General features: G+C 34.1%; 5 protein-coding genes and 1 long non-coding RNA gene across 6 annotated transcripts; 3 read left to right on the top strand and 3 right to left on the bottom strand.

Moving 5' to 3' along the window:
* Window positions 1–68,260: 68,260 nt before the first annotated feature.
* LOC116428779 (uncharacterized) lies at window positions 68,261–75,615 on the bottom strand. The gene is made up of 3 exons (XM_031980869.2): window positions 75,317–75,615; window positions 74,404–75,225; window positions 68,261–70,915 (listed from the first exon to the last, which is right to left on the bottom strand). Exons 2-3 carry the CDS (start codon window positions 75,015–75,017, stop codon window positions 70,429–70,431), a joined length of 1,101 nt encoding a protein of 366 aa, XP_031836729.2. The 5' UTR covers window positions 75,018–75,225; window positions 75,317–75,615; the 3' UTR covers window positions 68,261–70,428.
* A 4,457-nt stretch (window positions 75,616–80,072) lies between these two features.
* LOC116428816 (uncharacterized) lies at window positions 80,073–87,787 on the top strand. The gene is made up of 4 exons (XM_031980928.2): window positions 80,073–80,193; window positions 81,025–81,959; window positions 84,758–86,240; window positions 86,781–87,787. Exons 1-4 carry the CDS (start codon window positions 80,073–80,075, stop codon window positions 87,785–87,787), a joined length of 3,546 nt encoding a protein of 1,181 aa, XP_031836788.2.
* Window positions 87,788–91,222: 3,435 nt separating this feature from the next.
* On the bottom strand, window positions 91,223–138,530 carry LOC116428656 (C-terminal Src kinase). Its single transcript, XM_031980574.2, has 8 exons — window positions 138,309–138,530; window positions 133,080–133,122; window positions 95,195–95,578; window positions 92,470–93,123; window positions 92,186–92,381; window positions 91,771–91,857; window positions 91,594–91,686; window positions 91,223–91,517 (listed from the first exon to the last, which is right to left on the bottom strand). The coding sequence occupies exons 3-8, from the start codon at window positions 95,548–95,550 to the stop codon at window positions 91,422–91,424; spliced, it is 1,482 nt and encodes a 493-aa protein (XP_031836434.1). The 5' UTR covers window positions 95,551–95,578; window positions 133,080–133,122; window positions 138,309–138,530; the 3' UTR covers window positions 91,223–91,421.
* On the top strand, window positions 112,154–113,602 carry LOC143175031 (uncharacterized). Its single transcript, XR_012999622.1, has 3 exons — window positions 112,154–112,222; window positions 112,956–113,291; window positions 113,397–113,602. It is a non-coding gene; the product is annotated as an uncharacterized LOC143175031 (long non-coding RNA).
* A 75-nt stretch (window positions 138,531–138,605) lies between the features above and the next one.
* Window positions 138,606–142,175, top strand: Ufsp2 (UFM1 specific peptidase 2). The gene is made up of 10 exons (XM_076371767.1): window positions 138,606–138,966; window positions 139,052–139,267; window positions 139,375–139,602; window positions 139,678–139,845; window positions 139,938–140,031; window positions 140,119–140,379; window positions 140,455–140,601; window positions 140,681–140,816; window positions 140,910–141,163; window positions 141,234–142,175. The coding sequence occupies exons 1-10, from the start codon at window positions 138,928–138,930 to the stop codon at window positions 141,443–141,445; spliced, it is 1,755 nt and encodes a 584-aa protein (XP_076227882.1). The 5' UTR covers window positions 138,606–138,927; the 3' UTR covers window positions 141,446–142,175.
* Tim8 (translocase of inner membrane 8) lies at window positions 141,893–142,955 on the bottom strand. Its single transcript, XM_031980576.2, has 2 exons — window positions 142,693–142,955; window positions 141,893–142,404 (listed from the first exon to the last, which is right to left on the bottom strand). Exons 1-2 carry the CDS (start codon window positions 142,804–142,806, stop codon window positions 142,231–142,233), a joined length of 288 nt encoding a protein of 95 aa, XP_031836436.1. The 5' UTR covers window positions 142,807–142,955; the 3' UTR covers window positions 141,893–142,230.
* Window positions 142,956–144,179: the final 1,224 nt, after the last annotated feature.

The raw sequence follows: 144,179 nt of genomic DNA, 5'->3' as shown, positions 1-144,179 counted from the left end.
TTAAACATTCCCCTTTCAGCTTCGTAGTTGATAATAAAAAAACAAGATAACTCGAAGTCGATAAAAATAGCATGTTACATTTCTAACATCTTCAATAAATAAAAAGTATCTGGTAGAAATAAAGGAAAATAAAAAACAATGATCTTTTACCAAATTAAGCATTATTAAGTTACTCTATTGTCAAAAGCAATGATAACAACGGCATGAGCAAAATGAAAACTAAATGTCATATTAGTAATATTTTCACGCTTCCAATTTGGTCATATTGTGATGAAGAAATATGGTTTTGGTGCATCTCTTGTGGCTTATAGGCCCATTCTGAATGTTCCAGATTGGACTCACCTAAAGTATATATTGTATATATATACAGTATATGCTGAAAGTGTTACGGTTCTCAGATTATCAATGTTTACAAAGTGACCACTACTTCCCGCAGATATGGGCAATAATGGTCAAAAACATCTTTTTTATTTTTACAAACTTTATTATTGAAACAAATGTAAAACTAATTTGTTTGTATTGCACTAATAGATAAATAATTTAAGTTTGTGAAATGCTCATTTAAATAAATATTTTACCTGATATTTTTATTTTATTACAGTTGTTGCTTAAACGACCGCTATTACCCCACTCCCCCCTATTTATGTATTTTATACACGAGAGATTTGTTGAATATTCTATTTTACTTAATCAGCTTCAACAACATAATACAGTTTCTATAGATAAAAATTTATTTCTATAAATAAACGAATTTCAAAATAATTCAAGAAAATACCTGCACATAAGTAAATTACCTTTCGCTTTTGCTTTTTAATACATATACAAAATATTTTTAATTATTTTAATGGAACAAGTGTAATTTCATATTCAGTAAAATGTTATCACCTGGATTTACTTCGATTCAACATTATCGACAGCTAATAGAACATTATACTATTGTGTAATTCACGTTCAATACCTTGAATAATATCCAAGGGCTCGTTTCATTTTACATGTATCGTATGAACATAATCAGTGGTCTTCGCTGTTTAGCATTGAACATAATTACAATTAACATTTCTTATCCTTTGAAACGTTACTGTTCCTGATTATTTTTCTTTAGCTACACGTAAAACAGAAAAATTTAAATACTACAGAGTGGATTAATATTAAAGAAGATAAAAATGACTTTTGGTATAAATATATAAGGTAAATCATTAACGCTTTTTCATAATTAGATTTATTTTTTGTGAGATTTCTATTACGTTCTGTATAAATACTTTTAACATATTTCTTATCGACTGCGAATTAAGAGGATATATGCACAATAGCAAGTAATTCAAACTTGAATTCTTTGATTATATCGAGGTTTTTAATTATCGTTTGTAAATGGATGGAATGAAATAAAAATTTACGATATCATTTTCAATAACATACATATAACGTAAGATAAAAAAAATAGTTTTGTGATCACTAACAAGTGATACATAAATCATATTAAAAATTATAAAATGTTAAAAAATAAAATGTTAAACATTTAAGACTGATATTCTTTGTTGCCAAAAAGGTTCTGAAAACGTTTTAATTCTAAATGGGACCATTTTCAACCATTTTCCTTTAAAAGCTATTCTATCAAAAAAAATTTTCATTTTGTTTATCGTGTATCCAAATTGCAAAAGAGAATCAAACCAGTTATTTTGATAGACAATAGAGTTTTAACATTTTTATGTACTATAACTGCAAAACTTGATTTTTCAGTTTATATTTCATTGAATAAATGGTTTCTCTTTTGTGAGATCTTTCAAAATAAATGGGTTCATTTAACAATTATACCATCAATGCAAATTGAATAATAGGCAAATAACACCTATTCTTCGTTAACAACGATTCCATAACACTATTCAAAAGAAGGAGAATTATTGGCAATGATACAAACACCAAGTGTGGACACTCGATTATATTGCATGGTGTACTGTGTTGAATTTTCAATTCAATCGTTTCATATGCTACAATATATATTACAAACGACTATGCGAAAATTCGGCTTAAAATGTCATCTGCATTGACTACGAATGGCTGGATTCGGGACATTGAAATTTTCACTTCTAGTTTCTACTGTGAAAGCATGATTTAAAAACTGGGTTAGTCACCCATTGATGAACGATTAGTTTCATAGCTACACTTACTAAAACTTTCTTTATTCTTCATATAATCATATGTTAAAGGAGAATGAAATTCTGGAGACAATAAGGATTCATTTTTCTAAATGTACAATAGTGGTAATGGAGAAATGGTATCCCAATTACAGATACTGATGAATAATTCTCATGTTTCAATACGGTTATATTATATAATATTACTTTACTGCATTATTTGTGTTATTACTTGTTCGATATTTCAAAGTAAATGGATATAATTTCAATATTGTAAACCAAATGGTTTCACCGAGTATGGCATGGGAAGCAGGATCAAAAATGCATTTAAAATTTTCTGTTATTTGAGCACCTCGATTGTGGACCAACCCTGCGTGTCGAATACCAATCTTCGTGTATATAATAGATTCTGAGAACGTAGAATGCAAGATTATTCATAACGCTATCGGGAAACTGTTGCTTTCGTGCAAGTATTTTATACAGAGCGTAAAGATTTAAAATCAACTACTACGCCGGCGATTTAATATTCATTGTAATGTTAAATTAATTATGTGTCAATCACATCATACATTTTTATTGAAATTAGTATTTTCTCCTTGCAGGAACAGAGAAGTAATTGCAAACTAAATTTAAATGAAACAATTTCATCTTCTATAAATTTAACTCTCTCTAGAAATTGGTTTTTACTTGGGACGTTCGATTAATTGTTATAGAAAAAACGCAGCTGAAAAAATTTCAGTTGTGAAATCTTTATAATGACGGACAGTACAAACATCTGAATATAAGTAAATTATACAATTATATAAGGAAAAATAATCTTATTGTTGGAATAAAAATATTTATTTCAAAGTATTATCGAAGTGTAAATCGGACTAATTTTACTGGCTCAATATATTTAACAGTATTAAAGATTCGTTTCTTTGAAGTTAATAAAACTAGCCCGATTTATATCTTGTTTGAACTCATTTTAATCACGACAATCTCAACAATTCATTGACAGTACGTTTGAGAAAGTAAGATTGAAATTAATGAAATTATTATTTCTTTATTGTATGTTTATATTTGGCGCGTGCGGCATCATTTTGAAGTCCCATGTCTCGAGCCTGATGCTAGTAGGGCTGTGTTTATTTCGCTTCTTTTCATGATACTTATCCTCCGACTTTATCAAACAATTTTTATTCTGTTTCATTTTCGATCTTCGTTTGCACGAATCAGCCAATAACAAAAGCAGCCGAAACCAAGGCATCAACGTTCATCGCATGTGGCCGTGTTCCCTTTCTGCAGTTGCCCCTTCTGCTTGAGAGACAAGTTATGTACCAAATGTTGTTGGAACACAGTAGTTCCGAGAGAAACGTAAGTGCCGGTTTACTTCCACGATAGTCCCATTTATTAAGCCATCATCCGTGTTCAAGATGAGGAACGACAGCATGGTGGAACTTTCCAAATAGACTCGGTAATAATTACATTCAGATATTCATGCCGGTGGATATCGGCGAAGTTCGTTGAATACGCGAGTTACAACGGGACCACGTCCGCAAACAAAATGGCGCGATCGAGGGAAGACCAGCGTGAGAACAATTGGCAGGTTGCCCGAAAATATTCCAAGATCCGCCGAAAATCCGAGTCACGAGGGAACTTTATTCTTTTTACATGTTCATCACCAGATGAAATTCGATCCTACCGATGAGCCTGGGGATCAATGGGTCGTGCTGAAAATTTGTATGAAAATCGGGAACTAGGAGGAGCGAAAAGGGTCGTGACACGGCGGAAATCGATACGCCCGTATACATTTGTTTGTTGCGGTGTTAAAAACGCTCCGTAATTTTCAATGAAAATTCATGGGGGAATAGGATGTCCACTTAATAGAAGTTTTACTACGCGCTCGCGATTGAAACGATTGAGCACACGGTAGTGCGCTGTTTTCGATGGTTACTACTATAGATTGCGTATTTAAGTACTAACTAGAGGTAGAATAAAATAGGAAGTAAAAAGTGTTTGTTTATGAAATACTGGCACCCTACGAAGAAGGAATTGTTTTATATGATAAATTAATTAGAAAATATTGGATCGTAACATAAATACATTGGGGTATGTTCAACATTTTGTTTGTGTTATTATATACATAGTTTCGTGTAGCAGTGAAATAATAGTGCTGCATTTGCATTCACTAAAAGTGACTTCTCGTTCGTTGCAGACATTGCACGTTCGAAATAAGTCATAATTAAATTCTTAGAATTAAAATACTTTTATACTGGTTATCGAATGTATTTACGTTACTATCAAACATATTGTAAAATGACATTTTTTCATGTCTTATTTTCGAAATAATCGAGTTTGATGATTTGAAGTAACCAAGTGCATTTGCTGTTGAACAGGAATCAATTAATATGTTCATAACTTCCAATTTTCACTTGTAAGCATCAATGTGAAATATTCTATGAGAAAAATCTTATTCTGTATTTTCAATTTACTTTTACATTTACATTTACTTCCTTCTCGGTTGTATTTGAGGAGACACCGTATACATATGTATAACATGCAACACGTAATCTGGACGAAGATGACACGTTTTACGCTTTCCATTCTCCGCAAGTTTGAAAACAGCCTATTAAATTTATCTTATTATACTGTGTACATAGTGCGCGTATCCTATTGTATTAATTTACGCAATTCAATTAAAAGTGTTGAATTTATCTTCTCCTGTATTTGCACTTAATTACTTAAGCGTACTCCGAAAGAAGGAGGAGATACACGAAGTTTCCGAGCTCTTCTAAGTATATAAATTCATGGAAATGATTTAGCTACTCTCGGGAAGCGCATAAATTAACTTCCTGACAATTCTCGGATATTCCGAAATCCAATAAGGTTTTTATCTTCCTTTCTTTTTAAATAATGGTTATTTCGTGCTAGTAGCATCATGCTACAAAACTAGAATCAATCTGAACGCACGTATAAAATATATACGAATACACGTAAAATGTAATATAATACATAACACATAAAACAGAGAAAAGATCGATAGCAAAGAAAAAAAAAATTGTTCAACTAATAAAATATTGAAGTTATTTTCCTTAAAATAGTTCCACTCCGTGATAATTATTATTTTATATATAGATAAAATCACGTCACTAGAAACTGTCGGCATCTTTTTATAACGATTAACACCTTATCCTATGATTTGTTTCTTAATTGTAATCGATTGAATTATTATATCGTTATTGAGTTATTGAAAGGAAGAAAAAAATTCTAGGGATACTGTATGTCTGTTTACCCTACAATATAATGATTGATAACAGAAGAATGATACTTAATTTGAATTCAAAAGAATTGAAGGATATTCATGCTTGGTAAATTTTGTTTGAAATCTTCATCACGAGTTTGGCACAATATTATAAGGTAAGGGAATGAAAACAGAGCAGAGGTAATAAATTAGAATGAAACAGGTTAGGATATAGTAATTTTTAGAAATAATTAGTTTATTCTTATGCATTGGCATATTAAGAGGTCAATTATAATTCTTTTAACAAAGATCTTCACACTTTAGTGATCATTAATATTTTAATTTTCTACAAAAAGTGTTAACATTCTTGCATGATCCTAAAACCTTCAATTTTAAAATGATTTCAATTTGAATTCTTTTATACCCATACTCTATACATTGATAGTGTCCCACAAAAATGGGCCAAGTACATAATACTTTCAAAGGAATAGAAGATAGATAAAATTTCACAGGGCAAAATGAAATAACTTCGAATAGTGCATCAGATGGTGCATGTGCCTTCTCTGGTACTGGAAAGGTTAAAAAGATTTCTAGGTCACCTCAATTTCTTTACACAAAGTTATGTAGTTTTTATATATGAATTGATGCGTTCTTCTTGTTCTCTTTAGAGAAGTATGAAGGCATTTAGGGGGATAATGTATTAGTTTAAAAGTTACATTACCTTCAATTTTGCAACATCGCAATTCAACTTATAAAACACCTTTGGAATAATCAATCTTATATACACCCATCTTAACACTGTTTTACACAGAATTTGAGAATATTTTATTATTTATTTACATGTATAAAAATATGTCATCATTATATTTATGCGTTTATCATGTTTTAATATTCATTATTCGCATTAAACAATCTATAACCCCATTTAAACAGGAACACGTTCATAATATCTCTAAAACTCCACCTCTTCTGGAGCAACCATATAATGCACATTTCGAAGCAATTTAATTTCTGCCTCATTAAATTTTTCTTTACATTCTACAGTTTCAAAGCTGTAGCGTTGCCTATTTAGAGAACTTCGTATTTAGAGCGAATGAAAATCGCAGATCTGTGATCGTGGAGTCTATTAACTATTGTCATGCATTATTCCTTTGTTAATAAATAAAATGTTTCCAACACTGTCAAACATTCATCGATGTATTATTCTCCTCATCCGAAGCTTTCACATTTAATGCGAGCGAATGAGAACTCACAAGCAGCACACTGGTTTCGCATATAAAAAATTATTCGATGAACGAAGCTACTGAACGACGCATCCGCTCGCGAATTAGCCACATTTTCGAACGCAAATTTGCCTCGGAATTCTTCTGAAAGAAGAATAAGCCTCGGTTCAATTCGCTCCGCGTTTTTACTCGGGTAGACATGCTTCAAACGGTGCATTCAACAGTGCCCTGAGAGAGATCTCGGCTTTTTACGGGCGTCGCCGTTTTCACGGGGCTGGCTACGGAGAGATACAATACACATTTTACCAGGATCCACGTGAATTTACGCTGCTTGTTTGAATCCTAAACGAAATCAACGTTATTTAAACGCTACACACTACATCTTAGAATGAAATTCATTTACATAATACAAACCGAATAAATCAATTTACGTGAATCAATGAGACATTATCCAGTTCTGCATTTCCACTTTAGAAGTTGCCTTCTGTTTTAAATTCGTGTGATAAATTCTCAATTGAAAATGCAATTTCTCTCGGGACTTTCTTCAATGGATTATGCAAGGTACGTATCCGCTCTATCGTATGTTAAGATTAGATTTTTTCCTACACAATAAATTTCTAAGATAAATTGAAAGATATACCTAAAAATAGGCGTGTTTCGGGTGTCATTGTGCCTTTGAGCATTGTTTAAACATGTGTAAATATTTATAACGTTACTAACATACACAACAGTGTGTTTAGAAAGGTCCATGGAATTAATGTTGTGCAAGAAAAGTTTGAGAAATGTTCATAATCAAATCAAGGCAAGTGTTCAAAGTTGACAATTTGACTTTTTCTTCAAAAGTGATTTTCTGAAAAATTGAGGCTAATGAAGAGAAACGGATCGCATATTTGAATTCGACATAAGAAATACTATCGAGATCACCTGTTAAACCTGTTGAGACAAAAATCATGTTGACCGTGTAATCGTAATGTGAAACAAAACTAAAGAGATTAGTCGCGGCCAAGGATTGGATCCATCTGTTCGAGTACACCTGACTCTTGATTCACGAGAAAATTCGTACTACGTGGATTCAGTTTACGCGAATGAAAATCGCGTAAATAGAGTCTGTCGGTGCAAGAGAAAAGAAAATGCTGGAAAAAAAAGTTGGTACTGTGAACATTGGACAACTGTAACCTTCAACGGGACCGGAAGGTTGCAGTAATGAAGAAATAGGATCGAATCCACCCCAATAAACGAAAATTTCAGCATGGCGGACGTAGGAAAGGGCAACACAAGTAAAGGAAAAAGAAAAAGAGACATTTAATTGAGACCTTTAATTAAAAAATCAAACTTTTTTATTTTTGACCTTTGATGAATGAAATTTTTACCATCATGTTTATGTTTTTTTGATTAAAATGACACCAAACGCGATAGAATTGCGATCATAATTGCTTGTATAATAATCGACTGTAGTTTCTGATATAGAAAAATACTGCAAACAGAAAAAAGGGACGTTGAAATTATTGGGTCCTGGTGAAGATGTAGTGGGGATGACGATGTTGCAATTATGAAGAGATTCCCGATGGTCCCTGTATCTAGTTCGTTAGTAATTGATTATTTGCTAAATAAACATTATTTGCTAAATTCAAATCGTGCAAATTAAGATCGCGCGTAAAATTATCGCGTAAATAGTGTTCTAATTTACCGCGTAAAAAAGAGATTCACATACGAAACGTCCGCGTAAATCGAGGGTCAGGTGTATATCATCAAGCTTTCACTGGCTTTTCCGGCCACGGTAGGGAGGGGGGTTAGCTCACTGCGAGGCGGTTGTGGGGGCAGCCAAGGGGCGAAAAGAGTTTGAAATGGAGCGAGCCGTGACTGAAGCAGAGCTCAGCTGTCGCGCGCAGCCTGGCTTGTCCGTAGAGAATCCTACGCCGTACAGTCGTCGTTAAAAGTTTCGCAGTACACACGGTTTCTCCGGCACTAATTACACCCATGAAACTTTCATTATAGCTCCACGGTCCGAGCAGAACTCATGGTTTCACATTTGTATAAATGCGCCACGTAATACACACCGCCGTTCAGCAACTATCCGCCTGGTAATTTACTTTGTGAGTCCAAACTGTGTGGGAGGTTTCGCTGGAAAGTAACTACTCCGTTGTTAACCGATGACGTATTTTAAGATGATTCTTAATGAAGAAGCTTACCTAAAAGGATTACTGAGTGTACTCTAGATTTTTCTTTAACTTAGTTCACTATAAATTTGTTATGATTATATAGAAGCTTAGGGTTAATACTGGCAGATGAAAGACGCGGAAAGAAGTCGGCGAGACGAATAGAGCGTAACTGATTTCAAGACGTTCATTATTTTAATTTGTCACTGTATTTTTGAGCTATGTGTTAATGTTTATACTTATTTTGTGGGTACAACGAAGAGTTTCTCAATTAATAAAATACATTCTAATTGAATCAAAACTGGTCATCGAACTTTACATTCATTTATAAATCTGCAACTTAATCTCTTGTATATTGTAAATTATTATATTATTATTATACTACGGATCTTTATACATTTTTTGGGAAATCTGAAAGTTCAAAATTGCACAAAACGCGCACGATAAGGAACAAAATATAAAATATCTAAAGCACAGTAATTTTTATATTGCTTCTTAGGAAAAACCATTCCCTGTTATAATTTTATTCTTTCAATTATATTCTTACAAATATAAATTTACATAAAGATTTGCGGTCTAATTATTATAAAGTCACAATCGGTCCTTCGAGAACCGAGTACCAAAAATTGCTTTGAAAAGGTGCTTCCAGCCCCTTTTAACCCCTTTAACAGCTACAGCCTGAATCATCGCGCGCTCGTAACGACCAACACGCAATCCGTAAATTTCTTCGAATCGTGTTCCACCCCAATTCGATTCCCGTGTCTTCTCCTCGCCACTCGATTCTCCGATCTGCCAGAAAAGGTAAGGCTTGATTCACACAAGCAGTTAACAGTACGATCAGGTTACAATCAGATCACGATCAAGGATTTTGCCTAATACATGGGATTCACATTCAACGATCAAAAACAATCAAATCTCTTCAATATACAAGGTATACGTAATAATTGGGATAGGCTATAACTTTTCCCTGTTGAAATTAAAAAAGAATTGTAAAGGAAACCGTTACCCTGTTTGACAAGTTCTACCTATAATAGTGCAATATGAGTTTTTTTTCATAAATGCATACTGCAGTTGCAAAACGCAATTGTACTTTATTTAAAAATAAAACTGTATGTATTTTTTACATAAATGGTTCCCTTGCATCATTTTGCGTACGAAAGGTTAAAAGCACTATCATTGGAAACGGAATATTTTTCGAGATATTTTACTTTGAATGCTTAGTGCTGCGTAAATACATTGTCATATTAGAATATCTACTGAACTGTCTTGTTAACTAATAGTGTGCTTTCAGTGAATATTCAATGTAAAATATCTTGCAAAATATTCCAAGGAAACAAATAATCGTGCTTTGAAATTAAACCAATGAGTTTATAAAAAAATCTAATGTTTCATTATTATAGAACTTGTTAAATAAAGTAAAAATTTCCTTTACGATTTTTCTCTAACTTCAACAAGTGTTTACAATGTTACAGTTTGTCTTAGTTACTGGATACACCCCGTGTATTTCGTTCCTTCACTTGAAAAAAAACAATGTTTTCTGAATATAATTTAAATAAAATCGTATTAATGCTAAACGACGAACAGATTACATTATAATTAAAAAGGCAACTGTTACATTAATCGTATCAAAGAAGGCCAACCTTACTTTGTACCTCTATTTAGCCCTTTAAGTGCTGTAAACGTATATATGCGTCCTTAATATAAGTGTACGTAATTAATAAACGCGTTTCTTAGCATCATTCAATTTGATGAAACCGAGGAATTACAATCTAATTGCAACTTACTAACTGTTGAATATTCAACATATTCATGTTCAATTATCTTAATTGAATTAACATAAGTAACCGATCTTCGAATAAGCAAAGAAAATATTACATCCACACAGAAAGTTTCGGCTAGAAGTATTCAGCACTCAAAATGGTTAATTCCTACTTTCATTTACACTCACAAAAAGAAAGATAGCACACGTGTGTTATCTTTAATTTCTCGCATTATAATTATGGCATAGGGAAGATGTAAATGATACATAAAGACTACTGTCTACTAATATGTAAACATAACTTTTATTGACTTTTCTTCAATAAATTCTCTCAGTAAAAATATAAGCTTAAATGAATACAGAGAAAATGATAGCACGTCTGACAAATATTCCGTATTATATAAATTTAAAATAGACAAATATTGAATGATATAACTGTACCTGTGTTTAATAATGTGTGGGATCTTCGTAGTTCTCAATTACTTCTATCATTGTTTTTTGTAAGGATTTATACAATACTTTAATTGAAGATTATGATAAATTCTTCCATTACTCTTGCATACATATTTTTAAATCATTTAAATTTTCAAATTGTCTACCTTCTGTGTAGACAGCTATTGATAATAATGCCCAACAATTCTCAATTATATTGAGGTTCGAGGAGTACGCCAGCCATTCCAAAACATAAATTTTCTCCTTTGAAAAATATTCATGAATAAATTTTTTTTTATTATTGGTTTTTAATTAATCTCAAATGACTTGCACTATTCATTTTTCCTTGTATAAAATTAATATCCGTTTTCCCTTTGCAACATATGCCGGCCCAAATAATTATTCCACCACCTTTCAGTTGTCGTATAATTTTTGTTAATTATCCTTTTCGAATGTCATAATAATAGTCCTTACTACTATCTGAACCATCCAGACAAAATCGTTTTTCATCTGTAAAGATTACATTCCTCCAGGTTTTCCTCCAGTGTATGTGTTTTTCGCAAATTCAAGGCGTGCTTCCTTATGCTTCTTTGTTAATTGTGGCTTGGCTTTTATTTTTGATCAGTTTATAATATTACTTATTCGCAGCACAAGTTGAATATTTTGAATATTAGTATGTACAACAGCTTTGCAAGCTGTTTCTCTTGCAACAGCATAAGAATTTGATACAGCACGAAGTATTGCTGTTGTGTCACAGTGTAATAGAGGTGCTGGCATTCCAATGCTTTTTCTTCTACCGTAGTTATCCACACCTTTTAGTAGATTATATACAGCTTTACTGCTTCGATTAATTTCTTTCGCAGTTTCTGTAATTATTACTTTCCGTTTCCTTAAAATAAGAATTGCGTTTTTCACTGTTAGACAATTTTTCATCACGATCCATCACAAAATGCGACAGATACCAATATCAAAAAGCATTGAATATTGACTGACCACTTTAACTTCCTTAAACCTCACGACATATTGAAGAAAATCAAAATAAACCTTGAATATGCTATAATTTTGTCTGTGTCTATTCGTGTGTTTACATTCCTCCTAAGAGAATATTTTGTAGAAATTCCAATATATGTAGTGTTTACAGATTAGTAGAAGGTAGTCTTTATGTATCATTTGCACCTTTCCTGTACCATAACTATAATCCGAGAAATTGAAGATAGCACGCGTATACTTTTCCTTTGGGAGTGTATATATTTTCATTTTAATCGCAAACTGCGATTCGACTTGATCCGACCGTACTAGTATGAATCAGGTTTAATTCTTCACACGCGAAGTGCTCTCGTTGCAGGGCTCCGTTTTCATTTGGCGGACCAGCCGCACACATGCCCCGCGAACACATTGTTTTCCCGCTCGGTGCGCGCGGCTCTTTCGTAATTCACTGACTCTCGCCCCCATCCCGCTTCTAAGCTTCCTTTTTTTCATCCCCCCGGCGCGTACGCATCTCCTCAACCGGAACTCCTCCCCGCCCCCATCGGACGGCCGCGCACACCGTAATCAGTCCTTCATCATCGCCGTCGTAACCAGGCCGGCCGATCAAAGAGCCCTTCCCCACCGACAATGGGAACACCTTGCAAAAATACTGGCTCACGACGAACAGACGCCCTCCATGTCAGATCACCCCCTTTTGTCTTCGCGGAGAACCGAGCTCCCCTGTGTTTCCATTCGCAGCAACTTTGTAAATACTCACACACGTTTCCTTCTCCCGGAACTTTTATTTCTTTTGTTACTCATCATGTTCGTCGATATTCGGCATGTACCAGGTACAGTCTTGTATAAACGGATGGGATCAGTGATTGAACACAGACCTGCGCGATTTCGTCAGAATCGAAGTAAGGGAGAAGTGTTAGCACGTTGACTAACAAATGCACACAGATCACTCTCACGCGATCGAAACAGTTTTCTGAATAAAGTAGAAACTAGAAAGTCAAGATTCTTCTTAACGATTGGTCTACTGTCTTTTTGTTTAATATACACAAGAAAATTTAGTTTGTTCGATACGTCACTAAGAAAATGAATGTTTACATTTATGTAAAAACTGATGTCTCTCGAATTCGAGTGACGTGGCAGTCAAAGCATTAGAGAGGAAACTAATGCAGGGTGAAGCAAAAATTGCGAGGGGATTTGAGAAACTCATTACGTAAAATTACTTTCTTTCTAAATAATTGAGCCACTCATTGGGCAAATCGATTAACTCCACAAAATAGAAAGTAGAGAAAAGTGATACGATAATTACTTATTGACTTTTCAAATTTCCCTTTAAATACAAAATCGAATCATCATAATAGAATGTATTTTACTTGATTAACACAGGTACAGCTTCAATCTGACAAATATATAAAATACATAAGACAGTATATTGTTGAAGTAATTTTTATTATTATTGCAATTTTTCCATGATAAAAGACTTTTTAATACTTCGTGGTACCAAACACAGTCATAATAAGATTTATATTAAATATAACTTATTAAGAGCCAATAAAATGTATTAATGATAAAATCTTAAAAAATTAAAAAAATTGAGTTAATCAATTTGGTCAGTATGCTGCTCAATTATTAAAAAGTTTTACTTTCATGATTTGTTTTTAATTAATGATTAACGAAAAGTATAGCATCGATCGATCCTTTGTTTTAGTGATAAAAATAACAGTAAAACTAAAACATTGGTGAAAGGTACTACAACTACAGTTTCCAACACTTTCGAAAGTAACGCAAACCAACAATTTGTTCATAAATTCAGCAGAATTGAAAGTAAAACTGCGAAATCTCCAAGAAATTCCAAATATCCGCCTGCCCCACGTTCTCCCCGAAGTTCTCGATCACGCGCAGCTGAAACTGATGAAACGGCCTTAAACCTCTTTGCAAAGAGACGTCTCGGCATAGCCTTAAACAACGTAATATTAAACGTCACTTTATTCGCTGCCGCGGTGGAGAAAAGGTACGATCCATAGAAGACGCACCTATTATCGTTATATCATCTTCAGCGATGACACTATAAAATTACGTTCGCCATGGCACGGATTGAACGCGGGGCCGCGATAAAAGATGCAAGACTGATAAACGCTGAAAAACGGCTTAACGCTGAAGGATTAATCGCGTATCCGTTTGAGAGGGTCATGGTTGCGTGGGCTGCAACCAACGAGAAAAATTAAATGCCGAGGCGGTCGGCGTTCGCCTTTCGAGCGTTCGCGGTCTGCTCGTTTTATTCGCGCGGACGGCCATTTTCCACGATAGAAAATCATGGCGGCCCTAGCGCTACTCCGTGCCGCGCCGCGCCGCGCGCATAACTTTCCCGCGTTGTAATTTTACGATCGCGGCTACGAACGAACCCGGTTGCACCGTCGGTTTTGTGCTCAGCCGCTCGAATATATTTCGTCATAATTCCACGAGCGAGGATACGCGTTCCGACGATGCAATTCCGCACCGCGAAACGCTCGAATAGAAACCATCCGGCTCCCGCGGTGAGGAGCGTCTCAATAACACGACCGTTTAACGTCGCTTGTTATTCTTTCGCCGCCTAATTAGGATCCACCAGTTCGGTTCAAACTCTTCGCCAGCCAATGCCCCTGCTTCCGTAACCTGGTTCCAACCCCCGACACTCCTTCCGCATGGCGCACAAAAGAACGTCGAAAGGAACACGAGGGATCCATAAATTATGAAAACGTGTTCCGGCGCCGCTCGCCGTGGCTACAGCAAGTTGTCGTCCTGTTTACAGCAATAATATGCGTTTAATTGCGACGTCAACGTCACAGCCAACCGTACGTTTCAACTGCTGGAATAACAATTACGGAAGCAGCCGCCATTTCTCTCCCTCGCCCTCTCTTCGGTCTCGCTCTGTCCTTCTTTTCATTCCCTTTTCTGTTCCGCGGCCGACTATGACCGCGTTGATGCGAGTTAGCGGAAAGAAGGAAGGAAGAAAGGTGAGTCGTAGACGTACGAACACCTGACGAGCCGTTGAACGAACGCACGTCGGATTTATTCGATTCCCTGGCGCGACGTTTGAGGGGTGAACCGCGTTTCGTTGGTTCTTTCACGCGATCGCTCGGAGACTTTCAACGTGTCTATTTAGCTGGAACTTCAATTCCGGGTAGGATTGAAAATTTCGCAAAGCCGCGAAAACTCGCCGACTCCATTCTATAGGTGTAGCGTGTAATTAGGTAAGCAACCGAGTTCGCGCGGTTTTCGTGTAATTTCATTGTCATTTCAGACTTTTCAAGCGTTTGAACAGCTGCGATTACTTTTGGTTGCGGTTCCTGTGCACGATGTATTTTCATATATTCCGTATCTGAAGACTTAATAAACTGTTATAGTGTTAAATTTACATATATCATTTGAGTTTAGATTTAAATGAATTTTAAATGAATTACATTTCAATGATTCTGATCGGATAAAAGCATCTGAAGATATCAATCTGTTAGAGATCCAAAGGACGCCAGAACTGAAAAATCAAGAAAAATAATTGAGAAAAAAGAAACAAAAAAATGATTCAAGCATCGTTACACTCATTCTCCGAAATATATGTACATTGATAGAAATAAAAAGTCTTGATTTGCAGTGTTTTTGGTAACCTATCTTTTTTTAACGTGGAGGAAATCAAGCAGAGACCTTCTACCGCCCGGGGAACGGTCGGGGGTACTGTGGAAGGGGGTGGGGGGTAAGTATCAACATAATACTATCGAACTGTACTACTCGTTATTAGATTATTCGAATATAAATTACAATTTTTTTTAAAGTTTCATAATTCCGCTTAAGTCGAATTTATTTTATCGAAATAAAAACCGTCGCAATTTATATATTCCTCCTCGCCACGGTGCAACGTTCTTCCCATTAGTATTCAAGTGCAAAGTTCTAGAATTAATATATTTTTAAAAATGTTTATGAAATTTACGATTTGCAGGTTTTAATAAATTATCCAAGTATTAAAAAAGTAATACTCTGTTAGAAGTGGGTTTAATGAGTAAAGAAAGTGTAATTAAGGTGCAAATTCATTAAAAATAATTGTTTAGCACGTATCTTTTTCCGCATTTCTTCAAAATAGTAGCAATACTTTTCTGCAGATAGTTTCGCCTGTAGTCAAGAATTTATAGCGAATAACACCTGCTGCGGACCACCGAAGTGTCACCATAACTTTTTCTGGTGTAACTTTGGTTTAAGAAAGTGCTTTGGGGACGCATCGTGGTCTGAAGCAGTATTGCACTATAGATTCAGGAGTGATATCTTCACCGAATTGCTCCATCGATGTTTCGAGCGGTTTCTGCACCTTCCGTCCTATTTTCAATTCATGTAACAAACTGTACGGAGTTGGTTCTTTTCCATCATTATGTTAACAAAATGAATAACGAACAAATAAAAGCAGAATATAAAAACTTATTTTCAATCTTCACAGTGGTTTACCGCGTTTAAATATTCTAATTTCATAATAGAACATTGATTCAATATTATTTTTATAATACAGACTTTAGTTTCCAAATTATTACTCTACATATTAGAAAACAAACACAAACCAAAACTAAACATTGATGACTATATGGAATCTAATAATAATCTAACAATTTATCAAAGGGAAAAAAGAACTTACTGCAATTTTACACTTTTAAAAACTAATAAATTACTTTTTAATCACTGAATTATTATTTTCATTTTTCAATTCGTAAGACGTCCTTTAAACATTTACAAATAGTAGCATAAGCCCTTCTTCTAGACACCCATTCAAACATAAAACTGTTTTTACAGCCAGCAATCCATCAAAATGCTTTTCCGAGGAAACGACCGACCTCGCGAACGTTCAAAAACTGAGAAGTGCGGTACAAAGCAGAACAAATGACTCGTTCGCCTGTATCTCGTTTCAGGTGCACGAAACAATGAATAGACGGTACACGGTTTCCCTCGTGCTCGATCGCGTATTGTTATTGACAAATTGGCAGCGCTAATACCATTCACTGGCGATCGTTGCATGAACACGAATATTACATTGCGCATTAATAACAACTCGCTACAGAAACAGAGGTATTTGCATCTTTCGCCGCCGGTACCATTGGGAAATTTCGTTCTGTGATTAATTGCCGCGCTCTGTTTCGAAACCGCAGGGCCGAAGAAATCGGCGTTTGCTTGAAATGGAACGCGAAAAAAGAACGGCGAAAACCGCTGAGGTAGAGAATTCAGCGAATCCAAGGGACGGACTGGTAAACAGGATTCTTTTCGGGAATTGGATTGATCATGAAAGAACACCCTTTATACTATTCGACTTGGGTTTTCCATTGATTGCGCGCCGCCACCGCTACGGACACTTCTTCGCTTTTTTGTCTCCTTCTTCCGCGACGCTTTCAATAGTCACAGCAAGTACCGTTTGATTAACACTAAAACTACCGAGTAGTAAATCGAATTTTTGAAATTCCTCTACAGAAACTTCAAGAATGCATCTATTGAGACTTTAATTGATTTATAATTCAGTTTACGTTCAGTTATGATAAATTAATTTCTTTGATAATTACTTAGAGAAAAATTTATTATCTTTTTAACAATCGCAAAAAGAAGAAATCAGGAATAGGTCATTTTGACCCGTTTGGTAGTTTTAATGTTAAGGTTCTTTAGATAAAAAGGGTAGCAAAACAATGAAAGAAAAAATTAATCAAATGAGAAACAGAACTTGTACCAAAGGGATTGTTAGCGTATGTTATTTGTTATTTTCATTTTTCGATTATCATAATTATTTAACTTTTAATGTTTACTATTACTTTAACAGTTATCAAAGATAGCTTTGTGGGGCGCGTAATGCTGCCCTTATAGATTTACACACACTAACTGTCGTCCAGCGTGGACCCGTCCTTTTATACACCTTTTGGGATTCACGCTGGAGACAACTGACGATCGACGGACGACCGACTCTCTCCACGGTCCGCGCTGCTGCGCTACACTCGTGGCTGTCCGTGTCGACCGCCACAGCTTATAAGACAATTCTCTGTTTTCTGCTAATTATGTGTTACTATCTTGCAATGAGAAAAAAAAATAAATTATTGACAATGAAAGTGAACACGTTATTCATTAAAGTAGCAAAATGTCTGTTATTTGCATTGTTTCAAAATTCCCCTAAACTATGAAAGAATTATGAACGTCAAGTATTTACAAAATAGAGACCAGACGAGTCCAATGAAAGCGACATTACAATAATAATTAATCAAATTGTTAAAGAATAAAAAGCTTCGTTTGCTTCAAATGGGCTTATACCTTTGTCAAAAAAACCATTTACCTATTAATGATTAACTGGTAAACTGTTCTTAGCAAGTTCATGAAGATATTATACTATTATTTATTTTATTATTCAAAATATGAAGAAAGATATTTGTTCATCTGACCATATTCCAAACTCATTTGTTTGCAAATTAGGCTCACCCCACTCCCAAAAAACAGCTCAAATTATTTCCCCTTTTTCGAAGAGATCGGCCAACAGGTGTCCAAAGCTATTAAACCATTTTTTTCACAATAAGAGACGTGCGAAAGAAGCTCGCAGAAGAGTGACCCTCAGGATTGTTCTCGGGAGTAGCAAGGCGGAGGGAGGAAGCTTGTAAAAGTTCGTTCGTGTTCGAAGATCGAGCACGGCCTGTTGATCGGAAGGGAAGAAGAAGCGGCGGCACGACGCGACGCGGCGCGTTCAGTATGATGGAGCGCGAGACAGAGGATTAAAGTCTCGATATCAGTTGAAAGTATGTTTTAAGACGAGGCGAAGTGAAACACGATGACACCGGCGAATCAGAAATAGAAAAGTTCGAGGAAGTCGCGGCTGGAAGATTGTTGCTAAAATCGACCAGTTCAATTCCCGGAGGATCCGCTCGCGGCGAGCTTGATTACGCGATTATACACACGCGTCCGACCGAGACGAAACAATTTATTCTTGATTAATCAGCGGGATGATGACTAGCACTTCCCGATCGATTCAGAGACTTGATTTGTTGGGTAGGTGTTAAAAGTCACGGTTTTGGCCGTAAATCAACCTGTTACCCGACGATGCTTACACTGTGCAACAAATTTGAACTTTTTTTGTGTCTTGTAATATCCTCTAGGTGATCCTTATAGAGTTCCTTGCCCTAAATACGAATCCAAAAATCAAATTGCTCATATCCAGTTTTTTAAAAACATGGGTTTTTATAAAAACGGTCGAATTTTTGAAAGAAATAAGTGCAAAATAAGCTATTACAGAATAAAAATTGTGTTGAACAGTGTTATTAGTTCGCTTTAGAGATTACTAGATTGCGAATCTTTATAGAAATTTAAGCTTTTGTCACATTGTTAACAGGCCACGATATAACTCGTGTTTGCACTCGCATTAGCCACTTCAGTTTTTGAAACGCAGGGCAATATAGATTATTGCAAAAACAAAATATTCAAAGTTATATGGAAGATACGTCCAAAGTTTCATTTCAATTTACTATATATAAATAAAGTATACTGACGTTTATTTAGATTGTGTGACTCTTATATTTAATTACGAAATAACAACCAGTGACATGGGGTAGCTTCTGCGTAAAATTTTCGGGCAACAGTGCGTTAAGAATGCAGTTAAAAAAATAGAATTACGATAAACCGATTTTTCCTAACGAATGTTATAAGAAGCACTACGGTCGACAATTTTAAAAAACAACGGTCGTAAAAAACTGAATTATGTGTTGAAGTCCTAAATATTAAAAAAAACCATATCTCAGTTCTACTTTAGTTGACTAATTAGATTAATCATTTACAGTTTCCGAGCTTAGACATCGAAGCTCGAAGTCGCCATTATGGAGATATTCAACCGTAAAAAGTTTGTATTTTATATTTCTCATTAGAACTTTTCTCCTCTACTTAACGAATACTTTCTACACATTTAAAAAAATAACATTTAATTACGACATGCAATTTTTAACCCCTTGTCATATAATGACCGAGACTCGTAATGAAGATTTCGAAACTAACTCAGGAAAAATTAATGTTACCCATTACCCATACATCAAAGCGAAAAACTATTTCACTATTATCAACTTATAATCTTTAAACTAAATCTTCACTCACAACGAAATCGAAAATTTCTTTGCATTCCCAGCGAATCGTTAATAGTGAAAAATTACATAAACCCTTTCGTTTCTGAATATGTATTTTTTTTTATATGAACTATGTGAAAAGAAATTATTCACTAATCAACCAAAACACATGTACTGACAGTGAATTAGCACTCAAGCTGTCAGCTGTAAGCAAAGATCCTCGTGTGGTACAGCTTTCCTTTATCTAAGTGTTTTCTAACTTTCCGGTAACTTAAAATGTTCGTGTTACTTACAGTGAGTTACAAGAGTATTCATACCTCCTGAACTGCTGAATTTAAACGATTGATATTTGTTTATAATGCAAGTTTCAAAGTTCTTATCAACAGGAACGTATGTTGGAATTACGAAGCATTCAAATTCCTATATAGTTTATTGCAAAACAACATGTCAATAAAATAAAAATGTAATTTCACCTAAACAGGAACAAAATTGGTCTCACAAACCTGATAATTTACATCGTCTCAAAAGTATTATAAAACGCAAAGGAAGCCCAACTAAATATTAGTTATTAATACATTAATTGTATTTGTAATATAACTTGTATAGGTACGACAACTCTTGTAAGTCCAATTTTGTTTCTGTTTACGTGAAATTACATTTTCGATATATTAACATGTTGTTTTGCAATAAAGTTTATACAAGTTTCGAAGCTTCGTAAATCTAATATACATTCCCGTTGATAAGAACTTTGAAACTTGCATTGTAAACAAATATCAATGCTTTGTGTTCACCAATTCAGAAGGTACGAATACTCTCACGACTGACTGTATATTTATATTTATATTTATATATAGCAATTTTTACATTCATATTAATTACTTCCGATCCTTCAATAAAATCGATCCAACATCCTCCTAACAAGGCGTAAAACTACATAAATCAATCATCGTTCCCTGAACCGCTAAAAGAATCTTCAAGAATGAAGCGTTAACTGAGTAACAAGTTTCATTGTATGTGTGTACCATTCGTGACGAAAGGGTTAAATGGCGAAAGAAAATCGTATCCATGGCAAGGGGTTAAGATGTGTGCTCGAAATCGAATTTTCGTCGGTGAGCGTACACGTTACTCAGGGAATGCTCGTTATACGCGCGGAGGAGCCAGCAGTCGCCTTAATTAAAACGAAGGAAAAACTAGGAAGCAGCACGGTGTTGGGCTCGTTGTGCATGCACTCAGAGAGGACCGACACCTGCCCGGAATACTCTTCTCGCCGCTAATGATTCGTAATTACAGGCCCGCCGAGTGTAAAAATGATTGCGACGGAAACCTTGTTTGGCGTCATCGATCGTCCAAGAAGGGTGATTTTCTCTTGACCCCCGCTCGCCGCCCCGTCTTTCTTACCTTCAACTCACCCTCCCTGGGTTCATGACGAATTCGCGACCGTCCATTCATTATTCGTACGAGGAACTTCCATTTTCAAAAACTTTCTTCCCCTGCCTATTCTCTCCGATTCAATGATTAAACCCTCGCCGATTCGCGTGTCCTGCTCTAACACGGAAACAGCTGCGATATCGCTCTTTACTTCCCCCGAATTCGTCCCATCCGACGTTTATACCTAGCTTAATTGCGTTTCGGGTCTGTGTTTCAATTTCAATATGAATTTCGATAACGGAACAGGTTGCTCGTGATCGTGGTGATTATAGAACGCCGGTTAATGAAGTGTGAAAGGTGACCCGATAAAGAGTTTCGGAAAAATCATTATAGCGAATTCTTAGTCCGTTGTGATCGCGAGGGGACTTTTAATTGGCATTTTCTGCGATGCTGCTGAATTATCAAGTTTGACGGTCGATATAAAGTTTTGTATAAATTACTGATAAATCATTGAAATAAATTAGTGAAGACAAATTGTATCACGCGGTAATCTCTACTTATGGCTGACAACGTAACTTGTTAACTGTGGAATTCAGTTCGAAAAATTTCTCGTTCTTGGCGCAATAAAATTAAAAAATGAAGTGTGTATTCGTCGAACGCAGGATGAATGCACCTAGAGTACATTTTAATGAAAAATCAAAGTAAAACAAAGAAGCATATTTATAAAAAAAAATGAAAACTTCGTCATTAAAAGAATGAGTACCATTTTAAGCTTTAAGATGACGTGTATACTTATTCGCTAAACGCAGTTAACTGGTTGAGTGCTAGTTAGCTGTCAGTACACGTCTTTTGATTGATTACTGCGCAGCCGTAAGTTTTTCTCACAAAATTCATATTAAAGAAAATACATATTCAGGGACGAAAGCATTAATTGAAACTCTCAACAAAGAGTTATAAACCTATACTTGAAATTTACATAAGATATTACAATTATCTTTTTGTTGGTTACTACAGAATACAATAAATTAAACGTATAACATTCCACGTACGATTTTTCTTTATGTTAATTAAAATATTGTCGATATTTTTGTGGAAACTACTACAGGTGTACATAGATTGTAAATTTAGATTGATGTTGATTCTTTGTCTTGTGATTTAGTTTTTTATTAAGTCTCTTTAGATTTTTGAAAACTTAGTTAAATTCCCAACTTCTTACAGCTATTTTCAATTGTCAGTTGATTACGAAACCTAATTTTTCAGTAAACGCAAGAAAACTTACACCTTCGTTGAATAATTAATCTTCATTACTATTAACGATCATAGACCAATTGGAGTAAATTTATTAATCCTAATCTCGTGAATCATTTTTTTAGTACATTGAAAAATCGTATGTGTCATTTATCTTATTAAGCAAAGAAAATAGATCTTTGAAAGTACTCAATGAACAATCGTGTCGATAACCTGTAAAGATGGTTCCAAATCAACACATTATCAAAGGTAATTACGAAAAGAAACCCTTACGTAACATGAGATACCAACACCAAGGTTTTGCTCCAACACAAGTAAACAATTGGATAAACATAGGGTTTTCATTAAAAGAAACACAAAATTCCAGGGAGAACTTCAGAAAAATGTGTTTGTCCATATTACGAAAATTCTAGGGACCTGTAAAGAGAAAGCAAAGAAACAAAAAGAACAGTCTTTCTGAAACAAGCAGAGCATAAAAATAAAGATGCTGCAGAGGAAAGGTTCAACAGAGAAAATGGACCAGTTTAATGGTCCTCAGCAGCAATACAAGAGAAAAAAATGCAATGAACTGTATCATAATAAGATAAATATACAATACATTACAACAATGACTAATATTTCTTGTAGCTTTAATAGTAAAATGATGTAATTTTATTAATTTTTAGAACGGGAATTGGTTCTTTTATTTCTTGAACAAATAAAAAATGAAATAGAAGATACTGTATTATAAAAAAATTTTAAGTGATGATAATCTCCATCATGTTCCTCATCCACCTGGTACAGATGGTCTGACAATTAGTTCAAGTGGAGCAAAGCAATATAGTTTACATCAATAAACTATTTTCACTATAAATTAAAATATATTTTCTTATCTTCATAAGACATGTGATAAATGGCCAAAAGATATGAGATATTAGATAGATTCTAAATATCTCCAATCAAAAGAAATTAAAATACCTATAATATTTATAAATAATGATTCGAAAAAGGTCATAAAATTTACCTATTATTCATACTTTAAAGACGGTAATATTTCCATAAACCATTATAAAATCTCCGATTTCCTAAATTACTTAGTCTCTCAGAAAGTGCATTTATAATACGTTACTATAGTTTCAATATGTAAAAATGTCTAAATATTACATATTTTCCTTTTAAACATTCTACGAAACTAAATATTTAATATGACAATGATTTCTGATTTTATACGTGAAACATAGGGAATTTGAAAATATTTAAAGCAAAAGACTAGATAGCTACTAAATATGGTTAGTAACAATATAATAAGTTAACAATGTGTTAACAGTAGAGAGATCGATAAAGTATAAAGATAAAATCGATTTTTTAACCCTCCAACCCGGAAAATCCCGCGAAGGATTCCAATCCGTCCCGAACGAAATAAAAATTTTATTACACGTTCATTAAAACTTTCACTTCGCTGTACTCGGCATACTTACCTCCCGCTGAATCCAACAATCACGTTTCTTGAAACGGAGGAGACATTTTTACGGTTCGAGCAGATCAAATAGTCGTACTCCCGTCACGGTTTAACGATTGTCGTAGGAACGAGAGCGATTCTCTCGGTTCTCTTCCAGTTTCGCTGTTTCACCGATTTTCCGTTCCATTCGCCGTGAATTAGAGACGTTTCCAGGACCCTGCGTACTCCTGAACGCTGCGTGCGACGTACAATCGTAACGACACGGGCAACGGCCCACGACATTTTTACGGCAGACGGCATCGAACAAAGAAATAATTAAGTCTAACGCACGCTAGCGGACACAGTATGATTACATCACGTCAAGTCAGTTACCAGTCAACAGAGTTGGACAAAAAATGTAATTTGGTTACTAGACTGCGTGTCTTTATGTAAATTCAAATTTTCAAGGATATAATTAGAAAGGCAGGATTGCGATAGAAAATGATTTTTTTCTACCGGACGAAAAGGTATTATACTTTAAATATTTTGTGTATTTCTTTGTATCCTGTACATTCCGTGCAATTATGTAGTTTTACATTTTTCTTATAAATGCATAAAACTTCGCAGTCTACTGATTACAATAGAACTGTTTTTAATGAATTTATTGATGGACTGTTTACGTAACTGACAAGAGAGGTTATCAAAGACGGAAATTAAAAAAACTATGAAATTTTGTGTATAAGTAGAGCAAGTCAATCTCACTTTGAAGAGACGAAACCACCCCTCGAAAAAAGTGCAAATTTTTCTATCCCGTGAATTATCTTGAGAACAGAAAGATAACGGAAAAAAGTTTACACAAAAAATACACTGTTCTTTCACGTTTATAAAACTGCAAAGCAAAATTTTTCAAAAAGTGTTGATAATGGGGTATTCAGAAAAATTTTATTTTGAGCGTCTCGTATGTTACTTACTCTTTCAGAATAAACACGAATTTTGTCCAAATTAATTATTAATCAGTATCAGAGTTCTCACAATATACTATCATCTAATTACTTACTTTACAATTTTCATCGATATATTTATTGTAATTGCTTTCAAGTAATCTGGAAGCTCAGATCATCGGTGCATATCGTGGCAGTTAACGGGTTAATAAAAGTTAAAGTTATAAGGTTAGTTGCTAATCTGATATTTCATAAACAACGAACAATTTTAACAGTTTCGTTCAGCGCCGGTTTCAGGATTTCTTGCGTGCACCGCGGGTTATGTAGGCACGAATGTATGCACGCTCGAGCGTTGCCGGCGGAGTTCACCGCGTTAAAAAGGATCTGTGTCACGCGCGCGAAGATGGAAACAGAGAGCCGCGCGAAGTGCACACGCTTAAGCGTTACTTTATTTTTAAAGTTCGTCGGGCGACTACTCCCGAAGTTCATTAGATATTTAACGCGGCTGCATGCCGAAGTTTCTGTTCTTTCGGCCACCTCGCTACCCGACGAAGGAGAATGGGACAAATCAGCGTTTGTCGCCGACTAACGATGAAATATAGAAGCCATTCCATGAGACGGAATAATCTTAAACGAAACGGTCTTCAATTAAATAGAGCCGATAAACTACTCAACGTTACAATGACACCGATCTGAAAAATTAACGCGGGATTCGGATTCAGTTTCTACGTGAATAAGTTGGATACACTTATAGTTTTTAATTGCGTAATGTTTGATTACGATAAAAATAAAGACGTTATTTAAGACTATCTGTTTATCGCCGAGCAATTGCTTCTTTTATGTTACTTTATGCTTGCAGTACACTTTTTCTGTTACTCGATTATTACTGATAACTGCAAGTTCAAATATTGTAACTCGTAGTAACATGTGAAATTAATTTGAAAACTTCAGACGATATCCTTTGACAGGGGATTATGTAGATACTAATGACGTTGCATTGAACAGGTTCTTGGAAGTTGTGTATTTTGTAATAAAAGTTTATTTGTATAATGAAAATCATATACCGGGTAACGTGAACAATTTAATTATTAATTAAGCAAGAAAAGACGGGGTTTATTGTTCTCCTGGCATAAATATCTCAATAAAATAGGCATTAAACTATGTGTAATTTATATTGCGAGTGTGACTTAAAAATTGTTTTCGTTTGAAATCTGTCTGAACGAAATTATTGGAAACGACACCAATATCAATATCAAACATTTCACAGAAATAATGTTTCTATTATTATTAATTTATTGTCCCAATAAAATTTTTATTGCAAGGTAATCAAGTTTTTATATGCACGGTAAAAAATAATTCGTTTATACGTGTTATACGCAGTGGCTCAAAATTCTGTGAATCAATGTTTTATGTGGAATGTATGAAATGTTTTATCAGGATTCAAGAATCTACAATACAACATTGATTGAATGTCTTTAAAAATTCTGTTTTAACTTTCAGTGTTTGCATTAACAAAGGACCGGTAAACGTGAAAAAATGGACGGGAAAAAAGCGCGCATGAAAAATGGTCACAGAAAAATGTGTACGAGAATGCACAAGAAAAAAGAGGACATTGAAAAATACGCATATACCATAAAGTCTGCAGAGCATAATTCGCATATATAGGGAATGCGAAAAATTTATCGAGACATTGCAGAAAATTGGGAAGAGAGGATATTTTAAGAAATATAAGTAATTTACAGAATGATAGGGAATCGATGTGATTTATTGTAAATTTGCATTCTTCTTAAATATAACGATTTATCTGGTAATATATTATACGTATTAACGGCTGCTTCTACTGCATAGAAGAGAATTTTACTTATATAATAAAGATTGGTATAGGTGGGCTAGCTTCTTTACGAGAGAGGGTGCAGATGGAGGAGCAGAGCCGCTCCCCTGCTCTTGACTCTCCTTTATAACTGTATAATACATATATATGGGTTATTTTTTATTCATGTTTAATATTAATATTTTGTTAATGTTTTGTTAATATTTTGTTAATGTTTTGTTCATAATTTGTTAATGTTAATGGTCAATGTCAATGGTTAATATTAATGTTTCTCGCTGTATGGGCTTTTTTCTTGTGCGTTTTTGTACATGTGCGCATTTTCCTGTAAGCATTTTTCGTTTACGCTTTTTTCACGTGACCCATCATTTTATATTTCCCGCAAAGAGAACAGAACTGCTTTTTCATCCATTTAAACCGAAATTTGCATAGAATAACATTCAGAAAGTTAATGAAATTTTTTCATAAACTTATATAATATTTCATACAAAAAATGTGAATCATTCGTCGAATTTACAAAGTAGATATAAATAAAGGAACGTAATTTTCAAAGTAATTGTAAGAATAGATCGAGACACCGCAGTAAATTACTGTAATAACAGACTCTGCGTTTGAGAAAATAGCTCTGTGCAAATAGCAAAAGAATACTATTTAAAACCACTGGTAATGCCACGATGTTCTTACCTTAACTCGTCAAGGCTCGTGATATCACGAAAGCACTTCTAATCACGTTTAGTTAATCAACATTTCAGAACACGTTAGCGTCAGTCTAATCCATCAAGCAGAATATGGTAACACTACCCCAGTCTCTGTATAGTAGGTTTTTTATTTTAAATTATTCTACAATAACGCTTAGTATGTTGGTAGATTAGTACAAATATTTTCTATTCCAGTGCAAATTGCCTTGATCCTTCACTTTCTATTATTCTCAGATAATAAAAAATAACATTAAAATCCATTTGAAACTGCAAAAAAACATTTATTTTTGTTTCGTCTTCTGCTCATATTATTCTATTCTTTACAGCTTATTACCATTAATCTTTCTTATGCCATCCCTTTCTCTTTCCATTATTCAGTACAAATTTGTGAATATTTATACTTTATTAATTCGTACCAAAGTTTTTATTACTACAATATACTTCAACATTTTCATATTTGAAATAAGCTACGAAAACATATAGTTTCGTTAACATATTGACCGCCACGAGAATCTAGAAAGTTTCATACAACATTACTTATCGTATCATAACAAACGTAAATGGTATTAGAATTAACTAGCAATGATTTGGTATCATAACTCTTAAATTACACTATTATTTAGCTATCTATTAAATATTTTGATACAACATCAGTTTTCTTCTTGTAATTGTTGTCAAGTAATTTGGACATCGGTGACCACCATAACGGTCAACGAGTTAAAAAAATCAAAGATGTACCATTAAAAACAATGCAAATTCCATTCGAAATATTTCCTCCAATAGCTCAGAAGACAGTTCCATACATCAATTTAACACTATAAAAACACTATCAATTTCTACCGAAGATGTCAAACGACACCTGAAATTTTAACTTAAAATTGTTTTCCAAGTTTACCCGTATATTCTGAATTGACTTTACGATTTCTGCAATAACGATTATAAAATTAACTATAAGATATCTCCAAAATTCAATTGAGGAAAAATGATTAAACTGAGAATATAATTTTAAGTTGAAATTTCAAAAGATGCCTTCCGACACCTTCAGTAGAAGTACTGTTAAATAATACCCTATTACAACTAATGCCTATTCAGCAATACAAAAAGAACTCATTCCAAAACTCATTTCGATCACTGAAAAAACGCCCTAACGACCAACAATATACACAAAATTATAGTCACTCCCCGGGAATTTTTTGCTCTTGCCGTTAATGAACGTCGGTGTCCGTGTTTTCGAGGTTGGAACCAGTCCTGCCCATTATTCGTCCAAATAAAGCCGAACAGCCGAATCGGTGTAAAATCGCTGGTTCCCGTACACACGTCCCCATTGAACCGTGTTAAACAGAGGAGCATACGTGTCCAGGACTCTTTGCATATCGGCGGAATAGGGACCGCTATCGGCCCCGGTCCCGCCATTATTCTCCGCGTTGGTCGTGACGATTTGTGCTCACCTTTTATTGGATCGTTACTCGGACGGAATGACAATGCGGCACAGACGAGCGCTCGCCGATGCCCGTAGGCGCGACGGATGTCACCATTTGTTCGAGCCGTCATTTTTCAGAACGTACCGTTCCTGGAATTTATTCTTCATCGGTGACGAGACTCGGTCGCGGCCTGCCCCAACGCCGCTGCTACCCTCCGCCGCCGCCATCGCCGACGCCTTTCGCCTCATCCGTTTCCTCGCATCCGAGTTTCCCGGCCGCCAACACGAATGACCAGATTCCGCCGAGCATTTTCTTCACGGTTCAACGAACCAAATTCGGAATGAGCATCGATCTTCCTGTTAATACATGTACATGTCCTTTCCGAGTTTCGCGGCACGCCTTCTTAATACCTTGTCGTTGCGATTTCGTATACCTGAAACTCATTTTGACCCTTTCGACCCGAATAATACACATACTGTGAATGACCAGAGTCTTCGTACCTATATAAGTTATACTGAAAATACAATTAATTTATTAATAGGTTTACGGACATTTATTGTACAGTTCATTCTATTGTTCTTAAAAACGTTGATGTTCGTATACTCAAGTTTTGAAAATTATAGATTTAAATATAGGCAATTAAGGTATATATTCGTGTAATTGTATTAATGAAAATCGATTTGAACCTTTAACTAATAATGTTTATGAAATTCAATGTGCGTGAAATTGGCGCGTTCCGTAAACCTAGTCTTAATAACTAATATTTGATTGGACCGCCTCTGCATTTTATAATACTGTTAAGACAATCAGGCATGAGGACGATATAAATCATTAGACTGGTGAGACCAATTTTGTTCTTGTTTACGTAAAATTATATTTTTGTAATATTGACAGGTGGTTTCGCAATAAAGTATACATAAGTTTAAAAGCTTCCTAATTTCAACATATATTTCCGTTGATAAAAATTTTGAAACTTGCATTGTAAACAAATCTCAATCTTTTAAACTCGGCAGTTCAAAAAGACGAATGCTCTTGTCACTCATTGTAGGTACCAGGAACATTTTAAATTACCGGAAAGCTGGAAAACGCGTAGATAAACGAAAACGAAAATTGTATCACTCGGAGATCTTTAGTAATCTTTATATAAAATTCATATAAAAAAATACATGTTCAGGGAAATAATTTTATAGTTGCGAATATTTATGCGATCATAACTGCAGCAGATGTGTAAAATGCAATGAAAACTTTCGTGAATCATCATTACGAGAATTCAATAAAGGTGAATGTTTGCTTCAAAATGAAGTATTGAAAATTACAGTAATATTTGCTTTTAATTTGTGAAAATATTTTATACCAGATGATGTGCTCGATTTTAAACTATGATAAGTAATATTTAATTTATTCGATGATCAACGATGGCGACGAAATACTTACTTCGTTAATTACAACCAAAAATGAAATCCCATATTCGCAATTAATGATTAAAACATATATTTAATCGTCAACTTGATTAACGATTAAATTAATTATTCATTCCTCAGGTGAATTAATAATTAGTCATTTTGATTAAAAGCAAATAACTGATGACCGTGAATTAATATTTCGCATTAGTAGTTGTTAATTGGCAATTAATATTAATCAGTACATGAAAATTCATTTCGCCCCACCATTAAATCAGTCGTGATTGCTGATGATTGATTTCCTCAGTGACCGCCAAAGATTTTCAAAAGGGTTGAATTAATTTTAATGCTTCAAAGATCTTCATATTTTTTAGATCAACGAAGTGTTATATAGTAAAACCCGAGCACTAAATAATAAAGATAAAGAGAAGCGAAATTTTAAAAAATCCAAAACTACCCTCAGAAACAGTGTGTAAAAGAGAAAATACCCCTTAACACGTTCCCCGCCAGACCGTTTGCCTCTGCGACTTCCAATTCACGCCACGTGTAGCATTTACGGTACACGTGGCAGGAAATATTTTAGTGGCAATGCAAAGTCTGTACCTCACCCTTCACTCACTTTACCGTATCTAATATACCTTCATGCTATTTATTATTGCACGTATTTTCATGCATATATCATTTTTCAATTCACTATAATGTCGACGCATTAATTAAGCGAATAATTATTTACTAATACCAGTTTTACACATGTACTATAATTACTTAATTACAATTACTTCATAGATATACACATTTCTCGGCGTAAAAATGCCGGCAAACAAAGATAATTACTCAATAACAAATATTTTCGTAAATCTATGTTTCAGTGCAAAATTATATCGATATACTAAAATATAATCATTATATTGTTCCAATAATAACAATTGTTCACATAATGATATATACCTTCAACATAATATTTTAACAATAATTTTCTCACGTATCAATTTCCGTACAATAATGGCAGCATGGTAAAAGTAATTGGTTTTGGCTATATGATACGGTAACTGTTACATTCTACCCCACTAAGCACCTTATATATTCATAATAACTATTATTACTATTGTTATTATTATCATTACTACTTGACGTCAATTTGACACGTCTGGTAGTTTTAGTGTTAAAATATGTACAGACGTTGCAACTTATGGGAATTTTGCCTAGGGCAAGGATGTTTAAATCTAGTGACACTCCCTACACGAAAAGTTACCTTCTCCATACCTACGTTTACCTGTTTATATTGAACAATACATAGGACTGCTCACATACACAGTCTCGAGCAGCTCCTTGAGTAGAGATAGACACCAAGATGAAGTTAGACACCTTTGCAATAATCCATTTTTTCGAAATTCCATTCAGCGCCAGGCTGATCATCCTATCGCTATCAATTATCCATTCGCCTCCGTCTATCCACCCGAAACGTTTCCCCTAGGGAACAAGCACCAATCTATTACGGCGACTTCCGACCGGCATAGCGGAGCTTAGATGAATCGAAAAATCTGTGCGCGGAGCGCGGCAGAAGTGGGTCGAGTTTCGAAAAGAGGGTGCTCGCCGATTTGACACGGCCAGCTGAGAGGGGCGAGGGGTTGGGGATGGGAGGGCCGGATAGCCCGGCAGAGATATTTAACCCGGCGCTGCAGTAGAAACTATTCGTGTTCCGTTTCGAGGGAGAGGATAATTTGGGTCACAAGTCGAGCACAATGGCCGATCGTCGGTAGCTAAGCGTGAAATTCAATTGAATAGGTAAATTCGCAAAGGACAAGCGGACCTCCGACGATACCGCGGCCCCTCGTGCGCTTTCGTCGAGCGGAAACGCGGATGCATTCGATTAAGACGCCCGCGATCGGAAGTCCCCTCAGCCTTCGAGCGTCGTTAAAGTAAGAACGGGTTTGTTTGCCGTCCCCGAAGCCGTGTCGAGCTACGATTTGACAAATATATTATTGCAAGTGTATCGCGGCCGACGAATATTGGACATTCCAAATTTCTTTTCGGAAGAATCAGCTGTGGTATTGAATTGGACATGAGGACTAATTATAATGATTCCGTCAGTGTAGATAACATATTAAAGTTTTTTAACATCTCTCGTGCCACGGAAATTTCGGTTATATTTTGCTTATGAACTGTATTGGTTTTTTTAATAAAATATTAAGTTATATTCAAGTTTTTGGTGATTTTTATATATTTTAATATTGTTTCTTTATGTTTTCGTTGCTTTGTAACGTATACCGCTATCCGTGACCATGTGTCCTTTAAAAATATTTTCTTATCAAAATTTATGTGTACCATGTGTGATACACGTGACACTGCACGTGTTAATCGCATAGATTTGCTGGATTCTTTGTAATTGGAAATTCTGTGCTTCGTGCGTTTCTATACGGCTGGTCTGTTCTATAAGATTATTAACTATCTTTAATTATTTGTATAATTACTGTATCATTATTTGATAAGTAATTACCTATACAATTGTTGATGGTCATTAATCACTTTATTGTTGATGTTAGCACCTAAAAATAATTGAATAAATAAATAAATAACATTGGGCATTCATACCTTTCATTCTATTAGGTCGTAAATTACAATACGTCGTAATTATTATCAGTCGCAACTTATCGCGTAATTTGTACAGTCTGTACGATTAAAGCATATTTAACTTTACTAATAAAGAAGCTTTCGGGTTTTAGATTTATAACCTATATAGAGGAAATGGGGTGGAACCAGGACTGTAATGTATGTCTGTTTGTACCAAGAAATGTACCACGAGGTTTCTGCTTCATGTAAGCCCACAGGTTCTCAATCGTGTTTGCGTCAGATGACTGTAATGATTACTCTAATTGCTGTTGACCTTTCTGTGTGTGTTAGTTTATTTATCATGCTGTAGAATCCAAAGTTACTTTTTATCTTTTATCGATGCTGCAAGTGAATGACTATTAACCCAATTTCATTTCAGTTGTAGATACAAAAGTTTTCAATTTCTTCGTATTCATTCCACGTTGGTAAAAACGCATATAAGCAAATGGTGCATACTTTTATTAATAATATCTTTATTCTGTTGAATAACTATGTTTTCCTTCTCTATGAATAATTTGATATTTTATATTGCACGACTATATATTAGCAGGCGGAAAAGTCTTGACACACTTTTATATGAATTTTAATGAAAAATTTCGCTACGTTAAATTAGCCTTCTTTAAACTATGTTTTATGAACGTTATTCGAAAGCTTTCTATTTTCTTTCCGTTTCCCCATTTACAATATAAACGCCACATTAAAAAGTAAAACGACAAAACTTTTTGACGAACCTTATGATATTTTGTTGCAGGGTTATTTTTGTTTGCAAAATAATGAACCGCGATATGATGGAAATTAAAACCCACCGCCTGTTAACATGTTGAGAGCTACATTAACTATATATGATGACAGAATTTTTTGTATAGATTTGAAAATTAATTTTCTTAATAACAATGAAACAAACCAAATTTTGTTGAGTCTATGAAATCCAAGAAGGTTGAGAGATCAATTGCTGTAAAAAATCTTGACTTTTCAGTTTCAGTTTCTCTAGGGAAATTGCTTTGACTCCGAGTAATTTGATTAAAAGCGTTTCGAGTTCAATTTCTGGTTCGCGATCTTTTTTAGTTTTTTTTCATTTCTTCCATTGCTCGAAACACTTGCGACGTCCGATGTCAGTGCCGCAGATCATGAACGTCCAGAACGACATATTTATCATGACCCATCGATGATCGATGTGATACGAGCCACGTTAAACGTAGAATATGCAGCGTGATATTCAGACCGCCTATTACACCTCGTTCACACACCTTCCAATTTCCGTTCCAGAAGATATATTAGATGGGCACAATATTAGAAGTTTAACGTGATTCACGACAATATACCTCCAAAGCAACTGACGGTGAAACGTGTCGAACGTAATTTTCAAATGAATAAAACATCAAACGTCATCCTTTTCTTTGAAATCATTTTTACTCGCAGATTTTCTTCGGTGCTCAGATTCGCGGCAACTTGGTTTCGGGCCAATATTTCTCATAGAATAATGCACTCATTAATGTAGAAAATAAAGGGGAAAAGAAAATGTACTATTCATTTTTAAAAAAATGTAACATAATATAGTGAGATAATTAATACAATGTTGTATTAGGTTGGTACGTATGAAATGTCGGATTTTTCTCATTCGTAAATGTTTGTACTCCTGTTGTTGTTATTTATTTGTTTTTCACATAACCTCCTAGACCGTTTCATTGTCTATTATCAGAGTAACGTTTCGCAAAAAACGTTTTTCCAAATTGTTCACACAGAAGTGACGTACCTGAGAATCTCAGTAACCCGCTGATAGAAGCTTGCTCTAAACGACAGATAACAACGAGTGGCTATATGCCGACACGCCACGGTAAAAAGCTTGAGCGGCTATTTCCCGATACGTGTCTGTAAAGGGTTAACACGTTCGCGAGCACGCGTTAGAGTATGTATGACACAGCGATTCGTTTAGAAAGACCGGCGCTACAATATGTGACGCTGTTGATTACCGTTACTATAACAATATTAACATACAAGGTGTTTCTAAATTATAGCGCAAAATTGACAAGGCGTATAAAACTCACCAAACTGAGATAAAAATAGGTTTAGTTAAAAAAAATATATGGGTATCGAATCAAGAACACCAAATTATCATGAAAGGTGTGAGTGGTACGAACAAATATGTCAAACAAAAGCAGGATATAAAATACTATATACCACTGCAGGAGGTATTTGACCGCGACGTAACCTTGAAACGTGCTGGTAAGGTCATGTTACAATTCTTAAATAGAACTGTTATTTTTCGATTCTTCATAACAGTTTCAAGAACTGAGAAACAACAATTATAAAACCATTTCAGAATCAATATACCGAATAACAGCTATGACTTATTTCGATTCTTCATAACTATTTCAGTCGAAACCAATATACAACAGTTCCAAACAGTTATTTTCGGAACCTTCTCAATCACTGCATGAGATGCCTATTATAATTCTCCACGAATTTCTTATATTGTAATTTCGACGCGTCCCACGTTAATGCGGACCAAGTATAAATTAGTCGGGAATCCTGGTACACCGAAGGAAAGGTATCCGCCTGCGCTGAACACGTAGTCATTCGTTCGGATGTATAGTAGTGTACACCGTCGCAGCCGAGACATATGCTTATTTATAAACGTGACAAGTGGGACAATGAAACCGACGCGTTCTACGTGTTCCTCGGCAACCTCCGCACCTGATTTATTTAACGCTGTTGCAACACCTCGAAGCCATCCTGAGAAACACTCCTTTATGCTTGATTTCATAAGCGTAAACGCTCGGCGAAAATTCAAGAGAGATTTCCAGAACGTCTGGCTCCTCGAATCTTATTCGCACCGACGATTTTCCCTCCGTTTGTCGTAAAAAAACGTTGCGACAACCCTTCGGCTATATAGTTTGACGGAGAAAAGACTTCCCCTGTCTTAAAAGCTACAAAGTCATAGAGGCAAAGAGGCACTTCCACTGACGATGTTTGGGCCACCTCCAACAGAGCCACCTCGGACCACCATCTTTCACGCATGATCCTTACTGGCCGCGCAGCATTAACAAAGAACAGAAGCGAAACCAAATGCGATGAACTGAGATGTAACGAAGAGAACAAAGTTGACAGCACTATAAATTTTATTTTCTATCGTTACATTTCACTCCGTCATATTCGATCTCGCTTCTATCCTTTGTTATTGCCGCGCCAATAACAACCATACGTGAAAAATCGAAGTAGCCCGAACATCGTGAGTGGAAGTATCCCTTTGCTTCCCTAACTTTATAGCTTTTAGGACAAGCGAAGTCTTTTTTCTGTCGGACTATACGTATCGCGCTACGTACTTCACGCATTGTACAGTGCGAGTTGCTACTGCTAGATATGTTCGAAGACTATAGAGTTTCTTTTCAAGCGGATCGCCTGCGATAGGATCACAGTAATAGGAGTAGAATTTCAAAATATCACGGATCCTTTTATAGTGTGTGGAATACGAAGAATCATATATCAAAACTAGAGCGCCTACATTCAAGTATCCTGAGGACAATGTTATTGTTGAGTATTATTGGGTATTTGTATTTTTACTAAGAAAATTTGTTGAAGAAAAGTCAATAAAATTCATGTTTATTCCCTATGCCATAATTATAACGCGAGAACTTAAAGATAGCACACATGTGCTATCTTTCTTTTTGTGAGTGTAATTCTTTCAGTGATGAATTCTTTATTTTTTTAGATAAACTTGTAACTTTTCTCCGTTTTGCTTTAGCTTTTTGTTAAAAATAACGAGATACACTCTATTGTTTGATTTTATTGGGTGCACAATCAGAGATTTTTCGAACAAAACTCCACAATTAACGAGTTAATAACCAAACCCTTGGTTTGATACGCAAGATACCATCCAATGAGACAGGCATCGCCGTGATATATCTTCTGACTACGCTAATTCAATGTACTGAATGTTCTACTGGACAAATTGTAAAGATTCTTGGAAAATAAAAGCCAGAATTTCACACACATTTAATATATTTTAATATGTAAATACCACAATAATTATAGCGATCAGGCAAACCTGCGACACGTTCGTACGACGCATGTTTATGCAAAAAACCCAAATGTTTATTTAACCATGTATACACTTTTTTTCAGTTTCGAGGATGTTTATGAAAAGGGACTTTTTACCGCGTTTGGGAAGCAAATACCCCATAGTGCGGCGGGCCGAGCTTCGCGCGGTATCGCGTACGCTCGCATTCCCATCGATCCTTCCTGACACCAGCCGTACACGCTTTCGCCTCATATCAATTTTCAAGTGGGTCACTCGTGAACGTGACTTATTTACATGTACGCACACATTATGGCAATCGTTATTCAGGTACACGCGATTAAACGTTAATCAGTCACTGGTCCGTTCATACAATAGGGACCGGTTCATCCTTTGTCTTCCCTCGACATCCGCATTTTCAGGAGCTATAAGAGCAGTCCGATAATTGAAGAGTGTTCGTAGAAAATGTTGTATTTGTCAATATCAAATTTTTCTGGAGAAAAGTTATCTAACATTGTGTTGACGGTTATGTCATCATGCTGTTATCTTTCAATATTATCAGTATTGTGGATGATTGCTATTATCGATGACTATTTACAAAATGAAAATTGCACTTAAATTGTGTACCACAGAATAAGAAAAAGACAATTTTTCAGTTATAGCACTTACAGTGTTCCCTATAAGAACTCTTCAATTTCGTTTGTTAGACAAGTTCTTATTGAATACATTGAATGTTGAACGATTTTAGTAAGTTATTTAATATTTAAGGTGAATGTTTTGTAATGTAAATTACAAAAATGTAATTGTAACTGAAATGTATGTTAATAACAATGTGAGGTATTATTATGACCAACGTATATTTCACTTAGTACGTCGAAGTTTGTGTAAAAGACAATACATTTATTAATTATAATTAATTATAAATCTTTTTACACTTTCAGCAAGTACTTTTGGATATAATCCAGCAATGAACAAATTTTAACTTTGAACACAGATTTATCTATAACTACAACTATCTTTCACGTTCCAAATTTCCATCGAGATTTTCAAGTTTTGAAACCATTTTCAATCAAAATTTTTACGTAACAAAGCGATACTCTTACAAAAATCATTGAAGTACACAAAGTTCAATAGTGTTACCAATATACGTAGGAGCACTCGAAACTTATATGATTAATCTGCATTCTATGCAACTTACAAAGGAACTCCGATGACTCGAAAGGTCCGACTTCTTTTAAACTTTGCAGATTTATACGGAACATCAAAGCAGGTATTGGATAATTTCTATCTTACCCTAATTTCGGTTTTTCAAGCTGAGACCACCCCACGAATGAAAACAGCTGTCATTGTACTTTCTTATGTATCTTTAAAGCTGTAATATACATAAAAAAATATTTGCAATAAAAATTGAATGTTTTAAGCTTCATGTGACTATCCCATCAAATAAATCAGAAGCTTCCCCTTAAATAAAAATTCCCCCAGCACTCACATTACAAGAACGTAGAATTTCTTATTTCGTCGAGCAATATGCAGAATAAATGCAGATAAATATTTAACGCTTCGCGGACGAAGATTCTTTGAAATATACGAAATCTTCAGCGGATGAAGCCAAATTATATATAGATTGGTTAAATAATAGAAGAAAAGGAAACAAGTAATTAAATTATTTGTTTGCGACTTAATAGTGAAAATATGAAAATTTCATCGAATAAATCAAAAGGAACACCGCTCACCTTCCATCATACCGATACACTACTGTCTCATATCCAGGGAAAAAAGACTACTCGCTGGCAATCGCTAAAAGAGTTCAAAAGTTCGGACGACAAAGACTTAACCAACAACACAGTTAGTACGCAGTAAAAGTTCTCTCCCGCCCGTAGCGCTCGCGCTTCGCGGAACTCCGAGCTAAGATAAGTAAACAGTAAAAATGTTTTAACGGTGCACCGCTAAATGAAGCGCGAAATTATTCCATCAAATTGCCCGGCGGTGGTCGGCGGCTTAGCCCCGTTCTCATTCATCCGTTCTTATCGGTACACGCTGTCAGTAGTAAACTCGAGGAATAACGATCCCTTGTTTCATTCTCTTCGCATCTTAAGCAGCGGAATATCGGGCCTACGGTTCCGTCTCACGCACCGTCAGACAGTTTGCAGTGGTCAAAGTAGGTGACATTTTCCAGAAAATCAACTTTCTCGAATCGATATCCACTGAAAGTATTTTGGTTCTTAACCCCTTGCCCTATGATTTCTTTCCCAATTGCACTCAACAGGGATATTTTATTGTTCATAATTCATTAGAAAAAGAGGACAATTCTACGTTTATTCAGTTCTTTCTGGAAAAATAATATTCAACTGGGACTTGGAAGAATTAAGTGATATTTATATTTGTTAAATTCTATTTGATACCTTCACCACGAATCTGACACGATGTTGTAAGGCAAGGGGTTAAATGTCTATAATCCTTGGAGACGAAAAAATTAATATAATTTAATACACATTATAGTTGTATTTAATAAACATCCAAAGGTATACATTTTAAACGTACCATTTCTCACAAAAAATTGCTTCATTTTTACATGATACTATGACGATTATATCCAATATTTTTGCGTCGTATTAGTCTTAAAATGTTCAGCATACTTTCCTGATTAAAATTACGCTTGTACTAAACAATACTGAAATTCCTTACATTTGACAAACAATAACTTTTAAATCCCAAAAAATCTCAGAATCAAACAAGTTGGAATATATTCGGGATAGTTTCCTTTACAAGATTCTGAAAGAACCATTTTCCAACTTGTCTCAATTCGCAAGTTATTAACATTCAAAGTTGCACGAAAACACTAATTTGATACTAAGTTTTACAAACTTGGTCAATTAGACAAACTATTCTGATGAGAATATTACGTGATATTATTTAAAGATTTCATTACATTATGTCTTTAATATATTTTACATTTATTTCAAATATTTTTTTTGCATTCCAATGTAATTATTTACTACAAACAAATGACCAATAACAGGATATTTTCGAAGAAAAATAAAGATCTATTCTTCATATTATAAATATATACAGAAATGTAATAGAGGTAAGGAATAAACGATTAGAAAATTTTGCTTGAGATAATATTGTTTAAAACATTAATTAAAAAATTATTTAAAAAACATAAAATATATTACAATGATTATCATTACAAAATAATAATTTTTTAATGAATTTTAGTGTAAATTTCACTTCGGTACCTTCTGTGGTTGAAAAGTTATAACAAAATGTCACATTTTTCCAATCCAGCTCACTGTGCGCCATCGCGCTACCTCGCCGCGATCCTCCACCTGTCGGGAAGCTTTGCGAGCATCACTTCTGATTTACCAGGGGTTGAAAATAGTTATGTGGGATTGGAGGTAGTGATAAACAATGAACGTGTGTGCAATAGATGAGGGGCGTGGCTGTACGTGAACGTGTGTTTGGAATAAATGTGCAGGGCATTGTAATATTCTACACTAAATTGATTTTCTATAGTCTTGATTTTTATGTGTTAATGATGCTCATGTTAAATGTGTCTAGAATGTTCCAAATGTACATGAAGTTAATGCAAAATGACGAAAGAATATTTTAGAAAGTATGCAACTGAGATGAATGTATCGGAATGTGTATATTGTACACACGAATTGATTTAGATTCATTGTTTTATTGCGGATTGTCTAATAAAAATATTATTTATAGAAATAAGATATTCTCTTTTTTCTACTGCTATAATATCAGTTTCAGTTCTTGAAACAGGTATGGTAAAACCGAAATGAAGAACCGAAAAATACGAATTCTGTGTATTGAACCATTTCAGAACCAATGCACTAAATAACAGTTATAACTTATTTCGGTTCTTCATAACTGTTTCAAGAACCGAAACCAATATCATAACTGTTTTCAATCCCTAATAGATTCTCTTTCTCCCACAGTATTCTCTCTCTATAACCAAATCGCTTTGGACTGTCAATGAGACGGTAGGAACCAGTGAACGCAATTCTATGATTGTTTAATTGCCCGTTTCTCTCTTTCTCAGCATCTGTAAGGCCAAAGGTTACGTATTCTGCTGTAGAATTACTGTTCACGGCTCGTGGCGGAGAATTTCATTCTAAGACACTTCGAGGAAAGACGCTTCTAAGAAGAACGAACTGTGTCTAAAGGAATAAGGATACTGTTTTGCAGGAGCCAACGAGGCGTGAATATATTCGTTGAATATAACCGAACGTGGAGAATATTACGCTGCGTGTGTTCAGATAGGAAAATTGAACTGTTATTGACTGTTTCTTTTCTTGGCACATACGAAGTGAGTTAAGTATGTAGGCCGTTGCGAACTGTTTTTTCTGAAAATGTGACAGCTATTCATGCTATTTATTTTAATAAAAGGAAGCAACGAGTAATGTAACGTTCGTAACGGAAGCAACGTAGACATTTATGAAATCGTAAGTTGAGGCGGATTAATTTAATCTAGTGAGCATTGTGGCACAATGATGCACTGCAATATTGCATGGTTTATACTAACAAGGAAATGTATCGTACCCGGAAATTCAAAAAATTATGAAGCTTTATGTGTAAGTAAAGTAAGTCAAGCCTAATGCATTGCAATTTTGTTGTGCCGAATTTCACTTTGAAGGGTGAAACCAACCTTTTAAAAAATGCAAATGTTTCCTTCTCGTGAATTATCTTGAAAACGGTAACATAACGAAAAAAAATTTAAACAGAAAGTATATTGTTCTTTCACGTCCATAAAATTACAAAATAAAATGTTTAATAGTTAAAATTTGTCAAAATTTTGGAAATTTGAGAAATTAAAAAAAAATTTGATTTTACAATTTTATAAACATGAAAGAACAATGTATTTTTTGTTTAAACTTCTTTTCGCCGTCTCTTACTGTTCTCAAAACAATCCATGGCCAAGAAACATACGCATTTTTATTAAGGGGTGGTTTCACTCCTTCAATGTGAAATTCGGCACGAAAAAAATTGCAATACATTAGGTTTGACTTACCCTACTTACACACAAAGTTTCATAATTTTTTGAATGTCCGGGTTTGATACTTTTCCTTGTAAGTTGTACGAGTATTATGGTTCGATGAAATACAAAAATTATTTGTTGAATGTATACGAAAACAAAAAGCTAATGGGAAATAACAAGTTAACTCGTCATTTCCAGAGAAAGGGTTGGAGAAAGTGTTTCAAGTAAATATTCTTCAGTTCGATAACAGCTATCCGGTTAGAAAGAAGTTTATAGGCTATTTCATGTATATTACAAAACATGAAAGAGTTTCCTTTCATTTAATAGTCTCATCAGAAAACTTTCTTCTATAGTACTGACGAAAATATTTTACAATACTTTATTTGGCCCACATTGAAGACACTTTTCTTCTGCTTCTATGAGTTTCTCCGTCACTACCTTTACTTCTTCGTCTTTACACCTTCAACCGTCTGCGTTTGGCTGGAAAATAGAATTTCTATGGAATGAAGTCGAAAGGCAACAGGAGTAAGGTAAAGGAAGTATCAGGTGTATTATATAATAACACAGAGAACGTGTCAGTGTGGCTCCACTCTGCGACAATACTATAGGACGCTATATGAAACCATACAAATTTATATTGTAGAACAAAACTTGTCCCCGCAATATTTTTTTTTACTTCGAAAAACAGTTTTCCACAAAGTACTCTGAAAGTTTGAAGGAATTTGAATAATTACAAAGGCAAACATTGAACACGAAATGTTGTTAAACGTGACAAATCTGGCAAGAGTTTAAAAACTCTCAAGCATTAAATTGCTTCCAGTTCAATCAATAAGTTCATTCAACCCAATATACACAGTTGAATAAATAATCAAACAATAAAGAAGTAACGAATCATTTTTGTCAATTTTTAATGGAAATTATAGAAGTATTTTTGCAATTAGAATTGTATTAAGACTTTTGATAAATTAATATTTTTATTCTCGGAACAGATGAAACTTCCAATCAAAAATATAGTAAATGAATACTGAAAACGAAAGTAAATATTCTCATACATTATAGGTACTAACGCAATATCAGATATTAAGGTGCACAAACGATGGTGCCTGTTAATGATTCAGATTAGTAAACAGTTACCACAACATGCATGCTCCATTATGTGACCGCTTGATGAACGTTAATAATGTTATTTAACTCATCAGGTATAATAACCGACATCGATCGCGCACGCATTTATGTCTATATACTGATAATTTAATACCAAAACGTGAAATGAGTATTCCTCGAACTCAGCGTGCAATGGAAAATAGATTATATACCGTTAATCAATTAATTTTATTATGCAGACTGCAGTCATTGTTACATATTAGTCTTCGGCAGTGTTTCCCTACAAATTGCACAGCTCGGCATACGAATTAAAATGTCGATATCAATTCAGTAACATTGAGTTCAACCGTTTTTCTTTCATAATTACCTACTATTTTTCATTTAATTAACCTCTCGTTATACAATATCGTGACAGACTCATGAAGAAAATCTCACGGAAATTAACAAAGATAGATGTCACTTAATTCTTTTGACTTCGAATTAGATGTTGTCCACCTGCCATGAGTTCTTACGCTTTAAAGTTAACATGGATATAAACGAACATAAAATTCGTCTTTATTTTCAATAAATTATTAATGACGAAAGAATTTTAGCAGAAACAGTTATGAAATAAATCATAAGGCAAAGGATTAATATTACTGATAAATCTGAGGCACAATTAAGCGTAGGTCCATTTTCTTTCGTTCTGAGTTAATGAAATGTTTGCGTTTCTATCGATTGACATAATTCTGACAAGTTTACTTAATATGACCTTTTAGGCTATTTTGAAATAAACGTAAAGTCGTTAAAAAAGTAACGTTTGTAATAATTAACTAGATACTTACATTTTTGTTTGTACAATTCCACATAGCAACGAAATTTCAACTGATCAAAGGAATCGAATTGTTTGAGTAATAGGACTATAAATAAGTTCGTATTAAAATATATAAAAATTTATCGTTTCCTCAATTTCTTCATAAAATGAACTTACACTTTCGAAATAAACGGTAGACAATCTTAAATCACTAAAACTATAAGACAATCTGTAAATTATCCGTTTACCACGAAGTAACAATTGAAAAAGGAATTAAGGATTCCATTTCCGTCTAGCGAATTAGATAATTATTTCTTATTCCACCCCGAAAACTTTCAATTCTGCACTCGAAACTTATTTCCACGGCGAAGTTAACTAGAATATTAGGAATTCCCCGTTCATCCTTTGCAACAGATAGAAGATGATGGTGAAAATAAAGCGGTGAAACGGCGCGAGGGGCGAAAATTGGCGGTTAGAAAGTTTGAGATAACACCCCCGAGCAAATGAACTTCTCGGCGTCGATCGATTATATCCGAGCGGGAAATTCACGTACACGTCGGTTAGAACGAAATAATTAAAATTAACGAGTCAATTTTTGTCCCGGTTACAGGGCAGGTCCGTGTTGAGCACCGTTTGATTAAAACCGAACGATTATACCGGGAGCCGGGTCACATTTCCTTGACCTTATCACTTACCGCAAATTGGCCCGCTCCTTCTAATTAAGCTGTTAGCAACTTTTATGATGAAGCTTCTCGAGCCGATGGAATTTATTACTTCGTCTTTTATAAAGGCGCTATCGTGACACCGGCAACGATGTAGAGCAGTATATTGTATTAAGCGAGAGTACATAAAAATATCGCACCCGCGGCGACGCGTCGGAGTAATGGAACTTACGCGGAAGAGGAGCAGCTTTTATACGACAAATAAAATTATCTTCGTTGCCGGTGACTAATGCGGGAAACTGGAGCAAATGAATGATTACTAACATAGGAACTTCATTATTGTATTAATGAGAAATAAATGGTCAATTATATTTTGACCAGTTGCTTTGTAATATCGTGTCAGACTCGTGGCGAACTATTAATTGACTGGTGGGTTATCGATTATTTTACTTTAGAGCAAACATAGAAATCCTGGAATTTCTGTTGAGTAAATTGTTAGTGATAAAGTAATTGTATGGGTCATAGTTGAGATAGTAGTCATAAGACAAGAGGTTAAACTCTTAGTTACTCGTCATTGCATATTGTGAATGATAGTAGCATATTAATATGATCAAGTGTATATTTTACGTTAAAAGCCAATTGCACTGTATATAGTTGAATAGTAATTGTTTAGTAATTTTGGGGGAAATTATGATTGTTAGTGCTCTGCCTCGCTGTATCGCAAATACTGTGATCAATGTGTGTGGAATGCTCAATGGCACTTGTGTGAAATCTCATCCCTGCACGAAGCAAACAAGATTCGCTGTCGAAGATTCGGGAACACGTACATTAATATAAACGTATTTATTGAACAAAACGAATCGAATTGTATAATGTAAATAATTTAAAATTATCTATCGACCTGAAACTATCAGGCAGAATGCCATCTACAATATAGTACACCTTTCGTTGAAACTAAACTAAGAAAATTTTCATCAGCTGTTGAGGAAACATTTTGTAATTCGCGCCTGTACTGTATAATGACTCTTGACGTTAGCTCAGAAATATAACGCATCGGATGCGTGGACTCTTCCCGCCTCTTTGAATCCCTTTTGTTTTAGCATTATGTTTATGGTCGTCCGGCATGTAACACGGAACTATGTACTCAAGCATATTTGTATTCCAAATATATTGTTATACTAAAATACGCAACCTGTCAACTGACAATTGTAATTACATTTACACGCATTACCTCCAATATCAACATAAATACTTACGTCTCTGTTCACAGAAACTGAAGTCAAATAGAAACCTGTTTATTATACCAATGCTTCTATACACTTTAAAATACACCATACGAATCTAATTAAACTTCATTATGTTAACACATTGCGTACAGCACTCTGCTCCCTCAACACGCTTGCAAGTCCCGCATATTTTTTAGTGCTCCAGATACGTGATACAATTTATATATCCACTTTTTTAATTCAGATTTTTGAAATATTTTAAAATATTATTACGTATATATTTATTATTCATCTATTTATTATATAGAGTTTTTTACATTTTAATTATTATTTATTATATAAATAAAATTATATCATCGATACGTGCATATTAAAGAACTAACAAGCTATCTCGTAACGCGGCTAGAAAGCTCGGTTTGTTGTGTAGAAGATATCTCATGAATCATATGCAATGTGTTAAATATATAAGTAAATATATTTATATAGTAAGTTTTCGATACCATGATGTCGTTGTTGTACACGATTCACAAAAGTATTTAAAATCGATATGCCCATAATGGAAATGTACTCACCGAACGGCAGATAATTTGAAATTTCTGTATGTACGATATTCCAAAATAATATTGATCAGGTGGATGCTGTATAAATTTTAATCTCATATATTAAAAAGCTTAATTTACCAAACCATAAAACATACCACTTGACTAAAATTCCTTAAACTATGGTACTCTTCCGAATGGCGCATTCGGTCAAACAAGTAGGCACAATAGAAACAAACGCCTCAGTTTCCACCAATCGCGTCGCGTACCGTGCACGTGTATACACATTTCGTTTCTTTGAAGTTGATCCTAATGGAACCGTTGAAAGCACTACTTTATATTAAGTATGCACACGTACACACACATCGAGGCACACATGTCAATGTTTTCTCACCACGCACCGTCCCACTTCTTTTCTTTGCATATTCATTACTCCCACGCTGTCCTCGAAGGTAGGATTGCGATAATACCCGCGGCTTTCAGGAACGTCTGAATTAGTAAACAGATCTTTCGCGGCGGGAGAAGGAAAAATGAAAAGGAAAGGGGAAGGGAACGGGGGAGAAAAAATATATCTGTATATAGGGTGATGTCTGGTAGAACGGGCCACCGGCACCAGAACAGATGTGAATTATTGCTTAACCGTAAAATCCAAGGCTCCCGAAAACGTTCCTGCAGACAGAGGGAAAGAAAGAAATCCAAAGAAACTTGATGGACGCTAAAAGTTACGGTGAACCATATGTTTCCATAAGTATCGAGAAGTGGTGGAGATGACAAAAGTCTACTCGATGCTTACCCGAACCGTAAAGGAAGTTTATTGTTTCTTTTTCGCGTGAGCAATTCCGTGGAGGTGGAAAAAAATGCTTTTTTGCGCAGAGACAGAAGAAGTATCCGAGAACTGGAATAGAGGAAGAGAAGGAATGGAAGGGGGAGAGGGATGGGATGGCAAGGGAAAGAGAGAGTGCGATAAAGCGGGTAATTAAAGATTCTAAGAACAAAAAGAATAAGGACAATGTTCTCTTGAACGATGAAAAGGCGGGGAAAGATCGAGCCGGAAATGAGACAAATTCCGACTTCGGGATGAAATAGAACGAGGATAATGGAAAGCCAAAGTAATTGAATTATGGCCGAGAAATTGTCGAATTTCTGGCACACGGTAATCAGACAGCTGCAGGAATAAGGGTGAAAAATGACTGCCTCTATTTCGTAAATTACGTAATGGATGAACGACGGAATGCAATGATGTCTTACGAGTTTGTTTCTGCTGCAAGCTGATTGTGATGGATTAATTGAAACTTGTGTTGAATTATTCAGAACACCGGGAACATTATAAAGCGCAAATGTGGGTAATGAAATACCTTCGAAAAAGTAAAATGTTTCTTAGACGTAATAATGTAACCTCAAAAGATATGTGTACAATTATTAAGTCGTTACAAGCAAATATATAGACTCTAGCCGAATGCAAATGGTTGATTACATCAGTCAACACGATTTTTGTTACAGAAAGTTTAATGGGTGATCTTAATGGCATTTCTCATGCTGAATGAAAACATGCAATCCGTTTTTTTTCATCATCCAAAGTTTTTGAGAAAATCAATTTTGACAAGAAACCTCAATTTTGTAACTTTAAACATTTGTTGTGTATTAATTATGAACAGTTTTCAAAATTTTAATACACATTATTATTCTATGTATCTTCCTGAACACAATGATGTCAATTTTAATAACAATATAAAGATTTAAATATGTTTAAACAATGCTGGAAAGCAAAACGGCACTCGAAACGCACCGATGTTATTTATTTGAAATATTTCAATGTGGAAGGAACAATTTGAACGGAAATATATAACTACACACTTTTCAAAACTCATTTCTGTTTTCTCTGAAACGTAATGATGCTGTAAGGGTTTAATTACGACACATAAGATAGCTTTATCAACAATTGTCGTTTGACAGCGCCCCACATTCTATAGGCCATCATTATCGCGAAAAACGAAGAAATTCCTGAACGTGCTATACTCTTAGACGAGCTATGTAATAAAGGCATTCCATCGAATAGCTGGAACGCAGAAGCGAGTGTCATTTCAATCTTGAACTTAGTCTTGTCCTTTTCTTCGTCCTTCATGTATAAAAAGAAGCATGCGAATATATTGATCATAGAAATTGATTTGGAATAATTATTCCGTACGAAAGCCATTCGTTATTCATGATTCATGGAAATCAAAATTTTGATAGAATTAATTAAATTTTTATGGATTATATACTTACAGTAATGAATTCTATGATATTTTAATGTAGATTTTTAATGAATACTTTTTACCTGTTGTTTAAATGATTCTTAAGGCTTGAACATCTACGCGTTGCAATTAAGGGCTATGTAAGAGATTTAAGAAGAAGAATATTTTCATAACCTTTTTTGGTATAATTGAATTTATTTAAACAAAAGTTATACGATAGTTTTGAACGCGTGAAGTTTTAGAGGCATCTACATTTGAATCATTTTTTCGAACAGTGAGTGCATTTTTTCATAGTTTAGAAGAGTTATAAATGTTATTCAAAATGGTTTTATTTTAACAAATACGTTCTTTCTTTTTCTTCGAAAATCTTCTCGATGCTTTTTTGTTTACTCGTCCTTCTTCAACTCTAAAAGACAATCTCACAGTCAATGAGTCCATAGTGTATTAAACTTTATCTTTGATTAACATCTCATTAAAATAAATTCACCTACAATATCTGTTTTAAATTCTTATTACATAGTACTTATTACAGCAAATTATAAAACACTACAAACTCAATACCTATGTACAGGAACAATAAAATTTACTTTTCCTACCCTCGCATAACCAAAAATAAAATAACATCAATGTTCAATTGACGCAATCGTAAACTCCATCTAGTCAATTCCAAATATTTATGACACGCAACATTCCCTATGAACTTTTTGCATATTAATCATCTACTCGTACTCGGAAGTAATTAACTAGAACGGCAACGATAAAGCAACCCCTCACTCTGTCGAAATGTAAATATTCATCGAATATGGAAGTTACATATCCAAAGACCAATGTAATCTTAATTAAAGCTAGAAAGTGAAGAGCCTTTAATTAATACCGGAGAATAATTAAAAAAACAAAGAAAACGATGTAGTACGGCAGTGTTGTCGAATCGTAATTTCATTTTTTCCTTCATTAATCAACTGGTTAATTGCACGTGAAACACTTTAACCTCTTCAGGGCCGAATTTTTTTTGACAAAAAAGATGATTTTAGTTTCTATTTGATTACAGTTTATTTTGTATAAGCTGATTAAGAAATTAAACAATACTAAGACGAACGAAGGCAGTTGTGGAAAACATACGAAAAAAAGCAAGTACCTATTCGATGGATTTTCACCCTTTACAGAAGATTCTTTAAAATATACGAAACCTTCAGTAGATGAAGCTAAATTATATATCAATTGCTTAAACAATAGAAAAAAAGGAAATTACGTGTTGATCTTTTGTTGTTCAAATAATCCAATTATTTGTTTGTGACTTAGCTTTCCAGATACGAAAATTTCATCTCGCCGAGTATCGACATTCGTCCGTAAATATTATATTAAATTAAAATCAAATGTACACTTCAAACCCGGCGAACATTACTTAAACTACATTACTACTTTAATATTTGAGAAAATATTAAAACTGTTAGAGGCAACCGTATTTGTACCTTTATTTCGAGCCTATTTGTTTCTAGAAAAGTATTAGGTTGTCCCATATAGTCGCGGTGTTTATTTTTCTATCATATAAAATAATATTTCATTGATCCCTTGTCTCCCCCTTATCTTACAATAATGTGTGAGACTTATGGTGAAGAATTTAATCAAGATTTAACGAACATAAATAACACTCAATGTTTGTAAATTCAAATTAAAAATTATTCACCTGTTGTCGATTATTATACTTTAGAGCAAACATAGGCATAGAGTATACCTAAAACCTGTTCCTTTTTTCAATCAATTATTAATGGGAAAGTAGTTGTATCGATCATAGTTGAAAAATAAATAATAGAACAACTCATATTTCTGAACTATTATCGATACAACTACTTTGTCATTGATAATTTATTGAAGAAACACTAAAATTTTATACGTGTTCTACATCTATACTTGCTCTACTTACAAGTAGAGTTATTGATAACAGAAAAATAATATTTAATTTGAATTCCAAAGAATTAAGTAATATTTATCCTTGTCAGATACTCTTTAAAATCTTCACGACGAGTCTGATACGTTGTTGTAAGGCAAAGGGTTAATATTCGATCAGGCCAGCAAAATTCAAAGATGGCCGTGTAAATACGCGGACAAGTACCAGCATTTATTCGACAACCGCGTCTGTCCGTGGTATACGCGATAAACCAGGTTGGCCCGGGTCCCGTGTTTAAGGGTCAACGACAGCTGATACTATTCATTATTTTAATTAACGTCCCGCATCCGGAACCGGCGCAAAAGGGACCGGCGAATTAAAATGCAATTTCATCGTTGCGTAGGCTGCCGATGAACGTTTTGTGAGCGTAAACGCATGGAGAGGCGAATTTTCCCGAGGGACAACGGAAAAACAAGAACGGAGGAAAGAACACAACGAGAATTCGATTCACGGCGTGACACGTGCCAAGAGTAATTGACTGTTAACGCATCAATTGTCGGCGGGGTGACTGGCAGCCGTCTGTTGTCTCGCGGTCCCACGAAACTTCGATGGTCAATGCCGGTCGTCTCATTGCCTCAGGGAAATTGAAGCTTTTTTCTGTGCGCTCTTTTCGTGTGCTGCAAACAAAACGCTTTCGCGATTTAATTGTTTACCGTGCAACGAAGATTGTTTGTCTCCGACGAGACGAGACTGTAGACAAAATATTCGAGGCTTAGCACGGCGATTGGCTGGAACATATGGTTATCGTAGTTATACCTGAATTAACTGCCGCACAACTTTGAGTCTGTGTATTGCTTCGTCTCGTTGGATAAACTATAGCTTTATTTTAGAATGATTAACCCCGTGCTCTGTGATTTATTTCTTAACTATGATCGATACAACTACTTTATCATTAATAATTTATTAGGAAAAGAACAAATTTTTATGCTCATTCTATGTCTGCGTTTACTACAAAGGTTAATGATTGTTAATAGAAAAGTAATATTTAATTTATACCTAAAAAAGAAATAACATTTAAATTTGTCAAATTCAATTACAAATTTTTATCATAAAGCTGACAACATATTGTATGTGAAAGGATTAATGTTATTTGTTGCACGTGGATTGAAGTAAAGAGTAGACTATTATTATTAACCCTCATAAAACAGTCTGTAGAGTATATTGAACTTTAATATTTTTTTTAATGGTGGAATTCTGATCACTGGTTCCTTCGTGACTTTTTTCCTAGTAATCAGTAAAATACATTGCAATAAAAAGAAGTTTGGCATTGAAATTTAAGGTCAAGATTAAGTTTTCAAAGACTTTTTTAACAAATCTTCGCAGAATTACGCTATAGTACTGTTTACACACAATTTTTATACACTCTATACTTCCTCAGATTCTTTTACTTTATGATCTACTTGATTATTTACCTCGTGAACGTTTTAACTAATCTCTGCCTGCATAAATATCTCACAATATCTACCTATACATCCTATTTAACACTTACCGTGCCGGCACTGTGTATATATTTATTCCTATCATAATCAGCCATCAAATAATCAGACAGAAACAATGGAAACAAAAAGAATGGAAAAACTGATTAATCGGACAATATAGAAATTTATATAAAGTTATATAACTTTAAGAAAGAGAACGCACAATTTTTTATCAAACTTTAAAATCAGTCATTTGACCGTTTCATGGTACGGTTAATGTTAAACAATAGATACGACGATGGACAATTGATTTCAACACATACTTCTCCAACGCAGCCTGGTCACTTAACAGCTCTCACCGCATTGGTCATCCATAACATCAAAATAACCTATTCAAGCTTCAGCCGGAGCAACCTTGTTTACCAACCCCATCTCCTGTTTACTACCTTTGATCGTCAGTTATATAAGACATGCATGTCAATGTGTAAATAAGCCGTTCATATCATTATCGCAAATATGCACTGTATTTACACAAGTACTATGTGGTCATTATTATCAGAATATTTTGATAAAACCAATTTTAACACTATTTTTACAATTACTGTGGGGAAATTAATTTTGGAAACTTTTTATTCAAATTGAAAAATGTTTAATTAAAATAACTTTCTAAATTTAATCATCTGCCCGCAATTAACTTTTCGAATTTTTCTATAACGATTGTACAATTAATTTTGCCGTATATGATTTTATTAGATTATATTAAATTATTTGTTAGATTATACTAAAGAATGAAATACATTCTATGAAGTCATCTTTCGGTAAACATAGGTATGTACAAAAGAGAGGTAATAATAGTGTTACATTATCAGTAGTTAGTCTTATGATAATTTTTATTTTTGTAACCTATTTATCAAATTTTATGTTTTCTTGAAAGTGCAACTCTTGACCATTCAACATCTTTTGGTTAAATGATATATTTGTGCAGTGGTATTACGTGCCAAAGAATGTAAGAAGATTTTCAAGAATTTGAAATTCAAGAATTCGAATCTTTCGGAGCTTCTCGCTCTGACCGTTGCAATATATACGTCGCAATATACTATGTACGTATTATACAAATATTTATTCGTACGCAATCCACTTAACCTGACTAAAGGATATGTCAACAGAAAAATTACTTTAATAAATATTAACAATATTTGAAATTTCTTAATCGATTTACTTAATCAAGAATAGACTTATAATACTACGATATTAAATTGCTTATTGATTATAAAATTAATTTTTAAAACAAATGCGTGTGAAAATATTATTGAAGATTGAAAATACAGAAATCTTATCGAAGACAGACAAAATTCTTATAAAATATATTCAATCAAATAATAGAGTTTTCTCTTAGCTATCTACAATTACCTTTTTATAGAGATGAAAGCTCGTGATATGAGCTATAACCATGATTGATACAATTACTTTATCGTTAATGATTTATTAAGAAAAGACAAAATCTTGATGCTTATTCCATCCCTATGTTCATTCCAAAGGTTAACGATTGATAGTAGAAAATGATTACTTAACTTATACTTTAAAAAATTACACAACGCTTAGTTTTGTCAAACTCGGTTTAAAATTTTCGTCGCGAGTCTCACGCGATATTGTAGATCAAGAAGTTAAGGGTTAATAACGATGTAGCTATGCAAATCGATCACAGTTTAGAAAGAAATCATAGAGCAAGGGATTAATATTTTTTACACAATACAAGGTGGTCAGCCAATGTGTCTTCATCACGATTTTGCCACGATATTATTATAGAGGGCAAAGGGCCGAACAACAATGATGAAAAAACACGTGCTCGCGATTGCTGAAAGGAATCAATCAACGGTGCCAAGTCCGCAATTTATCTGTGGGTTGCAAGGGACGCAATCAGTTGTGGGCAGTTCATCCCCGTGACAACGCACAAGTCATGACAATAAAGGGACGCGATTGCCGAATTTTCAATATTTTATTCTAGTACATGTTATATTGTGTGCGGGTGCGTTAAACGGAAGATAAACGCGCGTTGCCGGTCGCGCACGTGCTCGCGCTGCCGTTTTTATGCATTCTATCGGCAGCATCGCCGTGGCAATCGGTGAATTACGCGAATTGAAAAACCATCCGGGGTTTCATGAATTTCTCGATAATTTATCGATTAAGCTCTGCACGGAATACGAAAGCCGGCGTTTCACTAGCGCGGAACCATCCCTCGCGTCGATTAAAATTCGCGTCACACTTGTCAGATTTCGCGCGAACTCCAAGTATACCGGGGATCGGTCCGCGAAATTTCGTAATCGTCATTCAATCACGTTCGCGTTTTTGTTTTCTCTTTGTTTATTTTTTTCAATTGTTCGTACGACAACGTAAAATATCAGACTTGTGACTAACTGTTGTTAACAATTTTCCAGTTAAAAAATTAGCCAGACAGAGGATCGTGAATGATCTAACTTAAACCAACAACGCGTATCTTCTGAGATCGCATGATACTTCTTTAATTATATTAAAAAATATATAATATAATTATAAATATATATTTTAAAATGTACAAATATATAATACGACTATAGTAAAAAATATGGCGTATCTGCCAATGTATTTCACTTAGGAATTTTGCAAATCCCACTTACAATTAGGATTACCTAATATTCACATATTTATATATTTAGATCTATATTAACTGAAATTATGTATTGCTTTCACAGATTTCAAAATAATCAACTCGAAATTAAAAAAATAAACATTGTAACATTGTGACAACAATATAATATATTTCATAGTATTATATGATAAACTGCTACGATGGTAGCAGGTTCAATAATCGAATTTCGCTTCCATAAATTTCAATCTGGACGATGAGGTTTCGGGAACACCCAGAAATACGGCGGCAACACACCAGCGATAGGAAGGAGCACGTTCTACCGGTCCGACGCTTCCTCCGGGAAGATCCTTCAAAGACTTTTCGCCGCCCTTTTGTTGCCACGGCGAAACACGTCCGCTACGGCGTGTAAACCGAAGTTAAGTCTTCTAGAACCCGCGCTTTAAGTTTCGAGAAGTAGTCGATGCACACTCGGGAACCTTGACTATTGGGAGAACGAAATTTCATTTGTCGCATTTCCTGGAAATTTCTTATAACCATGACATTGTAGAATCGAATAATACGCGCGTCGTATGTCCATTGAATTTCTAGTTAACACGTTAACACTTAACGGACGAGACACGTACATTTACGTGTTTTCAGACTATCTTAATATTTTGCAGAACACCATAGTAGTTAGAAGTATTAAACATGAAAATAAGTAATTTTTCAGAATTGTGTTAATAATGATACTAATTTAATACACCAACGATGATTTAAATGTCTACTGGCTTGTATCACTTCGTCAACAATTCACGGGACTGAAGAAGAATAGAGAAAATTTGAATTGAGCGTTTTGCATAACACTTATTCTTTCGTAGCAAAGACGAATGGGGACAATTATTAATTGTTTAGCATTAAAATTCTTACATTACACTGTTGTCAACTTACTTGCGCTATTAAAGATTTTTATTCGACATCAGTTACGTTACACATTATAATTACTTTCTAGTAATTTAGAAATGTCGGTCTTCGGTGACTAACCTGGCATTTATACCAGTCAAAGTCAAAAGGTTTCGGTTTTCTTGTTTTGAAATTATTGATATCTTCAAAGCATGGAATATTCGAAATGGTTCTTAAAATAAATAGTTTCATTTAAATACTATAATGAATGTTTGAAGAAAATGAAAATAATTTATTGTTACAATCTTTATAGGGATTACATATCAATCGTATTATATGCTCAGTAGTTGTGGTGTTAATCGAATCACTATTTTTTGTAATTTAGACGACTCAATGTTTTAAAAATTTCCTTCTCGATTTTTCATTTATCTGAATGGCTAGTGGATCAGTTAAATCGTATAATTGAGGTTCTACTATATTGATTATTATTAAAGTGAAAATAATATAATGGAACTTACTTAGACAGTAAGTACTGAAGATAGTGAATTAGTATTTCATCGTAACAGAAACCATAAAAATGATAAAGAAATTACAAAAACGCGCGATAATTCTAAATATATAATGCGAAATGTTACCAAACAATAGAAAACAAGTCATGAAATATTAAATGAAGTAAAAATAAAATGAAAATATAAAAAATAATTATAACATAATTAAACCCGTACTACTTCAATATTTCTCCTTCATTCCTTCAAAAAACAGAACAGTATGTTTTAAGTATTAACTGTATTTATTACCAATCCGATAAAACAAATAGAGATTAATATTTTGTTAAAGCAAATGCGCCTTGCTTAGTAAACGTAATAATTTCCTTCGCGTTTCTCTTCGCAAAAAAGAAGGGGCTGCGTAAAAACGTTAAATCGTAAGTTCCAAACGGTCAGAGATTAAATTAATTTAACACGAAGGCATTAATTACGGAATGGTTCTGAAATTTATAGAGACTATACGGGGCAACATTGTTCACTGTAAAAAGTGTCGTGACACCATGATATCCTGTTACGCGAGAAAAGCGGATAAGAAGGCAACCCGGTTCCGCCCCCGATTTCTCCGAGATAATGTCGACCGTCATTATTTCACGAACTATAAACTATGCGGAAAATGCACTGTACGTAATCTAAGATAAGAGGATATTGAAAAAGAATCGCGAACAGTAAGAGATTAATCGCGCAGATTACCCGCGATCGTATTCACTTAAAAACCGAGCCGAAAGAAATTCATGAAAGAAAGTAAATAGAGCGACGTGGATAAGTCTTATAAAGAAGTTTTTCTGCACTTTTTGTGTCGTTTTATCGTTTCAGTTTCTTTAATCGTTCAAACAGTCGCTGCTATTTTCAATAACCTTTTCTGTACTGAATATAATCTTTCTGTGCTCTGCTGTTTCTAAAAATTGCATCGTTTTTTTTTTGCGATAAAATTTTGAAAAATTCATATATTTATAGCATATTTATAATGTGTAAAGAAAATTATTCGAGAAACGCAATTGCGAAAGGAACAGGCTTTACAGGGAAATGATGTACTAAGCGTACAGGGCTTTTATATTTGTTGGAGCGTGCACTATGTATTTACACTTCTGGACAAGAGTATTTGGACCCTGGATGAATAATCGTCGATTGTTCAAATTGTTGGAGCTTTGTAAAAAAAGTCGTACAAAAATCGAAAATTAAATATTACATATCAGACGAAACAGTAAAGATATTTATTTTCAAAAATGTGGTGTATTTAAATGTCTACAAAAACTCTGAAACATTGTTTTCTTGGTCGTATTTATCATAATCTTGTAAACTGAAGTTTCTCCTTTTGAATGACGTCCTAAATTATTTTGTACGACGTTTTCTCGTGAAATTATAGCAATTTTAAATCGCTATGTCATCGTTTTACTGCTATGTGAGTGATGTTTGACATTCAAAGCTGTACGTGTCTAGATATGTTCTGAAAGGATTGTATAATAAATGCATAACTATCGTGAAACAATTGCAAAGTAATGAATTAGCCACGAAAGAATTTAGTAAAAGATTTTGTGCATCAAATCGACAAACGAAGGACTTTTTGTGACAAAAATTTGTTTCACCATTTTGTCGTATCTTTTGCTATAAACAATAATAAATATACATACTTCACGTTAAAAGGAAGAAAGTTAAAAAATCTTAGACTTTTGACAAATATGAAAATAACCTCATCTACTGCTGGAAAAATGTATAAAATTAACACAAAGATCTGAAAAGGTTAATAAACTAAACAAAGTCGTCGCAGACGCATCAAGAAATCAAATCTTCATTACAAAGTCAGTGCATATTTTATGACATAACAGACAGTTATTACCAAGCTGTAGTAAGTTAATTATAAAGTTACGATGTACTCTAGGTCATTTTACGTCTTCCGTAGTTACCTACACTGTTATAAGTCAAACCAAAGTGCTGAAGGTATATATTACACTTCTGCATTTCTAACATTGACCTCGAATACTTCCATTTAACGTGAAATGGAACACCGCGACATCGCTAACCTTGATATAATGTATAATCCTTGTTGTTTGTCCATAAAACTAACATGCACCTTAACGTGCAATAAAAGCCTTTTTTAAACTAATGAAAGAAGTTTTATTTATGATTCTTCTTAACACTAGAACTGCTGAGCATTTAATACGATTAATACCTAATGCCTATAAAAATTGTAACAATAGATTTTTTTCAATTTCTTCAGATATTCATTATAGTATTCAAGTGAAACTATTTATTTTCAAGATCATTTCGAATATTCAATGCTTTTAGAATATTAATAATTGCGAAACAATCAAATCGAAACCAGTCATTTTAACTGGTACGGTACACTAGTACCTCCCTCATTAATTGTAGCAACCGCAAACAAATCGATAATAGGATAATTCTAATCAGACTTACTCTCTAGGTTTGAAATTACATTATAATTATCTTAATATTTTAATATTATTTAAACAGTAATGTTTACTTTAATTAAATATACATACATGTATTTTTACAGTTATGATTTTTAATTAAAATTATGAATTTTCAGGAACATATTCCATATTTCGATTCTACTAACGAGCGTGTTAATGACAAGGAGAATACGTGTGGAACGCATCGTAAGGATTAACCGAGCGTGCTGTGGTCAACCAAGATTCGAGTAAAAAAATGGAGGTACGTAACAATGCGACGAACACGGGGCGCTTGCGCAGCCTAAGATAATATACTTCTGCATACAGATGGGCTTATTAAGCGGAAATCCGCAGATGGAGGAACGTATAAAGCACTGTCCACGGTCGTTGTCTGATTAAGCATGCAACGCCGAGCCTGGAGAGCTTCGGCGCTTTCGTTACGGTTTGCCGGCTGATCCGATATACGACGCGAAACACGTAAAGTCTGTGAAACGCCGCTCTGATTTTACTCACATGTGGTAGGTATACAATCGTTTAGAAGTGGTGGTTATTTGATAAAGCAGCGCGTGAACAGATTTAATTGAATGTGATTCCTGTATTTAGTATTTGTTGTCGGAAACGCTACTGTTTAGAAAAGCGCACAGCAGCTTAGCAATTTTAATACTACTGACACATTGTTTACATTCATTCCTCTTTCTTAAGCTCCATGTGTGTATCGGGTGCAAATGCATCCCTAGCTAATAAAAGTGTAAATAAAAAGTTGACGAAGACCAAAGTTTTTCCAGAAATGTTATTTCTGACATGTTTCACATAACATTTGAACAAATTTCATTGAAATCGCTGAATTTTAATGTAGTAGTAAATATTTATGCAGCCAAATTTTTTCTTTAGATTTTGCACTAAAGATGTATGGGACGCAATTACACCTCTGCACACGGTTATTATTAAAATATTACACGGAGAAAAGGTTAAACATTTAAATGTAGAATATATATACATATACATATATGTATCCAGATGTAAAATTGAGGTAAATAGAGATCTCGAGTTTCATATATAAAACTGTATTAAGCACCTTTTTAAAGCATGAGCCAAAGAATATAAGTTAAAATAGTAAGCTTCTATTATATTTTGAGGTATTATGTCACGACGTTAATATTACTTAATTATTAACAAGAAAATAATTCAGATACTGTAAGAAATATTCAACACATGCGTCAAAGTTCAAAACATGTAGTTAATGTTTGTAATCGATAACATTTCTTTGATTATATCGACCTGTTTCAACCCACGTGGGTTTTGTTAAAAATGAAATTTATTCTAATTAAAATTTTTCCTTCGTCGAATATAATTTATTACATTAATATCATCCAATTAAAATGAATGTGTTAATTGAATAAAGTTTATTTGAGACAAACTACATTTTATCAGACGTGTAAACATGTAGAAATGATTTTGAGAAGCTCGTTCTTCATGGTACGTTTTTCATGGATAATTTTAACGTGAAAGTTGAAAAACGAAGACGGGAGAACCAAAGAAGAGAAGACACCGATGGCTGTTAAGCAAGCTGCAGTTCAACGAAACTATTTTCGCCATGCTTTCGTGAAGAACTTCAAAACAGCGGGCTGTAAAAATAGTGGAGCACGCGCGGAAACAGTTGGTTTCCATCGGTTAAGTGTTTTTCCTGTTTCTCGGGTAATGCGCGTTAAACGAGAGCCTTGAAGAAACCTCGAGCATACTGTTGGCCATAGTTGCAGAAATTACATTACACAATTGACATAAAAAAATATTAAGAATATACAAAAATTTATATAAAATTGAAATTTAATTCGGATTGGTAAAGTTTGAAATGGAATTGTATATAATTCGACATACAATAAATTCAAAGGCAGAAAATAATAAACAAATGAAATGTGAACATAATAATGAATAACGTTTATATAATATTTTTTGTACATGGTAATGAGAAAGATTTTGTCTTGTTATTCGACTATTTTTAAAATACTCCAATTCAAGAGAGAAAACGTATGTGATATAATTACTTTTAGTAACTAATATTCATACCTTTATTTGCTGATACGTAATTACAGTAATTATATTTGAATAAAGGATATAATGTAAGATTAATTTTAATTTTTTTATGAAACGCAATTATATATTTATGAATAATATATTATTATACGTGACTATATTCAAATTAAAAATTGTTTGCATTGTGTTGACAGAAAACGACTCTGAACGTAACTGAATTAAAAGTCTCCAATCGTAGAAAAAAGCAAAATATCTCTGAGAATGTAATCCAATACCAAAACTAAAGTTTATAATAATAATGTTTAGTAGATAAGAGTTATACATATTACATTGCTATATTCAAAATAAGAATTTTTGCTTTAAGTTTACATCCATTTCATCATAAAATTCTGAAGACTGATTCACAATCGATGCATCATGCAAAAAATAAAGTTAGTAAATTTATACAGCAGTCTCCGCAAAATGTGATCGTAACTCCATAGGAGAATTCATAGCACACAAAAATAGCATTAAAAAAAAAGTTTATACGAGGCGATCTTTATAAGGTGACGCATGCGATTACCGTCAAAGTTTGAGAACGTATGGTGAAATTATTCATATGAAAAATATTCGAGTCGAAGAAGGACGTCATGTGGTGGAGATGCCTGTTCCCTAGCTAGATATTTTCAGTAGATTCCAAAACTAACCATAGTTCTCTTTTCACAACATAATCTAGATGTTACTTATCATCTCATTAAAACGACATTATCTTATACAATTTAGCTTCGAAAATTGATCTGTCAAATACTGAATTTAACATGTATTTTATAATCATTATAAGTAAAGTCGAAAAGTCAATTGAAAGAACAATTGGACTTGGGAAATAATTTTAACACGTACGTTACCAGCGTTACATGTTAGTGATGGTTGCAATTCCATACTTTACATAAAGGAACTGAAATAAATCCTATAAATATCATTATTCAAAGTTATAAGATACGGTTTTATATTTAGGAACTCATTGACTTGTTTTAGTTTAATTTGTTCAATATATTCTTTAGGCGATCTGTTGGCTTGAATAAAATATTATAATTGAGTAGATCGTCACCGAAACAAACGTTGGTAGCAAAGGTGTTAAGTTAAAATTTTAAAAAGTATCTTCTGCCACTTTCGGATCAATTAATAGAATCAACGCTGAACGTCCTAATTTAGTCTGCAAAGCAAAAGGACTTTGGACAAAACATTGGATATTTTTTAAAGTTAAGAAGACTATATTGCGGGAAAGGTGGTGCAAAACCCATTCAACGAATGTTTACTTGCAATAACAAACGAAACGAGGTAAAAAATGTTTGAGAAGTGTTTATGTTAGCTTAAGCAATGCTGAATGTTATTATTACGATTATTATTCTCTATACTTTATTCATAACGTAAAATGAAGAATTATACAAAAACTCTGATCATTTAATCAGTTTTACTTCTCCCTGTACGGTAATAACTCTTATGACGTGTATAAACGCATCTGAAATTGCTGGCAGTAACTTCAGTTCACTAGTGTTAGTAATAAAATCAAATAAAATAGAAGTACAAATACTTCTGCAAGTCGCAAGAAAAAGTGTAGCAAATTACTTATTAGTGTATTTGCACATTTACACACGTGTCGATGCGATAGTGTCATGTGTGATTGATGAATACGCGATCAGTTGGATGCAGATGCCTGGTTCATTTAATGAAATTAGGCAAACGTTGGAGGTATAAGCTGTAAGGGAGTCGTCAACTATGTTCATAATCGAGAAATTCTGTCTTCATACAACTCGACTGTAAATGATACAATACACTCTAGACACGGTTCCCTGGATTTCAAATAGTAGAATCTGCACCTCTTGTCTCCCGTCCACCGCCCTTTGTAACTTTCCAACATCAAACAACACTAATGGATATCCATACTCTCTGGTTATTAGGCTGCGGATATTATACATGTCATTATACACTAAAGGTTCCACACAGTTGCAGTGGCTATTTTGAATGCAATAGCATGAATAAATGAAATTTAATGAAATCTTCATTTCCCTTTCACCAGAGGAAACGATTCACGAAGAACATAAGTTAATATATATTAACCTCTTCAAATTAATCTTATAGACTATAATATTAATACAATATTAATATTATTAATATAGACATATGTATAGAATATTATAGTTTATAATAAATATTTAATATTTGGACAATAATAAATAAATTAAGGATCATTCTACAATTTTTTAAATATATTACATTAATATAATATTGATATTATTATATTTTTGTTATTATATACTAAGCTAATTTAATAATAGTAACAATATAATTTAATTCGCTTGAAAAGGTACGATAGCAAATTGTTTTGTTTGAAGTCGATTGTATCGAAATGTTGTTCATGTTTTATAGTTGTTACTTTTGGTAAAACACTGAAAAATAATGATTTAATGATTTACCTTTAATAATATGTAAATTGAAAGTTTCTATTAGTTTTGTAGATGTGGAGCAATATTTTACAGTAAATCTTTATTATTTCGGGAGAAGTACATTATTATTGCATTATTAGGTCATTCCTTTTCATAGCAAAACGAAGCCTTTCCTGCGTTTCTGTGACGCTGATGTTGGCTCTTAGTCTGTATGGTGGTTGAATAAGTAGAGCAACGGTATTACCGACGATTATTCACACAATGGGCATCATTTTAATTCCGAAAACAAGCGACAAATGTGCAATATTTATAAGCTGTCGCGAGCCATTAATTAAAGCCGTGCAACAAAACGCGTTAGTTAACTGTGTCACGTCTTTTAGGAGACGTGGATTTAATAATAAGCAGACTGCATCTTGTTGGGTTCGAAAGCTTTACACAACGAAATATTTTCGCATTTTATTCTGTAACAGCACTCCATCGCAATTGTCGTATCAAGCATCGTTCCCGAGTGCATGAAAAAATGTACAACAATAATTTGACAAGTGATGTATTGATATTATTCATACTATATGCCGCGTAATATAAACTACAACGTATAGCCAGCACGTTTTATAAATAATAAGAATTTCTGTAAAATATATTGACAAAATATAAAATGTGTACGCGATGTGTATGCAGTATATGTTTCTAATTATAACAATAAATAAAATTTTTTATATTACTGAATGATTTCTGTATGCAGAGAGCGTATATTTGAAATTCAAATGAAAAGCATAGGAAATGTGTTTCATAATTTAAATTTAATAAAATGTTAATGATTAATTCATTATGTTTAAATAATCGCTGTTTTGTAAACATTCCGAAGAATATCTCTAGTACTGTGAAAATATTATCGTCTATCTCACACGTTTCAAAATATCAGACGTGTTTCTAATCTCATCGCATCTCTCCTCCAGCTCCATCGACGAGGTTAGAATATTCCATGAATTTCAAATGATCATGTAAATAAAAACAAATTGGATCTAAATCGGGCATCCCATCTAGATACATTGTGAACCCGATTTGATATATGCCTATGTAGGTACTTCCTATCAAATCTGTAATTAACTATTATTCAAAGTGGTACAATTGTGTCATTTTAAATAATTGAAGATAAAATACTCTTTAAACCAATGATTTTTTACTAGAAAAGGTTATTACTTTTAATTATAGAATAAATATATTAAAATTATCATTTTTATACAATATTATATTGAGAATTATAGTAAGTGTAGTAAATATAGTACAGTACATTGTAGTAAGTATAGTAACTACAGTATGGTCTATTGTATTACAGTAAGTATAGTAACTGTAGTATAATATAATATAGTAATTATAGTAAATATACTATAGTATATTACAGTAAGTATAGTAAAAGTACATTCGCATGACCTCTACGCGTTCTCCTATTAAAAGATCAATCACACCAAACCATGTCCCCCTTTTAACCAACAAATTTTTATCTGAAACATTCTCCACTGAAATCATTACTTCTTCAGCAACAAAAGTGCTTCCAGATACATGTTCCACTCAACACATACATTACAGCGCCAACGTTAACGTGTCAAAGGACGATTGACGATCGACTTCAATCCTCGACCAAGATCCGGGTGCCTGTAACTGCGTTTGGCTGATCCGTTCGATCCTGCAACCGTCAAAATTCTAAAACTGCGAATGGGTTTGTCCGTGATGAAAGCGCTCTGCCAATGCAATGGCACTGATGGCAGACAGTCTCAGCAAATTATGGACTGCCAGACATCCTCGAAGAACATTCTGTCTTCGTGCAAGCCGGTTCTGAAAACCGTGGTGAAATCCAAGTGCGGTTTCCGGCGCATGTTCATTCTCATCGTCATTATAGGGATCATGATGGCGGTCCTCTATTGCTTGACTTGCCCGCGGGTGACCGCGTTCCGTTTATGCCTGAGGGATCAATTTCGATCTCTGAGAGATCGCGTTGATCCCCCGCCGCCCCGGCAAGAGCTTCTTTCGCCGGAAGAAACAGAACCACCCGTTGAATAATCACTACCAGAAACGGAGAATGGGATTTTTACCTTGGATCAAAAAAGTGTGCAGCGTAGAACGTTTGCGGCTCGTCGCGGATAATCGATAGCTGATTGTTCTCCGAAAATGGTACCCCTTCTCTAAAATTTTGTGTTATTTAATTGACATCTTTGTTTGTGAATATTTACAATTTCAGAACCGAAAATCTGTTATACACTGACACAATTCGGTACTTTTAACCCTTTGCATTCGGAAGCTTTTCAGTAGAAACATTCGACACTTTCTGATGAGACGTAGACGATTATTTGAAACCAACTAATGAGGAAACACGTGAATGAAGAAATAAATCTATTTTATACAAATATTTCACTAATTGATGCATTATAGAAAACTTAATATTGTATATAACACTTTGTAATATCTATCAATTATCAGTATTATATGTAACACTTTGTAATAACACTTTGTAATATCATTTTGTTCTATCAAATCAAATGGTGACTGAGAGTCACCTCTCGAGTGCAAAGGGTTAAAACTTGAAAATTTAAGAAGAGAAATTTAAGGTGGAATCTACATATTGTGGATGAGATTGAATTGTGGTCGCTACTTATCTGAAGTGATTTATTTTCCTGTGATTAAGTTTGAAACTGCACGTATAATGACCATCGTTTTAGAGGTGAATGTTAAAAGCAAACATTTCTGGAAAATATGGTTGCATAGAAATAGCAGTCTGACGAGCTTACCGGAATTTTATATCTCTCAGATAATAATATAATTAAGGTTCTTCTGGAATTTATTCTCGTCAAAAAAAAATAAAACTACACCATTGTAATAAAACAAAATTAATAAAACTCTTGGTTTTCATAAGTCAGTACAATGATCAATCATTTGAAATTTCAACGTGTAAAAACTGCTTATGAAATATTATTAAATAAAAACTCTTCTACCTGTATTATTATAAAAAATAAAAAAATAGAAATGTATTAGTAGTAAATCCTTTGTTCAATATTAAATTAAAGAAATATGTACTCTAGGTAATATTATATCTTCTTTGAAAATGTATTGCTCTATGCACTACCCCTAACTATTAACTATAGTTAATAGTTCAATCATATTTTTAAAAATTGCATAGAACAAGAAGGATAACAGGCGAATCGATTTATCGGGATCTTCTCAGTGTAACTCAAATACATAAACTTTGTTCCCATTTTTGCAACAGCCCTTATTCTTGTCCAGAAAGATACACAATACAATTTCTGGAAAAATAAATTCGAGCTTCGATCATGTCCAGAATACGTCCGAAAATTCTTGACACGCAAACGGAGGAAACGGAAGATTTGATCCCGTATAACGAATGCGGTAACGGTGGTACGCGGTAACGTAACGTATGTACATAAATCCGTGTCCGAAACAGTGAGGTCGAACTGCATTTTTCATCTGCAGCATTATTCGAAGCAAAATAATGTTACCTTTCACGGTGAAACGCCGATAGCGTTCACTGTCGTAACAGCTGTGATCTGATGGACCGGAACACTATGGGCCGTGGATGCTGCTATGGAGTAACCCACGATCAGAATGCTTTGACCGATTCCTTAGTGGAAAGACCAACTGTTCGTTGGTAACTTAACCTTCTGTATTCGGAAATTTTTCACCAGAATTATTCAACATTTTCTGATGAAATATATACAACATTTTTGGAAACTGACTTATCGAAAAATCGCGCATAATTTTATTTCAATAATTTACATAACGATGCGTTATACAAAGTTTAATATTAAATGAGTGATTCAGAATAATAGATCGTGATCCATTATTTCTGAGTTCTTGATAAAAGAAGATTTTGTGAAATGTTCTTGGATTAATTAAATACTAACATTACGATAACTGATATCATGAATAACATTGTAATATTAATATTTAATTAACACTAGAATTACGGACGTTTATTGTACAGTGTATTCTATCGGTCTTAAAAAAATTGATATTTGTTCATTTAGATTTTAGGAATTGGAGGTTCAAAGACAGAGAATTAAAATTCACATTCAATTCACAAAATCGAAGTAAACATTAACCAAATAATGTTTATAAAATTCAGTGTGCGTCAAATTTAAAATTCTGTAAACGTAGTATTAATCCAAGAACATTTCACAAAAACTTCTTTTTTTCGAGAACTTAAAAATAAGAGAACTATTATTTTGAGCCATTGAAATATCAAACTTTACATTATAATTTCGTTGTGATAAACCATGTGGTGACTGAGAGTTACCTCTCGAGTGCAAAGGATAATCTCCTTCATCGCTTATAACGAAATGTTTATATCGTCGTACCATGAAACCCGCCTTGTTGCGTCTGACGATATAATTCGTCACTACGGAGTGTACTATGGTCGTAACGACATATTCCGTCATCACGAAGTGCACTTTGGGCATTTCGAGATATGTCATAATTTTACGAAAGTAATTACTTAATGTATGACGTACTAAAACTACTAGATAACTCGAAATGATCCATTTTGATTTTCTTTATTTACAATTATTGTGAAGGACAAAGTACGCGCATTTACCCTTTTTTAAAATTTAGCCATCATTCACAAGTATTTAATGACACGAAATATTCAAAATTTTTATAGTTACATATTCGAGCAACTCTCCTCTATTTTTTTACAACAAATTTGAACTGCCTATCGCTTTTAGTTTTCATGTAATACTTGTTTCTTTTCAAAATCAACCGTTTTCACAAAAACCCATATTTTTCGAAAACTGACAGTGATCAAGCAATTTCGTTTTCAAATTTGTGTTTGGTACAAAAAGCTCTGTAAGGATCACCCAGTGGACATTACAGATCGCAAAAATGTTCAAATTTGTTGGACACTGTAATTTGTTGAAATTTAATTTTCAATATTTTCTTGAGCTTATTCGAGCCGCAAAAACAGAATTTTTGTCAGTAACTTCAGATATGTAGAATGCATATTTAAAGGGATAAATATAAAGGCATAAAGTTTGTAGTTTCTAGGAAAAATGTAGGTTAAAGTAAATATAAGTCTCGCTTTTAAATCTGAATATTCTTTACTTTAGTCTTAGTATTTAATATTCCCTCCTTCTTATACTCCAGTAAGAGTGAATGTAATTTAAGTGTTTGCGTTAGTTTTAGCGCGAATGGAATAAAAAACAGACCAAGCTTTCCTCCGGTGTCGTCATAAATCTGTTGGATAGTTCTTCTACAATTCATCTTCGTGTCTAGCACAACGAGACGTAATATTTCACAGAACTTTATCAAGTATTCTTTATTTATGAATATTATGTGTAACAACGTAAAATGTGATGGATAATTTATAGGATGTTTATGTCGTAAACGTTATCTTACAATTAAACTACTTTAATATGTCTTACGTTAAATTATTTCTTTAAAAATTACACATCGATTCTATTGGTATTATGTATTAGTTGACAAAAGCCATCAAATAGAATGATTTTTAACAGAAGGATTTATTCTCAGTCTCATAACATTATTTATCAAAATAATCGTGCAATATAAATTTATAACACACTGTTGCTTGTATTTACCATCTGATGAGAATGAAAAAACAAATTGCTATAATAAAACGAAAATTTATACAAATATTTCAGTTTAAATATTAGTTATTAAAACACGCCACTTGAGTATCTTAAATATTTTCTTATTCTGGATATCAAGTTGTTCGACTTGCATTTAAATAAAATTATGTAGATTTGAAGAATAATCAAAAATAAAAAATGCATATCTTTTCATTGCGATAATACAATTGGAAGGGTCAAAACAATACTTTAAAGTTCAACACCTTAAAAGCTATATCAGAAGCTACTATAAATAGAACAACCTTTTTAATGAAAATTAAATAGTTTCTAATGAGGTAATTATACATGTATACCTATATCACTATTTTTCAATAAAAAATGGAATGTTTTTTGTTATACTTATAGTTGTTGTATTTTCTATCAATGTGATTTTTTCACATATTTTTTAAAAGTTTCTGTTTGATAATGCATTTTGTTTCTACATATTGGAAACTACACAACTTTTGTTAAAACAATTTGTTTGTATATCGGTCGTATACCAAGATAACTCTTAGAATTACGAAGATAATTTTTAATTAATCTCAATTAAATACATAGATATGTATCTAGCATTTTTAATGAAATAGTTTATTCTTCAAGCCTACAAAGTTTCGCTTATTTCCGTCTGCACAAAACGTGTTAGCAACTATTTCAACGCTAGCGTACATGTTTTAATTCAACCGCTGCGAAAGTTTATCCATTTCCACGTTTTCATTTACGCAATTTATTGTTTTCAACCAAATTTAATGAAATTGCGCCGAATGCCCTTTTCTGAATATTTTTATGTCGATTTATGTTTTCAAAATAAACAGTTTATACAAAATTTTGCCATACCGCCGGTTTAGAACAACCGAAAACATTTTAATTGCTCATATGAGTGGTTTAGAATAACACTGGTCCAACTTCTAATTCCGAATTCTGAAATATTCTTGGATTAATTAAATACTAATATTACAATCTTATTAATAATATTGATTGTTAATCACTATTAATATTAGTAATTATGATTATAATATTAGTATTTCATTTATCCATGAACATTTCACAAAAACTTTTCTTCCTTGAAAACTCAGAAACAGTAGTTCAACCATTGTTATTCTAAGTCACTTATACAAGCATTAAATTGTACATACATATTCGAGTGCTGCATGTGCCAAATATTATATTAACAAGTACACACGTGCAGGAATCCGGAGCAACACATGACAGCGAAGTAACATATAGTAACTTCACCGAGAAGAGACATACATTACTGTAGTATGCAAGTTCACGAATCATAGTGAATAGCAGGGGAAGATGTCAGTCTGAAGACAATAACGTTAACATGTTCGCCACTAGCTTTTGTTTCAGTAATAGTCTTCACATAGATTAAATATCCATTTAATATATATTAATTAACACGTTGAATGCCACGCGATTTCATAAAACAAAATACACGAAATGGAAAAACATAATATTTAATCATTTGATTGGATTGCAGTATTATTATTATACGTAGCATTATTTATAATATAGAAATGTTTCTAAATAATCATCGTTTAATTGAATGAACTATAGTAATTCGATTTGGGGGTCACCGGTGATCCTCTTGGCATTCAACGTATTAAGAAATATTAATAAATTTGAAATTTTATTATCACTATTTATCATTTAAGATACGATGTTCTTCAGCATACACTTAACCCTCGATTTACGCAAAAATCCGTTTCGCGTGGATTCCTTTTACGCGAATAAAAATCGCGTAAATGGAGTCTGTCGATACAAGAGTAAACAAAATATTCGAAAGGAAAACTAGTATAAGATTCAAAAATACATATTTATTTCATATATGTAAACGAAATAAATAATAACATTTCAGGAAACAAAAGTACACTTCATTCGGTGTTGTTAACTTCAGATTACGTAAAAACTACCGCGTAAATAGTGTTCTAATTTACCGCGTAAATCGAGAGTCACGTGTATACTCTGTTTCACAGTGGACTCTAGTAGTTCAAGTTTCGAGGAATACCTTGCCAGCGCTAGGTTTAATGGGACATTCAATCGAAGATGTTTAATCGTTCCGCTTGTTGAATAATCCGCGTGAGCTCGTCGTCGCTTATGTGTTCCTGGAAGGATAAGATAAGACACGCGAACAGAAGCTTGTCGACGATGTCCTTCTTCAATCCTTCACTGGCTATCTCGGGATACTCAGACTTGACGGTGTCCACGTACATCGTCAACATCGCTTCAAGTTCAGACGGGCCGTTCTCGAACCTCATATTATACAGTAGAATGGGCCCGAGATCGACGGCCGGTGAACAGTACCTCATTGTTTGCCAGTCGATCACCTTCACGTCGATCGGTTTCCCGTTCTGGTATTTGAACAGTAGGTTATCGTGTGAAAAATGACCGTGGCAGATCGTGGCAAGCTCATTCACCTCCGACGCAATACTCTTCACCGTCTCCATCGGGCTCTTAATCAACTTCAGCTTCACCTTCTCGGCTAACGTCGGATCCGGCATTCCTTCGACGATGTCAATTAGTCTGCAATTGCGGTAAGAATATTTTATTTGACTTTATCTCATTTTATTCGGTTCGTTAACCCCTTGCCATACAATGACGAGTAGGACTCGCGATGAAAATTTCGGGATTAGTTTAATAAACATCAATGTTGTTCAATGCACATGAATCAAACCAAAAAACTATTTTGCCGTTAGCAATATATTATCTTGAAAGTAAATTTGTACTTAAAGCGGAGGACAATTTCTTTGCGTTTCTTCTAAACTGCTGATAGAAACATTTTACACGAACTTAGTAGCAAAAGTAAATAATACGGCAAGGGGTTAAAAGGTCGTGTGATTTCCTTTTATAGTGTGATGTTTGTATTGTGAAACACGAATGAATATTGTAAATTAGTACACTAAAAAATAAGTTTTACATCACATCATGAAGCGGAATAATCCGCGGTCAGCGACTGTAATCGCGGAATAAATAACCAGGTAGTCAACGTTTATGATATACTCTTCGCAATCACAACGTATCGCTACTTAGATGTTTGTAGCCGAGGATTATTCCGTGTTCCGTAAGAAATGTAAATTAAACAGCAAAGGATAAAGAAGGAAGTAAAGGAATAAATTAACAGAAAATAGAGATGCGTAATAGTAATTTTACGGTATGCATCTGCTATAATAACACCTGTACTTAATTCTCACTACCCTTGACTTCAAAATATAAGCATATTATGTATATAATGATCTCTAGAATGTATTGAACTTTAGCATCTTTTTTCTAGAAAACGGTTTAGTTCCGATCCCTGGTTCCTTTGAGACCCTTTTTCTCATAATTTGTAGAATGCATTGCAATAAAATAAAAATTTGTTTTTGAATTTCAAGATCAAGGTCAATTTTCAAATCTTCACCGATCTAAAGGTGTAGAATCATGCTATAGTGCTCTTTACAGACAATTTATATACACCTTATGCAACACACACTCTGAATTCGTTCTTTCCTGTTATCTGCTGTTATAAGAATTTTATTGTAAGGGATAGATATCAAAGCTCCCCACAAAAATAATCTGAAGATGATAAGCCTGGTGATTGAACTCAACAAATACTATCTACATCGAACAATGAAGAAAGTACCGTGATTCAATATTGTTATTTTATTATTTTCACAATACTTCAATTTAAATTTAAATCACAGAACAATAAGAATCAAACACTAATATGAAGAAAATTGGCTTCGGTTTTTTTATTTCTCACGATCAGAAATCACAGAAACTTAATCATAGACTTTACTTATTTTTCCATTTTCATAATGAATAGCAACGGAAATAGTTGAATTATTTATCCTAACTGAGAAAGCTTACATACTAAAAACATAAATTTTTATATTGGTTTATTGTATCTCACAAACAAAAAATTTTATAAACAAAAATTATTCTCCATTCTCGGTTGAATTTTATATAGATATAGAATAATCTCTTGTTTGGTTGTGTCGCCTAACCGAACTCATTGTATACACTGTCGGTCAAAAGTTCGGGATCGATACATCGGTTAAAAGAAGTACCAGTTTTCAGAAACAACTTTTATTGGAGAATTTTTGTGTATGACAAAGGAGCATGGACATATGTGTATTAGTCAAATATAAAAATATATAATGTTTATTATATTAATTTACATATTTATGAAATATATAATTTTTAATTTGTGATGTTACACATCAAGTGGTCTCAAACTTTTGACCGGCAGTGTACATCATATACATTACGGACTACACTTGTACTTAAAAGCATGAAAGCCTGATCTTCGTCGATAATCCGTTAACAGTTTAATCAGGGAATCGATTTCAGTGGATTTCCAGGTAGTGTCTATATTTCACGGCGTTGTCACAAGGATAAATATTGCACTATATATTGACTGTCGAGGAGCTGCAGCCGACTATGTGTGTACAGATTTCCTAACAAAACTCGTAATAAATTGATCCTCGTCAATCTGTTGATACCCGAAACCCAATCAATTTTGGATTCTGTCCGTCACGATTGTGTGCCGATTATTCCGCCCGCGCGGCGCTCGCAATACCATCGGTATTGACATCAATAACGTCGAAATTACTGATACGAAATTCGAAACGGCACCACTAGAGTCAGCGAATGACGAAATAATTGTAACATAACGATTACCATAATTTTCCAATGCTCGCAGTATATATTTTACGTTGTGCACGTTACCCCGCGAAGCAAATGTAACGTTTGACATTGTAGAACGCTACTGAATTAATCCTGATATTAGCAACTAATATGTGTATCACATTAATTTGTTTGCCTAGACATATAATTTAGAAATGGATTTCTTTAGTTTCGAAGCCCAAATCAATGTAAAAACTTTCAAAAATTGTACATTCGAAATACAAACTTTATCATGTTTTCACCAGAATATAGCAAATTCTTTTCAAGAAAATATTAGGTTGTCTTATAGGTTTGTTTTATGCTCTGCTCGCAATACTTAGTCAAGAAATTTTATAAAGATAGAATTATAAAGCTTACGGAAACAGGAAAGAAGGTAACAGATCAAAGTGAACCGTGCATAATTCAGTAACATGATATAAAATATAAAATATTATATATCATTTATACATTAATAAGACGAATGAAATTTTTAAAGCACCTTGATGTAAAAATACCCGATTTTGAAGAAAGTAGATTAATCAATTTCATCATTCGGTCGGTGACATGACTGTTATAAACAAAATTAAATTTTTAATTGTCCGCAATCAATGTACAAAGTTGTAATCTGTCAACTACAGCGTTGTATAGGAGTGAAAATACTGTTTGTAACAGTTTGCAAAGCTGCTGGGCCCAGGAGGGCTTATACGCTTAACGAACACGTTGATTATTGTATCGTATAAGAAGTTTTATGACACGTCAATCACAATTAAGTTGTATGTACTATACACGTGTAAAAATGTAATTTTTTTTCAATTTATTTTCTTCATTTAAAACAAACGCCTGCCTGTCCCTTTTCGTATGTATCATCGAATCAGGAACACCGTATATAATATTTATACACATAAACACCATCTGTGTTTCTTGCCATTATTGTGTGTATGATACACTTAATGATATATAAGTTTGAGTGAGTTTGTATTTAATTTTATGGAAGCATTGTTAAGCAAAGCAATTAGTCGATAATACAGAGAATTCGGAATGACATTGCCTTATATGGTAATGTTTGACCAAGCGAGTAAGAAGCGGATGAGTGGGGAATAAATTTTGAAAAAAGAGGAACGGTGCGATAAGAACGGCCAGCTGATATAGAGGCTCTCTATAGCACTTATAGAGAGCGTGGTACAGAGGATTTTATCAGCGCTTGATCAACGAGAGTCCAAAAGTAGTTAATTTACGGTACAATTTTCGTATCGATCGATTACCTACTCCATAGGAAATATTCAACCAGTTAATTGAGTTCGACGAGTGTACGCGTTATCCAAAATCAAAAATAATTATACGAAAGTAAGAGGAAAGTAACAAGTCACCTGGAAGATTTTTTCTCGTAATGCTTCATTGATTCCTCGGTGAGAGTAATTTCAAGCAGCTTCGCCTCGAACTCCCTGAAGACCGGTGGCTCCGTGGCCTTCAATCTGAGACCTCTACCGTGGAACTTTCCCAGAACCTCCACGCACAATTTCAAGTGATCCTCGTCCAATTCACCGTCCGCCTGCGAGTATCCGACCGCCTCAAGATCCTCCAGCACGAACACCGGTCTCCCGTAACGCCCTAAATCAGCCAGATAACACTTCGGCGCGAGATCGTCGCCGTACTTGCTTGTCATCTTCGCGTAAAACATTTCTTCGTTTTGGTACGCGGCGAACGACGTACGGGACCGCTCCTCCTCTTCCTCCTCCCCCTCCTCCGGAAACAGTTTCACTAACAAGGGGAAGTTAGTCGGCTCGCCGGAGAACCGAATGACAGTCTCCACGCGGTAGATTTCACTGGTGTGGCTCAGCTCGACGAGCCGCACGGTTGCCGAGTCGAACTCGACGAACTCCCGCGAACCCGGCTCGCAGAACCGGCGATCATGCACCATCTCCGGTATCAGATCGTTCTCGATAAAATCGATACTCTGCTCACGGCCCTTATGGGACTTCATACCGACGCAGCGTCCCGAGTTGATTTACCAGAAAAATAATGTCGCTGCGGGCAACGCGCAACAACCGGACAAGACAGCGTGTTCCGACGGACTGTCGGGAACAATGACACCAGTTGACTGGCTGCACGAGTGTTCAAGGTAGGTATGTACTCTTCTCCGACGGTCGAGCGAAGCTAGGATGATCTTTTTCTTTGGACTTGCGCAACGGCTGACACAGATATCGTATTGTAATTACTCGATGAAAAACAGCAGGAAACTTTTATGCTCTCTACAGTCTTGCTCTAAAAGTGAGGACTTACTTCCAGCTGTAGACGAACTTCTTGAGAACCGTGTGGATGTTTCACTATTGGATGTTCGGATTGGTTCCGCAGGAATGATCCTCGACAGTTTGGAGAAGAGGTTTGTTCGTTGATGGTTCTGGTGAAAATTAGGACCAATTTAGATGAATGTGTTGAGAACGAAATTCACTGACTGGTGGGTAGGATCTGAACGCGTGTGCAATCAGCGACGATAATGCGGTGTATTTATCGATAACCTCGCAGCGGCGATGCACGCGTTGCGACGAGACGGCCGCAAGTAACCAGACAGAAGTGTTGTAACGAATCATCTCGCGTGCCGGCTCCCCTCGATAACAATCCTCTTATCTTCTAATGACGTCACAGACAAGTTTATACTCCTATGCTCGACCCTGACGGCCGGAGACGGTCGTCGACACCGAGCGCGGGCGGAGTTTGATCGGTCGACAGACTCAAATGGGTCTCCTTTTCAGCCGATGATTAGGGGAATGCGGATTGAAGAGCCCCAAACTGTGGCCTCAATGAAATATTTAGCTCCAATTGTTGAAGGGGAATGCACTCGTCCCTACATTTGCGCGAGTCTCTTTTTTACGCGGTAAATTAGAACAATGTTTAGGTAGTATTGTTTGAAGGCGATATCAATTTACGCGATCCATTTAGTGATGCTGAATGAAATTTGCTTTTGTTTTCCGACGCCGTTATTATTTCTTTTTTGTTAAACTATGTAAAATAAATATGTATTTTTAAAACTTATACCAGATTTTCTTTGTAATATTTTGTTTTATTTTGTACTGACAGGCTTCTATTTATAAGATTTTCATTCGCGTAAAACAAATCCACGTGGGACGAACACTCCGCGTAAATGGAGGGACAGCTGCATTCTTCTGGAGTCGCAGAGCAGAGTAGACTGGTTGGAATAAATTAATTAATTAAATTAACCAGTTAACTGCATTTAACGAGTACACACGTCATCTTAAAGCTTGAAATGATACTAAGTCTTTCAACGATGAATTCTTTGTTTTTTCAGATAAATTTTCAGTATAATTTTTCTTTATTTTGCTTTAGTATACACTTAATTTTTTGATTTTATTACGCACCAAATGAGAGATTTTTTAAACACAATTCCACAGTTAACAAGTTAAACGATTTCCAGGTGTGTATTAAAGAGTAATAGCATCGCTTCGAACGGTGCATAACTTCCAATGGTAACTATTTTGAAGAAGATAAGTAGTTTTATAAATATTTGCCAAAAGCGAAGTTTCTTAGCAACAGCCTTGTTATTTGTCCGCCACATTTCGTAACATATTGAGTGATTATGACTGTGTTCGAAGAGTTTTGATTTGCTTACGTATTTTTATAGAAATAAGTGTTACATTTAGAAAACATGCATTTTAGCCAAAGATGATGAAACACTAGTTTCTCTCCAATCTTAACATTTTATTCGAAACCAACGTTTTAAATTGCTGTTTTCTCTACATATAGGCGGTGGATTAATTTAAGAGAGAGTAATAAAAAACTTTCGACACGATACTTCGAATTAAGCTTATATGTACTTAGAACTCTGGTTAATACAACGGACTTCGGTGTAAGAGCCAACGTCGATGACTATAAAATGCCAAATGATACAATAGCGATAAGGAGCTCAGTAATTATTGGATGTCCCGTGTAAAGTCAGTTTTTTAGATACAGAAATGAATTTAACCAGTTAACTGCATGTGACGAGTATACACGTCATCTTAAAGCTTGAAATGTACTAATTCTTTCAACGATGAATTATTTATCTTTTCAAATAAACATGTAATTTTTCTTTGTTTTGCTTTGATTTTTCATTAAAATATACCCTAGGTGCATTCGTCCTGCGTGTAACGTATACACATTTCATTCCTTGATTTTATTACGCGCAGAGCGAGAGATTTTTTAAACTAAATTCCACAATTAACAAGTTAATTTCGGCATCAGAGACTGGTATTGACGTAGTTAGTTTTTCGAGGATAAAAAATTTTGAATTCGTGTCTTTCAGTGTGAATACAAAGTCTTAGACGACCGAAGCTGGAATAACCGGTTTTTCGTAGGACACCCTATAGACAGTGAAATCGATATCGCTATTTACTGAATGGTTCATTGACGATAACCACTACAACCTTGCATTAGTTATGTTTGTGTCATCTTATATTTATATCTCAGATACTAAGTTTAATCATCAGTTACGTATACAGGAAAAAGTTGTTTAACACTAGAAGTACCAGGTAGGTAAAAAATAACCCATTCCTGATTTGTTCTATTACAATTATTGAAAAGGTACAGGTATTTTTTTAAGAAATTATTAAAGAAATTGATATAGTAATACGCAAACTGAAATATAAATCAATTGAAATTTTAATAATTATATTTTACAAAACAATTTCTAAAGATCAGTTTAACTACTGGTAGTTCTTGTATTAAAATGTTGATTTCTACAATATATCCAAATGTCGTAGAAGTCGAAAAGGAAGTAGCGTTTCGGCAACATGACTAAAATCTGTTAAGTATGTTCAGATATTCCAAAGAGTAGACAACATTTGTATGTTCAGATATTCCAAAGAGTAGACAACATTTGTATGTTCAGATATTCCACAGAGTAAACAACATTTGGTTTGCAAGGAAAGCAGGAGATCCTTCATTCTTCGTTAACCCCTCGTTTCATAATATCGTATCAGACTCCTGGTAAAAATTTCAAATAGAGATTAGCAAATGTAAATGACATTATATTTGTATGAATTGAAATTAAATACCATTTTTCTACTATCAACAGTTAATCATTACAGTAAATGTACACGTAGGGTAAACATAGATATTCTACTTTTTTCCTAGACAATTATTAACGATAAAATAGTTGTAGCAAACACAATTGTGAAAGAAATCATAGGACAAGGGTTAAAATGTTTGTCTCGGAGCATCTGCATTACAATTACCCTGCGTCTTCCAAACTCTTACATCATCAGAGATGATTCATCCACTTGGAGATAAAATACTAAGCCCTGACATGCTTTATCTCACTCACACTCCAAAATCTCCTGAGTGTTGAAAGAGTCTTCGTATACAAGCTTCATATAATTTTCGTATACAAGCTTCGTACAATCAATCTTTTCCCCTTTCTCGATCCATTTCCACGTTAGCATTTCTGTATTTTAATAACTTTGATCGAAAAGGTAAGAGTCTGTCAATATAATTAATCACTATTAGCTTACGACAATTACTCACTAAAATCGTATATGAGAAATGCAAAAATGCTTCTTCTAGAATAAGGGAAATCTACAATTGTATTAAATTGTATTAAAACTAATCAAATTATATGAATACTCAGAAAAAGTATGGAGTATAAAGAAGTTTCTATTAAACGAAGAATTATTTGACGATAAATTCACTAGAAAAACACTATGATTATAGAATTTAATTAAGTTCGGTGAAACGAGCGACCTACGTGTCAGTGCACGCTGCTTCGTTTAATTAATTAAGTAAATCACCGGGTCAAGATCGATGCTAGCGAGCTATGAACAAAGATGGAAAATTAGATAATGATGGTACAGCCAAGGGCACAGCAATTATAATAATAAGGAAACATTCTAGGATGCGACTCGTTAAGTTTCATGGGACATCACAGTACGAAACGACTGAGAAAGGTCTTTGTCCTCGTTCCGACGTTGTTCACCGGGCCGACGGAGTGATTTTAATTTTAACGAAATGATTCGGATAGAGACGAAATTTGTTTGTCGTTACTGCTGATTACGCGAGTTAAAATACGAATTTGTTCTTGATTCCTACTTTTGATGAACAAAACGAAATATAAAATAGTAGTACTCTTAATAGAGTTGTGTGAAAATATTCTCAACTTTTGTATCAGCAGTTAAATGTAGTTTATTTACTCATTCCTAATTACACGACGATACTATGTTACAAAACCTTGTAGGTAAATACAGAACGATTAAAAATTTCGCAGGAAAGTTGCAAAATGTATAAAGCAGTAAAATTAAATGTCGTTTCGTTTTGTATTTGCTTTATAGAAACCATTTGCGAGGGAAATAAAATTTTATTTCATTTCAATTTCGTTAAATTAGACTGTACAAGTCTGAATTTATGGAAATATTCGCAATCCAGATAAAACTTGTGCGATAGAAATAAATTTCTGTTTAATCAGTGCCTTGTAATGCAATACGATTTCCTAAAGACCTTAGTTATTTAGTAATCAATACCAGTAACACAAATATACTTGATACGACGACGAAGACATTGCAAATAATAATGGCAAATAATAAAAATGTTGTAATCCGTTAAGTTGCCATTGTCTCAATTATAATTAACATTTGTACGATTCAAATCTACATACACATAAAGGATTTACCGTCAAGTTTTAATCGTTACGTCAATGCGTCCACGCGTTAACTACAACTAATTGCAAATAATTTCATTGGAAAGAGTTTTCGTAACTTCTATTTCACCGTATCGCGGCAACTTCAAGCGTCGACAGGGTGGAATTTACCAACAGGTCCTACCAGCCCCGTAAACCAATCCCAAAATTCGACAATCCTCCCAGGCTTCCGTAATTCGAAATTCTAAGTGACAGAACCGCACGCAGCTCGCCGACGAAACCTATACAACGACGCGGAATCGAACGTGACACGGAAACGGCCACGAACACCTTGAACAAAAGAGACGAACCGGGACCTAACCTGTCTCATCGATGATTAATTTACCGTACAACGTGCCCTTAGTCACACAGATTATGCCGACGCAGAGCATACCGATGCAGACAAGTCAGAACAACTTGCAGCCGAACCAACAACCGCAAACAGTCACTCAACAATTGCAGACTAGCCCCGTCACATTCCAGGCGAATCCGCAAGGTATTCGGACAGTGTTACGAGGGTGGACGATATTTCTATCTGGATAGGAGATCGTAAATTTGAAAAACACAGTCTGTCTCGCAAGAGCGTACTGACTGTGTCTCTGCAAAAACAAATAGATACGTAGAAAATTTCATATACCCATAATTCTTTTACTGTTTTAGTTCGATTCTTCATTAACACTATTTTCTTTTAAAATTGCGCCTCAATTTTTTTACTCAGTTAAGAGTTATTATTTCTGCGAAATAAATGTTTCCTGATTCGAAGTATTCAGAGTTAATATTAATTTCGGGTTGGAAATAAATAAACAACGGATGTTTACGGAAATATTAAATTTTGTAAAGTGTTTCAATAAAACAGAAAGTTAATAGAAGTCTATTATTGGATAAAACATTATCAACTAATATAGAAAAAATTGTTAAGCTTGATTAATCGTTTCTGTCACTGTCAAGAGATCCCACATAATAATAAAAAATATTTTATCCTTTGTTTAATACATTTTCTTACTTTCAATATTCAAATTAGATGGCAAAATAATTTCTCGATCATCCTACCCCTGGACACGAATGAGCTCGCCAAAAGTAGCTATTTAAATATTTTTTACCGTATTATATAATAACTATTCAAAATGTCATAGAAACCAGTACATCATACTCGAATAATATTTGTCGTCAATTTGAAAGAACAGAGTATACCATGAAAACATAAAATCCACATTTAATCGACGAATCTCTGATAATGCGTTCAACAGTATCCTCAACCAAATTCTCGAAAAGCAAACAATCCCATTTAACTAAAATCTAATTACTATCACAACAACTCATCGCCTAGATACCTACAAGCCGTTCTACCAGCTTCACCAAGCGGACATCGTTTTCGCGAATCAGCAATACGTACCGAACGCTTTACCTGCGAGGAACCCGTATCAACCGACCCACCAAATTCTCGCTGCACCACCTGTAGCGCAAACACAGCCGAACTACGGTCAATTGCCCCAGAGCGTCGTCGAGCAGATTCGCGGCGCCGTAAGCAATGCAGCCCCCATATTCATCTTACCAAGTGGTTGTCATCAGTCTGCAAGTCACCAACAGCAACTTGCGTATCCGTCGAATCAAGGAGGCGTATCCGCACCGACTGGACTGACGACAAGCTTCAATTACCCGCCGTCAATCTATTGTCCACCCTCGTTCGTACCCTATCCCATTCCATTGCCGCTTTACGAACCGTTCACCGGTCTAGTGCGCGGCAAGGAAAAGTCACAGGGTTGCGGATGCTGCCAGCGCGGACAGGAATCTTTGGAATCAAGGAATCATCTGGCGAATCCTTATTGGAATGCCAGCGATTCCGAAGAGCACCGGTGCACAGCGACCAACGACGACACCGTCTGTTCGAAACGTAATTGTCCGGCCTCCATCAGCCTGCAAGTTTTGGTCTCGCAATTCTTAGGACTGCAGGGGATCATACCGTGCGCAGCCACGCGGCTGATCCTGCGGAAAGTCCCAGGCTCGAATATCGTCTGCACTATAGAAGAGACGATGGAGAAAGCGCAGAGAGCCATCGGACTACTGACTAAGGATCAACTGCTGACGGAGTCCAGGAATGCTCAACAAGTGAACGCGCTGATTAATCTGCATGTGACCACCAATTTACCGGCTAGTATCATACCCTTGCTGACCCTAGTGCAGCTGAAGGTGAACATTCTGAAGGCGCAGGTCGAGAGCTTGGTGAACAAGAGGGTGATGGAGTGCCAGGGATACGGGTTCGAGGTGAGTTTTTTTGTTTTATTTTTGAAGTAGATAATACGAATGGGTTTGGAAATGTATAAAATCGACGATAAAACTACTTGAGTTGATATGAATACTTCAGGTTCTTGATTTTGTAAGTATTCAAATTGGAAAAGTATCGTTGGAGAAGTAATTAACATTAGAAGTACCGAGCAGTGAAATTGTTTGGTTTGTACTTCTTTATAGAAATTATAATAGTACATTTATTGAGATTTCGAGTGACTTTCAATTTACTTATTACTGAATCAAATTAATTACTTATATGTTTTCTTTATAGTATGTGTTTGTAAAAAGAAATTCTGAAAGAAATTATTTTAGCTGTTATAGTATTAAGTAAATTCCTTTCTTCATGCGCATGCATGAAAAGCATCGTTAAATTTCAACAAATTACAAGTTATTATAACGCAATTACAACTTATAATATTTACAAAATATTTAAAGCGAATGTTTTCCGATTCCCTATACTTCTGGTGTTGTGAATGGAATTAATATCTCCTTTAAGTAAGTGTTGTTTGCAATGTTTATTTCTTCCTATAGCAATATTTTTTTCTTTTGAAATATGTAATTAATTATTTTAAATTGTATTATAATAAATATAGACACCTACAAAATATATTACAATTAAACTTTATAGTCGATTACGCTTTTAAAGAAGAGTTTCATAATTATGTTAATTTACTTTTCGAAGAATAAGTTTGAGATGAAATATTGGTAGACAGCTTTCTCCATAAAATTATCTGGTACTATAAATGTATATCACGTTATTTCAATCCAGGGTAAACACACGCCAGCAATTAATTCCGTTTTATAATATTGCGAAAAGATTTAGATAACAGATTGTGTCACGATAAAAGGTGCTATTGTGAGATAGCGGCTAAAACATAATTAAAACTTTTATTGCATATGGATGGAGAAAAATATATATTCGTTTTTTTATTGGGAGGGTGGAGTTTAGTAATGCTATTAAATAATAAACTTGGAATGTCTTATTACACAGCTGTGTGATCGATGGTAGGGACAAACTTATTGAGAGGTTATTATTTTCAATGCGGCGCAGTCGTTTGCCGTTTGACTTTACTTAATTTTAGGAATAAGTAACACCGTAATATGTGTCTTCTAATAAAGTATTATTCAAAGTTTCAATAAATTTGTTATTTGTTTTTAGTAAATAGGAAAAAAATATGGGAAGTTTAAACAAGGTTTAAACCATTATTTTCTTATTAGAGTTGTGATAAATAAACTTGGTACTATGTACGTATGTACAAGTGTAAAATTAAATTGAAATATAAAACTTTCTATTATTTTTGTACGTAAAATAGTACGACAAAAATATAGGAGTACGGTTTTTTTCATTTTTTTGATATATCAAGCTTGAAAAATGCGCCTTTTAAATAGCGCAGTTAAATTCGAAAAAATAAAAAATTTGTAGAAATATTGCTGTAGATTGTGTAACACTTGCCACCGAAGTAATCGACGCTATTTTATATTCTACATTGCTATCCATCCATCTACTTTCCCTTAAATTTACTCTATTCAAAAAATCTTACATGGGTGTTATAAATATCTGAACTAATTAAATAACCATAGTAATGAACTCGAATTAAATTCGAATTAAATAAAATTCGAATGCAAAAAAATTCAAGAATATTTATATGTGATAAAATCTCTTTGAAATCTACGCAACGAGTTTTACACGATATTATAAAACAAAGGGTTAACAACTTCATACCATCGCATTATTCTTCATCTAATCGTCTTTCTTTCCACTGCTGTTTCTACTGTATTTATTTTCCATCGGAAGCGTCTCGTGTGTCCGCTCCGTTCTGCGCCGCGCTCCTCAAGAGTCATCGGAGCTTCTCACGGGTTCTTCGACGTGCCTGCCGCATTGTACATCATCAAGCGAGAAATGCAATTAAGACAACAACGTTCTATCTTCGAGCACATCGCGTCGCTGAAACCTCCATTTAACAATTTTCTAGAGTATGAGAAGCGGTCGGGGAACGGGATGATTATTACTAAAATATGTTCTTCCCGTCAAACGACGGAAGTGTGTCGGTCGTTTACGCGCTTCGCGTCTTCATTTACATTCTACCCGCAGAGTTAAGCAAAATATATGTAATCTAATTGTATATTACTGACGATGATTCGAATGTAAATCGCACATTCGTTAAACTGCTTGAGGAATTTCATTTCTTTCGATAAAAAAACACGGATTCTTTAACATTCTTTGTAAAAGCAAAATATAAATACCTTTAGGTCGAAACTTTGCATATGTTCTTCATCTTCTGTTATTAAAATCACTGAATTTTTTCATTAGATTTATTCAGAAGTAAATCATCCATAAATCAAAATGCTACCCATTTAGTACCTTCTTCATTAGCATTTTGTAATGCAGTTTATAATATCTGCTATCCCCTTATCGTAACTTCATTTTTCCAGGTACATCCTCGAACATTTGAATTCGCATAAAGCTCCACATGTTAACACGTTAAATGCCGCACGGTTATTAAGGTGCAGAATATACAAAATGGAAGAAATCCAATATTAAATTGCTGAATTGAATTGTGTTGTTACTATTGCAGGTTTGCCTTGCTGAACGTCACTGCATTAGGTAACGTTATTTACAGTATAGGAATGTTTTCAAATAACTATCGTTTAATTCAAAGAATTGCAGTAATTGAAGTTGGACGGGCATGGCATTCAACGTGTTAATAATCAAATTACATTCTACCCAACCATACCTATCCGTGAAACGTGTTCACCAGTCCGACATATTCCAGGTAGAGACTAGCAAGCCGATAGATCCTGCGATTCTCGCCACAAAAACCGACGCAGAACTCAGACAGCTGTTGAACGCCCTCAAACAGAAAGAGTGCGACGAAAGGGTAAACGCCAACTTCGCCCCGTACCATTCCCAGCGAGTAATCGCCGAATCGCGTTTGAACAACGTTCAAGCAAAGATTCGACAGGTGGAAGCCGAATTCGACAACCGAAGGAACATCCTAGTGCCACCGCCTACCATGACCTCGAGAATCATACAGCAGTTCTCGGAGTCCCGTTGCACCTTCGGCTACGCCCCGGCAAAGTTGTTTGAACCATGCATTACTCCAGATTCTCCAGACCCGTTTACAGCAGCAATTCGCAACCCTAAGAAATTGTATATCAAGCCCCGGCAAGATGAACCTCCAGTGACAAAACAGGAAAATCAGAATAAAGGAACCAGTACTTCTGAAGAAGCATCCGCATGCAAGGACACCGGCACTGGAGAGGGAAACGTGCAGTGCCCCTCGAAAGATCAGTCCGTGGATGGGCGTTGGGACACCTGCAGCTGCGACGGCACTTCATCGGAGGATAGTTTGGATGCGGACAAAAAAAAACTTCGACCGGAGATTGACCGGGCTGAAGCTATAAGCATCATTAGGACACTGATCATTAAGGAGGATCCGTGTAAGATCGAAGATGATTCTGATCATTTGAATATTGAGGATGTCGAATATCAAACACAGTGCGAGGGTTGCGAGAGTCTAGAAGAAGGTGATCAAGAGAAAAGCAATGCAGAATCGATTAAAGACACTGAGAAGGATGATAGAGGATTGACAAAAGCAAACGAGGACTTAGAAATGGTAGAGTTGCAGGGTGAATCGAAAGCAATGGCAGACAAGAATGTTAGAGTAGAAGTTGACGAAAATGGCAGACTCCAGGAAGAACGTGTAGTCTCGGAGACAACTGAAGATTCAAAGACAGTGGAATTACCAAAAGGATTGGTAAATATACGCGTGATCAAGGCAGCCAGAATTTCCGGTTTTGCTAGAAGTCTCGGTGGACTTAAATCGAAAATTGGGAAGGGAAGTAACGCGCAGCGATCACAAAAGGACGTCACGAACAATGACAACTCCGGTTCGAATAACTTGGATGGAATTAATTTTGGGAACGATAAGACGGGACAGAAAAATGAGAATAAGGAAAATGTACAGATCGTCTCGATAATGACGAATATTAAGTACGACAGAAGCGATTTTGGAAGATGGAGAATAATGAACGAAAAAAGGAAGGCTACGGTTAATTCTGTGAATGAAGTTTCAGAAAATACCAAACTAGGAAATTTAAAAAATCAAAATTATGCGTGTCTTTTTGCGGAGAGAATCAATTCTTCAATGTTATCTGATACGAACGATGAAACTAAACATGAGATCGAATTAAACGCACAAATGAAATTATTAACTGAAAAGCAGTCAATGTTTATGAAAGATCCTAATGGTCATGGTAAGTTTACCTATATTATTGTTCATAAGTACTGGAACATTCGAATCGGTCATGGAAAATAAAAACTAGGGTAGCAATACATTTAGTTTATTACCATATTAACGTTCTGTTATATCTTCACACAGTAAACATCAATAGTGTTTATAAAAAAAAATAATCAGTGTATCAATAGTATTAACAGAGAACTATTAAATATTATTATATACACTTTCAACAATATTTTCTGTAATAAAAAAGAGAGGAAGATATTTTTTTATAGAGTTGTTTTCAATAATATTTGCAATGAAGGTAGTCGTTTAGTCTGGTTAAAATAATTCTTCAGAAATCTTGAGCATCTAACTAATTTTAGTCTGTCTATACAAGCGCTTCAAATTTAGAAAATTTCTTTTCTTAACTTCTGTAACTTCAGTGACCATAAACTTCAACCTTTAGCATTCTAGCACAATTCATTCAAATACTTACTTATTATTCTTATGAATTTTTACTTTTCTTTTATTTATTAAATATAAGACAACTAACAATAATATATTTTAATTATAGACAACAATGTCATTGAAGAGTTCACGAATTTTCCGCCATTGAAACAAGCAACGTCAATTGTGAAAACATCAGGTGATGTCTCACGAAATTTTTACCGTCGGAAGGAAACTGAAGCAGACTCCAAGAAAATTATTTGCGACAGGAGCACTTCCGATCACCAAAATAGAGACTCTAGGAACAGTGTCGCTTCCGTGCTTTGTTCCATGATTGGAAATCGGTTAGATCGTTTTGGCTCGCTGCTGGATAATATACCGAACTTACAAACTATGTTCTCGCATTTGTACTCCAATAAATTATGGAGCGTTAACGGCGATGTTGCCCCGAGTCGAAGCTACGTGAAAACAAATAAAACAATGATTACCGGAAAAGACGACTGGATTTTACTTCCGACAGATATAGATCGTGAAATCGGTAAACAAAATAATTCTCGGGAAAACTGTATTCTCATGGGCAACAAGCTGTACAAAGTACGTAAAATAAAACATTCGATAATTAGAAACAAAGGAAACAAAAGTTATGTGTTAATTGGAGGATCAATTTGCGAACAATCGCGAGAATTGTCAAGGAAAGGGTTCACTCGACCGTCAAAAGTTCGCAGAAGTCTCGTGATTAGAAGTCAACTGAAACATCCGGAACGTTCTCAACAAGATCGTCCGTCACCTTTTGTAGCGTTCAAAACATTCAAAGTGAACAAAAGATCTGTATCTTTAAAATTGAGACAATCAGAACGTTATTTAGAGTCTAACAACAAATTTTATTGTTCGTCTGATAATTTGGAATGCATAAAAGCACCAAAATCGATTACCCCGATTGACCTCAGTAAGGATAGTTTTAATAGTAGTAGACAAAATGAAATAAGTATCAAACAAAAAATATCAAATGTTCCTTCATCATTAAATGTTGAAAATGCCGCTGTTGTTCAGCACGAGGTGATTTCGAAAGAACATTTGGTATTCGAAAACGAGAAGGTAATGAGTGTACAGAACTATATTACTAGACAACAATAATTAATCGTATAGTCGACCGAATATCACGAGTTTATTAGCATTTGGCAGTAAAGTATAACATTGGAGATTAAATAAGAAAAGTAACGAGATAATAAGAGGCAAATTTATTACAATTGTCGCGTTTCTCCTTTATGTGCGGAATGAAATTCTCCTCCGTGCGTAACTCGAATTTTTTAAATGCACCATCGAACATCGTAAGAACGTCTCTTCAAATGCTGGATGTCTTTGGAAGACCCAGTAACGTATTACGGCGCAAACTTTCTGAATACCTATGTACAGGATATTTCCTAGAATACAGAACTAGCCATGAATCTATTAAAAACGTTTTATTACAATGTTAATTTCCGTGCAAAGTAATCTAGCCGAGCAGATCGTCACAAATATAATTTTTATGAAATTAATTTTTCTAGAAAGTATATATTCTTTGCGAAAACATTTTTTATGAAAAGAATTAAATAACTAGTCGGTTATAAAAATATTTATACATTAAACTAAAGATATAAGCAAAAATGAACATCAAATACGGCAAATATTTATACGATTCTTTATTTCATTATTTCCTTTCTCGAATGTATTTTCAGCTTCTCATATCCGCATTCTGTGAAATATTCTGTACACGAATTTGTCACACTAAAAACATTACGAATACATAAATCACACATTTGTCCCACGGCTAGAAATAATTACAACCGGTGAACAAATGCAGTGTAACTTCTCTTCCTTTATTAACCGTTAATTCACTTCATTAACTGTCGCTATGCCTGGTATCCGAACCAATTTAGTTCCCGCTATAGCTGCCCTATTGAGAATCTTTAGAATTGTAGAGGGAGTAACAACACGAAACCATGGTCGAACTACTTGAATATTCTCAGGAATCGTTACAGACCGGATTTGTAGAGGCCAAAAAACGTGAATCACCGACATAAACATACACCATTATTTTCTTTTCTTGTTGTCGCGTACGCTCCCAGTCACATTCATTCATCCTCGAATGCGGATTAGATGCACCCTTAGTTTAAAGTTAACTCACTCACGTCCATGGTTACCATGTAGTTTGTTATTCAATATACATATATATATTTATATATCATATATTTTTTTATATAAATATATATATATATACATATACATTTAATATATATATATATATATATTAAACTTCTTACAATCTATAATAGATTTTATCATGAATAAAAAATAAACGAATTCAACACACTGCTCACATTCAGAAAACTATAACGCCGTTTATGTAACAAATATTCGCGTGCATGATGGATTACACAAGAACAAGTAACATTTTTCACACACCGCAGTCGGGGGTAATACCATGCTGCCTAAAAGAAGGTTACCACAAAGTACAGAGGGACCGATATTCAGCAAAAACGTAAAAAGTACCAAGCAAGGGCAGCGTCAAGATTCGATTACGAGTAACGTCGAATACGAAACTGTTTTCGTAGAACGCCGAAAACAACTTCGTAACGCGGAAAACACGGGTCAGAGTTATTATCGTCAGAAACGTTAGGTACTGATTAGAGCCATATACATTATGTTACATGTCATTGAAGTTATAAATGGACTGCACGTTTACAAATACGCTACATACCTATGCGGCTACCTACTACTTTCAGACTGTTATAGTCGGATCAAGATCAATCTGTCGCTCAAGGCCAATTACGAAACTGTCTTTTGTAGTAGAATTTGCAAGAATACTGCTAATTTTATTCGGCAATTTTATTAATTATATCTAAGGTATTGGTAAAGAGTCAAACGCATCATGTAATTATGGTCAAAAATTTGTTTTGTCTATTATCTAGTTATCTCGATCACACATTTCGCTATTCTTATACTGCACAATGGAAGTAATGTCTGACAGTACTCATGGTAGGAAGAAGAGCGGCCTCGAGTTATCAATTGATATTAACTCGACTATAAACACGCTCTCTTACGTAACAGTGTTGCTTAGTAATTAATTATCGTTACAAAGCTTATTCAGTCGCGACGGTCCTTCTTCCAAATGCTATTACAAAACAATTAACAAATGCGAGGAACTGAGTACATTGCCATGTTTCTTTCATTTTTTTTTTAATTTTCTAACAATAAGTCACGGAGTGTATACAACTCTGACAAAAAGTATTTTCATTAATGTTCCGTTGTCAAGAAACTTTGTGCTTAAAGCGAGAAACTTTATACCGATATAATACCAATTTATAATCTTCCAATAATCCAGGATACTTTAACAGTATTTTCCCGTTTCTCTCTCTCCTTTTCTTCCATTCTTCTAATTTGTCGAAATCCGCCTATCCTCTATGAATAAATATTCTTAACCCGTTAATAACTGTTGGAAAAAGTATTAAATAAGTCATGGGTTCCTATATTACAGAAGAAAGATAGAATAACACGAAAGTCTACAATCCTTTTTAATTATTTTAAATATTAATTATTTTATATTTGTCTGAGTTTCTCTACGATTGCGTTACATTGGTGCGATTGCATATGGACAATTCGATATCGCGGTGTAAATCAATCATTGTCTTACAAACTAGAATAAAAAAAAAAAATTATGGACAATCCACAATATTAAATCTCCTAATCAATATCAACTGTATTCGAAATATTACTTCTTTTCTCGGTAATCGGATATGTACAAAAGTATTTACAGATACATTTACACTGCTATATATGCATATATACATATATAGTCAAATATCTCGCAAGTTAACTTAAATAATTCATGCACGTTGGTTGCAATAATTTAGTTTAAAAATTAATACTTCACTATGACGAATCTTTGATTAAAGAACTTATACGACTAACTTGTAATCTACAATTTGCTGTAACGTCTTTGAAATGTGTGAAGATCTCTTGAACCACTTAAGGTAAAAATTTCTAATTCCTTCTACAATCCGTCCGGTTTTATTGTTACGTGAAAAAATGCTGATATCCAACCTTATGAGCTTAAGTCCAAAAAGGTATTGTATAAATGAGTACTGTATAGCGACAATTTTCTATTTATTTCTCTGTTAAAATTCAGTTCAATGAAGGCGCTTCATACACCTGAAAACATTTCTAAAGTCGTAAAAACAACGAAAATTATTAGAAAAGAAAGTTCACATAATTTGCGCGGTCGTAACAAAATTGTCGCGTTTTCCGTCCAAAAAAATCTGATTATAAAAAGGAATTAAGTAATAGATAAGTATTTCGTATTTAAAGAATCTTCCAGCTCTGTATTCTCTTTCTAAGTACTACCCGAAGACAAGTACTACAAGTCAAAATTCCTTTCTTCCATCTTTTCTTCTGTCGTGAACTTTAACTTGGCCAAAGGCACGATTGACGCAGGTGAATGTGTATGCAGAATACTCTTATACGAAAAAAAAACAAACACAAGAAACAAACTCAAACAGGCTCTATCTTTAGGTAATTAAAGTAAACAATAAATACAAGCGATATGGATACTATTTTGTACAATGAGAAAAAAATATACAATGAAAGAAAAACACATTGCGTTCCCTCGAGAGAAGTATTTAGAGTCACTACCTCGACCCTGATTTCGATGAAGTATCATTCCTGGAAGTGCTAATTCCGTGTTTCCCATATTTTCTATATCAAGTCTACCACAAATAAGTGGTGTCCCTTTTTAATTCACACCTTTGGTGTACTCCGATTTCAGTTGACCCAACACTAATTTTATATCGTGAAAAGTAGGTCGCTTTTCAGGTTGCAAGTCCCATGCCTAGTAAAAAATACTGGATTAACAATAATTTTCAAATATAATTATAATCAGTTTGTGGTTACGCTCGCATGCTTACTTGTCTCATAATGTCGTAAACCTCGTGCGGACAACCGTCTGGTTGCTCCATTTTGTATCCCTTTTCTACGCATTTTACAACATCCGCCAATGGCTGAAAAGAACACACGAGAAAATGACAATTCTAGGTGAAAGATGGAAATAGAAAAAGAAAAAACGAATGCTGAATATTACTCACAATTCGTGGGTATGGTACACGGCCAAAGGAATAAATCTCCCACAAAAGTATGCCAAAACTCCACATATCAGACTTATTTGAAAACTTCTGAAAACAGAAATTTTAAAGGAACATTACTCGTGACAAACATTAATTATTAAAATTAAAAAAAAAACAATTCTATGTAAAAAAAAAATGAAGGTGACCTTGAAATCTCCAAAATTCTACCACTTACAAAATAAATTATTACCATTATATACAACAATTTTTGTTAATAAAGTTTTCTCATATCTCCAAAGACAGCGGACATGATCGAGTGTTACTTCACATTGAGACACCCTTGTAGTGCCACATAAAATTGCAAGACAATCCTCGAAATGTACAATTTTAAAGAAATAGTCTACTTGTAATAGGAATAACAAAGCGCGACATTTACATTCTGCTTTAAAGCCTCTGGTGCAGTCCATTTGATGGGCAGCTTGCCGCCCTCGAGGGAAAAGTTCTCGTCCCTTGCCAGCCCGAAGTCGGACACTTTGGCAGAATTGTCCTCCGCAACGAGAACGTTTCTCGCGGCCAGATCTCTGTGCACTACGTGCCTGGACTCCAAATACGCCATGCCAGCGCACGTGTCGCTGAAACAGAACGACGAACACCGTATTTCAGAGGGGTCTCTCTTCCACTGGTAGCAACGAATGGAGGAAGCAACAGTTTTCTACGTACTAGGCGAAGTTGATCTGATCCTTCTTGGAGACGTGCAATCTACCCCGTGATCTCAGATAATCCACCAGGGATCCTTTGCTCATATACTCCGTAACCAGGTACATGTGTTGATTATTGAAAACGAGGCCCAGCAGCTTCACCAGGTTGTCGTGGATCAGCGACGTCATCAAGCTAGCCTCGGCTAGAAACCTCTGAGCTGCCTCGCTGTTGTCCTTCAGCATCTTCACTGCGACCCTTTCGCCCCGATAGACGCCCAGCAACACATCCCCGAATTCTCCCTTGCCGATGCACTCCCTTAGTTCTAGTTCGTGGGTCTGGATCACCCAGCCAGCCTCCATAAACGCCTTCGGGTCCACGCAGAAGTCCTGTTTCCCCTGTTTCGGCAGGGACTTGGTCAGCTGCGTGCACAGGCCATCCGCATCTTGCTCGTAGTGCTCGACCAACAACGCCAAATTCTCGAAGAACTCCTCGTCGTCAATGGTCAGCTGATTGTTCTTGTATTTCACACGGTAGTGCTGCACCCGACCCTGATAGCACACGCACAGCGTATAATCGCCGGGGAAATTCGTCGACTCCCGGACTAGGAACAGGCCGTCTTCTCTAGGTCGCAACAATCTCTCGGCAGTTTCCCGCGATATTTTCCCGTGAAACCATCTGCAACACCGGCCGCGGGCAATCCCGGCTGGTTTAATCGAGTTCGAGCCAACCGTCTGGTGGGATCTTTCGATCTCCTCGTGAGAAGCGATCGATCCTCGCTGCTGTGAATGTACTGACTGATTCTTGGGATCGAAGGCACTTTGGTCTTTGTGTGTGATAGATATTCTTACACTATATAACTAAGATTTTTATTGGAAATTTCCACTAGATGATTCTCATAAAGTTTCTTGTTTAGAATAAGAATTCACAGGTGAAATTACTTCAGGGTTCTCAATTTTTAGGAAATTTAATTTTGGAGAAAAATTATTTAAATTTTGTAAATTATTCGTATCCTCAATATACAAGAATGATTTCATGCGTGTACTTCTTATAATATGTTAGAAATATTTTAACATGTTTGAACGATCTTCAAAGCGAATGAGGCACCCTTTGTACAACGATTTTTTTAGGTACGCTTTAATATGTTTTGAGACTTAAAGGTCTAAGACTAAGTGTAACTGAATCACGTAATACAAAAAATCTTATTCATAAAACAAAAATCATTCAAAAAAACTGTAATGCACATTTTATTTTGAACTGAGGAAGTAAAATAATTCTAGAAAGTTTAAGAGTTTCAATAGTGATACAAAATGAAGAAGCAGTGCAAAAATATCAGTTATGTTTCAGGCTATACATTAACTTTAAAAAAGTGCTTATAAAACTTCTGACGTATGGACGTTCTAGGAATATCTGTGACAAATCTGTTGGTATTCTAGACGACGTGGTACTTTCTCTGTTGCAAACAATTATGTAGACACCTAAGCTTGCGTGTGAAAGCAGGACGAAACGATGGAGATGAACGTCGCTCAAAATAATTAAAAATGTGGCCTCTTTATTCAATTTTTCATTAAGTATCATTACTATCTATTAAGTCTGTTGTTTCTACTTTTTTACACATGTTCTGAAATAAAATTTTGCAATAACAGATTTTATTTAAATATTGTTTAAACCGTTAGTTTTAGAAGTAAGAAATTCGATTACTATACAACATTTCCATTTGAACAAATTTGTTTCCTTGACTCTCTATCTGTAGATAAAAAATACAAACCCTTGAAAATCTCTTTTATGTACATGATTGTCCATATTCTGCAGATTTTATAAACATTAAACACAGTATAAACTACACAGATAAACAATATTATAACTGTACAAAACATTCATAATTTCTATAACGATAAGACCAGGTAAGACTTGCAATGAATTCTCTTAATTGTTTTGAGCGAAAACGTATAATGGGTCGGTTTTAAACGTTCGCGCTACAATCTGTACACGAGACCGTTCATTAAAAGGAATAGTGACAATAATAAATACAATAGTCAATGACAGTGAGAATTATACAAAAACATGATGTATTTATGTCACTACATATTAAAAGTAAATCGATGTAAAAATAGTCAAAATCTCTATCTTTTAGTTTTATAAAATTAACTATTATAGTTAACTGTATTTGACAATTAAATTAAGTATAATCGTCATATTGAAACCAACAATAACACAAATTTTTTCAACAATCAATTATTTACTTTGCCCAAGACACAAACAATTCTTTTGCATTTTACTTTAATATTTTATTTAAATATATATAAGCTGCATCTATCCTGCATTCGACGTACGTACTCGTCAGCGGTTGATGTCATTACACACCCAAACAAGAGATTTTTACTGAACTCCACAGTTAACTGATTAAATAAAAGTCATTTTAACTTCCTTATCTTTCATTTCAGCAAGCAATAACGTTTCATCATTATTTTCTTAATTAGTATTTTACAACAAAATTCCTGTTCACCAAAATAAAAGTCAAATAGACTGACACTAAAGTGAAAAGCAAAACAGCTGCTACAATGAAATGAAACGTGTAGCCAATCCCAAAACAAGAACCATCAAGGATTAACACAAACAAGATTACCCAACCACGGATTGCTCCCAATTTCTAAGCAGACGCGTAGCGCAAAAGTTTGAAACCGGAACGTTTACTCAAATGAATCGGGAGGGTGACGCGCAGAAACGTGTGCGGTGAACAAATACGTACGGCATAGCGTTCAGTTTGACCTCGTGTCTCGGATTCACCGCTAACGCGGTAGGATTGCTGGGGTTTGTGATGTTCGCGGTGAGGATCACCGGCGGTGAACCGGTGTTCATGTGACTCGTTAGATTTGGAGCGACGACGTTCGAATGCGTAGTCATTGTCGGTGATACTGGGTGGGACGGAATGTTGCTTGTAGACAAGTTGGAAGGAACGTTGTGTTGCGTGCTGTTCTGTAATAGGGGATGGGACGTTACGTTTGAGGGGATCGTATGGTGATTCTGGTTGCCGTCGAGCTTCGCTTGCCGCGCTGGCGCTGACACATTCGGGTATCCGCCACCCGCATTGTGGTACGTTGGCATCGCAACTCCCGCAGTAACCTTTGTGAACCTGAAAACGACAACATTGCCTTTAAGCGATCTCTGTCGATACATGTCGGGACATGATTAATACTAGGTTTACGGACATTTATTTATTATTTGATTTCTAATATTTAGAGTAATAAATAAGAAACAATTATATTACAATGTATTAATTTACATTACATTGTCCTTTTCCTACAAAGAAAAGCAACTTTTGACAAATTTGTAATAAAAACTCTTTTTCTAGACATTCATTCTACTTCAACAGAAAACTCTATCGGTAAATTCACTGGAAAAGTAAATATCAGTTAAAGGATACACATATTTAATATTTATTGTACGCTTTACTTTACTGCTCCTAAAAAAATTCATGTTCGTTCATTCGGATTTTTGAAGTTAGATATTTAAATATAGATAATTGAGATACATATTGATACAATTGTATCAATCAAAGTCGACGTAAACATTTACCAAATAGTAATTATAACATTCAATATGCGTCAAATTGGCGCCTTCCGTAAACCTAGTGTTAACACATTGTTGGCCGACAATTTTACACAGAAGCTTTTCCATGTCGCCTGTTATTATTTTTCGTAATTAAATAGGAATGTGAAATAATCTGCATAAACTTCAATATACTTTATTTATACATAATGAATTGAAGTGGAACTTTGGACGTATCTTTTATTTAACTTTGAATATTTTTGGTTTGCAATATTCTATATTGCCCTGCATTTTAAAAATTGAAATGGCTAATGTAAATGCAAATGCAAATTAACTCGTGACGACTCAATGATGTGTTAACATGTTCAGCGCTACGGAAAAATTTGGTAGTATTGTACTTCCGAAGCATATTGATTCTTTTGATATTTAGTTAACCCTTCGTACTCGGTAGTTTTTGACTGGGAATATTCAACGTTTCCCAATGAGATATAGAGGACATTTTTAAAAAATCAAATTATCTCATTCGTTGTTAATTACGAAACATCTCGTAGTTTGCAATGTAAGTTAACTTCTTAAAATTAATTCTTGCGTTCAAAGCTCATTAGCACATTGCGCGCTAGCCCCGCGATAATGCGGGATTTTTAATCTATCGTTTAATTGCTAGTCCTATATTAATGTAACATTTTAGATACGTATAACACAAATCCAAACTAAAATGACATAATCGAATTCCTTATTCTTTTTCGCAAGTTACAAATTTCGTTTGATTGGTGTTTAAAAATATATTAATATAATCACCGATACGTTTCTAGTAGCTGAAATTTAACCGGCGTTCAATGTGTTAACATTGTTGCGATCGATAAAAATACATTAATGACGTTATTCGATAACAATATTAACTGACAGTAAATTTTGAATGACGTGATATTGTCCAGTAATTAATTTTAAAGTGATAAATTATCGACCGATTGATTAATTGATTGATTTCAACACATTGATTCCGCGTTAATCATACAGGTATATGATTTTTCATGACCCATTTTAAAATATCATAGTTAGAAATTTTATTCATCGATATTCCTTTATTCTCTTCTTGGAAAGAAGAAATTACTTGAATCTTATCTTCGCCTGAAAATATATTCTATTTTGTAGGTCTCGATTGAAATGTAAAACGAAACTTTTCAAAAATGCTGCTCACGTTATTTTTCTATATAAATACATACATGTTGGCAACACAATTCAGTTTTATAATTATATGTATATTGAGCGAATTAAATTGTAGAACCAAGAAAGTTAAAAGGATAATCTCAATTATCAGTAATGACTTTTCAATTTCTATTTCATTAAGCAAATTATTATATTCCAATTTTGTAGAATATGTAAGAACGATCGTTCGATGACTTATGTATATAATTAGTGTCCGTCACGTGGGATACTGGATACGAGCCTGACATAAGTCAGTATGAGACATAGATATTGCTTCATCAATGATGCCAGTCCCTAGATGGCGAATTTCACGAGTAGTTGCACCTTATACACCAGTTGATCGAAAGATTGTACGCCCATCTTAAGTATCAGCGCGTTAACACAATCTTTAATTATATGCATTTTTTATTCCTCCATTCAACGTTTTCCGCTAACACGGTATACACGTGCATACAAAGAACCTAAACTAACAAAGGAATAAATTTACATAGAAGACGGTTCCCGATATGTAGTTGACAAACATTTTTTTATTAATAAACCTCCACGTTAAAAGGATAAAAGCAGCTAGCAAAATTGTGCGTTGAAAATATATTTTCTGAAGTATTCTAAAACTTAGGGAATGAAGGATGGCGTTTCGCTTTCAAAAGTGTATAATTTCGAAAAAAAAATTCAGTCACAAATAATTTGGAAAAAAAATTATTTGCCTAACCAATACATTAGTTTTTATTTTTGATACAAGTTAGTTTATTATTTTAAAACATTTCTTGCTCATCACTTCCATGTAAATGATTTGTTAACCACAATATAATGATTAAAATATACATAATTATTTACCAATACATATCAATTTAAATATTCGCCAGAACTTGTAAATAAATAAAAATCCAGAATTTTAAAGATAGAAAATGATCGATTGATCTTAAAAATGAACATATTTTTTCTACGGAAAAAAATCTTATTTATGCGTGTGGAATTTTGGCCCATGAAGTGTTAATGTCTCTACAAGGTCGAAGATTTTGATATTTTTAACACTTCCAGTTTTTTGTCATCTGGCGTTGCACCTTGTGTTTCTTTCTCGCCACATCGTTCCACGAATCGAAGAGTGAAACTACGTTTTCTGGTACATTGGTAGCAAAAACTCTTTGTTAGTTTGCCACGCCCTGAATAATTCATTCGTTAGTTTTCCCGATGTCAACGCCTCGATGCAAGTATTAGCAACTACACGCATTTTTTACCGTGCACGACGTCTGAACTGTCCGCTTGCTTCCTTCAACACGATAAAAAGTGAAAGTGACTGACTGTCGGCTGAAATTGTCGACCGAAGTGTGTAGCTGTCGTTTGCCTGACATTGACCGTATCGTTGCATTATGTAGTATCTTTGTCACCCTTATGCGATAATATTCCACCAGGACGCACGATGTAATTTCCAACTGAAAGTTACTCCGATCGGTAAACTGCAGATTTGTATGCATTTAAAGGGAAATTTGAAGCTATTAAATTAAACGAGTTGCACATAATAGGAGAATGTATATAAAATGTCCAAAATGTAGTGCTCTTTATAATATCCGCAAGAACAAATTATTTTTTATCTTAATTCTATTTTTCTAATTACATGTTCCCGTTATGTTTTTACACACTTGAATTTGCATGAAGATCCACAGCCTACTGATCAATATCTACAATTTCATTTTCAGCTTTCATAGTTATTTATGTCACACAAATTATTAACATATATAATATATAGGGTATACCTAGTAACTGAGACAAACTATAACTCTGTTCCTGATGAAGATAGAAAAAATCGTGAAGGAAATCTTTAACATTATTGGAAGAGCTACACATAATACCAACTTTTTCCTAAATGCACTGATATAGTTGAAAAGTGCGACTGCGCTTTTTTTTTAAATGAGAGTTTATGGTTCTTTTTACATAGTTTTTTTTTGCATAATTTTATGAAAGAAAGGTTTAAGATACAATCACTGGGAATTCAATATTTTTCGAGGTATTTTAGCAATTTTTCGAATTGTATACTGTATTAGTCTTCGAATTTTCACTTCCAATTCTTAAGAACATAAAAAATTTTCCCATAATATAAGAATAACAGACTGATTTCCGATAGTAGTGTTATGATTGAGGTAGTTACCACTGTGAGCCAGTCGAAGACAAACTAGGTCATAAAAACCTTCTACATCCCTTACAGCAGATTGCTGCGGTGAGTAGTATCACGTCGCACTTGTATCTATATACTTCTTCCGACTAGTAATAGAGTAACTAAAGACAACTAGAACAGAATAATCGCTTAACGTAGAAGTTCACTTGTCGTTAGTTATTGTTTTAAAAATCAGAAGAAGTATGCAGGTACAAGTTTATATCTACAATATTACAATACGTGATCAAATGTTCCATTTTACACAACACACTAGGAGAAAAATATGTATGAACTGTATAAGTAGATCATGTAATAGCTATTTTGATATGGTAAGAAATTTAAAAATTCCGTATTTTTTGTTTATATTTCACACCTAGAATTTGTATGTAGAATTAACATTTAGCAAGAGGAACTGCGATTTTTCTTCAAATTTTTAGGTGATTAAATTTTTCATTATAAAATACACAATTTGAACGGGAAACTTAAGTACTTTGGTTTTGAAGTAACTCACATTTTCAGTTACCAACAAGTTTCTGAACCCAATGATTTAAAACGTTAGGTCAGAACATAATATATTCTTTACATGGTTTACAGAAAAAACAGTAAACGATACGACGGATTAGTAAAATCATCAGTAAAATTCAAATCACCGTCAATTATCCAAAACGGTCAAATCTAGTCAAAATTCTTTCGACATAAGATCTGAACAGCGCTGCACGAGACTCGGACAGTTAAGACTGCATGATTCACCTATCTTCTAAATAAGAACAAGTTACGAAGAAGACGAACTAAAAAAAGTGTCAAGGACTGCCGACCGGTGGCATGTCAATTGACGAAAATAATATTGATATTTATCGAAGCGAGCCACCGAAATGTTTAGATAGTCTTTGCTGTCCTCTTGTATCGAAGGAGATAATGTTTTCATCAAACCGTTCTTATCGTCAACTGATACGCCGTAGAAGGAAAAAACGAGCATGGCTATCGTGTATCGCGAAGACAAAATGAACGCTTGAACCACATGCTCTCGCGGACCGAATCCCCCACGACGGCGCAGATCTTTATGGTCGTGACTCGCGTAACCGAATCTCTAACGCACACTCTTGGCAAACGCAGCGCCGAAACATTCTTGATAAGTCTCAATTACAAAAACTGTTTGCTGAAAATGGTATGACTGGCTGACAGTTGGTGATGACTGAATTCACTGCGCAATAATAGGCTAAGAAGAGATCGGTTAATCGTTTCACTGGGTTGAACAAAAAATATCGTCGGTAAATTTAGGGGAAAAGAATTTATTTGGAAACGAATCATTTATTACTAAAGGTTTATTTTTATTTTTATTCGAAAACGGATCATTTATTAATAAAGATTTATTTGTATTTTTATTCGAAAACAAATCATTCATTGTTAAAGGTTTATCTTTATTTTTATTCCAAAACCAATCATTTATTAAAAGCACCTGGAAAGAGATAACTCCTTGAAAAATTTCACAAATTCATAAAGATTTTGCCAACAAAGCGTTCTGTTTAAATCGATACTTCGTTTGACTCTGATCATGCTCACGCCAGTATAAAAGTAAATCAATACTTATTTTATTGCAGATTTTCGTTTATTATTGAAATACATTTACACTGGTTCTTTCTTAAATGAACGACATTAAGAATCTAGAAAACAACTGAGATTACGATTCCTGCTTTATTGAACAGATAATGTTAGTTGAATGTTTAAATAATTCCGGAGTAGATCAGAAATATATACTACAGGATGATGTAATACTTGTTGCTACTTTTATGTAACTGACAATTTAATCAAGAAGAGTGTGATCTTATATGAAAAAGTAAATGAAAAATATACAATGGAATGTTTTCATTTTTCATGAATATATTAAATATATTTACCGTGATAACCGCCTGTAATTTTTATCAACCGTGAAAAATGTCGCATACGTTACAAGTAGCGTTCAAGTTGAAAGTCAAATAACGTATTGGAAAAATGAGAGTAGGAAGTATAATGTCATCTTCTGTACACTCCAAACCTTTCACCCTTATATTTTCATGAATTTAAACCAATAAGAAAGACCTTGCAAGGTGGCGAGACTTATTATCACGAAAGACCTTATTATCTTATCAGGTAAATTAAATTTACTTTATAAAATAGCAGACTGTTCTTTTTTTAATATTATAAAAGTTTGTAAATTTGTATAAGAAAAATTAAATTTCTCCTAATACCGATAAAATGAATAAATATTCCAAGTATTAGAATTTGCAACTTTATTTGATTACTCAATTATAACCGATTAATAATAGACTATTCATATTTTAAACAATTATCGATCTGATTTTCCAAGTGTTCTATTTTTATCGAGTGTTAAAAGACACCTATCAAAATTCTAATTTCAAGTTATGATCCAAACTCAATAATTTTCCCTCGATGAATTTTCCAATTTATCTTATAATGAATATCAAATTAATTTAGCGGTATATGCTTTTATTAGAATATATTACATAATTTCAGCAATATAATTTAATTATGTATCTCTTGATAGAAATGAGTACATACAAAAGGACGGTGAAAATAGTAATAAAGATTTTCCGATTAGTATTGATCCCTAGACGAGGCCGGCTTCGATCCAAAGTAACCAGCCGTCCGAAAAACGAGAATCGTGTCGCGAAACTGCAGCGGAAAAGGTGTCCCCATTAAAGTTTATGAGGTAAAACGACTGCAGTGTACACACCGTCGCACCATATTTAATCCTCCATCTGTGGACTAAAGGTGAGCATTTAATAAGGCTGTTAGTTTAAGTGGCCATTGTTCCAACGGCGTGCAACGGCCATCCGCCTGTCCCGTCCGCATTGTAATGTGCTAAACTCCGATAGATGGACATGCGTGGAAGATGAATCACGACCGCGTATTTTCGTAATGGCTGGAAAACTACTAAATCCGCTTTGAACACGTCAAACGCGTTGCGGGGATCCGCCGAAGCCGTGGGCCGATCAACGATCGACCACGCCAATATTAGCAGAACCATTTGAATCCAATAAATGGTAGTATTCACGCAATTTTCTATACTTTTCATTGCTGTTACAACGATGCACGATGTATCGTAAAACATAATTAAATAGTTATCTTTGTAAGGTACATGCGCATGGTGGAAGCCAATAATTTGAAGCCAATTGTATCACATTATACATCCGCGATAAATATTCAAAGTCTATACAAGGTGGACCACGAAGCGTGATCAGCTTAGATTATTCTGCTACTAGTTCGATCGAAAAAATTTGTTGTTAAAATAACGGTTCGAGGAGAGCTTTAAGATGATTCTATCAAATTTGTTGTGAACCCTTTTCCCAAAGTTATCAAGGTTACCCTCAGTTTTTTTACAAGTAAACCTACAATTCTTTTACACCCATCTTTTGGGAGATAGTGATACGAATTCAATAAGCATCACAACAAATATTTTTTTCTGAATCTAGAAAAACTGAAGAAAATTCTTAGTTGGAAGAGCTTTGCGAGATTCTGAAAGATGATTAAAGAGAAATAACAAGTCACACTGTTGTACACTTTCTAGAGTTATTGATAAATTAGTATTAGTCATTATTGACTTGATTCGTCGCGTACTGTTCGTAAACATTTCATTATGTATCTTGGAACACATTTAATGACATCGAACGTGAACTGTTAGTAGTGTTTCGTGATCTCCGCAAATTAAAAGGGATCCTGATAACTCTGAGAAACAAAGGGTTGACAACAAATTTGATAGAATCATTTTAATGCTTTCATTCAACCACGTTATTTTAACAAACAAAATTTCCGATTGAACCGCTGGCAGCAGAATAATCTAAGCTAATCACGCTTCGTGGTCCACCCCGTATAAAAATATAGAAAAAAATCTACTTTGGACTACTTAGTTGGACCGCTTACATTGAAGTGTCTTAAACCCACTTAAAAGACAGTCTGTTTAACTTTTTCGTCCTTGAATATATATTTTTCCTCTGAATCGAAGAGAGGGCCAAGAACAACTAATTTAAAGTGATACTGAACCTTATCAGTGAAAGAAATAAGATAAGCGTAATAACAATAGTAATTCGTACTTAAGTTGTTAGCCATAAACGAAGATCCTCGTGTGGTACAATTTTCCTTCGTCTTTACGGTGTATTCTAGTTTTTGGGTAATTTCAAATATTCGTGTTACCTATGTGTACCATTCGGGACGAAAGGGTTAAAAATGAAACGGTATCCGTAGAATTGTAACTGTTATAACTAGATTACGTTATAACTAGATAGCCAAATACAAGTTTCTAAGAATTTAATTAGGAATAGCAGTAGAACGCACTTAATTTCTTTTCCAATTAAATAGGCCAAGGAGCTATTTATTTGGAGCACGTAAGATTTTTTTAAAATCTGTGCCAGCTATTAGGAGATTAAAGGGATACATTTAGTTTTTTAATGGAATGATATATTAATGGCTCTTATTAAACCTAGAAATATTTATTTATACCTTGTTCACTTATTTGGCATAGTTAACATAGTTTATAACTTTCTGTAACACTAAATTATTGGTCTTACTTACAGGTGTGAAATCGTTAACGAAGTTTGTATGGGGTCGTATAGGACATATTGTATTTAATAGTTTCAGCATTCAACGTGTTAATGGACGCGCTGCTACTGTGCAGTTCTCACGTCCTAAGTCTATCGTAAAGGCTCGCATACACGTTGAAATATACGGTGATGCAAGCATCGTTACAAGCGACAGATTAAAATTTTTAAAGCTATCGTGATACATGTTGCACTCAAACAAAAAGTGAAAAAGGCTCAAACCCATCACTTGTAGCGGTGCCGGCATCGTCACATGTTTCAACGTGAATTAGAGCCTTTAACCAGTGAACTGTGTTTGACGCGTATACACGTCATCTTAAAACTCAAAATGATTCTAATCTTTTCTACGATGAATTAGTTATTTTTTCGAATACACATGTTATGCTTCTTCATTTTGCTTTAGTTTTTTGCCAAAATATATTATAGGTACACTTTTACTGCATTTATCAAGTATATACTTCATTGCTTGAGTTTATTGCGCGCACAATCAGAGATTTTTGAAACTAAATTCCACAGTTAACGGGTTAAAACTAAAAGTGCACAGGGGAAGAGGAATTGGCCGCACGCTCCACCGCAGTCCTTCCAGGAAACATAGTAGCTGAGCCTTCGCAACCCGGCATTCGGTGAACATAAAACGCTGCCGCTGCGTAGAAACGAAATTCGACGTCAATGTTCGTTACATCTCACTCCCTCGTATTCTGTTCCGTCTACTTTCTTCGTCACGCGGCTCAGCCAATAACGTCAAGTGTTGTTCTACAGCTATTGACACGAGCATCCTGACAAGAGAACTTTTTCAATCGGCACACGCCGATTTTAATGAAACTTATGTGAGACATAGTTCTAAAGAAAATGTTTCATACGTATGTTTTCTTATCGGCCAACATTAATTTTGGAAAGATGAAAACACCCCTCAGTTCAGAGTTAAAAGTATATTTTTTATTATATCTCTGAAACTAGAGAGTGCAGAAAAGAAACTTTTTTTAAATTGTTCGCCTCGAAATGAATAAAGTCGATTTCTCTTCTACATCCCCTAGTTTCAGAGATGTTCTAAAAAATATACTTTCAACCCTCGACTTTGAGGGGCGTTTTCACCCGTTCACAGTGGGTGTTGGTTGATAAGAAAAAATGTGTCAAATATTTTCTTAAGAGTCACGTTTCACATAAATTTCATAAAAATCTGCGTGTGCTGGTTGAAAAGGTTGCTTTATGAGTGGAAGAGTTGTCTTGATTTTTTAGCTCCAAAAATTGGCTCAGACCGTGAGAACTGTATGAAATGTATTTTCTATCTACTATCCTACTGATCGTTCAATTTTATAGCGTCGCACACTATTCTGTACAACTTGCTAGTTGAAAGCAACCAGCCAGAAGCTTCCGTTTCGAATTTCTAGGTGTATTTCTAGGGTTTATGAAGCACTCAACGTTTGCGACGATGCATTATCGTTAAAAGTTAGGAGGATCTCGGTGCAGAATAAGCATGACTTTATCGAACCCTAGGTAACTAGATGATTTCTAAACTACGAAGACTCAAACACAAATAATGTGGAGTAATAACAGTATAATTTAATTTATACTTCTATACATACACATGTATTGTAGCATAATTTAACGTAAGAATATCAACTTAACAAAATGCATTGAAGTATATCCTATTGGTTGCCTGAACATTTTAATAAACCAGAACACGTGCTGTATGATATTATTAAAATATTTCATAGTTAACTGCGCAATTTCGTATTTCATTTCCGTATTGCTCGACACAACACACAGTAATAGCATCATTATACGAATTCAATGATTCGTTCTAGGTAAATACTATGAATCACCGATGTGACTTGTATTACATGAAATCCTTCAAACGCGATTACGTCAATATTAACCTGTTATCTGAAGAAAACTGGCTGATAGGCAACATTTAAATCGTATATTAATTAACCATTTAAGTGCCAGGTATCGCTGGTACTCATAAATTACTCATAATCCAAAATTTTTATCTCTGTAATATTACGTTTATTGCGTGCATTATTTGTTAAGTATGTATAATTATAAGTTCGCATTATGTAGACATGCACTGGTCAATAAAAATATTTAAGATCGATATATTTGTCATAAAAATGGACACGTTAGACGTGTGTTATTCGTTTTCAATCAAATACATAAGGTGATTCATAAATAAGCCAGTACTGTAGGAGATAAATCCACACCCCAAGACAAGTAAAATACACTTTAGATTTCGAGTTATGGATAATTAAAGGAAATGCTCTAAATGATTTTAAATTGATTTTAAATACTCTTGTAAACCAGTACAGTGAACATTGGATAATTGCAATACTCAACGGGACCGGAAATTTACAATTAGGAAGAGTTAGAATCGAATCCACCCCAAGAAACGAAAATTTTAGCACGGCGAGCGTAGGAAAGGACAATACGAGTGATAAAAAAACAAAGACTCATAGTCGAAGCATTCAGCAACATTAAAAGCTCGCTTTGAGCTGGAAACCTTTAATTCAGAAATGAAATATTTTATTTTTGACTTTCGATGAGTGCAACTTTCACCATCATGTTTGCTATGTTTGTCTGATTAAAATGAGACAAAACACAATAGAATTACGATCACAATTACTTGTATTGGGTCATCCCATACATAATACAGTGTTTTATATTTTTTTTATTTTTAAAAATAAAAATAAACAAAACTGTTTTTAATCTAAAACATATTCTCCTTCATTATTCATAAGTTGTCTATCTATACATTATAATTACTTTAAAAAAAATTGTGTTTACTTTTATCTTTAGAAATAAAAGAAATATAAAACACCACATTATTTATGGAATGACCCAATGTTATAAATGATTGAAATTTCGGATATAGAAAAGAACTGAATAAAAAAGAAAGAGACGTTGAAGTCGTCGAGTTCGACTGGAGTCGGATCGTGTTACATTCTTCAACCGCGACCGGTCGTCGAGCGCTATGGTGTGTTAAGGGGGGAAATACCTTTAGACGGATGAAAACGAGCTAATCTTTATGAATTTTTTTGTAAAGGAAAGGATTGTTTTACATTTTTGCAACTTTGGTTATCATTTATTATATTCTTTCTCTATTACAACGTCTTCTTTGTTTTCCAAAATATTTAAAAATGGCGGAGTTATGTCCCTGTTTTTCGAGAAGGTTGTGGTGCGACTTATTAAATGGTGTAAACTCTAGCATTGGCTACAATTATTTGAAACAAACCAGAAAGACATATTTCGATAACTAACATTTACAGTTTGTAGATGAACCTAAAGAAAGCGAAAAATATTGAAAATTGAAAAAATGGCACGCTTTTAAACAGAAACTTTGAATTTTACATGAAATTTTCGCTATATTTTGCTATAAAAAGATACTTTTATTTACAATTTATTTCATATCTCTAGGTTCTAGCGCGTGAATATATACCTGCGGTGGGCTACCGCCTATGAGTCCCGATAGCATCAGAAGGGCTCCGAATTTCGCTTTAAAACTTTGGCACCATACTCTTAAGATGTTATACTAACATCCTATAGAAAAAAAAAATATTGCGATTTTTTAAGGTTCTAAAGGTATTTCCCCCTTTAAAGGTTCATTTCCCCCAAATCGATAAAATTAGATCCATTTACACACGTCGTGTTTAGACTTATTTTAATGAGAGGAATCTCAATATTCTATCGGTACTACGATTAAGAAGGTAAGGTTAAAATTATTGCAATTAAAATTTTCTTCATTGCATGTTTATACTTGACGCGTGTGGTATCTCTCTGATCTGTGTCTGTCTCTCTTCTCCTCGGTGTATTCATTTTCTAACCCTGTCCACTAGAATCACGTTACACTGAGCTCCAGACAATGAGTAGTGGGGAGAAGAGTAGGGATGATGCAGTGGAATTAAGCCGGGCAGATTTCTTTGGAATTTAAGCGAGCATCACTGTACTATGTTTCCTGAAAGGCCAAGGTGAAGCGTGCGGCCGAGTCTCCTTACCCCTGTGCACTATTGGCTTAAGGAAGCTCGGTATAGACATGGTGGAGAAACTGTACATTTTTGTTCCATGTTTATTTACATACACAAGTAAAACGCAAATTTCCATAAGCATCCGCGAACTAGATTTTTGCATCCGTGCTTCGCAGTTCCGACTTCAAGGTAAATTCACATGTCGCAGATCGATCGTATGAGTCAGACGCGATCCGCAAATACCAGGTAAACATTCTCGATTGCGTTCTGCACACTTGACATAATTTTCCATTCCATTTCGAAGGTATCAACGGCCGCGAAAAAAGTAATTAACAATACAAAATGTTCGCCGAAGCCTCGGATCAACAATCTCGCCCGTCGACTTCATCATTAAAACGTTGAAAACAGGTTTCGAACTGAATGCTGATACAAGAGATCGGCGCTTTCTACCAGGAATTGAGAACAGTTATGGTATCGGTTTTGGTTCCTGAAAGAATTACAAGAAACCAAAACAATATACAGAACTCTGTCTCTGATTCTTGGTTTCTGTTTTGGTTCTTTAGAACCGACATTATATTGGTTCTGTGTCGGTTCCATAACTGTTATTCTTAGGTTCTCTATTAATTCTACGTTCTGCGATCGTTATTATTGATTCTATATAAATTGTGGTTCGATTTTAAACTGTAGTAACCCATACAAAACCACGCATAACAATTAAAAACATAGAATCGATGCAGAACGAAAATATAACAGTAATGGAACCGATATACCGGTTCTGAGGACCCGAAACCAATATAGGTCAGACCGGATACATCCGTAAAACAGTTATGGATATTCTTTTTTTATCTTCATAACTGTTTCAGTCAAAATCGTGTAACAGTTCTTTTCGGAACCGTTTCGATTACTGCTTTCTACAAATCGGAAATTTATATTTCATACCGCGTTGAATAACAAACAAAGTGAGTGAGGTCGTATTCAAATCTTTATTTTAACCCTTTGCACTCGGGGACTCCGAAACAGAGCCATTTAAAATTTATCATTACGAACTGTAAAACTTGGTCATTAAATATATTATAACATTTATATCTATAATTGATAAGAAACAGTAAAATACATCTATGACTTTTCTTTTCATGCACGTGTCATTTATTTATATATTAATATGCTCTTTCTATTAAAATTACTTCGAGTCGCTGATAATGTCGTTAAGAAAAAGCTTCAAGTGCACAGGATTAAAAAGAGTTATGTCCGTCATATATGGATAATTCAAAGGGGAAGCGAAATTCCGTCGGTTCCGGCAGTATTAGCGATCAGAGTCATCACCGGAGAAACAAATCCGTTGCACAAACAAATATTGAATAATTCAACCAGAGTTTTATCCTTGGTCGGTGTCTATGACGAGCACGTTATGTCATGCGAAAATATGTAGCTGCAGTCGAACATACTAATACAGGAATCGGAGTTACGCAAACACCGGTGGCCAAGTTTCGTCGTTCGCTTTTCGAATTTCGAATAAAACGTGCCGCGTGCGCGCTGATAGCGAAACGGACTTTCTCGCTATCCCTTCCGACTTCGATGGCACGTTCCTCTCACTGAATACTTCTTATTGGTGAACGTTACACTTTTCACCGCTTCACCTTGAAAGAAAGACTCGAGGAAGGTTGTTGGCTCTTTCGCGACATCTACTCGAATTTTTCACTTCCTTATGCGTTTTAACATTAAAACTGTCGACCGTTTAATAAGAACGCCCAGTTTTTGTAATTCTTCAAGTTTTTACTTGATGTCTTGATGTCTGACTGACAAGTTTATTTGATGTATGAAAAGCAAGACATAAAGGAAAAAAGTTTGTTTATCCTCGTTGAAGCTTTTTATTTAAACACGTTTTGCGCATTCAGTTTCCTCACAAGTATTCCAATAATAATACTCATAATTAGACTGCATGTTTTTATGCAAATCTGCAAGTGTAAAATTCCACAGAATGTACATGACATGGAGAAGTATAGGAAGAGCTCAGATTTACAGAATCTAATAATTGATCAATTTTGCAACAAAATGTATTCTCTAAGAAAATAAGAAAAAGACTTGCTTCATTTTTTAGTTTTCAAGAGGTAATAAATTACTATTTAATTATCAAATTATTGTTTTTATTCCTCAATTTGAACGAAGGACATATGTTACACCAGCCATCTGACCAGTCCCTACAGTAAGCAATAATTTGTTTTTTCGTTGTCCTCAGAAAGTTATAAAATTTAACATACTCCCTTTTTTTAGCATCCATTCAATTCCGTTCTTAAAGATTTGAATTTCTATAAAAATCTGTATTAAATTCTGCAAAAATCATCATTAATTCGATGAAACTTCAATAGTTACAGAGTCTAGCTTCGTGTCGCGAAAGTTTGACCAGCATAATTTCGGGAAAAAAGTTTCCGAACGATTTGATGCGAAACACAAACGAAGTGCAACAGAGTAATGAATTAACTAAACTTCATTCATCGGAGGAGCCTCGTAGAAATATGGTTTCCGGGATGTAGCAAGTGCATTACATTATCGGAGATATGTAGAACGAACCGTTTACCTGGGAAAATGAAATTTTAATATTTATCAGTGACCGTGTCCATGTTGTCCGCGTGTTTGACGATAACCATGAAATTAGTTAAGTGCTCGGTTACGATCGAATTTATCGCCGGCTAATGGAAGCTACGCAAACTACCCGGAAGATCGGAGATAATATTATTTTGGGTATATTATACACAATTTGAGTCAGTTCGTTCCAGACTGCTGCTTATCGGGGCTAATTAACGAAGTGTAGAGTATCCGAACGGGAAATCACGAGGAATGCGTATATATTTGCTGAGAAGATACTGATTAACAACATGACGCGGAAGTCGAGAGATTTCAGAGTCTTTCAAGATTTAGATAAGAATAGCATGTGAACTATTATTACGACTCTGCTGACTACTTGAAAATTTCTACTAAAGTGATTAGAAAAAGAGGATTCAGGATTATAAAAGTGATTAGATAATAATTTCCAAGTGAGAAATAAATATAATAGATACATTTTAACTTTTATAATCCTGAATCCTTTCTTTCTAATCACTTTAGTACAAATTTTCAAGTACATTTAGTACAAATTTTCATGTTGAGAAATAAATATTTTCGAAGTTATGAACAATTTTTAATTTTAGTTGAAACGAATAATGTTACAAGAATTGTTGTATTGCATGCAAATAATAAATTATTTTTCCATTTTTTTCGCTTCATTTTTCCATTTTCATATATCCTTAATATCATTGAGATAAAGCATTGCAAACTAATTCAAAGATTTCTAATTAATTTAAAAAAATTTTCTAAACATTCCTTAACCCTTTGCATTCCGAATATTTTCAATACCTTAATAGTGTATCTCTATAGCGAAACTATCAAGAACCTAAAATTTCGTTTCAAAAAAGAAAAATTACAAATATTTATAGATATGCATTTTTTATTTCCTTTTGTCAATTTGTTTGATTTGAGTAAAAAGAAAAAGAATTTAACAATTTGAAATCAATCATATGAAATCTGTAATGTAAATTGTGTCTCTATAGCAGAACCGGTGGAGTGCAAAGAGTTAATATTTTATTGTACACATCTTTTCTATTTTTTAACGTAATTCTACTATGTTGACTATTGAAAAAAGTCAATAATTAGTAACCAAAAATTTCTTAATTCATCTTTCAGTAATTAAAGTCTTTAGAATTGTTTACTGATAAAAGAGCTCAAAAAAACGAAGTGTAATCATTATTTTTTAGATTAATATTCAAAAGAAAAATTTTGTTTATGTATCAGTTATTCTGAAGCTTATTTACAGATTACCAATAGCTAAAGTATTAAGGAAATCTTAAGATTTTAAGAGTAAAAGAATCAATTTTGTTACTAATTTTTAATTCTTGTAGACATTGGAATGTCTCCATCAAATGATTTTCAGAAATTCTCAGCATTAATAGAGTCATTGCAGGGACTACCACACGCTGCACAACAACAAAAAGCGACCGATACGGTAACGTGCGCCAGTAAGGCAACTGTGTAATTTCGTTATGCATATAATTTCGTGAGGATATTAATTTTATAACATAACCAGTAATCAGAGACATGCGATCTATGAGACGGTTACGAGGTGCAGAGTCACTCGTTTTTCCAAGATAGTATGGAATTAAATATGTAGCTGCGTCCCCTTTCTTCAGTCAGTATAACAATAAATAGCACGCGAAATAGTATGACAGTATTGTGATCAACTAACTTCTTATTATTTATTGAACATTTTTTTCCTCTGAACTTTTCTTTAGGTAAGATCAATGTTATTTCACACGCAAAAAGTTTACAAAATTTGAATTGAGAGATCAAGTGCACAATCGAACATTAATCGCTTCAAGAGAAATAAAAAGTGGTTTACAGTATTGAAAATCGTAATTTTTAAATCCGTATTAATAGAAACTTTCATTTTTCATCTGAAGAGTACTATCTATTGCTCCAAAGTTCCGAACCCTTTTATATATCCCCTTGTGTTATGAAAGAAATAAAAACTTATCATTTTTTGTAAAACGAATAATGAATTTGCCAAAGACATAGTACTGTTCATTGATACGCCCTACAAATCTAATATGTATAACAAATTTATTAATTCTAAATCACCAATCTTTCATCACGTTAAGCGCCACGAAAATCTTGAACGTTTTATACACGACTTGTTCCTACGTAGCAAACGTAAATAGGAACAATTATTAATTATTTGGCATCAGAATTCTTACATTATACTATTGTTAACTTATTTATGTTATTAGATATATGTAATTTTTTTATTAGACATATTGTAATTTTTTTCAAGCAATTCAGAACTGTCGGTCATCGGTGACTGATACGGCATTTAACGTGTTAAGTAATAAGTAATGTATCCAAATATTGGTGGACACTAATGACTTTACTTTTAATATGACCACTTTAAAGTACATTAAAAAGAAAGTCGGGGTGTTAATGAGGATAAGAAGGTTCCCTTGTAAGGTTAATTATTCAAATCCACAGGATCTCATCTCCAGAAGCCAAAGACTTCAAGAATATTAATATGCGAATCAACTATCCCTGGAAAGGTACACAAGAGCGCATGTATATGCCCAGGAGAAGCAGCGGATCCGATAAAATCAAGTGTACGCGTGAGAAACGAGGTTATCAGCCATGCAAATCCCCGTGAAGCTTCCCAAGCCAGCCGAATTTCTCGTGTCTAGCCGGTGCTTCCCCGGAAGCCGGCTCGAACGAACCGGCCGATTCCTCGAGCCAGGTGTTCCTTGTTAGGTGATGCAATTAACATGAGCAAACGGAAATTCGGGTGCGTGGATCTCGCATGGCGACGCCGAAGGAAAGGTAACGCGACTGGCTCGAATAATAAATTATCGGATCGCACGATCCTCCCTCTTGGAAATGCGCGCTGTACAATTTCCAGCGCCAACGAACCGTTCACTTTTTCAGCGTTCCGCTCGAGGCTTTATTTACAAAGTCACCGTGCGCGATTCGGATTCCGATGGGAAATAGCCGGAAACAATGATGCTCAGGAACTTATTATGCGGTAACGCCGGATGCGCGAAAAACACGGAACCGCTCTGTTGCTTAATGAAATAAGAATCCCCTGTACGCGATACCGTACAGACTGTGTTTGTTACGATATCTTGTGATGATTTTAACCAGTTAACACATTGTTAACGGGTAATTTTACGCAGGTACTGTCCCATGTCGCCTGTTATTATTTTTTGTAATTACATAAGAAAGTGAAACAATCTGCATAAACTTCAATATCATTTATTTATACGTAATGAATTGAAATGGAACTTTTATATAACTTTTGCAATGTTTTATGTTGCCCTGCGTTTCAAAAATTGAAATGGCTAATGCAAGTGCAAACACGAGTTAACTCGTAACCGGTCAACAATGTGTTAACTGCGTTCAACGAGTATACATGTCGTCTTAAAGCTTGAAATGATACTATATCATTCTTTTAACGATGAATTCTTTCTTTGTTCAGATAAATATGTAATTGTTCTTTGTTTTGCTTTGGTTTTTCATTAAAATATCCCCTAGGTGCATTCGTTCTGCATTTGATGAATATACACTTCATTTTTTAATTTTATATAATTAAAATCTCACCATTCCTGGGTTTCCTTTGTGGTTATCGAATGAAAACAGAAGAACTGTTTTTTAAATTAATGTTTTTACAGTTATTTGCAACGAAATATAAAGTATTATTATTTTAAGTATTACGAATTCTTTCTTTAAAATGTTGAATTGTACAGGTGTCTAGTATTGTATTGATATAAATATGATTCGTAATTGGATGGGTATCTTGAAGCAGGACGTATATCATATTTGATAAAAGCTATAGGGAAATATAAATCAATTAATTGCTCACTTGAGCCATTAAAGGAGCAGTTTATTGTTAGAAATATTTGTATAAATTTTACTGTGTATTGACAAGAGAAAATTTTTCTTGATTAATTAATTTGCTCTTAAACTAATTAGAAAAAGAAATTACTTTAGAAAATAAGATTTGCCTATTATTATTTTCAATATATTATCGTACACAATCATTATAGCTAATTGTCCAAGATATTTAAAAAAAAATGATTTCCTTGAAATATTTCAACAATTCAATTAATTTTCTCATGTATGTACGAAATTGTACTAAGCGTTTAATGAGCAGAATAACTATCACTATGCAAAATCAAGTGAAAAACGTGTCATTGGAAATTAGAAGACTGTATTTTCATGCATTGACATGCAATAAATGACGCAAGTGAAAGCCATCAGGCTTTCGCGCATGAAACTTCTCCTGAAAAAATATCCCGGTGTTCCGCGTTGACGTAAGAAAATGTGTTCTCTGCTCGAAAGTGCCAACAACGGGACCCGCGAAAAACGCGGAAGGAGTCATGAAAGAAGAATGGCGGAGCAACGAACGGGTGACGACGGTATCTTACAAATTTCGTGACATTCGAGCCCGCAGTGAACCAATAAATTGCCACGAAACAGTGCGTGAACAGTACGTGTTATTTGCATTCGCGCGAAACACCGGCCTATAATCCACTGTTATGGGCAATAAACCGTAAAGAAGCTTTATGTCTGCTAATCCGATACAAACAGCGAACGCGGACTGCTGGTAAACCGACTTGTTCCTATCGCGAGCTTAACGGGGCAATAGAATAAGTTAAACGCTCTTCGAATGATTCGATTAAACACGTTTCGTGCACGTCTCAGAACACAGATGCGAACGCGTAATACGCGCATCTTTCAATCCATGTATACCCCAACTTAATAGAAAAAGTATTTTCTGGTGCAAGGTGCTCGAACTATGTTTGTAATTGCCTGGAATTTTAACCCTTTCCGGTCAAAACACTTCGAGAGTAGGCTACCCGATTAGTCGTAACGCTTAGTCGGTAATAAATAAATAAATCAATATAGACGATAAATATGTTAACACTAGAACTGCCAAGTGGGTCAAATTAATCCATTCCTAAATTCCTCTTTCACAATTACTAACAGAATAACAGATGTTTCTCTGAGAAATTACTGAAAAAATTGAATGAGTAATATGTAAACTGAATCATTAGTCAATTGAAGTATCAATAACTGCACCCTTAGAGTTCCTATAAAAATATTTGAAAAAGTCAATTTGACTAATCAGTAGTTTCAGTGTTAAACAGATGTGATAAGATAGATGAATTTTTGAGCCAGGCGATTCCCGACTTTCGTCCTCAACGGTAAAAGTGCCTTGTCGGGCTATACCCTTTTAGACTTTGTTGTACATTGAAATTATTTCTAACAAGAAAAGCTATCGAATCCGGAAATTCAAAAAAATATGAAACTTTATGTGTAGGTAGAGTAAGTCAAGCTTAATACATTGCAATTTCTTTTTCGTGCCGAATTTCACTTCAAAGGGTAAAAACATTCCTTGAAAAAATGCAAATTTTTCTTTCCCGTGATTTATCTTGAGAACTGTAAGTTCTTTCATGTCTATAAAATTGTAAAATAAAATTATCAAATCAATCACTTTCGAAACCAAAATTTTGAAAAATTTTATTCTGCTACTTTTTTTACCTAGATACTTATGGTACTAAATATGTTTATTCGATATCAATTTTCTTATTGTAATTGGTTTCAAAAGTTATTATAGGAACATAGTGTAAGGAGGAATTTCGTTCCAGTGTGTATGTGGGTGATAACTCATATATTTCTGGTATTAAATACTAATAAAGCATAATTAAAAATTCTATGTAACGGAACTTAAAAAAATATTACCTAAAACTATATTAGTCTTTCATTATTACTAATAAATAAATTATTAGAACTGGAAATAATCAATATATCAATATAAAATTTTAGCTGCAAGAAAAACAGTGATTCTCAGCGAAGATGAAACGACACAGAAAGTAATTTTCCATTTAATCTCGACTAATGTATCCGTTAATTAGATTGCATAGCGCATTTCATTCTCGAAATTGGATTACACGCTGTAACTTTGTATAAACCCACCAGTCTCGCTCAGCTGAAACTGCATTCCGGATAACTCGATCGTCCTCTCTCGAGGAAATTGATCAATTTTGGGACATAGATGAGCTCACAAATCAAAAAATACATGTAGCGAGTGTCAGGCGACAAAATTGCAGACCGCGAGCCGAAAGGTTAGACCTATGCTACGCGTGTATTTGATAAATATACTTGTATTAAATAATTGCATTATTTTAAAGATAGAGTACTTCGATGCTGCAGTGCCTAATTTTTATATTTATATTTGCATTTATATTTATTATATTTTATATTTTTTACCCATTACCAAAACATCAAAAATGCTAAACGCGATATTATTTCTTTGAATCAAGAATCCAATCAATATATAACATGCCAGCACACGTTAAATACAAAAGATAAACAGATCGTTTATTTTGACAATGGGGTTGAGTTTATTTTCCTTTGTTTTAAGATATTAAAATGTTTGTGTTTCAATCGCTTGGAAAATTTTGATGCGTTTCTATGCGTTTAACACATTACCTACGGGCATTATCGACGCGAGCTTACGTTAACCACAGGCGCTTCTTGCAACGCATTAAATTGCATAACCACCATAAAACTGTCGATATGTACGGGATTACGTAATAACTGTACTTTTTTCATGATCGAATAGTTTTATATTAAGTTTCATTAAATATAATTTCAATATTTATTTAAGTATTAATAAGTATTATATATAATACTAATTCCTTCAATGATCAATTATTTGTTTTTTTCAAATAAACAGGTAATTCTTCTTCGTTTTGCTTTAGCTTTTCATTAGAATATATTATAGGTGCCCTTGCCCTGGGTTTAACGAGTATACACATTACTATTTGATTTCATTGCGAGCATTATCAGAGATTTTTGAAATTGAATGCCACAGTAAACAGGTTAAGTTTCCAACTTGCATATCCTCCTTCTTCTTTTTCTTCTTTTTCAGAGTAGGGACTAGGTCCGTTCAGGGTTTGGAATTTAGAAATCGCAAGGGTTTCCCGCAGGTAAGGTCGACTCGCCCGTGGAATGCAACTAGTAGACAAAAACGGGGCTATTCAAAGCTTCCTGGGCTTACAGCTTGCTATTGAGGGTCGCACGAAATTCTTCTTTTTTTCTGTATATGAGTCCATTTTAACACTTTGTTGGCCGGCATTTTTACACAGAAGCTATTCCATGTCGCCTGTTATTATTTTTCGTAATTAAATAGGAATGTGAAATAATCTACATAAACTTCAATATACTTTGTTTGTACCTAATGAATTGAAACGAAACTTTGGACATATCTTTTATATAACTTTGAATATTTCGCTTTTGCAATATTCTATATTGTCCTGCGTTTCAACAATTTAAATAGCTAGTGCAAGTGCAAATATAAATTAATTCGTGACCGAACAATAATGTGTTAAGGTGATTACATTAAAAGTAAAGTCATTAGTGACCACCGACATTTGGATATATTACTTATTACTTAATACTACTTAATACACTGTGACTTATTGTATAATAATATACTAGTTGTATGAATAATAATACAAAATTTTCGGAATAAATGTAACTTAATTATAATGATTTTAGAAGGTTTATTTTTCTGAAAAACTTCAGCGCATTCTGAATACTGGTAGAATCATTTAGGTTCGTCTTCATAAAAGATTTAATGTTGCAGTTGTTCCTTTTAGAGGAGAAACAGGGACAATTTATTAGAATCTGTTTCACACGTTCGCTACCAGCGTCACATATTTGTGACGGCCGTAATTCTATATTCTACATAATGAAAATAAAATTAATCCTACAGATATTATTATTAGAAATTATAAACTACGATATTATACTTGGGAACTCAATGACTCGTTTCAGTTTCATTTTTCTAATATTTTGTTTAGAAGATTTATTGGATTGAAGAAAGTATTACAATTCAGGAGACCGTCATCGAAATAAGCGCTGGTAGCGAACGTGTTAAAACATAGAGGTATTTCACAAAGTGTATGTTTAAGTGAAGATTCGCACGGAATTCGTGGGATCTGAAAGTGCAGAAATTGGCTAGAAACTAAGTAAGCATCTTCAGAAATGGCGGATCAAGCGCATTCCACAAGCCCAGCCAGGAACAGCTCGGACAAGCATATTCTCGAGTGGATAGAAACGCGAGATCAGCTCTCTAAAATCACTCCTACGTGGACACGCAGCATTACTCGCTTGCCCTCCGAGGAAACCGCAAGATGCCTCGCCCCGTTCCACGCGTCTAAAGATATCAACCGACGAAGAGAAGAAAAAAGCGAAAAGAGTGAAGCTCGGAGAATCCCCAAGCGCGAGACCGAACAGAAACACGCGAAATTCTTTACCGATTCGCGACTGAGTAATACTCGACGGTGCGCGAGATTAATCGAATTCATGATTACAAGTAATTAAATGTTACTATCGAGTAGGGAACGTTCCGAGCATACAAATATCGCGGACTTCGTTGCGTCGAGCGGATTCTGTTCTTATTTATTACGGTAGACCAGTGTTTCCCAACTTTCTTCGCATCATGCCCCATCCTTATACATGAACAATCAAGTAAATCAAGATGTAATGAAGTTTGGTATTAACCTCTTGACCTACATCGTCTCAGACATTACTTCTATTCTAGAGCACCAATATTATTCGAGTATTGCAAGAGGTATAATTGTAATCGATGTAGATCTAATATAGAAAAATACAATCCACAGAAAAAATCTCATCGAACAATAGAATGTACAGTCTGCAAAAACAATGGCCGACGGAAGGAAACCAAATATTTTTGTAAAAATTGTTCGGTCATATTATGCATTTCACCATGCTTACAAGCATTCCACGCAGAATTTTAATTGTGTGAAATATGGAGTATTTTATTAGGTTGGTGCATATGAAATGTCGGTTTTTCTTTACATGTGAACGTTTGTTTCCCTGTTTTCGTTATACTTTTGTTTTTGGCATAACATCGCTTATAGTCGTACTGTCCATTGCCAGAGCCACATTTCAACAAAGAAAATTTTCTCAAAAGTGTTCCCATTTGTTATTTGTTTTGAATTTTATACCGATATGAAATCAACCGATATTCGTGTAATTTTTTTATATGAGTAAGACTTGGTAATAATGCTGCAAAAGCTGCACGCAATATAAACCAGGCATTTGGGGAGAACACTGTTAACGATCGAAAAGTGCAACATTTGTTTGAAAATTTTCGTCCTGGTGATTTTTCCCTACAAAATGAACCGCGTGGAAGACCCAAAACGTCTGTGAAAAATAATGCTCTGAAAACGAATGTTGCAAACGAATCCAACTGTATCTACAAGGGAACTTGCTAACAGAATGAAAGTTGACCATACAACAATATTGCGACACCTTTCTGAAATTGGCAAGGTGAAAAAATAGATAAGTGGGTACCGCACGAACTAACCCAGAGAAATAAGCTGAATCGGTTGATTAATTATCATTACTATCATTTTTCATCATTACTATCCCGATTTCATCGAGTGCCATTTTTCGATCGGATTATTACTTGTGATGAAAAATGGGTTCTTTACGACAATGGGAAAAGGTATGCTCGGCGGCTTGATAGGGATGAAGCTTGTGCTTATACTCCAAAGCCATCACTTCATCCAAAGAAAATTTTAATAATAGTTTGGTGAAATGTGACTGGAGTAATTCACTTCCCCCAGGGGCCGTGTGGCGATCACGGTTGGGGAAGTGGCGATCCCGGGGTCCTTAGCTAGGGTCTAACCAACCCTTGGTGTGGACGAGACACCTTGATATGGCAGGCACAGCTTATTCATGTATGTAAGAAGCCGGACAGGTCCTACCAATAGACCTGCGATTGGATTGGTACTACGGGCGCTCCGGTTGCCCACGAGGGCGTACGAAGGGTGCTGAGTCCCCTTGTCCCCTCGCAGAAAGCGTACCATGGGTGCTTGTCCCCGGGTCCTCTCGGCCGGTGCAATTGGTGTTGGATTCGTAGTGGCAGTGGTTGAAGCCTACATGCTGGGCAGAGACCTTTCGAGGGTCTCGGCACGTGAGCAGAGTCCCACCTGCTCCTGGACCAGACAGGAAATCTGGTAGAGTTTTTGGAAAGGTAACTCGGCGCTACCAACAGTCTACTTCCATGGGACTCGTCATCCCCGGGAAGCAACGCTGGTAAGGCTATGGCCTCAGCTGATTGAGCTTAATCTCAATCTCACGCCCATGGGGGCCCTCCTTGGTAAGCCGTCACGGCAGGTACTTGAAGGATAATACGGGTTCCCTATGGAGTAATTCACTATTCATTCCTTCTAACTAGGGAGACAATTACATAATTAGGGAAAAAATGAAAATTATACACCCATCACTTGTTAATCGGCATGGCCCAATACTTCTCCTATTGCTCGGTCGCATACGTCGTACAAAACAATTGCGAAATTAAATGAACTAAAATATGAAATTTTGCAGCACCCAGCTTATTCACCAGATCTTTCGCCAACCGACTTTCATTTTTTCGAACATTTAGAACAGTTTTTACGGGCTAAATAGTATGAAAATGAAAACAACCTGAGAAATTCCATATCAGAGTTTATTGATTCTAAAGATCAGAATTTTTTTAAGACAGGCATTTATGCATTAAAATCTCGCTGGGAAAAGTGTATTGAAGCAAATGGAGCATATTTCAATTAAATAAACAGCTTTTGAAAAAAGATATGGAGTTTTATATATTCACTTAAAAATCCGACATTTCATACGTACCAACTTAATATAAAAACTCTAACTATGTAAAATATGAAGTATTTTACACTTATCATCTTTAAGCACTTTCTACCAACGACGACGTGTCTTAAAAATCAATTATTTATGTCAGATTTTCAAATAAAACATTTCATATCAATAATAAAGATGCACGAGATATCTGGTCCATAGTATTGTACAATGACATCATAGTGACGAAATATCTCGTCCATTGCATCGTTTCTGCGACATCGTGGAACCGAAGTATCTCGTCCATTGTAGCGAAAGGGTTAATTATTCTCAAAATATTCAAATTCTGTACGGTCCACGAAAAGCGTCGCGTTAAATGCTTCTACTTTCGGTTTTCGTACAAATTCTTGAGTTCCGAGGTTCATTCAATGGCGGTTTCGCTTTTATCTATCAAGCAAATCGGCTCGCGCGAAGTGATACAGGACCGTGGTAATGGCGGCCGGTTGCTATAAGAAATTGGAACAATGGTACGTGCCGCGAGAAGTAAGGATTATGTGGGATGACCCACTTAGATCTATAAATGGATTTATCTCGCGCGACTGGTAGATAGAGTTTACCATTGTCTGAGAAGCTGCGAAGTGCAGGCTCAGGAAATTAAATTTGACGACTACGTTCGAGTCTGTAAATTTTTATGTAGGCAGGTACGGAGTAACTTGGAAAAATAATAGAACAACTCCAGTCTCCGTGATAGTCTCTGATTTCTTCGTTTTGCAATTATTCAAACGATAACAGATGCTTCTCTGAGAAATTATTAGAGAAATAGGTGTGGCAATGCGCAAATGGAATTGAAAATCAATTAAAGTCTGAAAAATGCACTCTTGGAGTTTCTATAGATGAATTTCAAACAGTCAATTTAACTGCTCGATAGTTTTAGTGTTAAAATAAATTTAAACCAATTACGTTTAGATATGCAAATTAATTCAACAAGAGGCTATCATATTTCTTTTCAAATGGTGAAAGAACTCAAAAAAATCAAATGTTTCTTTTTGATTATTATAGTAAACGAACCGGAAGAAACTCATTACTTAATAGAAAATTTTATTATCTCACATAGATTTTCAAATATTAATCCAAAAAGTGGATTTGAAAACAAAATCACTAGATGGAGATTTGTTGTAGAAGAAGGGAATTATATTTTGGACGAACATTCAAAAATTTATCTGAAATAATAAAGTTTTCTGTTGAGATTAAAAACAATAGATTTCTTTTCAGTCCTCCTAACCCTTTCAATAGAACTTCTAGCACTGCAGTTATATTTTACTGATGTACAGTGAGTAATCAAATTATTATTATTATTATTTCATACTTAGACAATTAATTTTTGAAAGAGAACTTAAATAGTTACATTCACGTTAAAAGTTCTTAACCATTTTTATGAAGCAGAGCAAGCGAAGAAAGTTTCAGGATTCCTTGCAGGAAAAAAAAAGTAAAAATCACCTCGTCTGGCCTGGAAATTCCGCGGACTTAAACCCAATCGGGAACCAGTGGTAATTGTTGGAGAAGGAAGTTTCAAAGGAATTCAACACGAACAAACGCCAATTAATAGAACGTTTGATAGCAGTATGGCACAGGAATGATGCAATGAAAATAAGCTGCCTAAATTGCATCGAAAGTATGCTGAAAAAAGTTGAGGCAGTAATTGCAGCAGAAGCCGGTGTTAACAAATACTGATCATATCGTTATTTTCCAACTACATTCCTTATATTCATGTAAACGTCGAAACAGTTGTAATTTGTTGAATATTTTCAGTAAATAGTTAACAATAGTCTAATAAAAATCATTCAGCGTAAAAAATGAAAGTTATGTTTGAACTCGTAATTTTATCTCCATACAAACAGATAAAACCTCTTTTTTACTATTTTTGATGATTCCAATAATTTGTTCACTATGTGTACAAAGATCTGAACAATTATTGCAAATTGAAATTATTATCCTTCTCTTTTGGAATATCTTAAAAAAAATATAAAGAAGATGAACAGTTCAGAGAGTTTTTATAAGGGTTTATAAAGGTGTTCCAATTGTTGTAAGCCATAAATCTTTTTGTGAACAATCAAAAAAAAATATTATAGAAAGAAAATCTTTTTCTGATTTTTCTTTTTCACTTTTTTTTATTGTTCTCAAAAAGATATATGACATATAACAATTGAAACACCCTTATAAACACTCGTACATGAACAGAAAAAATGTTAAAAACACTTGTTTTAAGTTGCAGATCATATTTTCAAAATCTTTAAGAAATATAACACTAGAACATATTTATCTCAGCGGTAAGAATTTCTACACAAAAATAATAATGTACTGGAATATTATCTTCCACAAATCAGAGCAACAAATTTTACAAAATTATTTCAGCTTAGTGTTACTATTAAAGAGCTATTATCATAACACACACTTCAAAAGCTGATTACTACATAGATAATGAACAAGATCTAAAAAATTTGAAGTTATAAATATGATAAATCCTGTTACTTACTACGGAATCGTAAAGAAGATGCAGTTGCACTTTCTCTGTGCATCAATGCATGAAAGTGTATATAATTATTACTAAACTATACCATGTCCTAACACACTTAATTTTTTAATTAAAAAATTGTAGTTATGAGAATAGTATGAAATATAACAAATCACGCTTCATAACAATAATCCTAAATAATAATTGCATCTAATAATTTGTTACGTGTTAGAAAAATATTCCCCGCCTTTTTGGAAATGTCTTATATATTCAAGAAATAACATATGTTGAAGATCAATGTTCGTCGAAGTTCCTCATGACTTCATTCTATTTTGAATCAATAACTAATACTCGCGCAGTAATTCGATGTCAATTTTGAAATAATTTTCGAACCACTGAACCTGAAGAGCTTCCATCAACACCTAATAGTCTTCGGCTTCAGAATCCTCAAGAATCCTTACGATAACCCAATATCACTAGGCTAACCCAATTCAATTATTCGATTAGCTTTTCAATTGCGAATAGAGTTCCCAGTGGCTGCGAATATTCAGGGAACTTCAAGTATTCAAGATGCGAAACTTCATGGTAAAATAATGACAATTTCTGTATATTTTCATGAATTTCCCAACGATGAAGTTTTGCAATAAGATTTTCTTAACCGGTTCGCTATTAGCATTTCTTACAATAACAGTCTCTACGTTTACAAAATTTTATTAATTAAAACATATCGTCTTTACAAAATACAAATAATCAAGGAAAAAAATCGCCGCAACTGCCTCCATATTATATGATGCATTATAATATTAGATGAAAACACGTAAATGTAATTTACACTTCTTTGCACGAAATAAGAAACATTGATCGTCGCAAATATGCGTCGCTGGTAAAGAACGTTTTAAGGGTTGAGGTCGGATTATCTTGTTCTACTGTACCTATTCAGTTATATAGTTTCATATTCGTACATTGTAGATATATTAGACGTCATGAAACATTAAATTATACCAGATAAAACATATATTAGATCAATGGCTAGGTGATTATTTTATCTATATAATATAATATTAGATACAAATTTGTAGAAACAGTCTTCAAGGGAATATAAAATATTTTTTACTGCTGACTTTTCGTATTGACATACTAAATACATTGTACTTTAGAACAGAACATAATTTTATTATTTGTTCATTCTTACATGAATACTGAATATAAACTTACGAATTTAAGAAACGTGTAACTTTCACCGATGAAAGCAAATTTAATGCTTTTCAATCGAGCGGTAGACGAATCATATGGCAAAAACAAAATCTTCAGATTACAATGAAAATTTCAAAGACGTTGTTCCATAAACAGAGTGCATAATTTTCACATTATCAATGAAATTGCAAACAAATAGAAGTGTAAGTACAAACATTCTAAAAGAGAATTTGCAAGTTCGAACGAATCGCTTTGGAATTCCCAATGATTTCGAGCATAACACTCGCATGACTCAAGAATGGTTATTGCATAATCTTCCTAAAGTAATGAAAACATTCGTATCCAAGCACAGAACAAATTTCTTGGGTTGAGCTAAAAATTAGAATTCAGTAAAACAAAATAAATGACGTACACTAAGTGAAAGAAAAATACTAGATGAAACGGTAGCATATCGATAATAATGTAACAACGAAAGTGATTTAAGTCTATAGTCTGTACTCAATGCGTTACAGTAAGCAAACGAGAATTACGTAACAAAGTACTGCTTCATCGTATCCTTTTTACCTTTTTCAAATACATTTATTTCCCTATTTATTAATTCAACTAGGAAGTGGTTATTATGGTTAACTGCATTCTTTTTGTATCTATTGTATCTCTGAATAATGAAAAATAAAACTGCTTTGCAACTGGACATGTCATAATGCAATATTAAATCTTACATTAAAAAAAAAGAAAAATAAATAAATGAAAGATATACATACGATTTTATAGTTACACAAAATGTTATTATTACATTAAAAGAATATTATTAATCAGTTAATTGCGTTTGACGAGTATACACATCATCTTAAAGCTTGAAATGATACTAATTTTTTCAACGATGAATTCTTTATTTTTTCAGATAAACATGTAATTCTTCTTCATTTTACTTTGGTTTTTCATTAAAATATGCCCTAGGTGCATTCGTCCTGCGTTTGACGAGTATGGACTTCATTTTTTGATATTATTACGCGCAAAACGAGAGATTTTTGAAACTAAGTTCCACAGTTAACAGGTTAAAAACAAAAATTCTTATTCGTTACGTATATCGCGAGGCAGACTACTTCGAAAACGTTTGACCGTTCGCTCAAGCGCGGACCAGCGCTAGCCACCCTCTTTTTCGCGTGATTTATGCAAAGCTCATTCTGCCGTCGATGTCTCGTAACCGGCCGCTATTAATATCCCTGGCACGTGAGAGGGAAAAAAACGGGATGAAGGAAATGAGAAGAATGGCGGGAGCAAAGAGCACGCTCGACCGATTTGCTCCGACGCGGTTCTCTTTAACAGTACACGTTACTGTACTGTGACCCGCCGTTTTCCATCTGGCGTTACCGCGTTACAGCCGGCCCGGCTGCACGCGTTTCCGATTTCTCGGTTTAAGGAACAGTCACAGTTTACACCCGTCCTCTCTCCTCCGAACCCCGACAAAAACGTTATGACCGGAAGAAATAGACGATCGGAGGATTTAACACTAAAGCTACCAGACAAGTCCAAGTGATGCATCCCTAATTTCTTGTTTTCGCAGCCATCGTTAAGATAACATGATTTTCTAACAAATTATCAAGGCGATTCATTCAGCAATACGCAAACACATTATAAATTAATCGAAATCTCAGATGTACTCTTATAATTTCTATAGAAAAATTTCAAAAAATCAATTTGACTGCTCGGTAGTTTTAATGTTAAAAGGAGACATCACTTAGGAATGTCCTAAACATTGGTGAATTTCAGGAATTTTTTTGTTCCTAACTATTTATCGAGAAGTTCTGATTTTCTCTGGATGTATTTTGTAACGTTTTAGACTAGAAAAAATTTAAATACAAAGCAGAAGATCAAAGTTATACACCCAGAAAAAATCAAATGTTTTCAATTTATAGTTATTTACAAAAAAATTCCTGAAGTTTTCCTATGTTTAGAACGTCTCTAGATGATGTCCCCTCTTAAATCAACCAGTACTGCCTCGCCCTGCTAAATATAAACTGTTGAGCATCCTAATCTTATCACTTTGTCTACCGCTATATTTTCTCTTGCAAAGCTTTTAAAATCAAAGTATAAGGGACTCGTAATGCCGTTTGAAATGTTTTTAACCCTTTGCACTCGGAAGTATTCCGTTAGAAATACTTAACACTTTCTAACTAGACGAAGATGATATTTTTTGAAATTACCTCAAAGAGAAATCTCAAGTAAATTGAGAAACAAAGCTTTTTTATCCCCATATTTCACACATGAATGCATTATACACAGTTCAACATTAAGTATCAAATTTTATAATTTTACTTCATCAAATCAGGTGGTGACTTCGAATAACCGAATGGCTATTTTTTGAGAACTAGATCGTCTAAAGTTTTCGGTTATTCGGGAATTCAATAATCCAAAGCCTTAACACGGTCGGTCTCTAAGAACCGACAGTACCGAATTCGAGAGACAATATTTTATGAAATATAATATATTAAAACAGTTGTTCATAAACTTCGTGTGCTTCAAAACAATTTTACCACTAAAACTACCGAGCGTTTAATACAATAAATATGCAATCCCTATAAAAATTGTAACGATAAATTATTTTCAGTTTCTTTGAATATTTGTTATAGTATTCTATAACAATAATATTAAGTAAAACTATTTATTTTCAAGACCATTTGTAATATTCATTGCTTTTAAAATATCAAAACTCTTTTCAAAATTTATTTATGAGAACTGTTCGGCGCTCAATTAAATTGTATAATCCAGGCTTTAATGTATTTTCAAATATTAACGATTTCTGTCACAATTGCGCTGGATAGAACTATTTTATCGATACTAATTCAATAAAAGAAAAAAGCATTTCACGCTTATTATCTCTATGTTTACTCTAGAGCAGTACAATTCATAACAAAAAAAATAATACTTCATTTGAATTCGCAGGGATTAAATAACGTTTATATTTGTTAAAATCTATTTGAAATCTTGAATCTTTAAACGATATTGTAAAATAACGCGAGTTAAACAAATTAATTTTTTTATCCGAATATAATAATAAAAATCGCATCAAGTCTCAAAAGCTGCATTCTTGTAATCTAATTAAAAAATTGAAAATAAATCTTCTTATTTGCTCGGGAGTTCTAGTGTTAATTAATGTGTTAACTAACTAATTTTACCGCCACGAAAACTCGCATGCACCTAATCGGAGATGAATAATAAGAAACCGAAACGAATTGTATTGTAATCGATGTAAATAAGACATAAGGAACGTTGTTACGAATGTTACCGTACAATTCATTTTAATAGTCCTCGAATAAATTAATAAGAAAACGATTTTAATCAAAACTGTGAACTTCCATTCAGAAGAACTGGTGCAATTGCATTTTTCAAAGTGCACCGATGCATAAAGATGTGTAACATTTATTTCCAAATTGTACTGATTGATGACATTTAATTTCTATTTGTAACATTTTTTTATTCCAAAACATTTATAGATTTATACAAAGGAAACTAGGCTGTTGCCAAAATGTGCGGTAACATTCATTACTCCAGTTAACACTCAAACTACTGAGAAATTACAGTGACTTATTTCCAATTTATTATAAAAATTAGGACAATACGTTTCTTGAGATTTGAAGGGTCTCCTAGTCTTATATCTGGGCAAATACAAAAATTGTACGAAAAATCACACGCAAAAGCGCCTTGATAATTTAAATACTTGCAAAATAAGAATTCTGAGATGGGTCAATTTGATTCGTCCGGTAGTTTTAATGTTAAATGTTTTGTTTGTCCCTTCAATCAAATTGAAGAAAAATATTCGTTTATTAATATTTAAATACGGTCACATTGTATAAACATACGGAACATCTTACGAAACGTACAAGAATACTTTTCAATTGCGTTTTCTACCATTATTTTTGCACTATTCCGAGTCATAAAGTTCTTTTGGCTACAAGCAAGAAGTATTAGTCTGGAATAAGTCGAATCTGATGCGAGTTCACTGCGTGAACCAAACAGACCGCAAACGTTTTACCATGCCTAGAATTCTAACGAGCATGCTAACAGAATCGGGCATATCTTTATTCCCTTATTTACAATTAACAAAATCCCTATTATGAATGAGAAATGCAGTATAATTATTTTTCCAGAAGTCACTTAAAAACTGCAACGAGCAGGATTTCCACCAGGAAAATTGAATCAACTGCCTTTCTCAACCATATTTCCTTCATTATATCTGGCATGTTTCCTCCTTATTAACACTTTGACTCCCAAGTAGAATCTCGTCAAAACACGCATGCAGTTGAAAATATTTTCTTAATAAATCAGAAACTAAGAAGTCAAAATTCTTCGTAACGACTGTTCTACTCTCTTTCTTATATCTCATATATCGAACAAAATTCGATTCGGTCGATCCGTTATCAAGAAAACGAATGTTTAAGTTTATATAAAAAATGGTGTTTTGATTTTTTGATAAAAAATGTTTGAATTCGAGTGACGTGGCAGTCAAAGTGCCCATTCTAATATAGAACAATTATTAGATTTTGACTCTTCGACTAAAATTTGTCATAAATTTTTCATTATTCACCTTTTTCCCGTGCGTAATTTCTTTATATTATGTTATATTTATCTTTATATTATAGTCTATCCTTTTTCCACAAAGAAAAGCAAATTTTAAGAAATTTCTAACAAAAACTCTTTTTCTAGATATCCATTCTACTTCACTAGAAAACTCTATCGGTAAATCCACTGAAAAAGTAAATATTCATAAAAAGAATAAACATACTTAACAAACATCTCGCTTTCTTGCCTCCCGCAATACGTATAAACAAATGGTACCCGGATACAGAATGAAATCTTTGAAAAAATTCTACAAGTCCATAAGAATTTTGCCAACAAAACTTTCCGATCAACCGAATAATTAACTGCATCATTCCCGATTTCGTGGATCCGGCTGGCGAATGCGATCCTAACGGAATCCCCGGTTACTTTCCAGACGGTCTATTACTTTCCATTCACAATGGATGGAAAGGAGTAACACGATTCACACGCGGGACAGGCTCCGGCGGAATCGGTATCGGGAAGGCGGCACCACGGAAACTTGGTCGCGAAACGTGGCAGAAAGTATGACGTGACCCAGAAAAATGTTTGTCGCGGATTGACAGTCGCAGGGTTCGGGGATTAATCGAAACTTGCAGAAGGGGAACAAAACTGGGGAGGGGGGCGAAAGAGAGGATTTATTGTGTGATGAACGAGCGAGCAATCGGAGACCGGTGCCACGCTAAGCACATAGTAACGCGACGCTGCAAACGAGAGCTTCGCGTACTTTATGAAAGCGCCCCTTGTTATCCAGAGTAATTATATTTCTAAAGAGAGAGGAAAGAAGAGGAAGGGAGAAAAGAGAGAAGAGAGAGAGAGGATAGAAGGAAACGACGATGAGGAAAAGAGGAAAAGAGGAAAAGAGAGAGATGAGAGGAATGAGAGAGAAGAGAGAGTGAAAAGAGCGTAAAGAGAGAGTAAAGAGAAAGTAAAGAAAGAAAAGAAAGAGAAAAAGAGCGCATGCGTGCAATTTCAAGAAACACTTGGGCAGTGTATCGCGAGCCAAGTCATTAAGTTTTACTAATGAGGGGTAAGAATATTAAAACACAGGAACCACGCGATAACGATGCATCGCAGCTTCGCCTCGCGTGACCGCCGATAAGAAATTTAATTGATCGATGCGCGAGTCAGAAGAATGAAACCTTCAAGTACATAGTGAATTTTATCCTAATCGACGATCAATCGCGTGACACGGAAATTACTCGTTCGGGATATAAGGAACAAAAATAATCATTCATTGTCATAAATCGAATACATCGTATTAAACGGTACCTTCTTATTTTTAACGAATAATTATACGATAAATATTCGTGTAGCACGTCCGTGTCATGTAAGCAGTTGACGAACAGTTTAGAAACTTTTTGCGTTCTGGCGTCACAAAATTGACCATAGATGTGGACAGTAGTTTCGTTCGGTGTCTTTTTTTTAGTTGCCTATTGTATGATACTTTGAAATTAAAATAATATATAGCTTTCCTTTTTGGAACTTCATCGTTGCTACGTTAAATTTCGTTGTTCTTTCACATTGTTTGCGACGAAGATTAAACTTCTTTTCTGTGTATAGGAAACGAATATATAGTGAACACTTAAATCGTGATAAAGAAAAAAAATACATCTGACCCTCGATTTACGCGGTAAATTGGAACACTATTTACGCGGTAGTTTTTACGCGCGATCTGAATTTAGTAACAGCAAATAAAATATACTTTTGTTTTCTAAAATGTCATTATTATTATTTCTTTTGTTAAGCTATATGAAATAAATATGTATTTCTACAACGTATATCAGCTTTTCTCTTCAATAGTTTGTTTTCTCTTGTACCGACAGGCTCTATTTACGCGATTTTTGTTCGCGTAAAACGAACCCACGTGGAACGGATTTTCACGTAAATCGAAGGTCAAGTGCGTATATAATATATGTGTAATTTGTAAATTCATATAGTATATAAACTATGTAATGACCTTTTGTTATTTAAATAATCAAATTATTGCTTTACAATTTTCAAATCTATATACATACAAATACCTGTTGTCACCAATACTCTTCTTTAGAAGATTTGAACTGTAAACGATGACAATAGTTATAGACGAGTCTTAATTTCGAGCAATCAATGGGAGCAAGCATCTATTTTATATCATATACTTAAGAAACATTCTACGCGAGATAAGCATAAAAATCGCTGACAGATTTATATGTTCCGGAAAGGCCAGCAGACTTTAAGAGTTCGTTGACTGCACGTGTGAACCAAAATCTTACAAAAAAATGTCTTAAGCTTCGCACGAAGAAACTATTGCAGTGGTATCTGAATTTACGAACCGCCCTACATATGAACTTTTTTCGTGCTCTATTTTGATCTTGAGATACAAACTTAACACTAAAACTACCGAGTAGTTGAAATGACTTTTTAAAATTTTTCTATAGAAACTCCGAGAGTGCATCTATGGAAACTTTAATTGATTTAATTGATTTCATATTGCTAAATCAATTTCTTTAATAATTTCTCGGAGAAACATCTGCTATCTTTTTAATAATTATAAAAAGAAGACATCAGGAAAGCGTCATTTTAACCCGTCTGATAGTTTTAGTGTTAATTTCGAGAAACGGACCGTGATGCTTTCATAATCCCGAGTTATAATATAATAGAAAACTAGGTTTCAAGGTACAAACTTCGGACTGGAACGAATTAAGTTCGTAAGTCGAAGTGCCATTGTAGTAAAATCTATTTATATATATATATATATATATATATATATATATATATATATATATATTAATATATATAATTCTTAACAATTTAAGAAAATGTGAAATGATCGAAAAACTGCTTCTAACCATCTGCCATAGACATTAGAGTTCTTAACTAACGATTAAAAAATGTGCGTTGAAAAAATGGAAAAAGACAGTTTTTCCTAATAAGGCGCGTATCAATTCGGGTGGGCTCTATGACAAACTATTACTTTCATGATTTCCGGAAAGATGAAGTCATACTGCAAAGGCGGCAAGTGAATGGAGTTATGTTATGGTCGGTAATAGAGTACCACAGAAAGATAAATATAAAGTTGAATCCTAGAACAATGAATCGTATATACGCAGATATCGCCAAAGAACGATTATCAAATAGCGTAGCAAAAGTTCATCATTCAGTCTAACAACGCAATTGTGTACACCATAGAAATAGAAAAAAGAAAATAATTTCAAAACCGACAAAGTCAATTTTAACCGTGACCAGAAAAATTCTTGAACTTATATATTATAGAAAATTGTTTTAGATTAGTTCGAAAACTATATTATAAAAAAAACAATTTAATAACATAGTGGAATTATAAATATGCCTCGAAAAAGTATGGGAATATTTAAATTAAAATACTACTACATACGCTACTAATAAACAATAAGAATGAAATCCGTGTATTGATTTTTTACATTAAATACCTGCTTCGTAGTTTTCTCACAGCTGGATTCAAATATTTTCATATTTATAATTTTAATTTCTGTAATTTTTAGGAGTGAACACAACACTTCGTGGGAAAAGGTACCAAGATAATTTAAATTCTTTTTCATAGTATAAATTTACATCATTTTATCATGCTATAGTGTAAACACTACACAAATGAAAAAATTGTATTATGTTTGGAAAATTACCTATATTTTAAATTGATTGTCCATCCTCCAAGTATGTTCTCCTCTGAAACAAATAAAACGAAATCAATTATTACACACCGTTCAAATGGTGTGTATAAGATTACACATAATATCTCGTAATATACATATACAGTAACAAGAGCACAGATAGGAAAACTCAACCATGACCATGGTGAATTTAGTTACCCAAAAAATAATTAACCATTTTAGAATCATTTGAATTTTCACAATTTACAAAAAGGAAAGTATACTTTTCCATTTGCCATATGATATAAAGTCATTTTTATAAAAAACGAACTCAAGGCGATAAAAATAGAAGCTTTACATTTTAAAATGAATCTAGATAAATTGTGGTACGATTATCTTTCATAAAGTTATAACCGTACAAAATAATAACAATTTTCCACAAAGCATTTAAACAGCTTTGCGCGACACATGAAACTTACAAAATTTGCTTTGAAGTATCATGTTTCTGCTCGCTTATTATTTTAGGTCAAAAGAAACTTTTCGGAAGATCAGCTTTCTAAACGAGAAAAATATTAATTGCAATATTATATTAGCGACTGTGAATCCATTAATTACAATTTCTACAATAATTGAGTAAGTACCAAGTAATGTAACTGTTTGTTTGGGCCCGTAGTAACAGAAGCTACTCGACCAAGGAAATGTTCAAGTTGATTATTAAACTGAAATAAAAAGAAAACGTTTATCGGAAGTACGTGCAACTATTCGCCGGAGCGTACACGCGGCCGGTCGAAGTTGTACAATTTCGCTACGGAGAAATCGATCTCTCTACACTCGATAAATCTCGCCACCGATATCCTTCGAGTCGCTCGAAGGCCCGCGGAATTCCTCTCTAGAAATTTCAAAAAAATTACGGCTGCTGAATAACGCGTTTTTAAATAGCGAGGCAAGAGTGGGAAGCGAGCGTGTCGTAACGAATTTAATGAGACTAACTATAGACGGGTCGCTGCGTTTCACCGAGACGCTCAATTGCTAATTAAAATACCGAACAAAGCAGAAATAGTCGATGCCCTCGCAGAGAACAACAAACAACGGCCCTTAACGTTGATCTGTCGGGGTGTATCAGAATTTATGTGAATCATAAAATTTGAATGCTTTCCAACGAGATGTAGATAAAGCCGCTCAAGGAATTAAGCGGCCAGATAAAGTAGTAATTAGGGTGTAACTTTGATAGATAACAACGCGCGTTGTTTGTTTAAAAGAAAGGAAAACAAACTTTTGTGTCACGTTTCAGATGTTGCTTTCTCGTTGATTCTTTGATCGAAACCCACAGCGAATAGAAAATCGAATTAAAAAGCACTTTCGAATATTTCATTTCAAAATTATTTGCCTAATTTTGCATTCACATTGCGTTATTTAAATCGTAAAAGACAGGTCATAAACGAAAATATTATTCTGGCAATCGTGAACTGTTAAAATTCACATGAAAATTTGCATGGCTAGTAATTCTGTAGTAATTTAATTAATATTAAAGAGGAGAGTGAACACCTTGTGACTAACGAAGATACGATTATTATAAAAATAATTTGCTTGTTATTCGACATCGTTAAAATAATTTGCTTAACTACATTCACAAATAATATCATGGTTCATTGTCCGTTCGTGATAAATATATTTCTTCATTCGTTATTAGATACAAAGAAACGATAAATAACTTTTACAAGTACACAAATACGGGTTATCTATTACTGAAAACGCAACAATTCTGCAATTTTATTATCCAGTATAAATTAAAGCATATTTATTCGACGAACGCCAATGGACAATGTTTTCAACATTAAGGTTGTGTTTACGATATTGCTTATCATGTCTGAATCGCTTACGTAGCTATCTGTGAAATGCTCTCTAACAAGTGTCACGCCAAAAAGAAAAAGAAACAAAATTTATAATTTCAGATTTTTCATTGATAAGATAAGATATCATACTGTGGGATTAACTGAATAAATATCACAGCGACAACAGGCTTTCCATGACCTTGAAAGACCAACTGATGATGCTCCAACTTAATCAAATAGTTCATACACTAATCAATACAAAAGATACGCATCTGATTGAAAGAGCGATAATTCTAATAATCATCGAATACCTTCTATAATTAAAATTTATCTAAATATATGAAGCATACGCGTCATTCATGCGTATTTCCAACATATATCTTAGTTCACCGTTAATTAACACTCGATTAATGTTATAACACAGAATATGTATCCTGATTCAACGCCTTTAATACTTCTACAACGATTCACTACAGAAAAAGAGCGTATGATAAATATAATTCTTCTAAACTACCAATTAATCGATTACCACTGTAACCAATCTATTGCTTACTACAATTAGCAACATAACAAAAACTAGTAATTTGAAAACGAGTTTATTCCACTTGTTCGTGCGACGAAAATCTTCGACTCAATTCCAGCTAATTCCAAAGTTACTTCCCAGAATAAGGACTAGGCAAGAACGATATCGTTTGATCATCGGGCGCAAGCGTCTCGTAACATTCAGCGCAAGGTTGCTATCGTTTCCTCTCACTCCGCTTCCGTGGTGCGCTTAAGGACGAATTCATTAGGTAAGAAACGCGTGAGAGAAACGCAGGTTCGGCGGCAGATCCTCGTCGGCAGGACCCGACCCCTAACCGTACATTTTTTCTGCTACAGACAATCGTATCCGCAACGGTCGCGTAGAAAAATCTCCCGGGAGGAAGAGCGGCCCATTTGCGGCGTACAATTATGCATTGTGACTAAATTATTCGACGAGGATGCCTTGTACCGTTCGTTAACCATACAATTAGCCAATTGTTAATTGCTCGAGTTCGCATGAGCTGTTTCGCTCGCCTCGGAACTGTATTAATCATTCACTCGAGGCCTTCGCTCCGTCTCCCTGCCCGTAGACGGAGAATACACGTCTAGATCATAGCTACTCCAATTATCGCACGTTTTGCTATGACCTTGGTGTACCCGCGAAGACAACGGAAATTTAAAAGGAATTTCATTCGTACGGGATTTTCAACCGCCTGATCATTTCAGTCTTAGGCTGTCTGCTTTCCTTGAACACAGCAACAAGTTTTAAACAAGTATCTGGGAAATGTTTTCGGCAGAATGAATCGGGCGATAGTATTTTTAAAATACTAATCAAATTACACATAGGAAACATTAACTAGTAACTTCGAAATAATAAAGAAGTCGTCGAAAAGTTTGAATAATTGGAAGACTTGAGGTACTTACGGGTGATAAAACAATGTGCGGTACTTTCTTTTTTACTTGTTTTTAAGCTGTTGACCTTTGATAATAATCTGAAATTTCCTAATAAATTTCCTTATTATCGCGTTTAACGTTGTACAGTCGCATTGCAGTATACCTTTTCAATATATCACTCGCCAAGAGCTGATTACTAGGCTTTTTAAATCTAACTTCATTTAACAGCTAAAGACTTTATAATAAACTTGTAGTCCTACCAAGAAATTACAATTGCCAAACAGTTAATTAAAATTAAAACAAATTTATTGTGGGTAAACATAAATATTGAAAATCTAATACGCTTCCAGAGAGAGAAGCCTTAAGGTAATCCTACCTGACCCTAATTCGTCACGCAGAAATACCTGTGGCCTTTTAAGGCGAACATGTCTTCTAGGAGTTGACGCAGGCCACACCATCCCCTTCACCGAAGGGATGAAGTAGCGAAAAAAAGTATAATAGTTAATCTTCAAATTTCTTTAAATTTTAGATAATTATGCAAATTTGTGCAAACAGATAAAGTTTACGAACATTAAAATGAATAAAAACTTTATCTTTTCTGTAAGTAGATTTACTAAATTCAAATATACAATACCATCGTATTGAGCTTCAGTAATATTTCATGTTTTATTATTTTTCTAATGATTACTTTCATGTAAGAAGTAAAAAAACTCGTTTCATAAACTTCAAGGGTGACGTTTAAAACACGTTACTTTCATTCACGGGGTTAATACTAATCAGTGGGCGAATACTTTTGAAAGTACACGCGTAGTGTTGCATTCGCAGTTATCGCGTGCTTTGAGGCAGCATTGAGGTAATTTACGCGATCAGCCCACGAACAGGATTCGAACATTTCCAAAAATGGTGGGGATTAAACGCAAGGGAATTACAGTGTATAGGGGCCGAACGAAAATGGCGACCAGAAAGACAGCAAAAACAGTGGCGGGAAAATTGGAATGCAAAGGGCACGTGTGCGTGTCGACGCGCTTCCATTATCACCACGAACGGGCGTGCCGATGAAATTGGCTTGAAAACGTTCGCGTGATTCGATTAACGAACGCCGTGACACGAATCACTCCTTTTCTTTCTTTCTCTTTAATCTTTGGGCCACAATGCAACAATTTTGCAGCCTGCGATACCAGTTTCCGTCTCGCTGCGCTTGAAATCACGAACTGCGCAATTTTTATGAAATATCGCCTTAAAGACGCCGGAGCAGGCGCACATTTGCATTCAACCCGTAAAATTTAGCGGATACGTCGTTACCTCGTTAATAAGACACGGTTACATAACTGCAATTACATCGCGTGTCTGATTGAGATATGTACGAAGCTCAATGTAACGAATACTTTCGCTTGTATCGCGATGATTATCGATAAAGATCTGTATACATTGCGTAACACCGCATCGAAAAAAAATCTCGGACCCAAATGTGCCATGAAAATAAATAATGTGAAGGAACCAAATGAGCGAGCTTTTTATGTAAACACGCAGTTGCCTCGAATAATTGAAAAAATGTCTTAAAAGCAGCAGGAAATTCCTCGTGTGTCGGACTCGAAGTCGTGCCTCGCGCATACATGTGAGAGATATTTTTTGCGAAACCGATCCTGCCAAAAAACACGATGCGATAATGTCACTGCACGTTGACACGAGATAATCGAAAAGACAGTCAACCGTATTATTTCTCTGTCATTCGATGTATTTAGTATGTAGCTGCGTGTGTCATTTAAATAACGCCCACTTTTGACTCGCCAGAGAGAGTAACAACTTGAAATGTAATCTTCGATCTCATTCGACTGCTCGCGGAATGAGAGCAACGATTCGCTTCGTATAACAGTACGGTTGGAGTTCTGTCATTTTCAGGAATATTTGACGTGGAAACGTCTCAAAGCTATGGAACTGGTAACGTTTGAACGGGTAACAGTACCGCAACAGTTTCATCCTGCGCGCGAGTATACGTCGAAAATACGGTGCTCACCTTATCGTATACGTGATTTTTCCTGCCGGACCTGCGGATATACACAGGAAGCACAATAACACTATGTCACATGAACGATTATTCATAGAAACCACATGAAACAACGATACAATCACCTCGCGAAACGTCACACTCACTTTGGTCGAACGGCCATTTTGCTACATACGACCTCGAGCGAAGAACGTCTTGATCTACGAGAGACTGGCGCTGAAGTTAATCCACTACAATGTACTAGTGACTTTCGCGATGCCAACATTAAGAAGTTACACTGGGGATTTAGTAAATTGGGATTGTAGACGAATGTGTTCGAAAATGGGCTAGCCAACATTCGCAATGACGTCGTTCAGTTTCTTGTAATATTCAACTAAGTGCGCATAGTATCCTGTCATTATTTTTGAAATGTGCTTCATATACCCGTGTGAATTGTCATTTAAATATACATGACAATTGTGCACGCGTGATCGAATGTACATTCAATTGTATTTTGCGCAGTTTTTTCTCTGATGAGTTTGTGTAATGCACTTTTTGAACTAAACATTGCCATATGGCAATTGCATACACACATTTGATGCAGAATAAATTTATATAAAGAAAACCAATTTGCAAATACATTATAATAATGGCACCCCATTTGCGAATTTTATCAAATGTTTTGGAGGTAAATATTGCATACTTATAATACTAGGTATAAATGAAATTACATGTTACACATTAGAATGAATGTAAACGTATTTAACTTTTAGCGTTTAAAGAATGTAAAAACAAGCGTGACAGGTCACTTATATGGTGTCATGTATAATAATACATTAACTGTATTAACATTTAGTATAAATGTAGAAAACAACATTGAATCTGACATAAATCATACAACGTTACAATTACATATGCCAGCAGAGATATATCTCTGTGGTATTGTACATATAGATGAATGGGAAGAAAAGCTTCCAGATACATTTCAAGTAAGATTAATACATTGTATAAGATTCTATAAATTAAAAATTTTAAATCCAATAATAATTGATCACATTGATTAATTACTTTACATTACATTTGTTTCATTATTTAGGACATTGATATCACCGATAATCCATTACTTTTGAAATATTCACATGAAAATGCAAGAATAGAAGCTTATTTTTATATACATCAAAAACTAGAAGCTATTAATAATGTAAATATTATTCATGAAAATGATATTCAAAGAGAATTTATATATATTAGATTGAGAGGAAGCTTGCCATTAATTGCTCAGAGTGGTAATGTGATGGAAATATTAGATGAACTGAGAAAAAATGTAAGTTATAATTATTTCATTAAGAATGTTATGAGACATTGAAGTTGATATAAAGGTAAATAATCTTTTTAACAGATTGCATCAGGAAAGATAGGCATTCATTTTCCATCAAAAAATACTTTCCTTTTTAATAATGAAAATAACTTAAAGGATGCATCTTTAAGAGAACTCATAGATGTGCCAGAATATTACGAGGGAACTACAAATATAGGAAAAAGCACTTTGCGATCAACTAGAGTTGTGGTATATTTTTCTTCGTGTTCTTGTCTTCATCAAAGATAGTATTCTTTTTATTTTATGTCTAAAGAGGATATTTATTTTATTAAATTTAATAGGATGCTGTGGATGGTAATATACTTTTAAAATTATCTGGGGACCGGTTTTCTGAAGAACATATTAAATATGCTCCAGTACTCCAATATGTAAAACGTGTGTATTCATCATATGGAGAGTTCTGAATATAATTCTAATATTTTTAAAGATATTTTGATAATGAATATTCTATTCATAATCTAGGACAATTTGATAGTTTTGAATGTAACCTGCCTATTGATACATTGTCTTTGGTCAATGTTAATGTAAGTTCAGCAGACTTGCATGGTATATTGTTAGAATCCATGTGCCGAAATATTAAATTAATACAGAAGTGTTTTAACGATCAGCTTAAGCAGTCTGATCAATCTGTAAAATTACCTATACCCATACATTTTAAACCCCAAGGTTTAGGACATTTGTTTACAGTAGTCTATTCAAAAGATACCACTGATACAGAAACAAGTAAATTTTCTTCTATTAGTTGTTTATAGTACATTCAAATTATTTTATAAATCTAATTTAATTTTTTAACTGTAGTAGCATACCGTGAAGCTTTACATAAAATTTTGGGTCTAGATATGACCAAACCCTGTTTCTGTTATGGAAATGCTGTGAACTTTTATAATGCATCTCGTATGGATGATATTCTTATAAATCCTCATGAAGCAATTGTACAAAACGATGGTAAACAACTAATAATATTGAGTACAATTTATACATTTAATGTTTTCAGATGTTATACATTATTATTTTTTTTTTGCAGATATAATGAATAATACAAAAGAAATAGGCATTGTACAAGGTTTATATGCATATCATCATTACATGCAAGACGGTTTTGATGATAATGGTTGGGGGTGTGCATACAGATCACTGCAAACAATCATTTCTTGGTACAGGTATTATTGAGATTTAAATGAACATAATTCTATATGCATATACAAATAATTCTAATTTACATTATACAATAAATAACATATTTAATATTACAGATTACAGGGTTACACTGGAATACCAATACCTTCTCATCATGCAATTCAAAAATGTTTATTTGACATAGGAGATAAGCCTTCAAATTTTATTAACAGTAAGCAGTGGATTGGTTCTACAGAAGTAGGTTTTGTATTAGAAACTCTCTTGGGTATTAATGTAAAAGTGCTTTGTGCATCCACTGGTGAAGAAGTTTCAATGTTAGCTTCAGATTTGATACATCATTTTCAAACACAGGGTACACCGATAATGATTGGTATGTATTATTCTTTTTTTTTTTATAGATAAATTATTCTTTGTTAAATGTATTGTGCAATACTTTCTAGGTGGTGGTGTATTAGCTCACACAATTTTGGGAGTTTGCCATGACAAAAGTACTGGCGATGTAAAATTTTTAATTTTAGATCCACATTACACTGGATTGGAAAATTTATCAACTATAATAAGTAAGGGTTGGTGTGGGTGGAAAAATAAAGACTTTTGGAAGAAAAATGCATTTTATAATATGTGCCTTCCTCAAAGGCCATTACGTATCTGATTATATTGAATTTGAGCCTAAATTGAATACCATCACACTAGCAGTGTTCATATGTACTCATTGCCAATTAATGTATCAAAAACAGTGTGGTATACAATTAAATATTGCATTTTGAAATGGATGTGCAACTTCAGAATATTATATTTTGTGACACAGTTATTATAATATAAGAATTGCCATCCAGAACTGTTGTAATAAGAGAAGTTGTATTATGTAGTATAAAAGAATTGCATTCTACATGCATTTTCTTTGAATTCCTAAGAATAAATGAAAGAACATAATATTTAATATTATGTACAATGTAAATATTCATTCCAATTTACTATATTGATACTTTAATGTTATCTGTTTTTAATATTTATAATGTATATGAAATTAAATGCATTTATGTTTGCAATAACCATTATATTACCAGGTTTTTTTATGAACTTAACATAAAAATGCATATATTGTTTACAGAAATATATTTATTATAATATCCCTATTGAAATCAACTATATTTTTTACACAATTTCCAAAGAAATTTACACAATATTTAAATTATGTATAAATTTATATGTACATTGTGTAAAGTGTAATATATAAGTTACATAGTTTATATAAATAAATTTAAAACATAATTTTGTGGAGAAAAGATAGGTAATTTGTTATTTGTCCAAAACACTTTTCTATTTTGCATTGATACATCAACTATGTCTTTTGATATACATAAAACAATTAAAATAAAAACTTATTTTATGTTCAATGCCCTACAATAACAATTCAATTAATTTATAATTAACAATTTACATTCCACCTGCATTTCTTTGCAATATCTGTGCAAAGCGATTGGTAATTAAAAGAGAAACATCTATAAATCTATCAACACAATTTTGCAAACATGTTTCTGTCCGACTGTCCAATTTGGCTCCAGGTTTGTCAACACATTTGTCCCAACAAATATGATTGAATTCATGTATCTAAAAATGTATTGGAAATATTTATGAACCTTTATTATTATTGACTATATAGATTCTAAAGCAATACTATTTCAGAAATGTATTGTACAATTACTATTATAACAATGTATGAGTAGTATACTATGCAAATCTAAATGTAGTTTCGAAATTGAAAAAACTTAATAATAAAAAGTTAACCTTGAAATGAGACTTTTTTAAACATGTCAGAATAAATATGAAATAACATAAAACATTGTAAACCCTGAAATATGATGTCCCTTTTAAGTTGTATTATAAATAACACTTCACCTGGGATTGAAATTGTGCTTTTTCTTTTTCAATTAACAGAAATTCTTGCAATTCATTGTCCACTCCTTTGGATTTATCATCTCCTGAAGATGAACTGCTAAATAAGTCCGACATGTCTTACTTCTTTAATTTTTAGAAATAATTTACAAATTTGTAAGACTAATAATGTGTTGGGTCAATCACACACGTGGTCGTTACTATCGATAATTACCATATTCATAGTTTGGTACAGTTCCCTATATATGAGCTTGTAGTGAAATTTTGTATAATGCATGCAACGGTTCCTCCTTCGATATGTATAGTGACCAACTGTGACATGTTCTAGTTACTAAATGGTTACTAAATAATTATAAGAAAATTACATTTAGTATTCGTTCATTTTATTATAATATATATTTATTGTAGTATATGTACATGGTATTAAATATTAATAAAATAATTCAGAATACAATAAATATTTTTGCAATCAATGAATTTAGTTATATTATTATAATAATATTCATAACTAATCTAAATTAGAGGTGTCAAACTGAGAGATCTTGCGAGCTCTATAGTGACTTTCACCTCATGGAGAGTTATCCTTTCTATACCTACTTTTACCTGTTTGTTCACACTACATACAGCTGTTTACATATGCAGTCTCGAGCAGCTCCCAAAGTAGAGGTAGTGAAGGATTGTTAATCAAGAGTTACTAGCATAAGGAGAGGCAGTTCGACACCTCTGATCTAAATTCTAAATGATTCACATGCATTATATTTTCGACAGTGAAGTGTTGATAATGTAATATAATATTTGAATCAATGTCGTATATTATTAACATTTTTCTAAAATAAATGTTCTATAATTTTAACTTAAACGTCAATATAAAATATGAATATGTTGTTTCAAGTCTGAAGAAACGACTCTAACGTGTATCATTAAATATTGTGTTTTTATTTTTAATTCTTAATTAGATTTATATAGTATAACATTAAACACTAACGTTATTTTATCATAAATAAATATTATCGTAAATATTTATATTTACGTATTACAGTTGTTTAAACATACTACGAGGGAATGTATGGGAGATACAGAAAAAGAGTAAATAAAAAAGATAAAGAAAATAAATAATATTAACAGGAAAAGATTTTATACAAAATATTCTTTATAAATAGTTGCAGCATGATTAAACAAAGTGCAAGGCCAATACTCTAAGGAAACTAGCCATTTAATATTAATAATGTTGTTACAAATTTACGAAAATCGACGCTCGTAAATATTCATATATACGTAAAAACTGGAACAATTTTAGTCACCAGTGAGTATTTGTATAATTCCGTTCCTATTCTACTATAGTTAGTTTTCAGTAATGCTGCTAATTTATCTTTCACAATTACGGTAACCATTATTCTACTTTAATTTTCGTTTCGCTTATGTTTTCTGCTATTTGAAGGGGTTTTACAGACCTTTTGTTTAGTTATCTTTTGTTCTTTTTCCAATATTAT

The sequence above is a fragment of the Nomia melanderi genome, chromosome 10, assembly GCF_051020985.1.
Source record: "Nomia melanderi isolate GNS246 chromosome 10, iyNomMela1, whole genome shotgun sequence".
In the NCBI taxonomy this organism is placed as follows: Eukaryota; Metazoa; Arthropoda; class Insecta; order Hymenoptera; family Halictidae; genus Nomia; species Nomia melanderi.
The sequence above is the reverse complement of the archived record's forward strand: the minus strand, read 5'-3'. Positions and strand labels throughout refer to the sequence as shown.

What these genes read in the sequence shown, in the direction of transcription:
- LOC116428779 (XM_031980869.2), bottom strand. Translation starts at nt 75,017, where the DNA reads ATGAAGTCCCATAAGGGCCGTGAGCAGAGTATCGATTTTATCGAGAAC. An exon ending in TACGAGAAAAAATCTTCCAG is followed by an intron (nt 70,916 to 74,403) that starts GTGACTTGTTAC and finishes CCGCAATTGCAG; the next exon opens with ACTAATTGACATCGTCGAAG.
- LOC116428816 (XM_031980928.2), top strand. Translation starts at nt 80,073, where the DNA reads ATGCCGACGCAGAGCATACCGATGCAGACAAGTCAGAACAACTTGCAG. An exon ending in GCCAGGGATACGGGTTCGAG is followed by an intron (nt 81,960 to 84,757) that starts GTGAGTTTTTTT and finishes GACATATTCCAG; the next exon opens with GTAGAGACTAGCAAGCCGAT. An exon ending in GAAAGATCCTAATGGTCATG is followed by an intron (nt 86,241 to 86,780) that starts GTAAGTTTACCT and finishes TTTTAATTATAG; the next exon opens with ACAACAATGTCATTGAAGAG.
- Tim8 (XM_031980576.2), bottom strand. Translation starts at nt 142,806, where the DNA reads ATGTCGGACTTATTTAGCAGTTCATCTTCAGGAGATGATAAATCCAAA. An exon ending in AAGCACAATTTCAATCCCAG is followed by an intron (nt 142,405 to 142,692) that starts GTGAAGTGTTAT and finishes ATACATTTTTAG; the next exon opens with ATACATGAATTCAATCATAT.
- Ufsp2 (XM_076371767.1), top strand. Translation starts at nt 138,928, where the DNA reads ATGGCACCCCATTTGCGAATTTTATCAAATGTTTTGGAG. An exon ending in TGCGATCAACTAGAGTTGTG is followed by an intron (nt 139,846 to 139,937) that starts GTATATTTTTCT and finishes TAAATTTAATAG; the next exon opens with GATGCTGTGGATGGTAATAT. An exon ending in ACAATCATTTCTTGGTACAG is followed by an intron (nt 140,817 to 140,909) that starts GTATTATTGAGA and finishes TTAATATTACAG; the next exon opens with ATTACAGGGTTACACTGGAA.
- LOC116428656 (XM_031980574.2), bottom strand. Translation starts at nt 95,550, where the DNA reads ATGCCAACGTACCACAATGCGGGTGGCGGATACCCGAATGTGTCAGCG. An exon ending in GATCAGATCAACTTCGCCTA is followed by an intron (nt 92,382 to 92,469) that starts GTACGTAGAAAA and finishes GTTCTGTTTCAG; the next exon opens with CGACACGTGCGCTGGCATGG. An exon ending in CAGAGGCTTTAAAGCAGAAT is followed by an intron (nt 91,858 to 92,185) that starts GTAAATGTCGCG and finishes TTCTGTTTTCAG; the next exon opens with AAGTTTTCAAATAAGTCTGA.